This window comes from Notechis scutatus, chromosome 3 (genome assembly GCF_049901735.1).
Source record: "Notechis scutatus isolate UNSWTSFEM ecotype Mainland chromosome 3, rNotScu1.2, whole genome shotgun sequence".
Lineage (NCBI taxonomy): Eukaryota > Metazoa > Chordata > Lepidosauria > Squamata > Elapidae > Notechis > Notechis scutatus.
The window spans coordinates 50495938-50640116 of record NC_142011.1 but is presented as its reverse complement, the minus strand read 5'-3'; the positions used below and the strand labels follow the sequence as shown (position 1 = coordinate 50640116).

General features: G+C 39.4%; 3 protein-coding genes across 10 annotated transcripts; 1 reads left to right on the top strand and 2 right to left on the bottom strand.

Annotated features, from left to right (window-relative positions):
* The first annotated feature begins 52332 nt into the window (after positions 1 to 52332).
* Positions 52333 to 87333, top strand: HMGA1 (high mobility group AT-hook 1). The gene is made up of 5 exons (XM_026680400.2): positions 52333 to 52953; positions 68676 to 68784; positions 73833 to 73916; positions 79437 to 79490; positions 85999 to 87333. Exons 2-5 carry the CDS (start codon positions 68683 to 68685, stop codon positions 86053 to 86055), a joined length of 297 nt encoding a protein of 98 aa, XP_026536185.1. The 5' UTR covers positions 52333 to 52953; positions 68676 to 68682; the 3' UTR covers positions 86056 to 87333.
* A 3312-nt stretch (positions 87334 to 90645) lies between these two features.
* Positions 90646 to 110624, bottom strand: SMIM29 (small integral membrane protein 29). 8 transcript variants are annotated; one of them, XM_087959844.1, is made up of 6 exons: positions 110412 to 110624; positions 108997 to 109076; positions 99390 to 99562; positions 97593 to 97618; positions 95668 to 95773; positions 90646 to 92034 (listed from the first exon to the last, which is right to left on the bottom strand). In XM_087959844.1, the coding sequence occupies exons 2-6, from the start codon at positions 109001 to 109003 to the stop codon at positions 91972 to 91974; spliced, it is 375 nt and encodes a 124-aa protein (XP_087815970.1). In that variant the 5' UTR covers positions 109004 to 109076; positions 110412 to 110624; the 3' UTR covers positions 90646 to 91971. The 8 variants fall into 8 exon arrangements, with proteins under 8 accessions (XP_087815970.1, XP_087815969.1, XP_087815967.1 ...); XM_087959843.1 differs by lacking the exons at positions 108997 to 109076; positions 110412 to 110624 and adding an exon at positions 105608 to 105758 and having other exon boundaries at positions 99450 to 99562; XM_087959841.1 differs by lacking the exons at positions 108997 to 109076; positions 110412 to 110624 and adding an exon at positions 105608 to 105757.
* A 5267-nt stretch (positions 110625 to 115891) lies between these two features.
* NUDT3 (nudix hydrolase 3) lies at positions 115892 to 143923 on the bottom strand. Its single transcript, XM_026680384.2, has 5 exons — positions 140535 to 143923; positions 123935 to 124045; positions 119809 to 119853; positions 119384 to 119468; positions 115892 to 118141 (listed from the first exon to the last, which is right to left on the bottom strand). The coding sequence occupies exons 1-5, from the start codon at positions 140631 to 140633 to the stop codon at positions 117969 to 117971; spliced, it is 513 nt and encodes a 170-aa protein (XP_026536169.1). The 5' UTR covers positions 140634 to 143923; the 3' UTR covers positions 115892 to 117968.
* Positions 143924 to 144179: the final 256 nt, after the last annotated feature.

Sequence of the window (144179 nt, the reverse complement as noted above, 5' to 3'; positions counted from 1 at the left end):
CATGCAAGTGATGATAGGAATAAGTGGGAGAGCTCTGGCCCACAAAGCTGCTCATATGCAATTCTGTTCAAGGCTGTTGCTATCCCAGCTAAAGCCTCAGCAACTGCAACCTCTGGAAAGTCCCCTTGTTCTGATCCAAACCTGGTTCCAAGACAGCTAACATATGACAAAGGCAGCAGCACAACCTTTTAATGTTTCATCTATGAATCCTGTTTCTTCACAGATAAAAGGCTGCTTCCAACTAATTATCTTTGACAAGAAAGAGCCTTGCCAAGTTTTTGTAAGGCTGCCAAAAAACAACAGATAAGAAATAGTTTACAACACAAGAGTCTTCAAATACCAACTGTAATGTCCACGAGGCTGTTTCAAAACATCTTTGCTTCCTACAAAGAACGTTCGTTTCATAGCTGCCTTTTATCTTCTTGAAGGAGCGGCCCTTACCTTGCAGCCTTACTCCCAAGTTGCCTATGCTGTCGTAGCTGTTCTTTCCTGCAAGCAATCCTGTGTGCACGCGCACTTGGCACAGACTCCTCGGGAACCTCCTCATCGCTGCTGCCAGCCCTCACAATCTCTGAAGGAAGCAGTCCACTCCCTAATGGTCTTGGCCCCTCATCTGAGTCCTTGCTCTCCTCAGCCGTCTGCACCTGCTGCCAGCTAACCACAACACCCCTCTGAAAACCCGTTCCATTACATGCCTGGGAGAGATCAAATAACTACAAATAGTTCTCATTTACTTATTTAGCAACAGTTTGAAGTTAAATCAGCTGAATAAAAACAGCTTTGCCACCAGTTCTTGCATATACAACAGTTATAACCTCCTGCAGTCATGTGACCATTATTCACAAGCTTCACAACCTATCCCAACCTGCAGAATTAAAGGGGAACACACAAAAAATGAAATCAGAAGGCACAGTCATGTGATGTCTTGCGTAACAACCATAGAGTTTAGCAATGGAATCATCAGTCTCAATTGTGGTTGGTAGGTGAAAATTAACTGTAGACCATTCTCCCAAAAGAGATTGGTGGCACTGGTCAATCTAAACCAATCAGAATATGATCTGGCCAAGAAAAGGAACAGATGATAATATCTTCCACCCTGAGACAAAAAGCAGTTCTGATGGGTAGCCTCCTGTGCATGTTGGTCCTTGCTGAACTGGGACAGATCCATAGTTGTCATGGTGTCCATCAATTTTTCTGCCAACTCTGGTTTCTCTTCCAAGGGAGACAGGTTGAAGACTGCACTGCCAACCCAGTGATGAAGTCAAGCCTAGGAATGAACATCATTGTCCAGTTGGTGAATACTTCCTGCTCTTAAGCCATATGTGCAGTGTTACAAATGTTAAATCAGATGGGAAGCTTACAGAAAGTCTTGGATATCTCTTTGGAGTGTTTGCGTACATTTTAAGAATGGAAAGACTGTGATGAAAACACTCCATTAAACTGCAGGCTGATTATACCTAAATTGTGAATGAGCTTCTTACCAACCTGCCTCATTGCCCCAGGTATATATAGAATCTGGCCAAGAAAAGGAACAGATGATAATATCTTCCACCCTGAGACAAAAAGCAGGCTGATTATACCTAAATTAACCCCCCCCCCATTTAAACAAACTAATTAATTTATTAATGTTGCAAGCACAAAGAAACAACACAAAAAATCATTAGAAGGACCGCAGGAAAAAAAATCTATTATTAAGAGTTTAAGAAGAAATCTACTGCATATATAGTACAACAGCCACCAAAGCCAAAATAACCAACAATAACAACAAAATACATTCAACTGATAGAGGGAAAGTTTAATTCCTCTTTGTATAGTTGCCAGTCATGCTTTATTAAATGGTTCTATTTCTGAATAATATGTTGGGGCTCCCCAAAAAATCATTACCTTTGCTGTTGGGGATATTCCACTAAGTGGAATAAATACAGAATATGATTTTATACTATAAACCTCAGAAATCTGATAAGAAGACTAGGTTTTTGTGCTAAATGAAAATTAAAGCCTCCATAATATGCAAGTCAAGCTTGCATTAAAGCTGCAGTGAGATCCTATGTATACATTTCTTCATAAAGACTGTTATTGTTATTCAGCATAAGTGCTGTTAAGCTTGGCCTTATAAGAAATATTTCTAAATCACACATTATGTCTATAGCGTAGAACCTGTAAACAGGTCACTCCATCTTGAAGAAATATTCACTTTCAATACTATTTCTCCCTCTTTGGTAAATGAATGTCAAAATTAATGTTAAGTCTCTGCTTGAACACTGAACAATCATATATCATCTACTCAGCTTCTTATTTGCAAGCATTCAGGATTTCCAAATCATGGGAAATAAATCATGTGAAAGAGCTTTTAAAATAGTAAGCAACTCCATCTAGCTTTGCGTTGATGTAAGTTTCTTTCTTACTTAGCTCTAAAATATGTTGAGCCTAATCAGGAAATTCTCCTTCTCAGATGAAGAAGGGATGTGTCCTATTTTCTCTTTTCTTGCTTTGGGGCCCATAATTCATCAAGTAAAAACACAACAGAAAGATGAGAAGTGTTTTTTCCACTTGCCACCTAGACAGTAAGCAATCAAAATTTAGAAGATAGCCTCTAAGCATGGAAGAAGACTAAAATCATAAATCTTTATCTCTTCATACCATCCAGAAGTCCATTCTTTTCCTTGTCTGAATGGTGGCAGGTATGATCTGAAATATAAGATATATGATCTAAAAGAAGGTGTACTATGAATCAAATCTGTCACAAAACCTCATTGCCTCCTTGGGTCCTCTCCTCCACCTCATCCCCATCATAAAGCAATATCTTTTGACTGGAAGCCTTAATGCCTAATTGCAGAAATGCAAGGAGTTGAGATTGCAGAACGGTGAAAGGAAGGGACTCTCCATATGTTCAGATGCAATATATATAGATCCTTCTGCAAATATTTTAAAATTTTCACAGAAAGCCGATTCCAGGACTCAGAAATGAGAGTTCTCTCCAAATGATACCCAGAAAATGGGATTGTTATTATCCACAATGCTGAGTGGGGAATTAATCTCCATTCTTTAAGACTACATGCCAATTTCTCTCTAGCTTGGAACAAAAGTATTACAGAGTCAGGGGGAAAAAATGGTTTAGCACCTGCAAAACCATTATATACATTGGTACCAACTCAAAGCAGATTCTTCGCTTAGGAAATTCCTATGGAAAGCTTTGTTTTAGGTGCATAAATAGCAAGTTTATCAAGGTTATGGCAAAAAAATCCCACATTCGAAACACTGGCTTTTGTCATGTCTGTAATGCTTAAAATGCTTAAAATAATCCATTCTTTGAATAGTGCTGATTGAAGAAGAATATCATGAGTTTAATTACTCTGAACTTGTTCAGAACAATAAGAACTATAATAAACTCTATTTCTTCATACAATAAGCCAATTAAAAAGTGCCTCTGACATGAGGATGATTGCAGCCTTATCCCCTCAGAACATTTCTAACTAGCAGCCAATAAGTATAATAATAGGCAGTATTTAGGCAAGCTCCACTGATCTCAAAAAGCTAAGGAGAATTAGTTCTGGTCATTATTTGGATGGGAGACCATAGGAAATCCACAGGGTTGTACATTAGATTGGAACATCCTCCCCCTCCCCCCCCCCCCAAAAAAAAAAAAATCTTTCTGGACAAGGAAGAAATGGTAAATTGAAGACAGTTCCATTAAAAATCTTCAGAGCACACTTGTTGCCTGAACCTGACTTGGGGGGCCGACAGAATGGTGAACCAAAGTTACCCAATCAGATGTCATGCTTAATGCAACACTAGAATGCATAGTCTCCTAGTTTTTAGTCTGGCATCTTAACCACTAGATCAAACTCTCATATTTGTATATCCCTTTTAATTGTCTATGGTGATTCTTAGTCATTCGGGTTGTGATTGTCCCAAAGGTGCTTTTTCAAGAGGCAACTGGACTTTCTGGTTTTGCTTTGAAGATGTGTCGCTTCTCATCCAAGACGCTTCTTCAGCTCTTCAGCCATCCTTTTTAATTATTAAGATATCAGCTGGTTTCTTTTTTATGTCCAGTGTAGTATTCTCGAAGTCTGATTTCAGATCAGTCTTAATTTTGTCAGGTAAAATTCGTTCCTTTTCCAAAACATCTTTTAAACATGATCTATCTATAGAAGCAGATATTATTAAAATTAACTTCAAGGTCCATTATTCAAAAATAGTTTTTGATATTCCCAATGTTAAAATATTGCATTGTATTTCATTATATATTTGTAAGTAGAATTTAAGTATTCTTCTCTTTTCATTTTAATCTTTAGCTCCTTCTAGTGTCAACCTTGAACCTCCCATCCTATTATATTTTGTTTTAAAGAATTGAAAATAAAAGTATTTTCCCACAGGAAGTATTCGTATAATCTTATTTCAAATCCAAATATAATCTTATTTCAAATCCAAATAGACCCTTAGTTTGTTTGTAGCTTTCTGAAATCAAAGTTCTAATCACCCTTTTGCTGTTTATTAAAAAAAAAAGTCTTTACATTTGCATTTAAAACTTTCATTTTAAGAAAAGTCACCTGCTGCTTTTCAGAATTGTCAATCCAAAGGTAATAATAAAAAAAACAGTTAACAAGCAATTTCCAAAAGTGATTAGAAAAGGAAGTATACAAACCCAGTGTTCTTTTAAAGGCACTGACCATAGTTTAATCAAGATAGTTATGGTATTCCCTTTGTTTCTCAGAGCTCTAAGTTTGTCACAGAATACTGTCTTGTCTCTTCACAGAATTTAAAGTTGGTTTATTTGATCAAGGTTAAAGTAGAAGCATTGTTATTTCTGATAATGCTTAATGGACTTCTGCTGTCATTAGAACTAAAATGATAAGGCTTTAAGGATTTGTTTACAGATAAGAGATTAGATATAGGAAGAAGATTTCATTTGTTGTATTTTAAGCTAAAGTAATAAGTTGCTAAAGTTGTTCACACTGTTGTGGCTAAGGAAAAAGTCTCTGTGTTTCTTTTTTTTCTTTACTATATACTTATTTTTTCTTTTCTGTTGTTTCTTCTTTTCTGTACTTTTTATCTTTATTCTTTTATTTTTATTTTGTTTTAGTTTTTATCATTGCACTTGTAATTTTTAATAACTTTGCTATTAAAAATCATTCAGGAAAAAGACAATAGCAACATTTAACTTGTATTTTACCTGTTATATGATGTAAACTAATTTGCACTCTTATTATGAAGCAAGTATTGTAACAAGAATCTCTGAAATGTATGCAACTTGTAGTGGTTATTTCTGATAACAGCAGCAAGAAACAAATAACTTTCTATAATACAAGAAAGCAATATAATAGATCTAGCAACTTTTAAAAAGAAATGAGTTCCTGCCAAGTCTCAACAGTTGAGAAATTGGAGAAAAAGAGAGATCCGTCTGGGGTGCTTTAAGCAGAACAAGGAAATGTGAAATTAGACAATGCAGCAAATAACACAAGAAAGCAGCTTGATGGTTTTTTTTATTTCTGAAAATGAAAAATGATTTGAAAGAACTCGTGCCTAGGGTGATCCAAAACTGAACACTGAATATGTTCAGTCATTGTAAGGTGTTTTTTTTTAATGTTTCACATTCCAGTTCTGTTTTGGAGATGAGATTTAAAGAGGATCCTGTTCTGACCAAGGCTTCCAAGACCATAATTACGCACACGCTTATTTTAAAAACAAGTCTTGTTTTATTGCAACACTGGGAATTATTTTCATTCCCAGCCGGTAATGAATCTCAAACAGTCCCTCAAGATAAGCACCTATCTTTCTTTCCTGTGAAGTGTTGCCAATAAGAGAAGTGTCAAATAAACGAGAACAAAAACCAACCAAAGTATAAAGAGCTTCAAGAATGAATCTGAACTGAATGAACGACTTTGTTTCCTACAAAAATTTCATCATTTTGGCCTCTCCTTTATACCTTATGGGAGGGGCAATCACGTCTCAGCCTTACTCTGGAGTCGCCCCTTTTGTTTCAGCTGCTCTCACCTTCTAGCAGCTCTGCACACGCACACTAGGAACAGGCTCCCCTGGGTCCTCTGCCTCGCTGCTGCCAGACTCCAGGGGCTCTGGAGGCAACACCCCACTCCCTGGCCCCATCTCTGTATTGGAGGCAGGACCCTCGTCTGAGTCCTCTCCAGACTCCTTGACTGGTCCCCGTTCTTCCCAACTGTCCGATTCTGCTGCCATCTGCACAGGCTGCCAGCGAACCACAACAGATCCATGGAATAAAAAAAAATTAGCTGAATATTCAAGGCCCAGTGTAAACTTAGAAACTTTAAAAGGCAAGAGTGATGGGCCATCCTGGCTAGGGCTGAGGGGAGTTTTTATTTATTTATTTTATTTTATTTGGTTTGTCAATTGCTTACAAGATAATAGGTATAAGTAAAAACATAGTTATGAATACATGGATACATATAAGAAAAATAAAAGAAACAATAGGACAGAGATGGTAGGCATGTTGATGCGCTTATAAATGCCCCCTACAGACCTCTTAGGAAAGGGGTGAAGTTAATAGTAGAAAGTCTAAGGTTAAAGTTTTTGGGGTTTGGGGAAGAAACCACAGAGTCAGGTAGAGTATTCCAGACATTGACCACTCTGTTGCTGAAGTCGTATTTCCTGCAATCAAGATTGGTGCGATTAACCTTGAGTTTGTATCTATTGTTTGCTCTTGTATTGTTACGATTGAAGCTGAAGTATTCACTGACAGGTAGGACATTGCAATATATAATTTTATATACTATACTTAGATTGGACTGAAGGCGGCGTAGTTCAAGGTTTTCTAGGTCTAGAATTTCAAGTCTGGTGGCATAAGGTATTCTGCAACGAGTAGAAGAGTGGAGAACTCTTCTTGTGAAATATTTCTGGACATTCTCAACTGGGTTAATATCAGATACGTAATGTGGGTTCCAGACTGATGAGCTGTATTCGAGTATTGGTCTAGCAAATGTTTTGTATGCTCTAGTTAGTAGTGTAATATTACCAGAGAAAAAGCTACGTAAGTTTAGGTTAACAACTCTTAATGCCTTTTTGGCTATGTAGTTACAGAGCACTTAGATCATTAGAGATGAGTACTCCAAGATCCTTGACAGAGTTTGGATCGTCATCAAGGTCTTGACTATTCAGCCTGTATTTTATTTTCTGATTTATTTATTTATTTTGCCAATATGTAAGACAGAGCATTTATTTGTTGAGATTTGAAGTTGCCATTTGTTTGACCATTCCGATACATAGTTGAGGTCTTTTTGAAGGGTAGCAGTATTGTCTGTGGTGTTGAATAGCTTTACATCATCAGCGAAGAGAACGCAGTTGCTCTTAATATGATCACAGATGTCATTTATGTAGAGTATGAAGAGAGTTGGTCCTAGAACAATGCCCTGGGGGACACCACTGTTGACAGGTACAGAATTTGATAGGACGCTCCCAATTTTGACCATTTGTTGTCTGTTTGACAGGAATGCTTCTATCCAGTTATGCAGGTGTCCAGAGATACCATAAGATTTTAGTTTTAGGAGTAGTTTGTTGTGTACCAGTGAATCAAAGGCTTTACAGAAGTCTATGTAGATTGCGTCTATTGCTTTGCCCTGATTGAGTTGTAGTTAACAATATCTAAAATGCATCTGTTTTACAGCTTCCCTCCTTTATACTATGGAATTAGACAGAAGAGAAGAGAGGGACATATTTGTAGAAAACATTCCTTTCCTATCCAAACTATGTTCAGTGCAAAATTAATTTGTGCATTTGATTGTTTTCATACATAATTGCAATCTCACGGATAACTCTGTTTTTCACGGGTCAACTTTCCATGATAATATATGTACATGAAGGAACCTCATGGACAAGACAAATTGTGTGGGTCTTTCCAACAAACTGCATTTCAGCAATTCTGTTGAGAGAGAGATTATGATGTTATATCATAACCCGTATAGTTTGAATTGCAGGAGGAGCATGTCTTTTGGTCTAAATAACACTGGCCATAGATTATAAAGTCCATAAATAAGTATTATTTATAAGTATTACATATCTGAAAATAACATATATTTTCTAGAAAATAATATACAATGTTAAGTTTAGAGTTACACTATAACAAATTTTATTTTAAATTTAGTTCTAATATTCTTTCTAAAGATTTATTTTAAAAAGTGGATAATTTAGAATAATCCATTATCCTTTGAAATAAAAACAATACAAAGAGAAAATATTTTAATTTCTCACCTTGCCATTGAAGTTTCTCCTTAATAAGAATGCATAAGTTCCCAAGGCTCACTCTTTGTACTTTAATTTTTGGGCAGAGGCATAACAATACTGAAAACCAGGGAGTTGTACTAGAGAATCCTCTCCTGCCAATCAGGTTTCTTGTAAAGCTATTATTTCAAATTGGGAAAGAAATTTCAACATTTATTTTTTGCTCATATGGACTTTTTAACCAGAAAAGCAAAATAAAAAACATAATATTTGTAAAGAAGAGTAAAGAGAAGAGGGATTAAGTGGGTACCAGTGTATGATTTAGAACAGTGGCCCCCCAACCTTTTTTGTCCCACGGACCGGTACCGGTATCACAAAATGATCCACGGACCGGTACCGGCATCAGCACGCATGACCAAGGCAAGGCGAGCCGAGCGACCAGCCAGCCAGCTGTCCCCCGCTTCTCCCCGCCACCTTCAACTCCTCCTTTGTACCTTTGCCAATGGGCTTTTCGGGCTCTTTCTTAATCTCCTCCTAACATGAGACTCCACCGCCATCGGGACGGCTCTTTGTTCGAAGCCGCCCCCCCCCCGATGAAACTAAGGCGCAAGGATTCAGCACCCAAATGCCGCTTTCCAACCAACGGCCGACAAGCTCACCTGGAAGCACTTTCTCAAGCGCCGTCGAAACAAGATGGCGGCGCCCACTTCTTTGCGGCCCGGTAAAAAATGCTCCACGGACCGGTACTGGTCCAGGGCCCAGTGGTTGGGGACCACTGATTTAGAAGACCACAAAACTTGTATGGTTTTTGAGGTATCCACATAAGCTTTGAATAACTTAACATCCTATATGGAGTAGGTCAGCAGTAAAAGAGGAGATAAAGAGTGAAGGTAGATCCGAAGCTTCCACCTGAAACTACAAAATCACTTTGAATACATTGCTGTTTGAGATGAGACAGTAGAACACTATCATAGATTCTGAAAAGTAGCTAGCAAAGGAATAAAGATAGAAATGAAAAGTAATAGAATAGAGAATCTGAACACAGAGCAATAAAATTTTACTAAACCCCTTGAATTCAGGAAAGATGTAGGCTGCTTATTAACAGTTTTTTCTTTGATTTGGCTGGGAGATGTTATAATTGTTGCTTCCTCTTTTAAAATAAGAGTCTGATGGATTTGATCAAATGTCAGACAAGTCCTACATACTGTCTTTATAATGTTAAGCAGATGCCAGTGGGAAGCCTTTAAACAGTTTTTGTTTAATTTCCAAACAGGAAAATCTTGTCTTTGATGCACTGCGTTATACAGAGAATAGCAAGAAACCTTGCTGGTAACACCAGACAAAAAAGAGAGATAAATGTATTATGCAGAGTATCTTATAATCAGTTTTAGATAATCTTCAGAAGCACCTTTGCTTTGGGTGATATAATAGATATAGCACATGATTTTGTGCCAAATAATAATAGCATAATTAATTCACTTGGAAGTGTATTTACTGAACATATAATGAGATAAAGATACTTGAGCTATTTTCCTTCATATCCAGTTTCAACTTCCTTAATAAGATTATCTATGAAATTATAACAGTGAAATTCACTTTAAAAATTATTTTTGAACTTTCCAATTTCAGGGAATCAATTTTATAACAATATGTTTAGAGAGAAAATATGGACATTTACTATAAAGCCTTGCTTTATAGAAAAAGATTCTGGGTATAGGAAAATGGTCTAAGAGGGATATAACAGGGAGAGGATTATACTGGATCAAGAAACCCCAATGTTCCTGCAGCAACATTAACTTATAGAATACAAAATAACAGAGTTGGAGTTTTCCACTCCAACCTCTGCTGAGGCAGAAACCCCTATAACATTCTGGACAAAAGGTTGTCCAATATCTTCTTAAAAAATACCAGTGATGGAGAACCCACAGCTTCTTTAGGAAAGTCATTCTACTGATTAATTGTTCTTACTGTCAGGAAATTTCTCCTTAATTCTAGGATGGATCTCTCTTTGGTAAATTTCCACCAGTTACTTCTTGTCTTGTCATCAAATGCTTTGAAAAATAGGTTGATCCCTTCTTCTCTGTGACATGTGTTCAAATATTGGAAGACTACTCTTTAGTTAGACTAGACATTCCCCATTCTTGCAACCATTCATCATATTTTTTTAGCCTCCAGTCTCTGGAGGTTGCTCTTCTCTGCACTGTTTTTAGAATCTCAATATCTTTTTTTTTATATCATAGTGACCAAAAATGGACACAATATTCCAAGTGTAGTCCTACCAGTATAGTATAAAGTGGTACAAGCACTTCCAGTGATCTTGCTACTCTCCCTCTGTTGATGCAGCCTAGGACTACACTGGCTTTTTTGGCAGCTGCAAGACACTGTTGGCTCATATTTAAGTGGATTTAAATCCTCCTCACAGATACTGCTGTGAGCCAAGTAGCACCTATTCTATACCTGTGCCTTTGGTTTGTCTTGCCTAAGTGTAAGACTTTGCTTTTTCACCATTGAATTGAATTGTGTTTGATAGGCCCCAGTGTTCAAGTCTGTCAAGATACTTTTGAGCATATCTTCTAAAGTGTTATAGACTATTCCCCCCAGCTTGGTGTCATCTGCAAATTTGATGAGCTCCCTTTCTATCCCCTTATCTAAATCATTTATTATTTAAATCATCATTTTGGGCCTAAGATAGAACCTTGGGGTACCCCACTCCATTCTTCCCTCCATGTAGATGTAGTTCCATTAAGGACTACACATTGAGTGCGGTTGGTCAAACAATTAAGAATTCACCTAGTGGCAATGTTGTTTATCCCACAGTTTTCTAGCTTACCAAGCAATAGGCTGTGGTCTATTTTGCCAATTGCCTTACTGCCCACAGTATTTCCCAATATTTAGCCACTAGTTAACTTGGAAGATTTAATGTTCAGAAAGATATGCCTTCCACTACAAGCAGTTAGAAATCTGAAGGAAAAACTAGCAACTGCTACATTTGCAGTGAGCCATGAAACTGAACAAGCAGCTCAACAATACACTAGTAGGATAGTGAGTTTTTGTTTAGTTGACATTTTTAAAGTAAGATGGTTTTTAGCTCCCTTAATTTGGGTTTTCTCCATAGATTAGAAAGTCACATTAAATGGCTTGTAAGAGTCTTACATTCTAATGAACTGAAATCTTTTCAATGCTAAGTTTCCAACATGACAAGGGCTTATAGATACAGGACCTGCATTTGCATATTCATTTGCCCTTTTCCCCCTGTCTTCTCCTACACAGCCATGGAATCGCAAAACCAGTGAAGCTCAGTACCATCTGTTAAGATAAAAAGTCAAGTGGTACAGTATTTTTTTTTTTTTTTTGCAAACACTATAAATTGCTACCATTAAAATGACATGTGAAAACCCAAGCTAAATGCAGCATGCAGTAAGTAGCTAGTTTAATTTATGACAATCAGGATAGATAGAAACTATAGATGCCCCGAATTGAGCAATCACATTGATAAGTGCTTACATAAAGTGATTATGGGGCAAGGCAAAGTTTTAGTTTCAGGAACAAACTGCAATACAAAAAAAAAAAAAAACAGCCCAGCATTTGCAAGACTTGCACCATAATGGATGTCTGAGTAGAGAAACAGAAGCCAATCGAAGAGCTGCCAGAAATTTCCAGAACTCCTGACTATTGAGAGAGGAAATCAAATACATTTTATACAGAGGCCACTACTAACACCTCGACTTGAAAGATCTCAGGATAGGAATTGGATCTGCAAAAAGATCCCTCATGCCAGAGCGCTGGCACTGAAAGCAGAGGCTAGAGAAATGGCAGCAGGTGCCAGACAGAGTGAAAACTGCTAGGACAGGCTGAAGTACTGGAAGCTCTTGGGATCGGTAACCAAAGTAGCCTGCACAACATAGAGGCGCCAAGGTGTCAGTGATGCTTCCCTTTTAGCTTAAAAGCATCAATTTGTTTTTGAGTGTGATTGATGACTCACCAAATCACAGTCTTTCTCTCATCCTTCCTACAGGTTAGTGTATTACCATAAGTAGCAACTGTTACTTTTCAACTGCTGAGGAAATTTATTAGCACAACAGCACATGTAATATTTTCCAGAAATTGGTCAGTTGCAAATTGCTCCTTGCAGAAGTGGCCATTTTATCTGCTGCAGAATGAAAAAAGAAAAACTTTCCCTCTGTGGATTTCAAGAGCAATGTAGTACAATGTAAAACTAAGTATAAAAAGCATTAAGATTTTATGCCATTACTCTTCACAAGTGCAAACAGATAAACTACTGAGGAAACAGCGGTAAACAGAGTAACGTAATAAATGCTGGTGGTGATAATGTGTTAGAACAATACAATGCTTGGATACTGAAGTGCAAATCTGAGCAACAGGAGCACTAGTGCTAAATCTAATATTCCGGAACCCTGTGAATAAAGGGTTGAGCTTTTATTTCTTGTTTCCTATCTCTGTCACAGGAGTAACCCACAATCCATAAATCTGTTTTTCACATAAGCAAAACTATCACAGTAATAATTTCTGGGCTAGATGATCCAGCTGATTTGTTTCTTCTCAACATGCCCCCTAAATATTCAAAGGAAAATATATGTATTTATCTATTAAAATTCTAGGTCATCTAACTCCAAATGAGTCTGGGCAACTTCACAGATTAAAAATAATAATAAAAAGGGAAAGAGCACTTATATGTTATACGGGCAGTCCTTGACTTACGACCACAATTGAGCCCAACATTTCTGTTGTTAAGTGAGACATTTGTTAAGTGACTTTTGCCCCATTTTACAACTTTTCTTGTCTCAGTTGTTAAGTGAATCACTGCAGCTGGTAAGTTAGTAACCCAGTTGTTAAGTGAATCTGGCTTCCCCCTTAGCTTTGCTTGTCAGAAGGTTGCAATCATGTAACCCTGGGTCATAAAGAAGCAACAGTCATAAATATGAACCAGTTGCCAAGCATCTGAATTTTAATCACATGATGATGGGGATGCTGAAAAGGTATGAAAAGCAGTCATAAGTCACTTTTTTCAGTGCCATTGGAACTTTGAAGGGTCACTAAAGGAACTGTTGTAAGTCGAGGACTACCTGTATAACCATAACGTTTTAAATAAATAAAATAAGGAAAAAAGCAACAGTTGCACCAATGGATCAAACAAGACACTTTCTACATTAGAGTTCTCCAAACTTGGCAACTTTAACTTGGCAACTTTAAGACTTGTGGACTTCAGCTATGCTGGCTGGAGAATTCTGGGAATTGAAATCCACAAGTCTTAAAGTTGCCAAGTTTGGGGACCCCTGTTCTACATCATCTTCAGCTTAAAGAGGCCCATCAAACAGGCTCACCCAAGACCTGGGGAAACAGCAGGTTTCCAGAGCTTGCCTGAAGAAGGTAGAGTTGTATTCCATCTCCACACTAGTAAATAAGCCCAGCAGCATGATGTGCAAAAGTCTATAAAAGATTAAAGGTATTCACAGCACTATGAGATCATATGATACAATGTAGTAAAATGTTGCTTGGATTTTGCTTTTTTAGAATCTGCTTTAAATTGAAGGTTGAGACACCAATGACCAGGCTTAAATGATCCTACTTCCATCACATTCTACAAAGACCTAGCTCTCTGGACAAGCCAGTTTGGTGAAGTGGTTAAGACAGAAAGTTAAAAACTGAGTTTCTAGTCCCCGTTTAAACACAAAGCCAACTGGTTGACCTTGGGCCAGTCATTTTCTCTCATGGGACAATCTTAAGACAAAGGCAATGGCAAACCACTTCTGAAATCTTGCCAAGAAACCACAGGAAGTAGTCTTGGCAGTCACTAGGAGTCAACACTCCCTTTACAGCATTAAAACAAAAAGCTCTCTGCAGAAGACTCTAATCTGGGAAAGGTAGATGGTGAGAAAAAGAGGGTGACCAGTAGCAATTTGGATGAGTGATGAGTACACCATTGGAATTGCTAAAGGACTAGGATAGGGACACACTGTTGCAGAAAACATCTATCTTTCAGCGTTCTTAGTAACACATCCAAAGAAGTCAGAACTCCAATCAGAACGTTCCTCAGAGATCATGTTTATTAGACACATCATATCGGCACAGCCAGTGAAAACCATCTCTAAAGTTTCCCACGGTTACCATGTAATTAAAAAAGCAAAGGTTTCCCTCCCCAGGTGTCATAAGTCACACTGTCCAATCAAAATTATCTGCTACAATGTCCTACCTGTCAATGACTACTTCAGCTTCAACCGCAACAATACAAGAGCACATAACAGATACCAACTCAATGTAAACCACTCCAAACTTGATTGTAGAAAGTACGTCTTCAGCAACAGAGTGGTCAATGCCTGGAATGCACTACCTGACTTTGTTGCTACATCCTCTAACCCCCCCCCCCACACACACACACACTCATTTAACCTTAAACTATCCACTATTGACCTCACCCCATTCCTAAGAGGTCTGTAAGGGGTGTGCATAAGTGCACAATCGTCCTTGTCCTATTGTCCCCATTTATTTGTACCTATTTCCTGTATTCTTACTCATGTTTATACTTATTCCTATTATTTTGTAAGCCAGTGGTCCCCAACCTTTTTTGTACCAGGGACCGGTTTCAAGCAGAAACATTTTTTCAAGGACCGGGGGAGGGGGAGAGAATCCGAGTTTGGTAGTTTGCTTGCAGACGTTTCATTACCTGACTAGGTAACATCTGATGTTGTTACCTAGTCGGGTAATAAAACGTCTGCCAGCAAACCACCAAGTTCAGGGAGCGCCTCGGCCCTGCCTCCCTCAGCCCCATCCCTCAGGTGTCTGTCTCCCTCCCTCCCTCAGGTGTCTGCCTCGTTCCTCTCTCAGTCACTCTATCGCTCCTCCAGCAGCCCAAGAAGCCGGGGGGGGTGGCTTTCCTGTCGCCACAGCTTCCCGGCGCCCGTTCACCCCACCCCGCCCGCCCGCCCGCTCGCGGTTCAATCCACAGTGCTCCGTTCTACCTGCCTTCTTCGTTTGGAGCAGCTTGGCTGATAAAAAGAGGCGAATAGTTATTATTCTCAGCCGAAGCTGCTCCCAAACAACCAGACAGGCAGGCAGGCAGGCAGAACGGAGCACTGTGGATTGAACCGCGAGCGGGCGGGAGGGTGGGGTGGGGATGAAACGGGCGCTTCGGGGAAGCTGCGGCGACAGGAAAAGCCACCCCCCGGCTTCTTTGAAGCAGTTTCTTCCTGGGCTGGTGGTGGAGCGAGAAAGCGACTGAGAGAGCTGAGCCAGAGAGCAGGACAGGCTTCGGTTGCTTCCTCCCTCCCCTTCTTTCATTTGTGTCCTTGATCCCCGATCCCAGCAGCATTCACCGAAGGCGAAGAAAGCCGCCATTTTTTTTTTCTTTGCGGCCCGGTAAAGAGTGCTCCGCGGCCCAGTACCGGTCCGCGGCCCGGTGGTTGGGGACCCCTGTTGTAAGCCATTGACAAATCAAATAAATAAATAAAAATAAAGTAGGAGGCGGACTCCCTCAATCACTTCTGCTCCTCCTCTAACTGCCACCTGTTGGGATGACCTTCGTTCCCAGGGGAGAGGTCTTTATTTTGTCTGCAAGATGGTCTAGATACTTTCCCCTCATTCTTCCCCCATAGTGCGTGGCAACTTAGAAACAGCACAAGATGGCTTCAGTCAGATCAGATTCAGAGTTGACACTGTGTGATTGCTAAGAAACTGCAATGACTTGATGGCACATAATAATCAAAATTATCATTACATTTAAAGTTATTAAATACTAGACACCAGATATAGCTTCTCTTGAAATATCGTGATCAAATTTCCAAACCATCGCTTTCTTATTCCTCAGCTCTTTGGTCTTTCAAGACAAAAACTATACTGTGAGACAAAACCAGCCAGGATCTCAATAGAAACTGTTAGAGACCATGTTTACATTGTTCTGCTTGCTGTCACTTGAAAGAACAACAGCTCCCCCTAGAGACAGCTTTCTCCTTTATGGCTTTAGTACAATTTTAACCAAAAGTTTCTTGGATTAGAGAATAGAACAGTAATTCCTAACGGGAGAAGAAAGGCTTCCTATAGTATGTGAAATATAATATAATGAACATACTACAATTATCCCAAAAGTGTTTTTTCAGGAGGCAATTGGACTTTCTTGTTTTTTCTTTGAAGACATTTCACTTCTCATCCAAGAAGCTTCTTCAGCCCTGACAGAATAGTGGGAAATAGAAGGATTTATATTCCTTGCAGACAGCTGGCAATCTGCATCCTTTTAGTGGGTTGTTGGAGCACTTGGGTTATGATCAGGGGTGGGATTCTACCAGTTCGCACCTATTCACTAGAACCGGTTGTTAACATTCTAAGCAGTTTGGAGAACTGGTTGTTAGAAGAAATTACTGGCCTAATCCTGTAAGGAAGGCAGGAAGGAAACATTCTGGTGTTGCTTACAGACACTGCCTCTCCATTAACCCTTATTACATTCTCGGCAGGACTAGACTTCCTGTCTCTGGAACTTCTCTGGAGATTTTTTCCCCTTCTTTGCTGGTACTTTGCTTGTGTGGAGTGACCAAAGTTACAATGGCACTGAAAAAGTAACTTATGACCATTTTTCACACTTATGACTGTTGCAGCTTCCCACAGTCATGAGAGGCCAGGCAAGGAGATGCGTGCCTCAGTGATATTGAGTTGGCCACGCCCAGCCAATAACATGACCAAGCCACATCCACCCAGTCACATGAGCACAAAGCCACGCCCACCAACTAAGCCACACCCACAGAACCAGTTGTTAAAAATTTGAATCCCACCCCTGGTTATGATCCAATACAACAGTTATGATTGTAAAGATTCATGAAAAGCTGTCCTTGTGATTACATTTGAGATTTGTGATTACATTTGAGTTGTAAGATTTCTCCTTTGTAAGGTTTCTCCTACTTTAGTCATTTAATAAGCTGACTAAGATATATAGAGGGTCAGGTGGGAAAGCATCAGGAGCAAAAAATTCAGGAATTAGGGTTGTTCAAATTTTGTCTAATTTTATTATTCTTAGAATCATGACCATTCTTAATTATTTTGCTTTTGAAGATACTCTTTAGTGGGTTATTTAGTTCTATATGCACCACAGTTTATCATTGTTTAATAAAACAAAGTTTATAACAATTTCTCAATATCATTCATTTTATATCATATTTGTATTTAGCCCAAGGAAGCTTAATTCCTGCTGGGCAACACTGTTCTTTTAATTAATCCCAATTGTGGCATTTCACTTCCAAATAAAATCATATCAATTTATTCTCCATCTCTCCTTGGGGTTCATCTTAAGCAGTTCCTGGGGAGCTAAAATATAATTCTAACTCCCGCTAGGTTGGTGTTATCTGCAAGGAAGAAAGAGCAGCAAACATATTTGATTTTGGCACACAGTATGCAATACAAGGAGAAAAGAACATATTTGCTATAACAATCTTTCCTCCCCCCCATAAAAAGTACAAAAGCAAAATAGATAAATTTTTGAACAACAATTTAAATCTAGGTCACATTGGTAAGATTATGTTGGTCGGTCTTTTTACTGTTATCTATAAAAGGTCAGATCAAAAGCTGAAACCAAACACATTTCTTCATTCCAGGAGTTCATAACTGAGATGTAATTTCTTTCCAAGTGCATATTATTATTATTATTATTATTATTACTATTATTATTATTATTATTATTATTATTATTATTATTATTATTATTATTATTATTATTCTAAACCCAATATACCCAAAGTTTCTCATAAGTCAACAAATTCCAAACTTTCATGTAATATATAGATTACATTGACTTCTTTGAATCTCAATTTTCTTCTTGGTATGATATCAATAAAAATATTTAATAAAAATATTAAATCAAACAGGCAATTAAAAAGCAGATCCAAATCAGGTGCATTAGTTCTTTCAAATTTATTATATTTTCCAGCATTAAAAAATTGACAGACAGCCTTCCTTCAACATCCAGCAAAGTATCCAATGAAAAAAATATTTTTAATTAATTAATCTCAAATTCAGATTCTCAGATACATATTTAATAGCCTTTAAAACATAGCCACTCACTATTCCTTTATAAACATTTCAACTTTGTGCTCCTTTTCAACTTTGTCTTCTCAATTTTCAACACTCATTTTGAATTTTTTTCAGTTGTTTATATAGATGGACATTCTGCCAAAATCTCTTCCAACACGGCCATAATTTAGCTGCTAATACGCTGAGTCTAAAGTGAGAGGCCAAGAAATGTTGAAAGTCTTGAAAGGAAAAAAAAATGTCTTTCTCCTGCACTAGATGAGCAAGAAAATAGGCGCTAGGCAGCTCATGCAGACAAACAAGTGACTGATTTAGACATATAGATATGTCTTTGAAAAGGAGGGGCAATAGAGTAAAAGGATCAAAGGAAAAGGAAATGCAGAAGATTAGACAAATACTGCTTACCAGTGGGTCTTAACAACACTGCTATTTCTTGTTTGGTATGATTAATACTGATTTATTAATTAGATCAATTAGATTATTAAGTAGATTAGAGCTCAAGACAAGGTGCTGATCCTCCCTGCCACCACAACAATAGTCTTGTGGGATAGGTTGATCTGTCCAAAGTAACCTGCTCTAACTGAGGGTGGACTTGAACCTGGCTCTTCCCGTTCTAAATATAAGATATGCTGTTCACTTTAATTTACAGGTACTTTTAATGGTTCCAAAGTGAAATATAATACTTTACTTTATGGTGGCTGCAAGCAATTGCCAGGACAATTGAAGTGACTCGCCTTTATTTCCTCCCTCTCCCACTTTTTGTGAGAGTAGTGTCTTTGAAAACTACATTATTAAGTTATAAATTTGTGTCCATTTATTTGTTTGCATAGAAACTATCTATCATATTCTAGACATACTAGATAGCTTCTAGAGATGACAACATAGGTTGTTAAGAGATAACAACATGGGTTTATATTAAGCAATAATAGTGTAGGTCTGTTATTAAATCCAGTATTACCAAATTAGATATTGGAACAAATTGATAGCTGGACCTGCCATTGGCTTTGATTTCTGTGTCTGTATCATTCTGCTAACTTTCTGTTGCTGATGATAGTTGTCCTAATTTGGCAGTCTTCGCAAAGACTGTGAAAAGATACTGACAGTATCTTAATTGATTTATAGATACCTGTTGACATGTGTGTGTAGTTCTAGCTAGGAACTGTTAATAGTATTCCCTTGTTTTCAATTCTATGTGCATCTTGCAGTAGATTAGTCCTCCATTATTTAACACAAGGGAGGGTTTTTATTTGTATAAGAAATGTTTGATCTAATTCTTCCCTGTAGTTTGTAAGATATTTAATTAAAATCTAATTGCATATTTCTGCTTGAAGAGCTTGCATAGATTTTATTGCACCATAAAGACTGGCTATAAACTATGGATTACATGATGCATTTGGTGTGGCGCTTTAAATAGGTCTGATTCCTGATAAATGTAGTCCTTGACTTATAACAGTTCATTTAGTGACCGCTTGAAATTACAACGACATTGAAAAAAGTGACTTAGGACCATTTTTCACAAGGTTGACTCAGCCTCCCATCCTTCCCAAGTTGATAAAATGAGGATCCAGATTGTTGGGGGCAAAATGCTGACTCGGTAAACTACTTAGAGAGAGCTGTAAAGCACTATGAAGCAGTATATAAGTTTAAGTGCTAGTGCTGTTGCTATTATGACTGTTGCAGCCTCCCCATGGTCATTTGGTTTACATTCAGACTCTTGACAATTAATTCATATTTATGACGGTTGCAATATCCCATTATGTGATCATCTTTTGTGACTTTCTAACAAGCAAAGTCAATGGTGAAGCCAGATTCACTTAATTACTGTGTAACTAATTTAACATCTACAGTGATTCACTTAACAAATGTGGCAAGAAAAGTCATAAAATGGGGCAAAACTCACTTAACAATATAAATGTCTCACTTAACAACATAAATTTGAGGCTCAATTGTGGTCATAAGTCAAGGACTACCTGTATAAGGTAGAACAAATATGCCCAAGTTTCATGATCAGAATGTTCAGAAAAGAATGCTCTGTATGAATTGAATAAACACAGTTTGATAATAAATAAAAAAATAAAGTTCAGATGCCCTGATGAATATTTGTTAGGGGATCCCATTATTCCAAACCCAATTAATAACACCCAACTTTAGATAAGAGTTTATTAAAAAAATAATAGATACAAGTTTCCCTATTTTTTAAAAAAGTGTTTTAAAGTATTTAGTCAAACAAAATAAAGCAATAACTTCACAAGAGAAGGAATCTGAATCTGCCACAAATTGGAAGCACTCATTCCTGTACAAAGATTAGGTGCTGCTACAGTAATCATTTTATTTAATATGGACTTATGCCTAAACAGTTATAGACATAGAATAAATCCTCCCAAATTTTGTTCATAAAAGTGTGTGTGTGTGTGTGTGTGTGTGTGTGTGTGTACATACACACACACACACACACACTGATTCCCAAAAATCTTGCTTTGACTAGCCATCAACAACCAAACTAAAAAAAAGAAAGAAAGAAAAAAGTCAGTCCAGGAGTCCAACCAACATCTTACAATATTTACGTATCTTCAACAACTGCATCTCTTTTGTATGCCCCAACTATACACAAGATGGCAGCAAATCCTCACAAGCTTGCTAGGACACCAGCAGTGCCAGAATAAATAAGGTCTCCCAAGTTAGTCTGATCAAATTGTCTGATTCGTTACTTCTCAGATCATTTCCTCACAGTGATGTATATTGTCTTCTAGCATCACCCAATCATCTTTGGGTTGATATCAAAGTAATAAGAATCTTAGATCACCTTAACAATGGCTAAGTACAGTTATAAGCACTCCCTAGTGAAGAAAAGCAGCTTTTCATATTGCTAAACTTAACCTTAATTGATCATCCATGCTATGCTAATATTTGACAGATAGATACCCATCTACAGGCAGCGAGCGGTGACACAAAAGTCAAACAGCCACAAGCCCTGATCAAAACCCTACCCTTTTTTATGTGCATTGCTTGGGTTGGAAGACAAAAAAAGCAATAAGCTTTCTTCTCCTCCCAACGATCGACTGAAACATGCTGGTTCTCCCCAATAAATTGACTAGATAGCAGGGACCAGATCATTTCACTTCCTGCCACAAATTGCAAAGGAAATAATTATCATTTCACGTCAGGCAGCTGGACAGATCAATCAACTGCCCAGAGAGAACAGTCAGAATGATCTGCAGGATACAGCAGCCTGAGGCTACCTGCTCCAGTCCCTGGGCTATTGTCTGCAGAGCCACATAGTAGAGCAAAGTCCTTTAATATATTATTGAAGATATAAAAGCTGAAATTGGCATCCATCCGGCTTGCTTCTAGTTGCACCACAATGTGGTAGAATAATTATGAGCAGCTCAACACCATAAACCTCATTCAGTTCAATTTAGAGCGTAGAATAATAGGATTACAAGGGACTTTGGAGGTCTTCTAGTCCAACCTCCTGCCCATGGCAGGAGATCCTATACCATTCCAGACTTTCTTTTGGCTCGACAGGATGTATACATGTGATCATAGAAAGAATAACAATTGGAAGAGATGCCAGAGGTCCTCCTGCCCATCCCCCCCCCCACCCAAGTAGGAGGCATTATACCATTTCAGACAAATGGCTGTCCAATCTCTTCTTTAAAAACTCCAGTGATGGAGCACCCACAATTTCTGGAGGTAAACCATTGACATTGAATTTATCAGGATAAATGACTTTAAGGGCTTTTCTCTACTCCTAAAATGAAATGCCATCTGCTACCTATCCTTGAAAACAAAAGTGCCGGCATAAAATTTGTTACCGCTATTGTCAATTCATAGTGAGTCTCTAGTGCCTGGTTTAAGCTGGTTGAAGAATGTTAGGAGCTAGATGATAGATTTCCTTCTGAGTACTGACATCTCCTTTCAGCATGAGACCAACCATTAGAGAAACATCCACCAATGGAGCATTAGAATTGATATAGCATGGGCTTTACTTTTTTATTAATACAATATAGATTGTTGTGGTTAGCCAGAAGCAGGTGCAGACAGCTGAGGAGAGCGAGGACTCAGATGAGGGGCCAGGACCATTAGGGAGTGAACTGCTGCCTTCAGAGACTGGGGGCTGGCAGCAGCGAGGAGGAGTTTCCCAAGGAGCCTGTGCCAAGTGCACGTGCACTCAGGGTTGCTTGCAGGAAAGAGCAGATGCAGCAGCATGGGCGACTTGGGAGTAAGGCTGCAAGGTAATGGCCTCTCCTTCGAGACAATAAAAGCTAGCTGTGAATCAGACATTCTTTGTAGGAAACAAAAATGTTTTGAAACTCCAGCCTCGTGGACATTGCAGTATCTTAAGCAGGGATGGAATATGACAGGGTTAACTACCGGTTCAGGATTTACAAGCTTCCCTGCACCTGGAAATCATCATCAGCACACTGGGTGCAGAGAAGCAGCCTTTGAAACAGCCCTCTTTTCCTGCTTTTTTAACTGCAGCTGTGCCTCGTTCAGCAGCTGAAGTTGAAAAATCAGGAAATAAAGATCAGGTAAGAGCCTGGGTGGGTTTGTAGGCAAAAATATCAGCAGATATAGTACCGGTTCTATGTCTGCTGCTCTTCAGAGCTACCAGTCCTACAGAGGTGGACAGAACCGGTAGAAACCCACCCCTGATCTTAAGTTGGTATTTGAGGACTCTTGTGTTGTAAAATATTTCTTATCTGTTATTCTTGGCAGCCTTGCACAGTTTTGGTGAGGTTTGTGCTTATCGAAATTAATTAGTTTGCAGCAGCCTTTTAACTGGGGGTTTGTAAGAATCATTAAAAGGTTTCTGTTCCCTTTGGTTCGTGTTTGTTTTATTGGAAAAGGGTTTGGGTCAGAACAATAGATGATGCCTTCGGAACTCCTTCTAACTCATCTAGACCAGTTTATATGTTCGTGTTGAAATAATATTAAACTAAGCAACATACAGAAAATTACAAGGATAAATATGCTAATGAAGATTCTCAGTAATCCAGATAGAGTTGTCTGGAAATTGAATCATGGTAACTGGATTTCTTTTCTTCTTCAAAATGTTTCACTGCTTATTCAAGTAGCTTCTTCTGGCTAAGCAAGTCAGTTAAGAGGACCCCATATATATGTTCTCCAGGGAGGGGTTTTATTTCTCACCTAATCTCTGCCTACTATACCAACAAACCTCACACCCACTATTCGTTATCTGACTTCACCTCCAAGGTGAAGAGAGATTACTCACCTCAAGGCTGTCACTGGAGGAGTATCAGAATGGGGTTGGGTATTATTTTTGTATCAGTACACCTAATGACAATTTAAAACTGACTCATTCCCAGGGTGCGGTTGAAATAAATGCCACATTACAGAGCCAAAATAGATGTTATCAGAGCATAATTGTGTTGTGATTAAGTGCAAGCAGGGACAGATTGTGCATAGTTCAGTGGGAGTATGAGAAAACCTAATTCCAAAGTGAAATTTGTTAAGGCTGAGAATTTCTCACAGTAAAATCTTCGCTGGAGTTCTGTTAGAATGAGTGATGGCTGCCCTGTATTAAAGGGATCTATCAGTACTACCACTTGAAACAATCACTATAATATAGTTTTTGACTAATCCTTTCCATTAATTCTTGCTGTTGGATTTTCTTCAATTGGGTGAAATATAAAAGGCTTCCTCTTGGACTGGTGGGAAATCTGGTAAGGAAATCTGATTCTGAACTGGATACCTTGATTGATTCTTTGGTTCAGTTCAACCATATCCATATTATATCCTTCAGTCATAATCAGTTATCTTTCTCCATATATTTTTCAAACAACCAGAGGTTAATAAGCAGGACAGCTTCTGATCCTACTTGATTTATTGTTGGTAGTACTGTATATTTCTCCAGCATTTCCATATTTTGATTGTGTATTCTAACAATGTTTTTAACTCTCTGCATCATTCTACAGAATGCATCCATACAGAAATCAAGATGAATGAATTTGGCAGGCTTATAAATCTAGTACATTTTACTGGTGATTATTCAGATTTGAAATGGCTTCTCAAAAGTGAATTGCTTCCAACTTCTTTGAAGACTTTCTGACGTTAAGCAAAGATCACCTTTCTCCAAAGTATTTTTATTCTTACCTTTAATCTTTTACTTCCTAGATCATGAGATCTGATACTGGTAGTAGTAAATTTTTATTATGCATGTGTACTATTTATCATACATTTTAGGAGTTTGTTCTCTGCAAGTGATTAACTACTTCAGAAATCTGGTGTGTGTGTTTGTATATTTATATTTACATCTTGTTAACCTTTAATAATTGTCTACACTCATGATTGGAACAGAAAATAATCTACCATCAACACTATAAATTGATCTGGTTATATAGATAGCCATGATCTTTGGAAATATAGTCAGTGCTTGAACAATGATTAAAACAAATGGCTAATTGGAAAATCTTAACTTAACATCTGTCTCTCTCTCTGTCTCTCAGATTGACAACTGAAGTAATGTTTTGCCCATTTCATCATACTTCACATAGGAAATCTATCATTCTTAATTTAAAGTAATATACAGTATTTCCTTGGAGATTACGTTGAGGAAAAAAAATACACTTTTGGATAGTAAGAGAAATCCCAAAATATGCCTCTTAGGTCTACCTTCCATTTTGTAGGATGCAGAGGTATATCTAGGGTACTTTAACAACTAGAGCAGAACATTATTTAATACTTCCCTCCCCCATTGCCTAGAGTCAGTTTACCATGGCACACTGGTGCAGTATTTCTCAACCTTGGCAACTTTAGAATACGTTGACTTCAACTCCCAGAATACCCATTACACTGGGGCAATCTGGGAGTTGAACTCCTTACTTCTTAAAGTTGCCAAGGTTCAGAATTACTGGTGTACTGGTTAAGGCATCAGGCTAGAAATCACAAGATTCTGAGTTCTAGTCCTATCTTAGGCTGGTTGAACTGAAGAGCCAGCTGGTTGAACTTAAGAGCAGTCACTTCTCTTAACCAGGGGTGTGATTCAACTGGTATAATAATCGGTTCAGTGAGTGCGCTTTGCACGCATGCTCCGCATTTTAAAAAGCGAATACTTACCTTCAACTGTAGCTGAAGTAAACAACTGAGGCACGGTAAACTGCTCTACCACACGAATCAGCTGTGCTCTAACAAAAAGACATAGAGCACAGGAAAGAACAGGGGCAGGCAGGCAGGCCACATGCTGGTTGGAATGAACCAGTTTGGAGCCAGCTGATCATTGGAACAAGGGGTTGTCCCAAACTGGTCTGAACTGGGAGAATCCCACCCCTGCTCTTAACCCTAGGAAACAGGCAATCTACTTCTGAAAAATGCTATCAAGAAAACTATAGGGAACAGGCTTCAGGAATCAAAACTGATTTTAAAAAACACGTCATTGCTGTACCACCACTGACTGCCAAACAGCTCCATGGTGTGCCAGCAGCAGCAACCCAACTCTACATCCACTGCTAGTCTCGTCTTCTTCCTTTATTGCCTACAGTCAGGACAGAATACCCTCCATACTGGTAAGGCAGAAGTGGAAAAAGCTATCAGGAAAATGTCTCAAAGTTCTTCAGCTCCTGGAGCAAAAGCAAGACATAAATACCATCATTCAAAAAAAAATATAAAGCAACTTTAGAGTGTGGTTGCAACATTTTTTCACCTGATCAAGCTTGTTCAGGCAACAGCAGGAACACTACCAAAACTCACTCTTGCTTTGCCTGGACAAACCCAAAGAAGACTTGCCTAGGCAAAGCAGGAACAAAGCTTGAAGCACTTTTGAAAGTTGACTAACCCATGGGTGAAGCCATCTGCAATGGCAGCACTTTTTAGTGTAGTCATTTTATAGAATTAAAGAGTTGGTAATGCTCTTAAGAGATCACTAGTCCCATGTTCCAACTCAGTATGGAACATATTACCTAATTTCCAGCCTCTATATGAAGTAAAACAGAACTTACCACTTCATGTGACAACCTGTTACAAAGCCATTGTAAAAAAAAAAAAATAAAGGCAAGATATATCTATAATTTTTTCAAAAAACCTTGGAATCAGAATTGTCCTAAATTTTTGAATAATTTTGTTCTGATCTCCAGAAGCAAGTAACTTTGAAAAATTCAACCAGTGCTGTACCTTTAGAACACAGGTGTCAAATTCATGGCGTCATGTTGCCATCATGTGATGTTTTGTGATGTTTTTTCCCTTTGTGGAGCTGGGTGGGTGTGACCTGCATGTGATGCATCCAGCCCTCAGGCTGCCAGTTTGACATCCCTGCTTTGGAAGATGAACCTCTCTTCAAAGAAGCACAGCTCAACAGTCTTACTGCTCAAGAGAATATATCTGACTGTTTAAATTTGGCTTCTAACTTGGATAAAATAAATAATAAAGTATGACTACATATAGCTTAATTTCCACTTAGATCATATTTCCTTTTGGATTAGAGGACTCTGAGCTATTATAATATTTACATATCTGTCAATAAAACAATGTTTTCAAAAAGATCTTGAGAGGCAACAGTTCTTGATAAAGGGTAGCATATCAATTTCTCCATATCGGGAAGAAAAAAAAAGCTTTACACTTTGTAAGTGACCTTCCAACTTATATCTCTATCTACTTCAAATCTATAAAGTCATTTAACCTGCTCACATGATATCCAAAGGTTAGGAAAGTATGTGAATGCCATATCTCATTCTTTGACATTCCTTCCTGCACTGAAAAAGAAAGATGGAAAGATTTTTTTTTCTATTCATATTCCTTTGAATATGAATGAGTGGCAAGTACACATAGTTGGAAAGCTAGTAAAGCACCGACCCACAAGAAAATACGATAAACTTGAATAAGCTGGGAATCTTGGAACTTGGCTGATCAGGCTTCTGTATTGTGTTTGTCTGTGAGTCAGACTTTCACAGCCATTTCAGTTTTAAATTTGGGGCTAGCCTACTGCTGTGCCAAAATGGTTTTTTCTTCATCCTGATTGGTTGGGAGTCTTGGTCTGTGTTTATTGGTCTTGGAGTTTGCTGTGTTCTGCTTGATTGGTGTTTCTAATATCTTCTGTCTGTTTTGTGGCTTTTTTTGTCTTGACTGGCTGGCAACAATGTGTTCCTGTATTGGAGGCTTTTAGTGCAGCTTGGCTCCGAGTAAACGGACGGCTATCATTTATTAAGAAGCTAGGTTTCATCTGGGTGCCTGGTTGGGGTGTGTTTGAGCTGAAGGTATCAGGGAGGATCTGTTTGTGCCCAGGTATTTGCCTGGCTTGTGGTGTGGAGATTTTTTTGTTTGTGAGTGCAGGCTTCCAAATGATTGACAGTCTGGTGGAATCATCTCTTCTATTCATGCTTTCAGGTCTTTTTTCAATCTCTATGGCTTCTCTGATAATTCTGTGGCTGGGATTTTCTATAGTGGCTGGGGTTTTGGTGCCATTGAAGTCGATGCTATGACCTGTTGCTTTCATGTGTTGGACTAGTGAGGAAGTGTGTTTCAGCTTTTTTACTGCATTTTTGTGTTCATCCAGGCGGGTACTTATTCTTCTAATGGTCTGTCCAATGTATGTGGCAGGGCATGATGTGCAGGGGACTTCATATATGCCTTGTTTTTCCAGGTCAATTTTATCTCTGTGGTTTCTAAGGATGGCTGCTATTTTTCTGACTGTTTTGAAGGCAGTCTTGATGTGATGCCTGTGTAGTATCTTACTGATTTTGTCTGTAGTACCTCTTATGTAGGGCAGGACAGCTGTTCCATAGGTCTGTTCATCTTCTAGGTCTCCATTATGTCTCAATGTGTTTTTGTGGATCAAGCCGATGATTTTGCTTTTGTGGAAGCCGTTAGCTGTCAGTACTTTAGTCAGAGTGCATAGTTCAGTCTTTATGTGTGTCTTGTCTGCCAGGCGTTTGGTTCTGGTGATTAGTGTTTTGGCCACGGAGTTTATCTGTGCTGGGTGGTGGTGGGATTGGGCGTTGAGGTAGCAGTTGGTGTGTGTTTTCTTCTGGTATACGGTGTGTCCTAGTGTGCCATCTGTTTTTTTGTAGATTAGTACATCTAGGAATGGTAGTTGTTTGTTTGTTTCCATTTCCATGGTGAACTTGATTTTGGGGTGTGTGCTGTTTAGGTGTGTTAGGAAATTGTTTAGGTTTTCTTTTCCATGGAGCCAAGTCACAAATGTGTCATCGATGTATCTTAACCATAGTTTGGGTTTGTGAGTGGCATTAGCTAGGGCTCTGGATTCGAATTCTTCCATGAACAGGTTTGCAATGATGGGTGACAGTGGTGATCCCATAGGGGCTCCTTCAATTTGCTTGCATCTTTGTCCTTTGTATATGAAATATGTTTTGGTTAAGCAGTGTTCTGTTAGTTCCATGAGGTGTTTAGCTGGTTGGTATTTATTTTTGATGATTTCAAGAGTTTCTTTTATCGGGACTTGAGTGAATAGTGAAACCACGTTGAAACTTACAAGCAGATCTTCTAGTTCTACGTGTAGATCTTTAATCATTTCCAAGAAGTAGTATGAGTTTTGTACATGTGAAGCTGCTGCTTCAGCATGGGGCTGTAGCTGCCTTGGAAGAAACCTTTGCTTGTTGCTAGAAAGTACTAAAAAAGAATTTAATAAATAATCAAGTATTAATAACTATAAAGAATGCAATAAAATATTAAGGATAATCATATGTGTCTTACTGGGAAGGGCATTCTGGAGTTGGCAAGGGAGGATACTGAGAACTTGCCTCAGCTAAATAAAATCAGATAAGATAATACAAGAACAGTGTACCTGAATGGCTTTACGTAAATTAATGTGAAGTCCTTCCTACCATAGGCTTGCATCAGGTTGAAGAGAGTCTGGTGTTGCTGAGAAGTCTTTTTTATATATATTGAGAACTCTCTATTGATCCAAGCTAACAACAAATTGAAGTGCAGTCAGGTAATGACTAGAAAAGGATACAGGAAACTCCTATACTGTACTGTAGCAAGGTGAGCTACACAGGAGTAAGAGCCCTCTAATACTACATCTAGTACAATTGAATACAAGTAGTCCTGTTTAAGGGATGATCACAGGAACATTTCTGTGGAGTAGTAGGGCTATTTTTGTCATTTGGCAAATAAAATTACTCAGATACATTCAGAGCTGAATTCCAATTGGGCATGCACAGTTGAGGCACCTGTCAGAATCTTGTAAAATTATTCGAAGAGATTTTGAGGTGTGATTCCTATGGAAGTAAACCCAGTCTTTCAAACTAAGCTTAGTCACCTGGGCTGTTAGATTATGATCCTTCCTGTTTGGTCAAGGCTGCTTGGTAGGCAACCTATGGTTGATTCCATGTGGCGGTATCATCTTCTTTGTCCACTCAACCATGAAGAAAGCAATGGTGAACTTCCTCTTTGAGAAGTCTTTGCTGGACTCAACAATTCTGAACAATTTTTACCCAGTTACCCAAATTTTACCCACTCTTTTTAAATTGAGAAGATGGCTAATATCCAGCTCCAGGGCATTCTGGGGGAAAGGATTGCTTGGGCCCATTTCAGTCAGGTTTCAGACCAGGTTACAGTATAGAGGAAGAACTGGTTGCATTTATTTTTGATCTGTGACAAAGCCAGAATGGGATTAGTGTTGCCATTCTACTGCTTCTTGGTCTATCAGCAGCTTTCAAAACCATCGTAGGATTCATCAGGACTGACTGGGAGTTTTGGAAATGGAAGCATCATTTTGTGATGATGCTTTTCCTTTCTTTGCAGCTGATTTCAATTGGTGTTAACAGGAGGAAAGATTGAGTTCAGGAGCCCTCAATTGTGGGTGCCATGGGACTTAAAGCTCTCACCCCTTTTGTTTAATATCTACATGAAAACACTAGGTGAAATCATCCATCAATCTGGAACCAAGTACTGTATATATCTCAATCTCAAATCAATCAAGTGATGTTGTCAAGGTTCAGTCCCAGTGTTTCGAGCAGGGGTCCCCAACCTTGGCAACTTTAAGACTTGTGGACTTCAATTTCCAGAATTCCTCAGCCAGGGATAGGAAGGAACAGAACCAGGCTCAACCTGATAAGATTAAGGCACCCTGGGAGTGGCGATTGGATGGTGTTGCACATTCAAGACTGGTGCACAATGGGGGTGGGGGGGAATGTCTTCTTGGACTCATAGTTCCTGCTTGAAAAGTAGGTAGCTGCTGTGGCCAAGAGGGACTTTGTGTCTGAACCAGAATACCGTTTACACAGTCACTCACAACTTAGTCACCTCACAATGTGAGTCATTGTGTATGAAGCCGCCCTTGACTCAAAAGTTACAGCTGGTCTAGAATAAAGCAGCCAGGCAGTGAGGGGCAAGCTTTGTTATGCCCAAGTGAACTCAATGCTCCATAAGCTGCAGTAATTATTGGTCAACTTCCAGGTGAAATTCAAAGTGCTGATTTTCACCTATAAAGCCCTTGGTTATTGAGGGATCACCTGTCTCCAGTGAGATTAGGCATAGTGAGCAGGCTTTGGGTCCCACCCATTAAGCATGTCATTTATGGGACCCAGGAAGCATGCCTTCTGCAATGCAGCCCTCTGGAATATCTCCAAGAGATCTGGAGGGCTGCCACCCCAAAGATTTTCAGGAAGCTATTAAAGCCCTGCTTAATATTCCAGGCCTGGGGCTATGGTTGTGATTGAGCCTGTTAGATGGCTTTTTTGTTTATATACTTGTCTTTGGGCCATTTGGGGTTTGTTTTCTGGAGTTTTTTCTCCTATTCTTATTTTTTAACTATAAGACACCCAGTGCTCTTCGGAGTCAGACTGCCTCTAAACCATATAATATACACTAAACAGACAAGAGAGGGCAAAAGCTTACTAGAATAACAGTTGCTTTGCATGGAGGTTTAAATCCTGCTATTCTCAGTTCAAAGAGGGCCAGGTCATTAAAATATCTACTTGAGAGCTACTCTCAATGACAGCAAAAAGAATGACTTAAGTGGGCCAATGTAATGTAAAAATGTATAGGGCACTTATATACATAAAACATACATGCTACAGACAAGTAGACTGGAACAGCCAGTTGTGCTATAGTTTTTGCCCAGCTGGATGGTTTCATTCTGTCTCTCCCGCTTGTTTCTTTCCTCTCTCTGTTTGCCCTTGGTTTGCCTTTACCTCTCCCTTTCCGCCCCTTCTGCTACAGATCCTGTGAGAACATCTGGCTTGGTGTCAACCCTGCTGAGTCATTGCTGCGTAAGACCAGCATGTGAGTCATGAGAGGGAAGTCCCTTCACACTGGGTACTTTTCAAACCGGAGCTGAGTAAAAGGGAAAGTTGTCAAAGAATGTTGGCACGGGTGAAGGCTTCCTTGGAACAGAGACAAGTCCTCTGCTCTCTGCAATTTACTTCCCTTTGCCACAGTAAACTTGTGCCTCTGTTGAATTCCAAACTCTCAAGAACAACAGATCCAGAAGACTTGAATAAGCTGGGGAATTGTCAGTAAAGGAAATGTTAGATTAGCTTGCTGGAAAATGAATGAACAGAGCAAGAATCATGTCAGATTCTTGGAGGGCATCACTTGCTTCCACTTCAAGTTTACCATTGCTATTAATATTCCATCTACTTTGGGTGCGGGGGGGGGGGGGGACCATTCTGAAAGGAGAAAGGCAAATAGGAAAGTTGAGTGTGACCTCAAAGGCCCATTTTAAAATCCTCTTCTTTATAATGTGCTTTGCAATCCCATATGAACTTCAGATATGAAATGATACTGCTTTGCACTTTGACAATTGGACAGGCTTTTGGACAAAATAGAGCCCATCTCACACTCATCTAGCATGTTGCTTATCAGCAATGGTATCAAAAGGCAGCATGGCACAAACAGCAGCACAATACTTCATTACTGCAGTAGAAGTCTCTGCTATAGCAGCTTAGAAGATGGCCTGCCGTTGATGCCACTGGCCAGGAATATTATTTTCCTTATTTGACTGTAAAGTAAATGGCAAATTTGTTAAGCATGGATTTAAAAAAGCAAAGTCATATGCCACTTTAAGGTATTCTGGCATTCTTATTCTTAAAAATGTTTACGAAGCACAAAATATTGTTTTGGTTGTGTTTAAATTTCTAGTATCTAACCATAAATCTTTACTATATTTGCTGCCTGCTGTTGTTTATTTATCCTATTCTGATACTATATAATTTTTGTGGGGAAATAGGAGGGGAAAGGTATGTTGGATATGTTCGCTGCCTTGGGATATTTGTAAAAAAAATAATAAAGGTGGGATACAAATATAGTCAAAAGCTATATATGCAAACATAGAAGATAACACAAACAAAGGATGCCTAAAACTTAGAGCAGATGCGCAATGGGCTTCAATTAGTTTCAGGAAGGCCTTGGACAATTCCGTTTTCCATCAAGTTTTTGGCATTTGGATTATACAGTTTGGGAAATTATTATCTTGCCACGTTTACAAAAGTTTAAGGGAGTTACATTTTTAAACTACAAAAGTTTAAGGGAGTTACATTTTTATTACTGAAGCACAGGGGATGTTCTAGTTCAGGCGTGTCAAACTTGCGGACCTCAGAGTGGATGCATCATGTGCTGGCCACACCCATGCCCAGTTTAGCAAAGGGGAAAAAAGTCACAAAACATCACATGATGATGCCATGATAATGCGAGTTTTACACCTCTGTTCTAGTTATTTCATTTTAAGATCTTGGCTCGGCTGACTTTGGAACATTCATATATATGTGAAATGGAAAGCTTGGTTTCTCCAGTATATTGGCCTTCAGATATATCTGACTAAAATTTCCATTATGTACAGCCATCCAGTTGGCAAAGTCCTTTCATATGCCACTTTGAGGTATTCAGGCATTCTTATTCTCTCAACTTTTAGGACAAAAGTTAACAGTCTGCTCAGCCAATTTGCTAGACCAATTAATACACTTATTTTAGTTTAATGAAAGTGCATTTAGTCTTCAGTATCTGAAAGGCTATTTCTTTTTCAGCAAGTAAATATAATATATAACTTTGGAAATACTCAGTGTCCTTCCTTTTCTTAAGATTAAAATGGCAATATATAATGCTCTCAGCAGCTGTACTTTAATTCTCATGACAATCCACTGAGCTAGAGAAAGGCCTTCTTGATTCTTAAATATTCTAACCATTCTACAATGCTGCGTATTATATTATTGGTTATTTGTTTTACATATTATTTGCCTATATATCAGCTGGCTTGGTTAGAACAGCTTGTTGTGTGACTTGACCTTGATTAAGGAATTAAGGGAGGAAGGGAGAGAAAAACCATGGATTGTGCTTTGTTTCAGACCCCCTCTGTAGGAGTTTAACAGTATGACTAGAGGAATGTCAGCATATATTCACTGTCTCATGCAACATTTCTTGGAAATCTACGCATGAACTCCTCTATCAATAAGGGGGGGAAAACCCACTTTAGCTACATTATTATGGTTCATCACAGTCAGCGAGATGTTCAGACTAGATTTGACCTTTTTATCCACCCATCTAGTCCTTCCTAAGGACCTAGGATAGGAAGATGTTGAAGTTTGATGGTTGCAGGATGTAAGCTATTCCGAGTAAAGCTGCCTTTTGCAATTTACTGATGATTATTTTGTCAATGTCAAAAAGTGTTCAAGCAGCGATCCAGCTGTTTTAAGAATATACCTTGCTATTTTGATTTGTTTTGCCACAGTCATACTATTTGCAGGCCTTTGTGTTTTGTTATTTTATTCAGTTCTTTCTCTTCTATTCTGTTGTCTCCAGGTCTTGCCATATGCATTATCCAGACTTTTTTTTCTTTCTAATCAACTACTGTTAAGTCTGGGGTATTATGTGGTGGGTGCCTGTCTGTATGAATTTGAAAATCCTAGTTCAATTTAATTTATTTATATTTATTACTTTCTTCATTTAATGGTTCCACCAGTTCTTTTTAGACTTTTTACTGTTTGCAAACAAATTATATTTTTTTTCCAGATCTTCCAATGCATCATTGTAGCTACTTTGTCGAGTCATTGTTTGTAATCAGTCTGTGCAATCTTCTTGCAGCAGCTAAACGGGTAGTCCACTGTTCCTTTAGCTGTTGCTGTTTTCTTAATTCTGGCTTTGTATATGTTTATTCTTAAGGTCTTGTGCAGCCAGAATTAGCCCTTTTGTCTCTTTTTTAAACTTTCCTACTATCCATTGTCAGGTTTTATTATCTGCTTTGCCTTTTTTTTAAATGTACTGGCCATGTAATAGTTTGTCTTGCCATGTCTCTTTTCTATTCTTTATTTGGTCTTTCTTATAAGCCAGTTTCGTCTCTCCAGTACTAAATAAGTCTGTATGGTATACTAGCTTTAGTGCCTTGGACTGCAAGGCAATCAAACTGGCCAGTCCTAGAGATCAGCCCTGACTACTCTTTAGAAAGCCAGATCCTGAATATGAAACTCAAATACTTTGGCCACCTAATGAGAAGGAAGGAGCCCAATGCTGGGAACAATTAAGGGCAAAAGAATGGAATGGCAGAGAATAAGGTGGCTGGATGGAGTCACTTAAATCAGTGATCCACAACCTTTCTTATGCCGCGGCCCGGTATCCCCAACCTTTTTTATGGCGCGGCCCGGTACCGGCATTAGCTGGGCGCCGCCATCTTTTTTTGATGAAAAAGTGCTTCCGGTGACCTCACCGGAAGCACTTTTCATCAAAAAAGATGCGGCGCTCAGCGTCGATGAGCTTTTCCGGGTAGAAATGGCTTTCTACCGGAAAAGCTCACCGAGCTAGCGCCGCCATCTTTTTGATGAAAAAGTGCTTCCGGTGAGCTTTCTACCCGGAAAAGCTCACCGGAAGCACTTTTTCATCAAAAAAAGATGGCGGCGCCCAGCAAACCAGCAGCCTGGTAGGACTTGTTCCACGGACCGGTACCGGTCCGCGGACCGGTGGTTGGGGACCCCTGACTTAAATGGACTCCAGGAGATGGTAGAGGACAGGAAGGCCTGGAGGAACATTGTCCATGGGGTCACAATGGGTCGGACACAATTTTGCGACTAACAACAAGCTTTACTGCATCATCTTCATTGACCTTCAAAGGCTTTTCCAGTATCCTTTTTTCTTTGTCATTATTATTATTCTCACCATTATTATTGCACAAATCTTAAAAGAAGGCTGTTATTTCAATTATCATAAAGATGTAGGGTGGTATAAAGGATTTAAAAAGGATAATTTGCAAAGCATGTTAGGATGAATGTGGTATCTAGAATGTTAAATAAGTGCTTCTTTTGGAAAACATTTACTCCTACTTTAAAGGCTATCCTCAACTATTTACATATGTATCCATACACAGCCACTCCACTGGCAATCCCAACAGAATTCTTTTCTGTATATCCATACTCCAAGAACCAGGGCAAGTCTTCCCAAGGGTGCAGCTGGTTTTAGGAAGGGATGCTTTGCTCAAGTTAATATACTTCACAATGTACTTCCTTGAATACTTTGCACATCTTGCAAAGAGTATAAATGGAAAATAGTCTATCTGATGGAAAAATATTGTTCTACATGAATATAAATACATGTTCACAATGATCAGATCTGCAAGTTAGGAATCCTGATAAAAATTATTTGATTTATGGATCTTATGTACCCCACCAAATCATATATACAAGAACCATATCATTTAGTCAATCAGAATAGAGTGTAAGGGACCTTGGAGGTCTTTTACTCCAACCTCAGGAGACCCTATACCAGGGGTGCCAAACTGGCAGCCTGCAGGCTATGCCCACCCCAGCTCCGCAAAGGGGGAAAATGTTGCGATGTGACGCTGCAAGTTTGACAGCTGTGCCCTATACCATTTCAGATAGGTGGCTATACAGTCTTTTCTTAAAAACCTCCAGTGATGAAGCCCTTACAACCAGGGGTAGGATTCAAATTTTTAACAACTGGTTCTATGGGCCTGGCTTAAGTGGTGGGTGTGGCTTGGTGGTCATGTGACTGGGTGGACATGGCTTGATGGTCATGTTATTGGCTGGGCGTGGCCAACTCAATATCACTCACATCGAGGCACTCAACTCCTTGCCTGGCCTCTCATGACTGTGGGGATGCTGCAACAGTCGTAAGTGTGAAAAATGGTCATAAGTTACTTTTTTCAGTGCCATTGTAACTTTGGTCACTCCATACAAGCAAAGTACCAGCAAAGGAGGGGAAAAAAATCTCCAGAGAAGTTCCAGAGACAGGAAGTCTAGTCCTGCCGAGAATGTAATAAGGGTTAATGGAGAGGCAGTTTCTGTAAGCAACACCAGAATGTTTCTTTCCTGCCTTCCTTACAGGATTAGGCCAGTAATTTCTTCTAACAACCAGTTCTCCGAACTGCTTAGAATGTTAACAACTGGTTCTAGCAAATAGGTGCGAAGCTGTAGAATCCCACCCCTGCTTACAACTTCTGAAGCTGTTCTATTAATTGTCCTCACTGGTAGGACAATTAATTAATTCCAGGTTGCTTCTCTCCTTGATTAGTTTCCGTCCATTGTTTCTTGTCTTGCTTCTGGTGCTTTGGAAAATAAGTTGAGCCCTCTTCTTTGTTGCAGCCACTCAAATATGGGAATACTGCTATCATGTCATCCCCTAGTCCTTCTTTTCTCTAGAAAGGCTATACCCAATTCCTGCAACCATTCTTCATGTTTTTGTCTCCAAGCCTTTAATCATCTTACTTGCTCTTCTTTGCACCTTTTCCCCCCCAAAGTCTCACCATCTTTTTCGTAATGTGGTGACCAAAAGTGAATGCAGTATTCCAGGTGTGGCCTTACTAAGGCTTTATAGAGCGGTGCTAATACTTCACATGATTTTGATTCTATACCTCAGTTTATACAACCAAAGATTGTATTAGCTTTTTATAATGCGGAAAACATTCTCATGAGAAACCTATTAAATTATTCTGTCTTTTCCTCCTTAATGGATTGTTTTAATTGTTATTTTGTAGCAAGAAAAAAGGGGGGAAACTAAAACACTACTCAAAAAGGTCAAAGGCATTTGGATTCCTCATAAATTACATGAATATGCTATGCTTAGTGTATAATATCAATCTTGTCTGGCTTTACCTACTATTCTCAGGAAAACAATAGATAGCTTTATTTATATAATATTAAAATTGCTAAATCCATGATGCTAAAAAGTAAGTGAAATATTTACATCAGAATTCATGCAGGTTCTTTACTTAAAGTAAGCAATTATTAAGAATTGACAAACTGATCCTGCCAGAAATCCATTGCTTAGTATCAAGAGACCAGAAGTACAAAACATATTTTTTTAAAAATTATTGTTGGTAACAGTGTTTTGCAACTTCCACAGAAATATTTGAACTATATACCTAGCTGTTTCCATTGTTCATTAAATTAGTCCATCCATCTAATTTTAATCTATCATCAGATTATAGATGGGTTGCCAAAATAAACCACAAACCCAGGGCAATGTGGACTAAATTTTTGTGTATGACAATTTCTGTTTTCCATTCAATGGGTAAAAGATATGGAAAAATCAGTTAGATTACATGGTGCAAAGTATGTAAGCAAAGCTTGAACATTTTCACAATTCATAATTCCGTCACCATATTTAAGATTTTGATAGCTTTGTCAGAAGTAATTTCAAGATTCTATTATAGCTTTGGAAGCATTCAGGATTCATCCCCCCAGATTTTGTTGGGAAATAGTATGCATCTGAGACTTATAGTCTAGTTCTAGATCAGTGATGGTTAACCTATGACATGCGTGTCACTCGTGACACGCCGAGGCACTTTGACTGACACGCCTGTTGGTGTGGGGAAAACCTGCACATTTAGAGGCTGCCTGTGCTCTGCTCCAATCCCTGCTCCCTGCTTGTTGCGTGGAGGCGTGGTGTCACCGCTGCCGCAAGATCTTTGCAGCAGAGAACCAGTTTTAACCGCCATAAACTGAGGTTTGTCAGTTTCATTACTTCAGGAACGCTACAGGAGGAAAGGAGATCCATGAGGTTCACAGCCCTGTACGGTGGCCTTCCGATCCCCACATCCTGCACCTGCAGCCCTGAGACCAGGGAGACGAGTTTCACAGCCCTGTGTGATCACCCCAGCCCAGTCCGTCATAAACCAAATTATTGATATTTCTTGAAGTGACACACGACCCGAGGAAGGCTACACTTTTTCCCGATTTTCGACACACCAAGCTGAAAAGGTTAGCCATCACTGTTCTAGATCCAAAGAGGGCTAAAAAAAAAAAAAAAAGCATCCAGCCCCCTCCCCTCCCCCCCGTAGGGCATCTACAATGAGTAAATTATCAGCATCAGCAATGAGTAAATTATTTACAGTACCCTAAATTAACCACCCACCACTTATTTCCAGCTAGGGAAAAAAGGCAAATAGGTCAATCCAATCCAGAACTGGTTAACATGATCTTAAAGTTGTCCAACAATGCCAGATTATGCTGATAGCATCCTGCATAGACCACAAATAGCAACTGTTTCTCTATCTAGTGTCTAGGCTCTATCTAGTGTCTAGGCTCTAGGCTGCAAAAATGTTCAAAGAGGTGAAGCCTTGGAGATATATTCTACCTTACAGTTTCTCAGCAATATTATTTTCTAATATTCCTCTTTGCAAATTCTAAGAGATAAACAAGGTATCCCAAACAAGCAGGCTCTCTTAACAGACCATCTATTTAGGGAAGACCTTTAATGACAGCTGGGTTGCCTTCGATGATCAGTGACTTGCCACTGTGCATTTGCCCTTGCTGTTTCTCCAGAAGATACTAGTTGTAATAAAACACTTTGATTAAAGATCTTGACAGATGGACTCCCTGCAACCCATGTCCCTATTAATGACCCTTTGCATTACTCACAAAGAATCATTACCCGAGTTAATCAGTAAAACCGTTTTCTCTTTTTAGGCCTGTTTCCAACAAATTTCTTACAGCACTTCTGGATCCTGCTAATGAAGCTCATTAGTCTGTTAATGTAATAAAGTAGCATTTTCCCTACTTGAAGAAAACAAAATATAATTCCCTGAATTCTCATCCAGTAAGACATAAGGCCTGAACACATACTGAACTCATGTGTGAACACAGCAAATGTTCTTAACAATGCTTACTTATATGTTACTTTTGAAAATAAATTAACAAGAATTATAAAAGCTCACTGGATTGTGACTGGAAGAGTAAGGGTGTAAGTATTATTAAAGATGAGCCCCAGCCATTTATATGCCTTGAAAACCTCATTTTTTGAAAACCTCAAAAAACCTTCTGCTTTTTTGTGCCATTTAACATGGAAGTTTTTCTGTCATCTACAAGTAAGAGCCCAGTATATCTAACAGAGATGCTTCATTAGGCTGTTCTGCTAAAGGAACTAAAAAATAGAATTGGCAGCCAAGGTATCATAAACTTCCTTGTCAGCTGAATAAAAGAAATGGGTTTTTTGAGGGTGGACATCTTTGTGGTGGCCCCTGGTTCATGAACATTTCAAAGAGACTCAACAGGAATCTACCATAATATTGCTTTTTAGTATGTATATACTTTTTAAAGGATTATAAAAATAATTAATAATTAAAAATCCCTAGTAAATCAGACAATTAAATAACTATTAATATTAGTATAAAGATTTGTTTTTAAAAAGGCAATAAAGTATATATTTAAAACAATTTAAATAATAACAACTAATAAATTGTTATATAGTAGTAACTTTAAAGCACAAAAATGTTTAAAAAGCACAAAATATTGTTTTGGTTGTGTTTAAATTTCTAGTATCTAACCATAAATCTTTACTATATTTGCTGCCTGCTGTTGTTTATTTATCCTATTCTGATACTATATATTTTTTGTGGGGAAATAGGAGGGGAAAGGTGTGTTGGATATGTTCGCTGCCTTGGGATATTTGTAAAAAAAATAATAAAGGTGGGATACAAATATAGTCAAAAGCTATATATGCAAACATAGAAGATAACACAAACAAAGGATGCCTAAAACTTAGAGCAGATGCGCAATGGGCTTCAATTAGTTTTAGGAAGGCCTTGGACCATTCCGTTTTCCATCAAGTTTTTGGCATTTGGATTATACAGTTTGGGAAATTATTATCTTGCCACGTTTACAAAAATTTAAGGGAGTTACATTTTTAAACTACAAAAGTTTAAGGGAGTTACATTTTTATTACTGAAGCACAGGGGATGTTCTAGTTCAGGCGTGTCAAACTTGTGGCCCGCAGAGTAGATGCATCTTGTGCTGGCCACACCCATGCCCAGTTTAGCGAAGGGGGAAAAAGTCGCAAAACATCACATGATGATGCCATGACAATGTGAGTTTTACACCTCTGTTCTAATTATTTCATTTTAAGATCTTGGCTCAACTGATTTTGGAATATTCATATATATGTGAAATGGAAAGCTTGGTTTCTCCAGTATATTGGCCTTCTGATACATCTGACTAAAATTTCCATTATATACAGCCATCCAGTTGAAACTCTTAGCCAATGTAAGTTTGGAGGATTCTAACTTTAAAGATAATGATATGACAAATTACACTTTGTAATTCCCCACTTCCCAACAATTATTATAGGTGTTAGAATACACATATTCATGACTCTCCTTATCCCATCTAAACAACTAGTTGTGTTATAGAATACAAGATTCCATTCCTGGATCTCTGTTTCACATATAGGAAATCTACTAGTATAAAATAAGTCATGTTATTTTCCATTGGCCAAAAAAGGTAATCACATTTCATATCCATGCCTTTTTAATGGTTTGATTTTAGCCAAATTTCCAGTAGGATACACTAGCTTTTGCATAAATCCCAAATGTTGCATAGGGACTCTAGATCATTTTAAACCATTATTTACAAATGAAATATTTGGTATGATAAAATGGTGCCAACTAGATGGTGAATCAAGGAGGTTGGAGCAGAAGATACATTTTATAAAGCATTCATAAGGAACTATCATATGTTTAAAATTTGCTGCTTGATTACAATGGAGATGAGGCATTTGCAAACAGATATTGTTTTGGTGCATTATACTAAGTCAGGTGACAAATAAAATCAGAGGAGAATTGGATGAGTTGCATATTTTAGAACCAAAGAATGATCTAAATTTAGACATATTCATGATTTTGAAACAATTAATCTACTGTTTAATAAATATTTTAAAGGCCTGTTTTATTTTTGAAAAAATGAAGAAATTCTTATCAATTATCAAAGACTTGCCATGTTAAAAAAGTGGCATAATGAGTAGAGCAATTAAAAAAAACATGCCAAAACATGAAAGCAGACAATGACAACATCTGATAATCTACCAGTGTTAAATAATGCCTATCCTAATAACACCTTCAGAAACATGACGTTCTTTCCCAGGAGAAATTCCTACCAGGGAGCACACAGGTGTTATATGGCAAAGCACCGCTCCTGAGTAAACAAGCATCTGTGCCAGCAGCATTTGATCTCCACAGGATCCACATGAGACTGGGGATTTATCTAGCATGTTTGTGCATGAGAGACTGGCAAGGAAACAAAAGAGATAAACATGTTTTAAGGCGTGGCTTGCTGGTTTGTTTTTTTTAAAGGTTTTCTCTACAAATTGTCATTGCCCTAGTAATGGAAAACAACCCAGCTAGTCAATGACTTTTTATTTTTATCCTTTCTCACAATCTCCATGCCTTGCTTAAATCAATTGATTGCCTTTTGACCTACGGGAATAGGAGAGAATTATTGGTACTCAGCTGTGCTTGACAGAAGATCTACTAAAGTGCTGAATAGCAATTTTATGTAGTTATAGAACAAATCTGCAAACCAGTAAACCCAACACGACAAATGTATTCTAAGTCCAGCATGAATGTATGTATGGTGAATGTGCCACAATGATAAAAGCCAGATATTATATAAAGATACAACTGTTGAGCTATTCAAATCTTCCATGCCCTTCTCTCTCTATAATACCATGGATATGATTGATGGGACCTTTATGCTCCATGGCCATAAGGCTACCCACTTATTTGCTATTTATGCATCAACCAAGATTGAATTAAGTCCATGGGGAAGTAGTTATGTTAATGATTTTTGATGAATATGATATCAGAATACCAGAAAAATCAGAATGGCTTTTATTTTAAAAAAAGAAAAACATAAATTATTATTATACATGTTTATTTTTCCATATTGCTAGACCAAAGTCCTGAATGTCAGTTAACTTTTGAGCTATATGAATTGATAAGAAAAAAAACATCATTCCCCACGAGTCATACCAAATTCATGGACCAAATAATTAGAAATTACTCTGTCTTCTGCTAAGAGGGAACTGAAAACAACTCAGTACCACTGCTACTCTGCTATACAGTTGTTAGCAGATAAAACTTTTTGAGTTAAGAATGCTGGCTGATTATCTTAGTTTGTGACAAAGTAGAAATCACAATGAAACCATAATGATTATTTAATGTGGGTTCTTTCTTTTGGACAGTAAGTCTATGTTTATACTTTAATGGTGTGCTCACGTGAAGCATGTTTTGGTACATATGTTTTCAAAGTTTGCTGAGATAACATCATCTATTTCACAGTATTAACATATAAAATTCCTGAAACAAATTAATGACTATAAATTAGCTGACAAGAAGTGCTATTATCATCATAAGTTCTCCAATTCTGCATTTCACAAGCATAAATTCTGAAATCTCATAGAGGAAGACACTAAAAGGAACCTTACAATCTAATGAAAGAATATCCTTAGGCAAATTTACCTATACAGCTGTTTCATTTGACATCTTTTATCTGTTACTCAAAGTACATAAACCAAACAGTTCTGGGGGCTGTATTGTAACAGTACAACAGTACAGACAATAACACTAATTGACTTATCTGATTCTATTAATTTTATTACTGGACAAATGCTCCAAAACTCTTAATTATAAATTAAATATCACTGTTCTCCAGTAAAAAGAAAATACAACATAATTGTTCAAAATACACCTTTAGCTGTTATGGTTATAAAAATCCTGTATCCCAGCGTGTGTAACAAGATGCATTGCATTGTATTAGAAACATATGCTGCTGCTCTTACTATCAGGTTTTACCACTTTGTATTCACTCTATTGTCCCAGATTTCACACATAGCATGAAACCAGTCACACAGTTCCAGATAAACACCATTGAAGACATTACAATAGTTAAGTTCCAGTCTAGTTTTCAAGTCAGGAAGATCCAATATCAGTATCAAAGAACTTTTAGATTCTGTCAAATTATAGAATTTATTTTTTAAAAATGCTAACTTTGAAATTGTGAAATTAAAGTAGTCTAATGTAAACATTGTTTTAGTATTTATTCTCAGTCAGATAATTACCGTATATACTCGAGTATAAGTCGACCCGAATATAAGCCGAGGCACCTAATTTTATACAAAAAACACTGGGAAAACTTATTGACTCGAGTATAAGCCGAGGGTGGGAAATGCAGCAGCTACTGGTAAATTTCAAAAATAAAAATAATTAATTTGGGAAACGATCTCACTATCTCCGTCGCCGCGGGAAGGGAAAGGCAAAGCGCTTTTTGCCTTTCCCTTCCCGGCTGGGGCTGTTGGGAGTCGCTGCGCCGGCGCGGACCCAGTCCCGCCGCCTCGGGAGGGAAAGGCAAAGTGCTTTTTGCCTTTCCCTTCCCGGATGGGGCTGTTGGGAGTCGCTGCCGCCGGCGCGGACCCAGTCCCGCCGCCTCGGGAGGGAAAGGCAAAGTGCTTTTTGCCTTTCCCTTCCCGGATGGGGCTGTTGGGAGTCGCTGCCGCCGGCGCGGACCCAGTCCCGCCGCCTCGGGAAGGGAAAGGCAAAGCGCTTTTTGCCTTCCCTTCCCGGATGGGGCTGTTGGGAGTCGCTGCCGCCGGAGCGGCCCCAGTCCCGCGTAGCCTCGGGAAGGGAAAGGCCACGGCTTGGAAGGCCGCCGCTGGAGCGAAGCTGCACGCAGCCGCTGTGTTAGCATCGGATCGGGCGTGCCGGACGGTTCCGACCGAGCCCCGAGCGTCGTCTTTGGCGCCCGCCCAGCACCGCGGACCTCCCTGTACCGGGAGAAGGGGAAGACCCCCCCCGGGGCAGGGCAGGGAGAGGAGCTTCTCCCGCCCATCCCTCTTTCCGCGCCCACCAGTGTCCCCGCAGGACGCCCCCACCCGCAGTCGCCGCCGCTTGAAAGCGACGGGCCGGGGGTGGGTAGAAAGGTGCCCGGCGCCCTTGGAGGAGAAGGTCCCGCATTCGCCTGTCTGCCCGCGGATGTCAGCGGAGCTTTGCCGCTGCTTCGTCCGGGGTCTCTGGGCAAACACGTCCACCCGAGCGGGCTTGTCGCCTCCGGCACGCAACGAGCGCTGCCTCGGATTCCCTGTCCGGTTGCCCCCTTTTGAGGGCGATGGCAGTAAACTGTTCCCGTAGCAGCGGCTGCTCCGCTGACATCCGCGGGCAGACAGGCGAACGCGGGACCTTCTCCTCCAAGGGCACCCGGCGCCTTTCTACCCACCCCCGGCCCGTCTCTTCCCGAGGCGGCGGGACTGGGTCCACGCTGGCGGCAGCGACTCCCAACAGCCCCATCCGGGAAGGGAAAGGCAAAAAGCACTTTGCCTTTCCCTTCCTGAGGCGGCGGGACTGGGTCCGCGCCGGCGGCAGCGACTCCCAACAGCCCCATCCGGGAAGGGAAAGGCAAAAAGCACTTTGCCTTTCCCTTCCCGAGGTGGCGGACTGGGTCCGCGCCGGCGGCAGCGACTCCCAACAGCCCATCCGGGAAGGGAAAGGCAAAAGCACTTTGCCTTTCCCTTCCCGAGGCGGCGGGACTGGGCTGCAGCCGCGGCAGCGACTCCCAACAGCCCCATCCGGGAAGGGAAAGGCAAAAGCACTTTGCCTTTCCCTTCCCGAGGCGGCGGGACTGAGGTCGTGCCGGCGGCAGCGACTCCCAACAGCCCCGGCCGGAAGGGAAAGGCAAAAAGCGCTTTGCCTTTCCCTTCCCGAGGCGGCGGGACTGGGGCCGCGCCGGCAGCAGCGACTCCACACCATTTTTTTTTCAGAGGGGAATCTGACTCGAGTATAAGCCGAGGGGGATTTTTTCAGCACAAAAAATGGGCTGAAAAACTCGACTTATACTCGAGTATATACGGTAATACTGGAATCTTCTGTTAGCTACACCAATACAATTGATACTGACTATGGTTAGCAATAGCAATAGCACATAGACTAATATACTGCTCCATAGTGCTATACAGCACGGTCTGAGCAATTTACAAATGTCATCATATTGCCCTCAACAATCTGGGTCTTCATTTTACCAGCGTCAGGAGAATGTAAGGCTGAGTCAACCCTGAGCCCATCAGGATCAAACTCTTGGCTATGGCAAGAGTTAGCCTGCAATGCTGCATTTTAACCACTGTGCCACCACAGTTCCTTAGTTAACTGCAGAAATGGGAACAGGCCGTAATTCACAAGTAGACCCTCACTCCCAAAATGCTCTCCCAGTCTTGCACAGCATTCTTTTCTTTCTCGGATGTTTTGCTCTTGTGGTAGAGCTTTGAGGCCCTGTCTCTGTATCAGAATCAAAATCTAGATTTGAACTGTCAGAATAAGTAGAGCATGGCTTTACTAAAAACTTAGTACCTGGATCCACTTTACCTAGCTTCTATTCTTTTCCCTTCTTTTCTCAAGCTCACTTTAAAACACATTTCAGAAATAAGAATACCTAAAAACCAGTGAGGTTCCTTTTTCTACATTCTCCCAATCCACTCTCTTGGTTTATAGCACACTCTTTATGATTTCCAGAACAATGAGTGAAAATTTTACTTTGGTCAAAATGATTTTTACTTTTTTTGATATACTTTACACAATTTGCACAGCCTGGATTAAAATAGCAATTGCTGTGTAAGGCTTCCTTCTTTTCATTTTGACTTTCCAATATATCCACACTGAAGTTTTGTCGAAAGACAAGCGTCTATTTATATATCTCAAGTCCAATATTCACCTCTGATGCCAATAGAAGCACTTGGCAAAAGCCGGCATGCCTTCTGGCCAGTATCTTTTTTCTTGTTACCCTCTCATACTACTTATATCTTCTATCTTATATACAGCTATATTACATGCCTTCTGGCATAACAGCTGTTGGTTTGAATCATAGTTTTATTTTACATTGCACGGAAGGACTTTAAGAGATAATAGGGTGCTACTGTAGTTTTAGCTATGAACCAAGTAAGTTATTAATTGATGTGGCAAGGTACATTGGGATAAGCCCAACAGCAGTTGCATTGTTTCCAAAAACTAGTCATCAGTAACACTCCAGGGAACTTTAGAAGTTTTTTTCCAGTCAGCATTACATGCAAGAAAAAACTCAAAAGCTTAGTAGGTATTTCCTTTGTTACCTAATAGTCAGGGCATCTAATGTATTTACCAATCAGGAAAGATTTTTTTTTTTAAAAAAAACTACTAGTAAAACATAAAGAGCTATCCGTACCTATTCTATAACATTTTTTAATGAAAGCTTTATCTCAGATATATTAAGTCCAAAGAAAATCCTCAGCACTCTAATAATAATAAGACAGTTGTTTAAAGGAAAAATAAGAAATCTGAACAGTTGCTTTTCTTATCCAAGAATTACCTATACAGGACAAAGGGAGAGTCCTACCCATACATACAGAAGGTCCTGCCTTCAATCTATGTTATCTGGCTGATAAGCTTCAGGTCTTCAACAACCCTGCTGCAGGACTGCCCCTTCCCATCCAGTCACAGGTCTCCATACTTTATGGCCACTTCTGTTTAACTGCTGGAGAGAACTGATTCTCACTTGATAACCAAAATTTTCTCTTTTTTTAAGGTGGTAGAAATAGCAATGAAGGATGTTCCATGAGATCACTATTCTTACCAATATCTGCCCTGACAGAAGGGGTCTCCAAACAGTTATTATATCAAAAGAACAAACACTACCTTGAAAAACTATCTCTTACCAACCTCTGTCCTCAAATCCCGTAACAAAATATGAACTATGAAACATCATATGAGATGACCAAGTATATTTTATCTACTTATCAAATACACAAGCCTAATCTGCCCCTTTATATCCCATATTGGAATTATCACAACTTGGAATATCAGATTTCATGAACCCCATGGCCAGACCTTATGCCATTAGTATTCCTAACTACATAAATGTCACCACAAATTTTCTAAGAAAATTGAACTCCATAGACAATCTCCCTGAAAAACCATCTTAGCCACAATATATGTTGAGGTACTACATAACAACATCCTTCAGAAACATGGACTTCATGATGACAGAATAGTACACCTTGACACCACACTGTGTAATTTTTGTACCACTTTACCTCTGGCAATAATATATAACTGCCAATCAAGCTTCACATTCATGTGTCAAACTCAAGGCCAGGGGGCAGGATCCGGCCTGCGAGGTGCTTAGATCTGGCCCGTGGGGCTGCCCTGGAAACAGTGAAGGACCAGCCAGCAGAGCCTCTGCCAGCAAAAACAGAGCTTGGGAAGGCCACCCGTTTTCGGTGGCAGAGGGTTGCAGGAGCCCGTCGCAGCTGAAAACAGAGCTCAGGAGCCCGTTTTTCACTGGCAGAGCGCTCAGGCCACCATAGGAGCTCCCGACATGAGTGACGTTGAGCTGGCCACACTCACCCTGGCCATGCCCCCCCCAGCCCCCCCAAGATCAAACACAACCCTGATGTGGCCCTCAATAAAATCAAGTTTGACATCCCTGCTCTACAATATAGACTAGAATTCTTTATTGGCCAAGTGTGATTGGACACACAAGGAATTTGTCTTTGGTGCATAAGCTCTCAGTGTACAAAAAAAAATACATTCATCAAGAATCATAAGATACAACATTTAGTGTTATGCCAACATCTTCATAGTTAATCTGAAACAACACTGTCTTAACTCTTACCCTATAAAGCCCTTTCTTTGATCGAGAGGCAGTAATGACATATCCATTATCAGGAGACATGGAAATGAATTTCTCTTCAAATTATATTATGAATTTCAACAATTTATACTTCAGCATCCACCTTAGCTTAGACCCATCTACAAAACATAAATTTTCCCTGATGTATTTCCCTGATTTATTTGGTTTTTATCCTGCTTTTATTACTTTACAAGTAACTCAAACCTCCTCCTATTTTCCCCGCAACAACAATGTATGGTGGATTGGACTAAGAGAGAGTAATTGGTCCAAAGTCACCCAGCTGATTTTCATGCCTAAAGGGGACTAGAATTCAGAGTCTCCAAATACCACATTATACAATTCTTCTATGCTAGCTATGTGATGAAACAAGAAACACAGAATAATTGTTATATAATACTTGATAAATAGAGCCTGAGCCCTTCAAATGGAAGCATCTGGTAAAGGTAGCCCAAAAAAGGTCAGGAAAACGTGCAGACTGTCAGGGCTCCAACAAATCCACCCTCATTCAAATCAAAAGTCTCTAACTGCATCTCAGAAAAAGTAAATTGGTTTGTTAGAAATTGCCATGTTGGAGCGTGGCTGGGTGCAGCCGATACTAAATCAGATCATACATTTCCCCCTTGACCCTGGTCTTTCCCCCACCCATTGAATGTGACTTTTCCAATGGGACACCTCTGTCTCCAAGAGTCATCCATCATGCTCTCCAATAACCTTCTAATGCTCTGACAACTTTGGGCTACCGAGGTGATTATTTAAGCATTTCAAGAATGCCTTGTTTTCCCTCACTCCCTTTTTCTGGCAGCTAAAAAAACCAAAGGAGTATCTTTTTAGTTGACACAGACCTTGTTCCACCCAACCCCTTCATCTGAAAGAGCACAAGTTTCTATTCTCCCCTCATATTCCATATCTGTAATTGTACACTGGGAAACATGGGGGCAGGCTAGAACTGCATTTTCTATCTTAGGTCATTTGATCAGCAGGGAGAGAAGTTTAAAATACAGTAGTCCTCAATTTATGACAAGTCACTTGGTGACGTTTAAAATTATCACAGACCTCCCTGCAGTCACACAACTGCATTTTACAAAGGTTTTTCAACAAAACCAGCCCACAGCAAACCATTGGTTCCGTTAATGACCATGGCATTTGCTTAATGACCACCACAGAAATGATTGTAAAATCAGGTTAGTCACTGGTGACCCAATTTACAACTGTCACAAGTTACAACTGCAGGCTGCATTAGGATCGTAACTCAAGAACTACCAAGTCAGCAATGTTCCAAGTTGCTGTCTCACTCCTTCTGCCATTAAGGAGTTTTGGTTGTTTTTTTCCCAGCTACACCCAGAAACATCCAGGCCATTTTAAAACTCAAGTCTTTCTTTCACCAGCTTCTTTGACCATGCCAAACATAATTCCAGTGTGTTTAAATTTCAGAAAATAACCTTGCTCAATGACAGATAGGGCCCTAAGCCTCATCATGTAAACATTTCTTAACACTCTGTTGGGTTATAAAATATCATTGGCTTACAAAAGCCTACCTACACGACACAGCATATTGCTCTATGTACAAATTACTGATCATATTGACTTTTCTTCAGTTTTCAACACTCCATTAAAAGAATAAAATGATAACAGTACTTTCACCTTGTTGCTTTTCCATGGAAACAAGTGCCTCTATAACTACCAGGATGCTAAAAATATTAAAAGATAAAAGAGGCAGGGCCCTAAACTCAATCAAAATAGTAGGTGGATTCCATTAAACATTCCAGGTCTAGAATGGCTTATAGATCCTTGCAGAGACTGTTTGTGAGAACTCTGTTGTTTTCGTTTTCAAAGGCTTGTTTTTTGTATTGTTTGTATTCTATTGTTTTAGATTATAAAGTCATAATGGAATGAAGGCCTAAATTTTAATTTAAAAAAAACAAATAAATAAATGAATATTGCATGTTTAAACTATGAAAGCTGCGAGCTTAAATATGCTTATTTGTATGTTAGACAAGTACATTATACAGTATATTGATGATTTTTTTTCAGTATACATCTATAGACTTGTGACCTAAACAGTAATTTAGTCACATTTGCTCAAAAGCATGACTATTAGTATCACTTATTTTAATAAAAAAAAGTGGACTTGGCATATATATTCTTTTATTGGAATAAGCATACTGAAGAATTTGTTTTCAATTATATGTTACCATCCAGCTGCATTCATTAAATCACAAGCAGTTCAAGTTTCTTCAGAATTCCATTGGGTTAAATTGAATTCACTTCTTACTATGCTTGAGATTAGAATTGGAAAGGGAATGGATGGATCACCTCCAAAATGTATTTCTGATGAATATTTCTGTATTTTCTGCAAAAATGGGAAAGTGATTTTAATTCGGCACTTATTTTGCATTTATGAGGTTCTTTGACCCTACTTGATTCAAATCTTCCAGCCTGTATACTTTATTCTGCCGATCAATAGATTGTTTCTTAATTTTATTAGTATATGAAGTCCCTGAAAGCTTTTGATGGGGCTTTGAAAGCTAGTTCAGAGTTCAAATGGCTAGTAAGTCTGAATGACAGAATGAGAAAATTATGAAATATTTATATATTACAGGCCCTTGGCCTATGCACATTTTTGTAGTGCAATCTTTACTGTTCAAATCCACTAGCCACTAGCATGAGAAAGTATGTTTTATTTCTAATAAAACTGTTACCTTTATTTCAGTGGTGCGTTTCAAACATTTTTACTACCAGTTCGGTGTGGCTTGATGGATGCACTTTGCGTGTGCGCACACGCTGAACGTGCACTTTGCACAGGCGCAGAGGCTTTCTGACTCGCCTCCTGCAATCCTGCACCCGTCACTTCAGCAGCTGTCGCGTGGCAATTTGCTTGCCGCGCAAAGCAGCTGTGCTTCAAAGGGTGAGTATGGGAGTCTGGGCAGGCAGGTGGGCCCAGCAGCAGAGTGTTGGAACCAGTTCAGTCTCTGTTGCTCATTGGTGCTACTGGCTCGGCCAAACTGGGCCGAACCGGTAGAATACCACCGCTTTATTTGTAAGAAAACAAAATAAAAGTCTGGTTGTTGTCATCTCTTCCGTGGATCAATAAAGTTCTTGCTTTCCTTCACTCCAGATATTTTCATAAAGGGTGCCATCCTATTTATATTCACTTGTAAATTAACCCCATAATATTTAATGTAGTTTCCAATATAGAACGTTTGTCTGAAGATATAGATCAGTGGTAGTCAGCCTGGTCCCTACCACCCACTAGTGAGCGTTCCAGCTTTCATGGTGGGCGTTAGGGGTTTTGTCCCCTACTTTATAAATCACCATCAGTGTGGAACTGGTGGGCGGTTAGAGAAAACTTTACTACTGAGATACAAAAGTGGGCTGTAGGTATAAAAAGGTTGACTATCCAATATAGATTATGAAAACATGTTACGTCCTCAAGGATTCTATTTATGATGTAAAGGAGCAACAACATAATTCTTTCTTCCATGTGTTGACCTTCCAAAATTGATCTGCAATTGTAGAATATGAAGGCAGGTATGATAAAAACATGGCCTTTATTTTTGTTAGAAAAATACATAACCTTCCATATATATCACACAAGGGTGATCATGTTCTTCTCTTTAGCAAGGATAGGTTTTAGATATTTTGCAAGTTAAAATACATTCAGAAATGTGTGGCAAGCAGGAACTGTATTGTTTATACTAGTACCTCACCATGCTAGAGATTCATGGCACTAGATGGAAACTCAGGACCCTGAAATGTTAACATCAAATACAAGAAGTATTTTTAAAGCCAGTAAACTGAAAGATAAGACTCCTGGAAATCTATAATTTTCTTCTTAGGGAGCCTGCAATGAACACACACCTCCAACCTAGAGTAGTTACTACCTCTCAATTTCTTTGGGGAAAAAAAAGATGTATTAGAAGGGGGGGAGGGATTATAGCTTAACCACGTTCACATCCTAAACTAAACGTGGGATTCCCCACCTTTTACATTCCCACGGTCAATAATCCCAGGCCAGATTTAGAAACAAGAAACCCAGGACTTTTGACCCCAAAATAAAACTTTATACATCAATCGCCTAGATTTGGGCCGACCCTAAATTATATTCCCAAAAAACTGTTAAATCAGCTTCAACCCTATTTAGGGTCACTGAGCTTTTCAAATCAGGAAATTTATCCCACCCACCCCCCACCCTTCAAAAGAAGAAACAAAGCAAGCGGACAGTGATGGTTTTTTTTTAAAGTTTTGCAAAGCGTTCCCTCCCGTTTCTTCCTCATCTTTTGGCGCGAGGGGAAAGACAGCTGCTACGGTAGCTCTCCCGCCGTTGTTTTCCTTTTGTTCTTCGCAGTTCGGCGCAGCCGCTGTTTTTCTCCCCCCCTCCTTCCTCCCGAGCCCTCTAAGCAGCCTTTTAAAAATCACCCTTGCTGCTTTCTTTTATATTTCCTCCACCCACAGGTGATGATGCAGACGCCGAATGGCTCCGCCTCCTTCCCCTTTACCCTCCCTCCCCCTCTTTCTCTCTTCCACTGGAAGGGCTAAGCTCCCCTTAGCCAGTCAGCCTGCCCTTATTTAATTTGGAGTGTGATTTTGCTATTTTTAGCTTCTGGATTCTCTCCAGTAAGATTTGGAGGAGGCTTTTTTTCCCTCTTACTTTTTTCATTCTGCAAATGATTTTGACCCAGCTTCCTTCCTCCTGGAACATTTTTTAAAAAATTTATATAAATAAGAGGGGGCCTGTCTGCTTGTACGCTGTTTCTCTTTTTTTTCCCCCCTCACTGCAAGTCTCCCTGCGTTCTGCTTCAGATCTGCAATTGCAACCATCAGCAACCAGAAGGGGGGATTATTTTCATTTCACCACAACACCCAAGGAAAAACGTATACAGATTCGCGAATAAGAGTAATTGTAAGTTGGTGATTTCTAAAAAAAAAAAAAAAAAAGTTGCATTAATCTTATTTTACATTTGCAGAATTTAGAACCGGATTTTGCAAAGTCATTTCAGTTTGCATAAAATGTATCTGTGCTCGGAATTTACAATAGGAAGCAAGTAAGGCATGCGGAATAAAATACTCTCCAGCCTTTTATTCTCAGCGTGCATGCAAGTAAGAGAAGAAGGGTTATATGTGCGGGAAGGGAGGTCTTAGCAGGGTTCACTGGACTGGGGAAGGGGGCGGAATGGCCTTGTAATTTGTAGCTAAGTGGGTATTTTTTTTCTCAACACTTCGCCTTTAATATTAAATTCTAATGCACTTGATCCGGATTTTATTCAGGGTGGGAAAACTGATGGACGCATTTCTCCAGATCACGGGTCGGATGGTTAGAATTCCTTTTCTTGTCTCTTTATTTTTTATTTAACGCCGGAAGAGAGTAGGTAGCGGTTAGAACTGCTTTGCTTATTGCAACTTGCTCCTATCTGAGAGACTCCCATAGCGTTGGAGCTCTGGCGGCTGGTGTTTCAGGTCCCCCCCCCCCCTTCTCGAGATCCTTAAAAATGCATGCACGCTGGGGCTGTGTTCATTTTCAAATCGCGCGACAGTACTTTCGTCCACTTATTAATTTTTTCAATGTGTTTCTTCCAATAGACATGCAGATCTAGAAAAAAAGTGTGTGTGTGTGTGTGCGTGCAAATAGCAGGTGCATTGGGCTTTTTAGAAACACCCCCTTCCGCTCTTTTAAAGGGGAAGATGCCAGAACTTTCGTTTTCTTTTAAAGGAAATTGGTATAATCTGAGCTATAGCTTTTCAGATGTTGAAATGATTGGTAAATTTGACTATATTTTCTGTTAGACGGATTTACTTTATTCATTTATTTGTAAAGCCTGTATATTCTTTTTGGCTTACATTTTTGAGCAAAGGCTTTGGCTGTTGTTGGGGGCAGGGGGTCACACACTACTGACCAGTGTGTGTGTGTGTGTGTGTGTGTGTGTGTATGTATATGTATATATATAAAATTTTTAGTTTCAGTGAGCTGCAACTACTGATTTTGAATGTTCATGGTTTTTTCATTAAAGGCTCTGGATTAAGCAGATCCAGCTTCCAGTCTTGATGTAGTGAATTGCTCAATTTGAAAATGTTGGAGAACTTAAATCAAAAATATGTTCAGACATGAAAGTAATGCACCTTGCCAGCTTATAGTTAATTAGTGCTTGGCTAACTGATGTTGGCAGAATTGGGGAAGTGTCTTGAAGAGGCACCTCAACCTAATTAACTAATGGTTGGCAGAGAGTGTTTGGCTATTTCCTCTTTCTACTTCTCAGGAGAGTTAGTTTTTGTGGAAAAGGAGGAGATGGAGTGTGTAACTTTACCCATCAAAGTTCTCTTATTTTAAGCTTCTTGCTAACTTCAAAAAAACGCCATTTACCATTTTTCCTCTTCACAAGGAGGATCATACTCCCCCCTCCCACCCCCAATCAACGCCTTGTGGGACTGAACATTTGTGCCCTGCAGGACAGCTCTTCAAAAGTTTCCAGTTCTGTTGACCTTCCTGTGTGGCCCTCCAGCCTTCCTTATCACTTCCTTTTATAATGTGCACTTCAAGTGGGGCTGGCTGTTTTTAATAGCCTACCTTCTGGGGCTTCAAAAGAATCCCCCTGGAATGCTCCATTAAGGGATCTCCCAAGCCAGCCTTATTTTTAAACAGGCTCTTCAAATTTGTGATTTGGTTTATGTGTTTTTCCTCCAGCATATTGTAAGCAAACCCAAGCCTTTGCCCAGAAGGTGCCCCAGACTCCTGGGAGGATACTGTGCTGCTTGGATTTAGGCCAGCCATTTTGGATTGAGCAACCTGTTGTCTTTCAAAATTTAATTTGTTATTAATCAGATAGAAGCAAACAGTTGTGGCGCAAGCAGGGTGTGGGAATGTGAAGGAGAATAGGCAGATTTATGTATTTGAGGAGAAAAATAACCCCAGAGGATTGCTGTTTCTAGGGGTGACAGGTTGTGACTGCTGGCATTCAACTTCATTTTGAGGAATGGGTGATCTCTTTGGCCCTAATAGCTGTCTAGAATAATACATAGTGATGGAGGGATGCTGCATAAGCATTTCTTCAGCCAGTACTTTTAAAAACATTTTCCTTTTTCCATGCAGATAAATATATCCATGGATCCTCATTCTTCCTGCATTCACTATTTTAGGATGTAGACACAGGATGATTTACATTTTCCAGCATTCACTTAAAACTGGAGATTAACTTTCATTATTATAGCAGTGTGTTGGTTTTCTTGGTTTCCTTCACATTGGGATAAGACTTTCCAAAATCTGAATCAATTGTTTATCAATTTGGACAGTAATCCTTGACTTACAACAGTTCATTTAGTGATTGTTCGAAGTTACAACGGCATTGAAAAAAGTGACTTATGACCATTTTTCACAATTATGACCATTGCATCATCCCCATGGTCATTTGATTTACATCAGATGTTTAACAATTGGTTCATATCTATGACTGTTGCTGTGTCCCAAGATTATATGATCACCTTTTGGGACCTGACAAAGTCAATGGGGAAACCAGATTCACTTAACAACTGTATTACTAATTTAACAACTGCAGTGATTCACTTAACAAATGTGGCAAGAAAAGTCGTAAAATGGAGCAAAATCACTTAACAAATTTTTCATTTAGCAACATTTGGGGCTCAATTGTGGTCATAAGTCGAGGACTCCCTGTACAAGGGAAGTGAGTGAGGATGTGTCTTGTCCTTCACTGCTTTCTCCATCAGCGGATGCAAAAGGGCATTCAGTTGTAGCAAGTACCTGCAAAGGATGTAAGTTGCCGTTAAGTATTTATAGCCTTTTCAAAATTCATCATCTCCAGAAATCCTGTAATTTGTGGAAGGAGAGAGAATAATATATTAGTTTATACATTATGACCATGTTAATTTTGGCATTTTGTCACAAATCATAAACCATTATTTAAATCAGATGACTTGATGAACAGATCTAGCCTGTTCTACAAATCCTGTTTAAAACAAGCCATAGCTTGATGCACTATGTTAGAGATCGTCATTGAATTAGACAAATAACCTAGCAAGTAGTTCATGGAAAATGACAAATTCCTAAGGGAAATGTAAAGCATCCTTGTAATAATGCTCTGTATAAAATACTGAAGTTTGATTGGTTGTGTTTTCCATGTGATTCTAATGATAACTGTTAGAAGATACCCTTCCCAAATTGGGAATTGCTACTGTAAATCTAAAAATTATCTATTAGGTATGCAACAATTCGTGTTCATCCAACTGACTATTAATTAAAGTGCTGTAATAATGAGGTACGTAGTCTCCTTGTGATCTAAAAGTTTTAGTCTAATTTTAGATGGATCAGTGCCTAAATGAAATTTTTAGACATTAGCTAAAACTAGTTTGCTGTAATGGTTAAGGTTCTCAGTGTGCTGAAACTAGGACACTGTGAGTTCTGGTCCAGCCTTTAAGCATGAAAGCCTGTTGAGTGGCTTTGGGCCAATCACTGTCCCTCAGTCCAACCACCTCACAGGGCTGCTGTTGTGGGAAAAATAGGAGAAGAAGGAGTATTATGTATATTTCCTGCCGTGAGTTACTTATAAAGTAATAAAGGCAGGATTTAAAAAACGTAATAAAATAAATATTTTTTCAGCTAGAAATGTTGATTTTAACAGACAATTGAGTATGTGCATATCCTGATGTCCGTTAAATCCAAATTTATGTCATCTATTGCAAATAATGTAAATTTGTATTAATTACACCGATGACTTGGAATGCTAAAAACTTGTCTGTTATTTGGAGGACTGCAAATCTGGTATGTTGCAGTGAAACATGTGAAAGTCTAATAAAAAAGAATTCATTAAATCATGGTTTCATGATGATCTGGCAGGTGCAATATCAAGGTTTTATATGAATACTATTCTTGCCCCAAGTAGTTTTTAATTCAGTTTGATTTGATAGTTACATATGTATCCTTGTTATTGTTTTAGAACCGGGTAAAGTTCTGATATTATTACAGGTAGTCCTCGGCTTACAACCATTTGTTTAGTGACCATTTGGAGTTATAACCACTGAAAAAAGTGACTTTAAAACCGGTTTTTACACTTACGACCATTGCAGCATGCCTATGGTCATGTGATAGGGATTTGTGCACTTGGCATCTGGCATATATTTATGACAGTTGCACAGTCCTGAGGTCATGTGATCACCGTTTACAGCCAACTTCCAATAAGCAGTCAATGTGCCAGATTTGCTTAATGACATGATTCACTTAACAATTGCAGTGATTTGCTTAACAACTGTAGCAAAACGAGCATAAAATGGGGCATAACTTACTTAACAACTATCTTGTTTAGTAACAGAAATTTTTGGCTCCTTGTGGTCCTAAGTGAAAGGCTACCTATATAAAGGATAATCCCTAAAAGTAAAAGAGTTGTAGGCCAAACTATTTCTGAGTTTGAATGATATACCGTATTTGCCGGCGTATAAGACGACTTTTTGCCCTGAAAACATGCCTCCAAGTGGGGGGTCGTCTTATACGCCGGTAAATACGTTGTCACTCGGTGCAAGAGCGACGGGGGTGGAGCTCCGCAACTTGCGAAGCCCCTTCAAGCCCAGCCGGAGTCTCTCTTCCTCCTCCTCCCCCCCACCCACCCCTCACCCTCCGCCCGGCTTGGGGCGCTTGCGGAGGCCAATCTGGAGGTGGGGTGGAGCGGGAGGGTCTCTGGCGGGGCCGCTTCGCCCAGCCAGCCCCGAGCCGCGTAATGGCCCGGGAGTGGGGGGAGGAGGTGGTGGGGGTGGACTGTGGCGCCCCTCCTTCTGGGCGGGGGGCGGCAATTTGCTCCTCCCGCTTCTCCCTCCCTCTTTGAAAGACCGGGAGGGCTGTGCTTGGGGTGGGGGGTGTCCTCGGGAAGTTCCTGATGGGACCCCGCTGGGCAGGGCCACCCGGCTCCCGAGCTGCTTTCCAGGATCCCCTTGGGAAGAAAAGGGTCCGGTGGGCGGTGGAAGAAGGCGAGGACCTCCTCCCGCCCCTGTCCCGTCCCGTCCCTCCTCTTGTCCCCTCCTCCCTCCCCGCTTAAGAGAAGATCCGCCTCCCGGCACCGAGCTGCCACCCGGCGCCACGTCTCCCGGCCAGCGCGCTGCGACTTGGGAACCGGCCAAGCGACTTTAAAACCGAGCGGAGGCCAGAGATAGCCGGAATTACCCTCCACACCACACACACCACACACACACACACACACACACAGAGAGAGAGAGAGAGAGAGAGAGAGAGAGATTTGGCAGCTGTCCATCCCCCACCCTTGGAGTCCCGATGGCACGCAGGCGGAGGCTGTCACAAAGAAAGGGAGAGGAATTGAGTGCCAGCCTGAGAAAGGCGAAGCTGCCTCTCTAAAGCATTTTGGTGGCTTTGTAAGTTTGGGGGAAAGGGGCGGGGGTGTCAATCAAGAATTATATCCAGAATACCCCAAGTGTTACAACTTACCGTATTTGCCGGCGTATGAGATGACTTTTTTGCCCTGAAAACATGCCTCCAAATGGGGGGGGGTCGTCTTATACGGCGAGTATATAACAAACTCTATATTTTGAGTGGAAATGTTGGGGGCTCGTCTTATACTCCGGCAAATACGGTAAGTAGACTTTCAGTGCATTGCAATGTATAAATTGCACTATAATTTTCTCAAAACAAGCATAATGTTCAATTCATATGTCAAACTTCTTCAAGATAGTGTCTTCTACAGATATTAGACTGCAATTTCTGTCATTCCTAGGCAAGCTGTCTGAAGTTATACATCTGGATGGCACCAGATAGGAAAGAACCCTAGTTTATAATCTTAACTCCAAAAAGAGCTTCATAGCATAATAAAGCTATTAGGTTTATCTTCTTCGGTATTGTCACAATGAATTGCTTTTGCATCCTGTTTATAAAATCTCACAATTTGTGTAATTTTAAATTATTTTCCTGTTCCCCTCTTCACATCTGTGTGTGTGTGTGTGTGTGTGTGTGTGTGTTTGTTCACATCCCTATTTATAGATGATGATTTATTTGCTGAATTGCTAAGACTTTCCAACTAAAAAATATAGCTTTCTGATGATACCATGTACATTTCTTCTTTCTACGGTCTATTGTTGGTCTGATGGAAATTTGAATTAAAACTTGGATTGTCTCAATGTGGATTTCACATTTTGTTAATAACTTGGTGAGGATGATTGCTTTTACATCTTCAATCATTGTGCATGAGAGTTTTCCAGTGTTCAGAACTCAGTACCAGCTCAATGGAATTCACAACTTTCTGCATTTTCTTTAGTCCATCCTGACAGGTTTTTAGAAGGGAAAAGTATATTTCTTGAAAATGTGTTGATCTGGTATTGATTATATTGTTATATCCTGCGTGGTTATTAATATATTTTCTAGTTCGTGAGGTGAAAGCAACAGTATGCATGCAAGGTGGTTTTGTAGAATTGAGATCCTAGCTTGCCTTGAGTAGCATTTCTTCCTCTTTTTTACTCATGAGGAGTAAGGACTGGTTTGCCCAAAGTCTTGCTGCAGCCAGGAATGCTGCATGTGAGTGAGAATAGAAAAACGACGTAAATTTGGGGAAATGTAACACACTGAATCACCTTAGTGAAATGAATTGGTAGCTAGATGATATGAATGAATGGGAATGAGATGAGAAAATACAGAAAAAGTGATTAGGCCATTCAGAGACTTAAGAATAATTGAGAACAATGTTGTATACTCAATATCTGTTTAGAAAAATTCTGTTTTGAATTTGTGATTTAAGTTTATTCATACATATTACAAAGGAACACAAATCTAAAAGTATGACTGGTTTGATTGTTTATAATGAAAATTGTGCGAAATATACAAAGCCCTGATCTTCTGAATGTTGGGCGACCATTTCTTAATGTCAAAGATTCATGGGGGAAATGGATCACAAGAGAAAAAGAAGTAAAAGAGGCCACTGAAACAGAATGACTGCTGGGATGAAATTGAAGTGATGGTGTAGTAGAAAGAATATTTGAGAATAAAAGTGGAATAAAAGTGATATGTCAAAGATTGAAATGTTCGGAGTGTCAAAGAAAACACTAATGAAATGGAAATAAATGCTGTGAAAAATCTTAGAAGATTGCACTAATAGCTGGTATCCCTAAAGAAACATTAAAAATGGATGTGGTTCACATGTGAAGCCAGCACCTGTGCTTGATATCTGAAAGAATGCCATTATGTTCTCCCACAGAAAAAGAAAAAGTGAATGCTAAAACTACAAGAGGATTAGGTTGTTACGTGGGCCTAGGAACAATTTTGATAGAATTCTGATTCAAGGAAGAGGAGAGTATAGTACAGTTACATGCTGGACAAGGGCTGTGTAACCTATCTTTATTCTTCCAACACATTATTGAAAAAGAAAAAGTATATGAATTTATTTGGAGAAAACCTACGATTAAGTAAATAAGTGAGTTAGGGGATATTTTCCAAGAGTGTGTTGAAAGTTGGTTTGCCGAATGCAGTGAGCATTATACAGCTAAAGTAAAATCTGTGTGAAAATAAAATGCTTAATCAGCACTTCAGCATTATGCAAGTGGTAAGGATGCCTCTATTATTGAATATGTTTGTGGTGATGTTAAAGATAAGTTGGTTGAGCATGTGAATTTGTATACTTTGTGTGTAGACAATGCCTTGTTGGCTGAGAAACTGATTTGCAGCAAGTGCTAAATTGTACAGTGCAAATGCAATGAGGAGTTTTGATTTGAAAATTAATAATTTCAAAAATAAAAGTTTTTTACAGAGAAAATAGGATGGATGATTGTAAGTTATATGGCAAAATAGATAATTGATGTAGATCATGTTAAAACATTTATTGAAAATGGGGATATGGAGACACTTTAAAATATGTAAATAGAAAAGGTAGTAGTTTGCATTTTATCTATGGTGAAGAATGAATGTTTGCCAAACGAAGCAAAAAATGGCTGTGAATAACAACATGCTTTTTTGCCCATGTAGTTGTATGGAAGCGAGAGCTGGATATATGAAGAGGAACATAACAATCACTTGAATGCAGTGGAAACCGGATACTTAAGTGTGTGGCTACATCAAAAAGAGATGGAGTCAAGAATGAATGAGTGATGGATGACTGTGTATTGAATTCAAAAGCGAGTGACCAATATGAAAAAAATACACTGGAAGTGGTTTGCAGAGAGTAAATGAGGATTGAATTACAAAACAAATACACAAAGAACAAACAAATGACTTGAGAGGAAGGGGAAGACCAAGAAAGTTATGGTTGGGTGGAGCTGATGAGGTCTGAAGAACAAAAAGCAATATATGAATCAGTGTATGGGAAAGGCATGGGTGGTTTTTAAGGATAGGAAAGTATGTTGAGTATAGTGAATAGTGTTAGTGTAACGTAATTTTAGCTATGCTTTTTTTCTGTTTCATGTTAATTTCTTCAGCTTGCTCTGTCTTCTTTTGCATAATTTTATTCTACCACAAAAGGGAATAATGTAATAGATATATACACTGCTTAAAAAAATAAAGGGAACACTTAAACAACACAATGTAACTCCAAGTCAATCACACTTCTGTGAAATCAAACTGTCCACTTAGGTAGCAACACTGATTGACAATCAATTTCACATGCTGTTGTGCAAATGGAATAGACAACTGGTGGAAAGCATAGGCAGTTAGCAAGACATCCCCAATAAAGGAGTGGTTCTGCAGGTAGTGACCACAGACCACTTCTCAGTTCCTATGCTTTCTGGCAGATGGTTTGGTCACTTTTGAATGCTGGCGGTGCTTTCTCCTCCATGCTGCATCAAGAGCCCAGGATGGGTTGACTCCTTCCTATGACGTCATTTAGCTGAGTCTGCACTAAGATATAAAAGCCAGCCCCCAGAAGAGACAGCAGCTTTTGACTCAGCTCCTTTCAGTCAGTAGCTGTGTCTCTGAAAGCTTCTGTTAGATAACACTCACCAGCGATCTTCAGTACCGTTTTTCCTCGTTTCAAGCAGCTCCCAGGATCTGGGCAGCTGCTCTTCCAGGAGAGCAGGGCTCTCTCTCGCTCTCTCTCCTGCAACGTTGGGAGCGTTGCCAGAGCGCTGTTCAGGCAAGTTGGGCAGCGTCTGTAGACCTCCCCCACGCCTGCAGTTTGAGCGGTCGTAAAAAGCGATCGGCAAACTGATAACAGCTTCAGCCAGCTGAGGTTTTGTAGATAGCACTCACTAGCGATCTTCAGTACCTTTTTTCCTTGCTTCAGCAGCTCCCAGGATCTGGGCAGCTGCTCTTCCAGGAGAGCAGGCTCTCTCTCCTGCAGCGTTGGGAGCAGCGTTGACAGAGTGCTATTCAGGCAAGTTGGGCAGTGTCTGTAGACCTCTCCCACGCCTGCGGTTTGACCAGTCATAAAAAGCAATCGGCAAACCGATACCAGCGTCAGCCAGCTGATCATGTGGCTGCCCTTTCCTTTGCTGACTTCACTCAGGGCTCTTTATAGCCTAAGGAGAGATTCTTCGATGTTGGAGCCTGTTTCCCATAGTCAGAGGCCATCTTTGATTGAAGCCTTCCACCACGAGGTGAGCGGCCATTTTGTAAGCCCGGGGGCCAATTTATACCCTAAGGGGCTTAATACAAAAAAATTACAAACAGTTTCTTTCCATTGTAAGAGCCTTTATTCTTCAAATGGAGCAAGATAAGGGTCAGGCAGAGTCCCCCCCGTCCCCCCGTGGAACAGTCTCTTAAACCCAATAAGAGAAAAAGTCGTCGGCAACGCACCCAATCGGTCCAGAGGGAGGTGGCTGCTAAAATGAGAGCTAAGGCTCTAGCCCCTAAGAAGGCAACTCAGGCTGAGTTGAGGGCAGAAAAGCGCAGACATGCAGCCCTAGAGAGGCAGTTCAACAGAACTATTCAACAGAAGGGAGTGCAGAAGGGCCCCAGCCAAGCCCTCCCAGGGGAGGAGAAGTTATCTATGAGCCTTTCCATCCCCCATCCTGGTCTCCTGAGGCTTTTATATCTTAGTGCAGACTCAGCTAAATGACGTCATAGGAAGGAGTCAACCCATCCTGGGCTCTCTCGCAGCATAGATAGAAAGGGCGTTCAGGGTAACTTCTACCAACACCCATTCACTCTAGTGGTAGCATGAGATGGAGTCTACAACCCACACAAGTGGCTCAGGTAGTGCAGCTCATCCAGGATGACACATCAATGCGAGCTGTGGCAAGGTTTGCTGTGTCTGTCAGCGTAGTTTCCAGAGCATGGAGGCGCTACCAGGAGACAGGCCAGTACATCAGGAGACGTGGAAGAGGCCGTAGGAGGGCAACAACCCAGCATCAGGACCGTTACCTCCACCTTTGTGCAAGGAGGGACTGGAGGAGCACTGCCAGAGCCCTGCAAAATGACCTCCGGCAGGCCACAAACATGCATGTGGCTGCTCAAACGGTCAGAAACAGACTCCATGAGGGTGGTATGAGGGCCCGACGTCCACAGGTGGGGGTTGTATTTACAGCCCAACACCGTGCAGGACGTTTGGCATTTGCCAGAGAACACCAAGATTGGCAAATTTGCCACTGGCACCCTGTGCTCTTCACAGATGAAAGCAGGTTCACACTGAGCACATGTGACAGACGTGACAGGGTCTGGAGACACCGTGGAGAACGTTCTGCTGCCTGCAACATCCTCCAGCATGACCGGTTTGGCAGTGGGTCAGTAATGGTGTGGGGTGGCATTTCTTTAGGGGACCGCACAGCCCTCCATGTGCTCGCCAGAGGTAGCCTGACTGCCATTAGGTACCGAGATGAGCTCCTCAGACCCCTTGTGAGACCATATGCTGGTGCGGTTGGCCCTGGGTTCCTCCTAATGCAAGACAATGCTAGACCTCATGTGGCTGGAGTGTGTCAACAGTTCCTGCAAGATGAAGGCATTGATGCTATGGACTGGCCCGCCCATTCTCCAGACCTGAATCCAATTGAGCACATCTGGGACATCATGTCTTGCTCCATCCACCAACGCCACGTTGCACCACAGACTGCCCAGGAGTTGGGGGATGCTTTAGTCCAGGTGTGGGAGGAGATCCCTCAGGAGACCATCCTCCACCTCATCAGGAGCATGCCCAGGCATTGTAGGGAGGTCATACAGGCACATGGAGGCCACACACACTACTGAGCCTCATTTTGACTGGTTTTAAGGACATTACATCAAAGTTGGATCAGCCTGTAGTGTTTTTAATTTTGAGTGTAACTCCAAATCCAGACCTCCATGGGTTGCTAAATTTGATTTCCATTGATAATTTTTGTGTGATTTTGTTGTCAGCACATTCAACTATGTAATGAACAAAGTATTTAATAAGAATATTTCATTCATTCAGATCTAGGATGTCTTATTTTTGTGTTCCCTTTATTTTTTTGAGCAGTGTATATTTATGTGAAGATGTATTGATGGCTTCACAGTGTGGTTTGTGATGGTGGCTTTTTAATCTTAGGTGAGTAGATAGATTTATCTATGGCATACATAAGGAATTTATTGGCTATATGCATCTTTCTCAGCACCTCTTTTACAACCCCCAATTGAATGGGACCATTTTTCCCTTTTTTCATTTTGATTTATTTAAGGGATGAAACACTTATTATTTTTTTACCCCACTAAACCTTCAAATATGTTCTCGAAAATTCTGGCTGTGCACTTTCCAGTGGTATTACAACATTATTGAACATGCTTCATGTAGCCTCAGTGTAGCAGAAAGAGCAGGTTGATACCAAGATTGAAAAAGATTGGCCACCGTTAATCCTCGCTGAAACCTATGACATAGGGACCATAATTTCATAGCAGTGCCTTAAAGACTACTATTCAGTTCTTAATAAATGTATTCCAAAGTAAATCGACACTAAATTCAGTAAATTCAACTCTACAGTAAGCATTGCTAAATATTATTTATAGATGTCTGGCTCTTTTTAAAAAAAGTATGAATCACTTCCATAATTGAGTATGAGTCAATTTTGTAAAAAAAAGACTAGTACTTCTCTGTGTTCAAAGTTCATAAATCTGTCTGGAGTATATATTTTTAAACAATATTCCTAGAAATATTTACATCCTGCAGGCAGCTAAATCTCCTTTGGTCATCTCATAAAACTCTCATAATTTAGCTGAGTTTGTTTTGTTAGAAAAAGTGATCCTTTCAACTTTTTGAATTTATATAAGCTTTGAAGAAAAATTATTTAGATAATATTGTAATCTAAAAAATGTGAACCTTTTTAAACCTTATGCTTTGCATTTAAGAATAAGGATAGAAACAAGCTTTTGCTACTGGCAATATTTGTAAATAGTAAAGCTTTATCAAGTATTCTGAGTATCTTAAAAATGCCTAATCCTATGAACTATATTCTTCAGATCTTTGTTTATAGGAAGCTTCAAGATGTCTATTTCTAATTGTCAATGCCACAGAGTAAACTTCTAATGGTGTATGTAAGAGAAGGGGAAGGCACATTTTTGGATCTCTGGCCACATTTGGAAATTAAGTGCAAATTGTGGCAATGTTAAGAAAATGTTTGTCATGGGATGGGAAGGCCATCATATACAAAGGCAGTCCATGTACATGGTGGAATTAGCTGGTCACCAAAACACCCATTGCCAGAAGGACAATTAGTGAAGTTGCTACTCACTAATCCTCATAATACACTGTCTACCTACTTCAGCTTATTTTTTCATGGCAGGTAAAATACACATCCACCCCTCTTTATTTTTAAGTATAAATATACAATCTCTATGCCCCCCCCCCCAAAAAAAATGTTATTGTAATTGAAGAGGAAGAGGTTTTTATAGCATCCATATTTTTTTTTGAATTTTTATTTAAAGTTTGTCTAAGCAAACTCTAAAGGCAAGAAGATAGCCGGGCAGATACCAAGGAACATGTCTGCATGGACATGGATGCAAACAAAATTCTAAATAATTGTGAGGAGGAAAGTTTCTGACATCCAAAGGCATTAGCATATTGATTTGGGATTTTTTTATATGTTATATTAGACATTCTAGTGGGGGTAGAGAGAGAGAGATTAATTCATTCTTTGAGACAGTTACATAATACTATCAGTTTGGGGCTGACCTCAACCGCATCTTGAGCCTTGATAAATCTTTAGCTTATCCTATAGTATATAAACAGCCCTGGCTCTTTTTAGTCAAAATCCTTTGCGGGTTTTCTGATAAGATCAGAAAACCCGCAAAGTCAAAAAACCCGTCAGTTCCTGCCAACAACTAGGAGAAAAAAAATCTACAAGCCGGTATTTCAGTGAACCTCTTTGTGTTTAGAATGCACATAAAAATTGAGGACTTCTCTTTTCTATTCAGGGGCCAACAAAGAGAATGTATGGTTAGATGATATGCTGTGGTTGCCCAAAGTCAGCTAATTTTAGGGAAATGGTTTGGTCAAACATGGTCAATGTGAATCTTTTAGAACTGGAGACAAAGGTGCCCTGCATTTCAAGCTGATACATTGGTATTTATTGTGGGGGAGTCACTGCCTAATGACTCCCCCTGGTTATAGAGAACACCATGGAAACAGCTCAGCAGGTAGTCTACCTTTTTATGGCCTTGTTTCTGATAGATTCTGACAGTTGTCAAGTTGCAGATAAACAGATTCAAGAAATAGGATATTGCTGTGTGTGATTGGAAATGTAGCTAAAGGGCAAAACAATACAAAATTACATGAGGTGGCACATTGGCATTGGCATTTTTATCTTAAAGCAGAGATTTTGATTGAAGTGGTACTATATGCATAAGATTTAAAGTCCCTCCCACAAGGCAGTTCAGATATTCCTCTTGTAGGGCAGTGTTACCATCATTCTTGTCCCACTCAGAGAAAGTACCCTGTTTCTCCAACAATAGGGCCTCCCCCAATAGGAAGTCCCAGCATGTTTTATAGGCATGAAATGAAATTAAGCCCCTCCCCCCAAATTAAGGCCTATATTAAAACATGCGAAATGGGGGGGGGGAATGGTGGGGGGGCTTGCCCTTAGGAAGTGCTTTTGTTGCACACCCGGATATGGTGCTGCCTGCGTTGACCCCGATACGAAGTGTCCCACCAACGCCAAGGTCAACATCCAAGCTGTCGCCGCCCGCCCGCCCGAAGATGCAATGGGGGGGGAATTAAGTCACCCCCGAAAAGACGGCCTAGCCATTTTTTCAGGGCTCAAAAAAAAATAAGACCCGGCCTTATTATATGAGAAACACGGTAGTATTGTCATAGCGATACAGCATAATTGATATGAGTTTGGCTTTTAAGAGAAAGTATTTAGGTCCTTTTTTTCTCAACCTGATGGGCCATGCTAGAGGAGGATTTGAGATATAAAGACATTGGATGCCTTTAAATTGGGAATGATTGTCTTAGGTCTAGTTTAAATAGGATATCTTAGTCAGTGTAATGCACTTTTCCTGTTGATTGCCCGTAGTAACTTTTATAGAATTCTATTTAAATTTTGTCTTGCAGAAGACCTTATAGTTTCTAAAATACATTTATTACGTTGGTTTTGGCTTTAAATAACTTTGACCTATGTTTTCTATTTTTTAAAATTCTTTTGTGGAATAGCTATCTTCCTAAATTCCTATTCTTGCACAATTTAGATTTTTGGATTGCACATGTAAGACTCTGCTGGCTGACCCTCTTCTTTATGCTTCCATGCCCAATCTACCACATTTTTTTCTGCATTATGTAGGGGAAACATCTTCCTTATTACTTAGCATCAATATACAGTTGGTTATGAATATGCAAGGAACAAAACGCTAGGATATTAATTTCTCTTCATTGTATTTTTATCACTGGTAGTGCTGTGGTAGTTATAAGGCTTAGACTCAAAATGATCTTCAGAGAATTCACCTTAAAGTACAAGGGCTTAACTAAAAAAAAATGTCTGTCAACGCAGCCCTCTTTTCCATAGCAGAGAATGCTTTTTGCTCTGAGGCTTCATTTAAAACAAACCATATTCTTTTTTCATTCAGAACTTAGGTTATTCTTCTATCGTTCAATGATAAATTAATGAATTCATGGAATAAAGCTAATAACTAATTGCGTATTTAATCGAGTATCAATTGTAAAAGAAATTATTCTAAGAGCTAGATGATAATCTGTTGGTACCACAATAAATGTGAAGTGAGTCTGATTAACTTCTAAGAAGCACTGATATTCTTAGTCCAGTAAAACATTTAGCCTTTAATAAAAATCAGAAAGTGTTCTAGTTTCAACCTTGGCAGGATGACAGAGTAATGCAGCCAACTCTTCTAATAATGGTCATTCATGATGTTCGTGTTAGTCTGTATGTTGTACTGCAGTGAAGCAGACAGACACACACACACACACACACATACAAATTTAGAGCAGGGGGCCCTTTGGATGCCTTTGGAGCGTGCTGATCTGAATAGATCCATTTTTCAAAGCACTCAGCTTTCCCTACTGAGGCAAATAGAGGGCATTTCTTCTTTGCTTGGTTAAGAGCACCTCTTGAAAGTGTAGACTGGGCTTTTCTTTTGCTTTCTGGGCAGGGAGAGGACAGAGCCTTAAATGCACTTTGCATTGTTCATACCCTTTCATAAGGTTTGATATTTTAATAGCCAGAATAAAATCTACTTTTAAATCTACATTCGTTGACATTTGAGAGAAAAGAATTAACAGAATCATTTTATATCTGTCCTTTTAAAAGAGAGAAGATGAGTGAATCCAGTGCAAAATCAAGCCAGCCCCTGTCTGCTAAACAAGACAAGGATGTTTCAGAGAAGAGAGGACGAGGTCGGCCCAGGAAGCAACCCCAGGTTTGTACAGTATTCAGCTTCCCTCATGTTATTAGGGGAAGCTTTTGCAAGATATGCTATGATTTTTGCCTCTGACTGATTATTGCTTAAAGCAACTGAGTCATAGTAAAGGAAAATACAAAGCAGTATTACTATGGTGCAACCAAAGCTATTGATGTTACACAATGAAAGTTAAACATTAGTAGGTCATTTACTTTGCATATTTAATGAAAGCAACTCCTCTGGGAATCAGGGCATCTTGCTTTATGATGCTGCCAGTAATTTTGACAGTCTCTAACTCCTTTGTTTCTGGGACAAACACAGTTCTGTAGAGGAGTACTGAAGCAAATTCTGAATCTTTGCCCATTTTCATAATTCATAAGTATCAAAATATTTTCCTTCCTAAACTAGAAAGTACTTCAGTAGCACCCAAACAAGTTCAATGAATGCAGTAGTCTGGTATACTAGAAGAGCAATATTGCCTTAGAGTAGTTTATTTTAATCCCAGAAAGAATGAAGTTTCCCTGTAGAGATTATTTCATCTGAAAGTGTTGAAAGTTTGGGAACTCTTTAGAATTGTCTACAACTCTACAGCAATATTGTCATCTGTAATATGATCATAGCTTCAACTAAGTCCTATTAATAAGTAGAGGTTCTAAAACAGTTAATACAGTATATTGTGTTATGTCTTCATTGAACACACTGAGTAAACATTGTGTTTCTAAAGAGTTTACATATTTTGTCTCGCTACTATCAATCTTCAAAAGGACTTTGAATCACATTATCCTTTGTAATATGAACCAATAGAAGATTATGATGGGGAATCACTTCACAATTCCGGGAATTTCAATCTCTGTCCTGATCACTTTGCTCTGCGTTTTCAAACTCTTGAGTTTCCCTTTACTGTGAAAACTCATTTCAGTGAACTAATTATAGGCAGGACATACCTGTTTTTGAAGGAAGTACGTTCAGTTGGAAAGTAGGGTATCATGGGCATTTATGTTGTTTGCATGATGTCATTACGCATTACACTTCTGTAATGACATCATTTAAAAAAACATAAATCCATTGTACTGTGGTTTATAGCAATAGCACTTAGACTTAGGCTTACGAAAATGAGGCTTCTCTGCCTTAACAGTAGTTTTATTGTTCATATTTAATGTCTATAAGTAATTAAGAAACAGTATTCCATATAGCCTGTTCTGCAAACGTGTTGGCCATGATCCTTTCTTCTACTTCAAAGTATATTTGTCTTTAGTGATATAGGCTCACTAAATAAGAAAGAAAATGCAGCTGTTCGTTTGCAGTAACATTTTCACTATAGCAGCGGTCGCCAACCAGTGGGCCGTGAGAAAATTTTCGTGGGCTGCAGAGAAATCTCACCCCCAGAGTAACCCCCAAAGCAATTAATCCAGGCTGTGCAGAAACACAAGGCTGCGGCCGCCCACATGGCCCGCGGGAACCCTCCCCACCCACTCACTCCTTACCCTGCGAACTTGCCTGCTAAATTTCTATTTTTCCTTTTTCCGACCATCATCTGTTCTGCTGTGCTGGGAGATTAGCTAGGAAGCAGGAAATGGTTGGATTTCTTGCTTTCTAGCTAGTCTTTAGATCTTCGGCTCTGCTTCCCTTAGGACTGAAGATTTGCTTGCAAGCAAATTCAGTGCAGATTCTCGGCAAGCAAATTTGAGAAACTGAGCTAGCCGATGGCAGATAGATAGATCACTGAATGATTCTGTGAGCAACTCAATCTGCCTGCTTTGCCTGATTTTGGGTAAAAGTTGCTCCTTTTTTATAAAAAATTCAATATTTACATACATGGTGTTTTGTGAGTTAATTTTGTGAGTTTGCTTGCAAGCAAATTTTATGTGACAGACTGAACTAGCCGATGGCAGATAGATAGATTTCTGAATGAATCTGTGATTCTGTGAGCAACTCAATCTGCCTGCCTACTTCGCCTGATTTTGGGTAAAAGTTGCTCTTGTTTTATAAAAAAATCAATATTTATACAAATATTTATGATACTTACATACAAACCATGCCCAGCCAGTCACATGACCACCAAGCCACACCCACAAATTAGGCCATGCCCACAGAACCAGTAAGTGGTCCCTGGGATCTAAAATTATGAGTTTGGTGGTCCAAAAGGTTGGCGACCCCTGGACTAGAATACGTAACTCATTATCTTTCTTCTCCCTCCCTCCCCCTTTATTTCTTTTTCTTTCTGTCCCTTCCTTCCATCCCCCCCTTTCTTTTGTATAAAAAAAAAGCAACTTTTACCCAAAATCAGGCAAAGCAGGCAGGCAGATTGAGTTGCTCACAGAATCACAGATTCATTCAGAAATCTATCTGACATTGGCTAGTTCAGTCTGTCACATAAAATTTGCTTGCAAGCAAACTCACAAAATAACTCACAACACACCATGTATGTAAATATTGAATTTTTTTATTAAAAAAAGCAATTTTTATCCAAAATCAGGCAAAGCAGGCAGATTGAGTTGCTCACAGAATCCATTCAGTGATCTATCTATCTGCCATCGGCTAGCTCATTCTCTCAAATTTGCTTGCCATGAGTCTGCACTGAATTTGCTTGGAAGCAAACCTTCAGTCCTAAAGGTGGTTTGGCAGAGCCAAAGATCTAAACTTTCTAAAGACTAGCTAGAAAGCAAGAAATCCAACCATTTCCTGCTTCCTAGCTAATCTAAATCTGCCGGCACAGCAGAACAGATGATGGTCGGAAAAAGGAAAAATAGCAATTTTAGGAGGCAAGTTCGCGGGGTAAGGAGTGAGTGGGCGGGGAGGGTTCCCGCGGGCCATGTGGGCGGCACAGCCTTGTGTTTCTGTACAGCCTGGATTAATTGCTTTGGGGTGGTGCTCTGGGGGTGAGATTTCTCTGCGGCCCACGAAAATTTTCTGAAGGCCCACCAGTGGGCCACGGCCCACCGGTCAGCAACTGCTGTTCTAGTCCAATCACCTACTCCAGCAGGGTTAGAAGGGAGTGTGTGTGTGTGTGTGTGTGTGTGTCTGTGTGTGTGTGTGTGTTCTTGTAACTTACCAGTACATTTTGGTTTTGCCTTCTTCAAACTTGGCACTGTAATACATTGGGGAAAAGTAGTTTTTAAGGGTGGAGGTCTGGTCCAATGGATCCTGTTTAAAGCCTCAACAAAATGTGAGAGCTTCCTGATAGTCTTGACCATGTTTCGTTCACAAAACCTTTAAAAGAAGCCAAAGATGTTTCAGTGTGCTGGCAAAGATGTTTCAATGTGGAAAAGGGCCTCAGTCTAAACTAGGCCTCATTTCAATCTGATGCATCAGGTCGTCTCTCTCTCTCTCCCTCTCTCTCTCTCTCTCTCTCTCTCCCTCTCCCTCTCCCTCTCCCTCTCCCTCCCTCCCTCCCACCCACCCACCCAGACTGGCTTTGCTCTACTTTCTCGATGTGCCTGCGGGGCCGGTGCCTCAAACATGGAGGGAGGGAGAGGGGGAAAGAGAGGCAGGTAGGTAGGTAGGCAGGCAGGAAGACAGACAGACCTTTTGGATGGATGGATAGATAGATAGGTTAGTTGGTAGGTAGGTAGACAGAAAGACAGGCAGGTAGGCAGGAAGGCAGACAGACAGACCTTTTGGATGTATGTATGAATGGATAGATAGACAGACAGACAGAATGCGATAGCGGCGGCACTTTGAAAAAGTAGAGCAAAGCCAGAGTGGCTTTGCTCTACTTTCCCAACATGCCGCCACCACTGCGTTCGAGGCGCCGGCTCCTCAGGTTCACCCCATTGAGCCCCTTGCACCGCTCCAGTGCAACAGTCAATGGGGTGAGCCTGCGGGGCTGGCGTTTGAACGCGGCAGCAGCGGTACGTTGGGAATGTATCTAGGGTGGGTTTTTTTGGCTGATCAGAAGTATTAATTGCCATCATCTCCTCTTCCATCTGCCTGAAGTAGTATAGTGAGACAAATCTTTTTGGAGAAAGGCTAATGGTATTAAATCATTGGCTTCTACATACTACTAATTTTTTTGTATCTGTAATCTTTAACTGAAACCATGCATTATAGGGCAAAATATCAGTCCTCAAGTTGACTAATCTGCAAAATGCTGAGATCCATTTCTCCTGCGGCAATGAAATTTGGGGAAGTTGTGGCTTCTTCAATACTGCTGATTCAACATTGCCACAATCAGTCATAGTTATGTGATCCTCATTTTCAACAAGTCCATGGGAGTGCACCATCCTCCACCCAGCCTGGTGGGAGGGGAGGGGAAAGGAAAGGAAGAATGGTGGGAGAGAAGGAGGAAAAGGAAGGAAGAGGGAGGGAAGATAAAAGGAATAGGAAGGAAGGCAGAAAAGGAAGAAGAAAGGAGATAGGAATAGAAAGGAAGATAAGATGAGGGAGAGAGGAACAAGAAGGAGGGAGGAAAGGAAAGGAAACAGGAAGGAAGAAAGGGAGGAAGAAAAAGAAAAAAATGAATGAGAGAGGAAAGGATAGAAGGAGGGAGAAAAAGAAGGAAAGGGGGAGGAACAGAAGGAAAGGAATAGGAAATGGGAGGGTGAAAGTAATGAAAGAAAGTAAGGAAGATTGTCATGGTTCATTGCCAGCTTCCCATAAAGAAACTCAGTGGGGAAGCCAGCAGCAAGCCAGAAGTCACTCCTCCTCTCACTAGTAAGGAAATATCTATGAAATGATGATCTAATGGGTCACGGGTTGTCTAGTTTACAGCTGTAAGTAGAATGTTATAGGAAATAAAACACTGGTAGCTACAGTATATAACACTTGAACATTGTCCACTATATGATAAAATTAGTATAAGGAAAATGTGTAGACTGTACTACTAAACATATGTCATGGTGTTACATCTTTAAAACTCGTACTTTAATCACTATAGACTGTATTATGAACCTCTTATCAGAAATTAATGTGTCTGCATATCGAATTTCTAAATTGGCTATATTGATTGGATTCTTTTATTTCTTTCATTGTAGCTTCCAGGTACATAGCAAAATGTCCTGAGAGGATGTGGAAGCATTAACGACATTTATTTCTCTATCACTCATTGTAATACTCTTTCTTTGTAGCAAGAACCCAGTGAGGCACCAATACCCAAGAGACCACGTGGTAGACCAAAGGGGAGCAAAAACAAGGCCACTTCAAAGGGAAGGGTAGGTATTTTGGCTGCTGGATAATGAATTGGAAATCATACTCAATCACATGTACTCTTCCCTGTTGTTTTTATGCACGTGTACCAATTGACAGTGATGGTTAAGACTGATCTGGAGAATTACTTCAACATAAATAGGTATCCATGGAAGAATGAATCAGCCATAGGAAATGTCAGTGGCATTCTCCAAACATTAAATGTATTGGAACAAACGCTTTAATGCCTTTACTAAGACTAACTAGCAATATAGATAGCCTCAACTTACCACCATAATCGAGGCCAAAATTTCTGTTGCTAAGCAAAACAGGTGTTAATTGAGATTTGCCCCATTTTACAACTTTTTTTTTTTACCACAGTTGTTAAGTGAATCATTGCATTTTCAAAAGGCAACTGGATTTTCCTTGAAGACATTGCTGACAATAAGAACTGGAAAAGCTTGGATGAGAAGCAACACGTCTTCAAAGAAAAAACAGTTGCCTTTTGAAAAAGCACCCTTGGGACAACCATGATTTGGATGACTGAGAACCTTAGAGATGAATCGCTGCAGTTCTTAAGTTAATAATGTGATTAAGTGAATAGAATAGAATAGAATAGAATAGAATAGAATAGAATAGAATAGAATAGAATAGAATTCTTTATTGGCCAAGTGTGATTGGACACACAAGGAATTTGTCTTGGTGCAAATGCTCTTGATGTACATAAAAGAATCTGGCTTCCCCGTTGACTTTGCTCATCAGAGGGTTGTAAAAGGTGATCACATGGGCCTGGGACACTGCAACCACCATAAATACATGCTAGTTGCCAAGCATCTTAATTTTGATCACGTAACCAAAGGGATGCTGTTGTAAGTGAGAAAAATAGTCATAAGTCACTTTTTTCAGTGCTATAACTTCAAACAGGTCAAGGAATATCTGCAGTAAAGAACTGTAATAGTATGGGGGCTGCAGTCAGGTCAACAGTTGGTTAAGAGACAGTTTAATCTCACAATAAAAATGTGGGTGTAGCAAACTTCTCAAAAGTGATAACTTCTTAGTTTTTTGGACTGCGAAGGCAATTGGGGGGTGGGGGGGGGAATGTACTTTCCGACTAGCAAGATTGAAGTCAGCCTTGCAAAGTAATCCAGACAGGAATAAAAGAATTGGAAGAGACCTTGGAAGTTCAAGCTGGAAACCCTACAACATTTCAGACAAATGATTGTCCAATTTCTTCTTTAAATCCTCCAGTGTTGAAGTACATCCAAAAATATTTGCTCTGCCATTTTTAAGTTACATCAATAGAATCTTGCCAGTATGAAAGTACATTCTCCCCTGTCACCTTTACAAACCAAAAACTTAGGGAGAATGGATTCTGAGAATATAACATTTTCCAATTCTTTTATCTGTTTGTGCATATCAGTTTGATATTTTTGAAGGTTCTAGAATAAAAGTGGATAGCACAAGAAGGCTATAAGGATTCTAAGTCTGGTTTTTCATCTAATAATAAAATAGGACCTAAAGTGCCATGGGATCTTGTCCCCTAATATTTGGAAATTTTTTGAAAGGTAGAATTTGTAAATATGGGTGGGAAGGAGCACACTTCTATTGATACTGAATTGTGCCTTGTATATGTTTACCTCTTATCAATTTTGTGTAGTATCTTGTGAAATACTCAGATGACAGAGAGACACCATTTTCTGAAATAGCATCTGCTTTATAACTATATGAATACATATGTTAGGAAACAACAGTATTGAGAATCTCCAAATTTCCTCACCATTCTTGTTAACAGAATGAGACAACAGCATGAGAAATCGGGGGAAGCAGTTGTCTCAATTGCTACATCAATACTGGTAATACTTGCTTAACAATAGTTGAGTCCAGAATTTGGTTGTTGAGCAAAGCGATTATTAAGCAAGATGACCACATGACTCTTTTGAACAACATTTGCACTCCTGGTTGTGGCCATCAAGCAATCTCCTGAGTCATTGAGCAGACAGGGAAAAAGAGTTGCCTGCTGAAGTTTGAACCATTACAGAACAAGTGATTATTAAATGAGGACTGCTTGAATAACTATCAAAGATGCAGTGCTAGACCCAGAGAGAGACTAGTCCACCCTCGTCCATGGAAGTTTACTGAATGACTTGTCATGCATTCTCAGTCCATCATATCTCACAGGATTGTTATTGTGGAGAAAAATAATAAGTATGTGTGTTCCTTTGAACTCCTGGAGGAAAAGCAAAATATAAATCTAAAAAATAACTGAATGGCTGTCACTGTAAAAAAAAAGATAATAGAAAAAGTGATTTTTAGATTGCAGGGAAGCAGATTTAATGCTGATATCACGGAAAAATTTCTTAATGGTAAGAATTTAAGCAGAGCATGCCATAGTAGTGGATTCCTGTATTGAGCAAGAGCTGCACTAAATGACACATTTTATGATTGTATGAATATTGAAATATTTAAAAAAAAGGCTGCTTGTAAATTTGCATGTTTATTTATTTTGGAGCTTATGGGGAAAGAACAAATAATGGCGTTCTATTGACATCCAAATCTAGAATTTTGAGTGAAAGATACTTGAATTAGCTGGACAGCTGGTGAAATTTGCTTGTGTGTGTGTGCGTGCACGTCTGTTTCCAAGCAGCTGGAGTTTATAAATCTGTAAAGAATAGAAAGGGATATGTCCCACTCACTCACACAGAAGGAAGATTATAGTTTCCTGAATTGGGTAGCTTCTCTCCCATCCCTCTGAATATGGAGGCCTTGACCTCCTAGCTTCCTCTGTTACCTAGCTGCCAATCCTTAATGGCACATTTACTGTGCCATTCACATGGTGGTTAGGAATGAAGGCTTGATGTATCTATCAGGTGCTACATGGCGGAAACTGAGTAAAGGTTGGGAATAAAGGAAGGAAATCAGAGGTGGTATTCAGCAGGTTCTGACCAGTTCTGGAGAACTGGTAACAGAAATTTTGAGTAGTTTGGAGAACCACCTCTGACTGGATATTTTACAGTATCTTTCCCCTTCCATGTCCACCAAGCTACGCCCACAGAACCAGTAGTAAAAAAAATTTGAATCCCACCACTGAAGGAAATGAATAAATGATCCCAGAGCTGATGACTTGGCAGCTGTTTACATATGCAGTATGTAATCAGAAATATTAGGCCCGAGCCATAAAGGCCATGGTCTTTCTTCGTCTGCTCTCTCTCCAAATCTTTCAACTAGATACCAAAAAGAATCTTCGTTGTTCCAGATGCTTTGATTCTGATTTGGCAGCCAAGCTGCCAGGGTTATTTCAGTGGACATCTCAGCTTAGCCCAAGCCTCTTGCCATCTGTTCAAATTATAAAATGTAGCAAGAAGAGAACATGAACCAAGTTCTGGAGACATTTGCTTCTGTTTGTTATGCATCTGCCTCCCTGCAGGTATTGTGTTTTATTTTTCAAGAGTAAGAGCAAGACCTCATTAAAAAGGTGCTTCCAGTTTCTACCAATGTACAAATTACAAATGTTCTGTTCCTGGTTCTGAAGTGGCCTATTCTGTGATTTGGAGAAAACATTAGATATACCCACGTACAACAACAGTACTCGGCATCATTTGGGAATATTTTTTAGCCTTCGTTAATGGGCAACTACCTCCTAGCAGTCAGCTCTTAACACTGTTGCTGTTACTATACAGAGCAAGTATGTTCCTGGGGCCTTTTGAATCCAAAATAGCCATTACAGATGTTAAGGCAGATTTACATTAAGCATGCTCTGCAGTAAGTACAGGTTATTATGATGATCAAGCTTTTGCTCTTGGCCTGGCAGTTTCTCCTACAGCTGCCTCTGTAGGGTTAGATGGGATTGCAACGAGGTGCCATGGAAATAATGGATCTACTTCCCAAAGCGCTTTTCTACTCCAATGTCCAAGTGACCCTGCTAGTTCCTCATCTGATGTTTAGAACTATTTCAGACAAGACGTTTGGCATATGGAATAGTCTGACACTTGAATAATCTTCTTCCCTGAACTATACAACCAGAGTTTGCCTTACTGCAATTAAAGCAGAAAAATGGGACTGGGCTGTATACAGAGTAAGAATGTTTTGGGATGCTGTAGCCAAAAGCAAAGACCTGGCAAAGTATTATCTATCTAAAAGGCCAGTCAGATGATGGTAAGAGGGCACATATTGGTCCTCTTCCTGACTCCTGCATAGCATATAAAATGCTAGGGAAGAATTTTAGTAGGAAAGAGATTTGTAGAATGTTTCATGAACACAGTGTGTATTTGTATTTGATTTCCAACCTCTCTTGAAAATATACGACTCATATCCTGCATACTCTGAGTCATGGTACTAGAACCCAGATGGCTCCTGTCGAAAGGGGCAATGATGGTGAAGAATAACAAGGGAGGGACTAGTGGCTTCGATGCCAAAAGACAAGACCAAGGCCAACTGAAAAAGATTTTTGCCAAGCCAAGTATCCAAGTGTTATGAATCACATCCTCAGATTATATGGTTAATTTAGAATTTTTGAAATCATCTTGGGTATTTGTGGCATCTCCCACATTTCAGGTTTTGTTTATTTAGCTTAGCAGCTGTTAAAATTAAATTATGTGTGTTCAGATGAAGAAAAAACATTTCACATCATAGATATCTTGAGCAACACTGTTCTGTTTCACTTTCATTATTTGTTTAATGGCTAGTTGCCATTCTTTGTGTTAATGGCTAGTTGTTTCTAATATAATTAAGAGCAGGAAATTTTTAAGTATTGTTTTCCAGTTTATTAGTAGCATTAGAGTGCCTTTTCACAAGTAACTTTGATTTCATACATTGAATATATTTCTTGTAATGTCCATCCAGATAATCAAGGATAACATACAGGAATGCTAATATTTTCCTAATATCTATTAAATCATTCTTTGGTCACAATAAATTATAGTTTAGTATCTGATACTATAAAACATGTTTGATGTTGAATTAGATAGCAGTTCCTGAGGTTTGCTAGTGTAATTTCCAGAACATCTTACTTTTTTGTAAGGGGAAAAAACCCAAAATTGAGTGCCTGAACCTCAAGCAGAAATACAGATTACACCTTACTTTGGTCTATTATAGCCTTCCCCAACTAGGTATCTTCCAGATACGTATTATTTTATTTATTTAAAATCTTATATTGCTTAATAGCCAAAGCTCTAGTATTTATATAGTATAGTACCATATATAAGATAGCACCAAATGGTCACCCAGTTTCATAACTTTGTCCTGCTACTCTCACACCCAGATTGTGATAATGGGGTTCATCCTACACATCTGGAAGATGCTAAGTTAAGACAGTCTATTTTAAAATAAATGGTTTCCTTTAAAATGTATTATTTTAAAAGAAACATTGCCTGCTACTGCATTGATTTTCAGGGACCCCTTCTGAACAAAAGTGCTCCAATATCACAACAACCTTTTCATTAATGAAGGAATACAAACCAATCTTAAAAGAAATCTGGGTTTCTTGTAGATGGCAATAACTTGTAATTTTGGTCTTCATTTAAAGATATCTTTATGCCTTCCTTCTCCAGAAAGCTGCTGTAACAACACCTGGAAGGAAGCCTCGAGGTCGACCGAAAAAAACAGTAAGTTGATTTTGAAAAGAGGTATCTATATAAAGAAGAAGAAGAAGAAAAAAGGGGGGGGGAATGTTATTTTATTTAGCCTCTTATCCTCGTGAATCTCAATCTCTTTGCAACCAGTGGGCTACACTGGATGGGGGAAATTATTGGAGAGATGAATATGGTGAATGTAATTAAGTTTGTCATATTCAGGTTTGTGTGTTGTTTTATAGCTGTTGCTCACAAACCTGGAATTTTGCAAAAAGAATTTCCTGACCCACTCTTTTTATAAACTACGCCTTAGCTCTTCCACTAGTAAAATGTAATATAACGATAGACTTTTTTTTCACCATTACTAGGCAGAAAAGCTTTTTGGCCTACTCTGTAGGGCTTGACATGGTGATAGAAATGGTGCATGTAGGAATAGGGACCAGGGCTGAAGAACAAATCGGTGGTATCATTCCCTAACACCAGATTTTAGTGCACACCAGATTTTATCTCAGAATGTGAGTTGACTGCTTTTGATTCTTCTCTAATAGCCACTTTAGAAAAACGTTCAACAGGAGACAGGTTTACCATGTCAGGTGAAAAATGCTATGATAGATAGGACTAAGACATTTTGTTGGGTTTATTCTAATTTTTGAATCTTTCTGTAACTATCCATTGAGATGCAATTCTCTTATGGATCTGATGAGTTTTTGATACTGACTTCCAGAAATGATTGATGCAGCATAAGGGAACTTAATGCTTCTTTCGCTCAATTTCAAGCATATGTTGCCTATCAAAGCTAAATGTGATTGCTTAGGTTTTCTAAGGCTTATTTTGTTTTTAATCCTATCTTTTCAACGTTTTATACATGTTATGTTTCAGTTTATAATTATTCCTTCTTGCCCTGAAGTGAGTAATAGGAAGTGGCTTGTTTTGTTAATTAGCACAGATTTGGTGTTGCCACTATGGCATTCTTGCAGAGTGAGTTTCAGTCAGTTTCATCTGGCCTTGATTACTTAAAGCAATTGTTCTTTTTAATAATCCCTGAAGAGATTTTGGTCTACATTCAAGAATTTACAAAAAAAAAAAGGTTTTCCAATTGATCCTAATAAAATTATGTGCCCTTTCTTTAGTGTTACTTTTATACACCACAAGGCAAGATAGTCTGATTTTGCTATAATTGCTGACTATTTCTTTTTTCTGATAATGTTTATGTTTCTTTATACCCTCTTCATCAAATAGAATCATATATTCCCTCTTTAACATTTATCTCTATACATCTTATAATAAAAGTTACAACAGCACAAAAGGCTAGATATTCTTTGAAGAAATATTTGGCAAATCCCTTTAAATCAATGACTCACCTAGCTTGGTGGCTAAGGTGGCAATGACTCACCTTACAGGTGGCTATTTTAAATTTCCTATAGGGGCCCAGATAAAATTTTACATTGAAATTCAGACTTTGTGTTAAATTAAAGTCTGGAACCCATATATACTTTGTACCAGATTAATTACCAAATTAGTTCGTCAAATACCACACATTCGTGCTCAGAAATAATCGTAAATCAACCATTTCTGGAAGAATGGACATTTTTGATATTCTGATAGTATATTGAGGGGGGGTTCACAAAATGGCTGTCAAGGGAGAGGTTTCCCAATCACAAAAGAGCACTTCATTGCATATGGCCTGTCACAAAACAGTCATTTATCACAAGATAAACTGAGACAAAAAAAATTATCACATTTTTAAGCCCATAGGATGTGGTCTGTCAATTTGTTATGTTATTTCTAGGCAGGGTTTGTGTTTCCAGGAACAGTAGATTCCCACTACTCTGGTTTCTCTTCAGTTCAGATACAATATTCATATTTTTCTATTTTATTTTTGGGAATGTCTGGATAAGATATTCATAGAAATAAACATAATACTGGAAAGCTGATAAATCTGCTTTAGAGGATGCTTGCCATATATTTTGATGGGGATTTCCCTCCTCAATTTTAACGACCTGAAGGATAGAGAAATCCACAGGCACATTCAAAATAACATTGCCAATACTAGCCTTCCATTCCTGAGATCTCTGTAGTAAATTTATCTGGGACCTCATGGATGAGGTGAGTTGTAGAGAAAAGATAGGCAGATATCAGTATTACTGGATCATGCCCAGAAATGCTGGATGTTGGCATTACATTTGTAGCACAGCTATGAAGACAATAGATTCCCTTTAAAATAAGCTAAACTAGATCTGCAGAAGATTCCAGGCTAGGTAGAGCCCTTGAAAGGAACATTTATTGAAGGAGCTGGGAACATAACAAACATTTTTGTTACTATCCCGTTTATTCTTACAAACAAATTGAAAATATTCAAAACAGGTTGTGCCATTAATTAAGAATGTGGAGCGTGCTGCTGACTCCATATTGGTCTGAATATCAGACGTGGCTGATAGCTTTGCAATTCACATCTGTCGCCAGCTGTCAAAGTATATAAGGAGCAGTCCTTGCCAGAAACAGCCAATTGCAAGCTTTCTTAATAAGCAGACAGGCAGCTTCCAAAATGGGGAATCAGATTTGCAATGATCACTTAAAAACATTTCTTTTAAATCATGACATAGACACTTACAACAAAGATTGTAATAAATTGCATATTTGGTCCTTAATTTCTTAAAACTTGGATGTTTGGCACTAAGAAACCTTCTGTTATCTGCAGCAATTACTATTGCTAAAATGTCACACTTGCTACATTATGCTTGCCTTTCTGCTAACATTGATACTGAACCAGAATATACAAGTTCAAATATACAAATTATGCTACTATTTTTGAAGCCCCTTCCTGAGAAGTAGGGTATGTGGGAAAGGACAATAATAAAGTATTCTTTGAAGATCACTCCAGCAGGACAATTCATGAAAATTAAAATAGTAAACCAAAAAATATGGTCATTTCCTCTAACACTGACATTGGGTTACTTCCAAGAACTGTTAACTAATTTAAGATTTAATCTGCTCTGCCTCTATTAGTAATATCACCTGGATGTATTAAATTCCTCTGAAATAATATATCCATTTAAATTGCAAACTTTCAAATGTTTCATGATCCATTCCACTCATCATCTTTTGAGCTTGTTAAATCTTTTTCCGACTTGAGTGGAACTGAAGCCTTCACTGTGTGTCTTCTTTTAGCAAAGGGAAAGGTTAAGTAGAGTTGATTATTTCCTTCCTTTGCTAAATGATCTCTCCTGCCTTACAACTTGCTGAACAGACTTGGCAGGCACATTCCACAGTGGTTTAAATGTGTGTTTTTATGAATGAAGCACAAGGAAGTCAAGGTTGCTGACTCACACATGCACTCAAGCATGACTCATCTCATTCCAATAGCATTTGTTTTAGTTTTAAAAGAACAGGCCGGAGAGACCTCCAGGAAGAAACGTTTCCCCTCATATACAAACAGTTGTTTATTTAGGCCTAGACGAATGTGGATGTTAGGAATTTACTTGCTGGATAGGATAAACTTTTAAGGAGACCGCAGAGGGAGTTTAAACATTGGACCTATTTTTGGTTTTGGTTTTAATGCTCTGTCCCTCTTGTGGCAACTTGAATATATGACAACTCAAAAGTCCAAGATGAATTCTGTGTTTGAACCAGTTCACTTTGGAAGTATTTGAGGGAAACATTATTTTATGCCAACCTCCTGTTAGGTTTGCTTCATTAGTTCAATTGTGCGTTACGCTGGTTGGGTCTTTCTTGAATAACTTTTGCCCAGTTCTAGGCCCTGCACTTAGGCAGAGACGCAAAAAAGCTGGAGTAGCTTCAGAAAAGAGCGATCAGAATAAAAGGGTTTGAAAACAAGTTCTGTGAGGAAAGGCATACAGGTAATCCTCAACTTATCACCACAATTGAGCACAAAATTTACATTGTCAAGCAAGACAATTGTTAAGTAAGTTTTGCCCCATTTTACCACCTTTCTTGCTACAGTTGTTAAAAGAATCTGCAGTTGTTAAGTTAGTAACACAATTATTACATGAATCTGGTTTCTCCGTTGTTTTTGTTTGTCAAAAGGTTGCAAAAAGTGATTACGTGACCCTGGGACACTGTAACTGTCATAAATCTATGCCAGTTGTCAAGCGTATGAATTTTGACCACATGATCACAGGGCTGCTGCAACAAGTAGTGTGAAAAACAGTCATAAGCATTGTTTCAGTGTTGTCGTAACTTTGAACAGTCACTAAATGAATGGTTGTAAGCTGAGGACTACCATACTTCAGATATATCAAACACCTACTTCAGATATCATAGTAAGATCCGACAGCCACAGCAGAGGGCCTAAAGAGCTGCACGTGGCTCTGGAGCCAGTGGGTTGAAATTAAATGAAAGGATATTCACTCTGAACATTAGGAGGAATTTCCAAAGGGAACAAATTCTATGCAGTTGAACTGTTTGTCTAAAACAGGTGTTGGCAACTTGTGGCTCCAGAGCCACATGCAGCTCTTTGGGCCCTCTGCTGCAGCTGTCGGATGATTCCCATCACTGGCTGGCCTCGTCCTGCCCTCCCAGTCACTCCTCGCCTAAGAAGGCAAGGGCGACGGCGGCAGATGGAGACTTGCTCCATATTCCAGAGTGGGAGCAAAGCGCTCCTGTACTTGCCTCTTCTTCCAGCCCTTGTAGGTGCTGTGCACAGCCCCGAGAGACGCATGACTTGCTTTCAGCTCGGCCTGGCTGTGGCTGACGCCACTGCTCTCGCTGCCTCCATAGCCTTCTTGCTGCTCTTGCAGTGTCTTGCTCAGCACACTTCAATTTAGTGTGCTTCACAATGGGGGAGACGGCGTCCCCTCCTCTTCCTGGAGCCCATTACGATGCAGAGCAGCAGCTGCAGCCTGGCCGGGCCAGTGTTTCCCCAAACGTCTGAGATGCACGCAGCACCAGCAAGGGCTGGAAGAAGAGGCAAGTACAGAGACGCTTCGCTCCTGCTCTGAAATATAGAGCGGTTCTCCATATGCCGCCGCCGTTGCCCTTACCTTCTCAGACAAGGAGTGACTGGGAGGGGAGGGTGAGGGGCAGGGCCAGCTAGTGGTGGGTTCAGTCGACAAGCCATAGCAGGTGGACGAAAAAGCTTCATTTATCTGGAAACCTGAAATGACTCTTGATTTAAATCATATGGTAAAAAGCACCCAAAGAAGAAGAAAGGACAATATCAGGGGGGAAAAAAACAATCCTTGCCTGTTTTTGGAAAGAGAGAGAGAGAGAGAGAGGTGGAGAAAGAAAAGGAGAGGTGAGGGAGGGAGGGAGGGAGAGAGAGAGAGAAGAAAAGAAAGAGAAAAGAAAAGGAGAGGTGAGGGAGGGAGGGAGGGAGGGGGAGGGAGGGAAGGAGAGAGAGAGAGAGAACAAGATACCTGTTTCCCAGAGAAAACACTCAAAGAACCATTTGGACCCATTTCCTCCTGGGTGGGCATGACCAACTCGACATCACTCACTCCCACCCAGTCACATGACACCCCCCCCCCCAGCCACACCTTTTTGTTGTTGTTGCTCCCGGTATTTTCAAGGTTGCAGATCCCTAGTCTAGAACAGTGATGGACTCCCCCTTGCTGGCGGTTTTCAAATGCAGACTGGATGGTCATTTACTGAGGATAGTTTAGGGAAATCTGGCATTGAAGAAAAGATTGAACTTAAATGATCTTTAACATGACTTCAGATGCCTACATTCTATGAAATTGATGGTTCCGGTGTATGATCCCAATCAGCTAAAAAATAAATTGTCTGTGTTTTGGAGTACAGTTAGACGTTGACTTAACAGCTGGTCATTTAATGATGGTTCAAAGTTACAACAAACTCTTAAAAAGCTCTTTATGACTCATCCTCAAAATTACAACTGTCATTACATGCATGTCCCCCCGCCCCCAAGAAGCATTTTGGATACATAGCAATTTGCTCACATTTCCAATCAGTTGCAATGTCCCATGGTCAGGTAACCACATATGCAATATGTTTTGCCAGTTTTGGGCAAAAAACACCCATTTGGAAGAATGGATTTGTTTAATGACCACATGATTCATTTAACAATGTGGTTCACTAAATCATTTTATGGCCACAGTGGCATGCTTTAAGACTGAAGTTGAAAATTGGTCATAAAATTGCTTCCAGTCATGTGATGCCTTGACTTACAACTACAATGACTTACAACTGAAATTCCAGGTTCCATTGTGATCATAAGTCAAGGATTATCTATAATAGGAATAGACTTCAAAAGCAAACACTGTAGAACTTGGATGTTTCTCATTTTGTAAGTGCTTTGGTGATGACATAATACAACAAATGCTAACAAAGGAACATGATTTTGCTTGGACATACTGGTCTGCATTACAACCGGAAGAGTAAGCCATTCCTTGAAGTTTTTCTTTTGATTGCCACCTTCTTCCCTCTATAAGGAAGGAGGATCAGTAGCCCCTCTGCAGCAATGAGGAATGGCGTTCTCACTCCTACTGCAATATGAGGATTAGTCTTAAAACAAGAACAATATCGCAGCAGATCTTCCCAATGCTATTTTTTTCCTGTGTAGGAGAAAGATGAAGAAGAGGTCAACATCTCCCAAGAGTCTTCAGAAGAGGAACAATGAGAATAAGCCAACTGATTCTACCTCACAGCTCAGTTTTCCTGTTTCTTGTCAAGTTCTGGGACTGAGGAAAGAGCGAAGAATCCTCACCCTTTTCCTGACCTGATCTCTCCAACGTTCTCACAGTTAAAACAGCAACACTAGGGCACAGTGTAAACAGATCAACCATCATATTTGATGTGTAATGTTTAATGGGAGAACTTTATATTTTGTTTTCCCCTCTCAATTGGTAGTTTAGCCTACCAATTCATGTAGTTCTGTATTATATCTGTTTTTTGATCTATTTCTCCAGAACACTCCTTATCGAGAAAGGGGTTTATAAATCTTTATAGTGACCACTTATTCATGTTGAAAAGAGTGGACAGCTTAGTCCTTCCTTATCAATCCTAATTTCCACTTCAGAGAGACCATAATACTCTCCAAAAGGATAACTTGGCACTGGCAGAAAGTTTGCCGAGGAGGAAGATTTGAGAGCATTGGGATGATTTTATTTTTTGGGGGGGAAATGAGTATAATGGGATAAAGGCCACAGCATTAAAAGGATGGATACATTATTTTTTCCTACTGTAAGGTATTTGCAAGAATAATTGAGAGGAAGTTGTCCTTTTCATCCAATTTCCAGTAGTTCAAGAATAATTTAGTGCTTTGCAATGTGTCTGTGTATTCTTTTGACAACATACTGCCCTGCCCCAATCAGCTGCCTTAAGTCCAGAGCAGTTACAATTACATAGGCTGAGGTGTTTGGGGTGAATCTGACCTAAATTCTCATCTTTTCCCCAGTAACCAGAGATCCTTTCTTTCCCCATCCCCCCCTATTTTTCCATCTCCATCTGCCCCAGCTGCCAGTACACAAATGGAGCGTACAACTGAATTTTTTTTCACTTGGTGCTCAGTCATTCTGCACAGAAATATATTGAACAAGTCTTTGCCATGACCAAGGGAAGCAGTATGGCAAAATTCTCTCCCTTCGTGGTCTCTGTCGGTTTTTGTGATTTTTCGCCTTTGGAAATAGCAGTTAGCAGTTGACAGTTGTCTTTCCAATATATATATTGTCTGTCAAGGTTTTCTTTCTTCATTCACAACTACCTCTGGATACGTTTTGAGTTTCATCCTCTTAAAACATTGCTGCTGTTTGTTGCTGCTGTACTGATTACAAAGTTTATTTCAACAGGTTCTGTCTGGTTTTTCTCTGGAACTGACATTTTACACTATAGAGAATTTCATTTCATTTCAGTTGACTTTTAAAACTGTTGTGCTATTAAAAAAAAGGGATAAAAGCTCTTATTTGTCAGACTGATGAATGATTGGGGAGAGGGAGTTTCTGTGAAAGTGGGCACTATTTTAAGAGTCAGCTATAATTACTAGGCTCTTACTGTGGAAATCCCAAATCACGAATAACTTCTGAAAGTATAAATATTTCTTTATACTGCTTTTTTCAAAACATCTATTGGGCATTTTTCTATCGGGCATTTTTTTTTCTTTTTAAAGTTGTATATTAGCTATACTAAGAATTTCGAGACCTCATGCTAAGTACTCCCTAGTTCCAATTTAGCAGAAAGCAAACTGGTCAGAGTACTTCTCACCAACTCCTTTTATACCACTCTAGCTTAGCTGTTGTCTTTTCTCTGAAAAGTGAAATCTTCCAAATCAAGCTTGGACCAGTTACCCTTTGTTACTTTACCTTAAAATGCTGATACGGGATCCACAAACATTCCTATAAATATTTTTGAATTTTTAAAAATGTGAGGTGCCTGGGTAAGGCATTGAAGGAGATATTTACACACACACACTGTGCTCTTGGAAACTATATAGCCTGCCCTTCTGCCCACTCACGTTCTTCTGCATAATTTCATAAAACTCAAAAGCAAACAAAACCGAGCTGGTTAATTGAATATCCAGTATATTCTGTAGAAGGTAACTGTTCTTCATTCAGTAAAAGCCACGAACATTTTAAGTAAGGGTTGCAATAATTCCTGAACTGGTCACTAAATTAAAATTATCAGTCTTCAGCATCTGCCCAAAGGATTGACATCTGTTCATCTTCCAAGACCATAACTCTGCCTTTTTATACATATACAATAGTGATCCCTCGTTTTGAAACTCACCTTTCTAGCCTGGATAGCATAATTTGCACAATGCCTGAACAAATTAATTTCCAGTTAAAGGTTTTTGGCAGTGATTAATAAGATCATAGGAATCTATTAATATTGATCCATCCAGCCCAATACTGCCAAAAGCTGACTGAGATTTCAGCCCAATTTTCCTGCCTCATTTGGATATGCCAAACACCGAAACCGGGATTTTTGTGTGTGCATTGTGTGTCATGTGTTCAGAGAGAATTTGTTTGCCTGCAAATTTAATAAACTTTATTAAATAGGCACATTTTTAGTCTTTATCAGGGCAATAGCAGAGTATGAACTTTTCCTTCTCAAAGGGTAAGGTGAAATGTCCTTTCCATTACTATGCTTGATAATTTTAATTAACAGTGTAGCTCTTTAAAGTGATCTATGGTTTTGTTAAGTCGCAATGCAAAAGGATAGTAAGATCATTAGCTTATAGTGTATAAATTTATTACTAAGGATGATGGTTTACTTGAATGTTTTAAACTTCCTTCCAGAGCAGACCAAAAAAATTAAAACATGAACTCATAGGGACCTCATAAGGCACAAAGAGGATTCTTGTCATCAAGCTTGCCACATCTGCCCTTGCTCCGTTCTTAATACAGCAGGCAATATTTTTCCTTAGAATATACTGTCTGCTTAAACCTAAATGTTACACTTCAATGGCATCTTTTTACTCTTCACTTTGGGTGTCGGGGGAAGATACTTCCGGCGCCCTCAACCATCATTATTTGATGATATTGTAGTGTGCATTTGATGTGTCTCCTGGGTCTGCCTCTTTGGCCTTTTTTTGTACATGTCTTGTATGGTACAGAATCATAAGACATTTGGTGGTATAACTGGAATTAAAGTTCTAAATACTGAACCAAGGGCTAGTTAGTCTTGCCATTTTCTACAGTAGTTCTTCCCCCTCCCATGCCACGCTTTTGCTTCAAGCGTGGATTTTCTGGTGGTGGGGCTGGGTAATCCAATTGGTTTATTCATTCTAATAGCACAAACTGCAGATGTATTTGGGCCACAATATTTAATTAGAGAGCTTTACAATCCCCGATTTCCATGTTTACAATGTTTAGGTCTCCAAAATAACACCATAAAAATATGAAATTGCTAAACCCTCTGAATACCTTCAATTCCTACTGTGTGAGGAAAGTTCATGAGCGACAATCTTGGATAGAGAAATGCAGATACTGGGAAGGCTGCACTGTATGTTAAGTTTCAATAGTTGCATAGAGAAGTACAGCTGGTGCAGTTTATGTCATGATAGTATATTAACATAAAGAAGTCTTAACTTTATTAGGTCGGATGTCATGGCTTTTATATCCTTATCTGAATAGAAACAAAAAAAATGGTCTACATTTTAAAGAATTCCTAATAATTGCAAGAATAATCAAATTTAAGGTACTTCTTTTAAAATATACGTAGCCTTTATTCAACAAGAAATAGTACCTGAATCTCCAGATGTTCTTCAATGTCCGATCTGAAACTAGTATTTTGGTATGCCTCTGGGCCAAAACAGACACGATGTCAATAAACTCTGAAGTTAATTGGATGGAACTTTTGTAAACTGAAAGTGGATTCCATCTAGGATCCCAAATTCATGTTTCACAATTTTGCCATAATTATACATTGGAGAACACTTTGGTCAGAATGTCACTTTGCATATACTATAAATAGGAAAAGATTACTTTGTTTCTGAATTCCTGTTATCAAATAATGGACCACTAGTACAGCCTATTCTAGTAATTTTTGCATCCAGTGGATGTTTACCAAAAAGGCATTTTTTATTTCCAAAAACAGAACAATTTGCCTCTCAGATGCTGACCTGATGCTCCTGGCACTAGCGGATATCAGCCAATTATATATCTAAATCCAACTAGTGTGCTGCATTTGACTTAATTTTTTTAGAAAGATCAAAACAGGAACTTCCATTTTGCCCAGCAGAAAATTAACTCCAACCAGAGGACAAATGAATGTAGCAATCTAACACTCAGAATGCCTCATGCTGAAGGTTACTCTTAAATCTCTTCTTCAGCTGCTGTGGGGATGGAAATACATAATTAATCTGTACTTGAGAAATTTCTGTTTTGAGACAGACATCTAGCAGTGTAGAAGTAAATGCGGTACATAAAGGAAAGAACAAGCATTCAGTACATTTAGGAACTAAAATTCATGGCTGGATGTAAATAATGACATTACAGGTTTTTTGCCTGCAGACCCATAACAAAGCAAGAAGTTAATAGCAATATGAGATATAAACCAAAGACATACAGATGGGAATATCATAAAACAAATTACAGTGCACAGTACATATTGATTTCATTGGAAGATGATGCAGGGAATGGCAAAAGAATGCTTTTCTTCATGGTGGCTTCAAACCACCATTAATTCAGCCCATGTAGCTGCACCACCAGTTTATTAACCTTGTGTGTTTAGGAAGAGAAGTGATGGTTGCAATGTGCATTACCATGTGCATTCAGTCTTGTCATGGAAACTTTATTAAATTGACTTTATTTCCAGAACCACAATCATCACATTTCCCCCCTTGCATTAGGAATACATTTTCAACCTCAAAAAGCATCAGATGTGTGCAATATAAGTTGCATCCCAATGTTCTTAAAATGTGTGGAAGACCCACAATTTTGCTAAAAATCAAAACTTCAGGGAAAAATACATAAAGGTATTAAGACACTTTCTCAAAGTTACCAGTGCAGCTTTCCACATTAAGTGCATAATCTGTGTCCATTAGCTAAGTTCAGTAAGCAATGAGTAGCACATTTTTTTTTAGCAAAGCAGCAATGATATTGCTGCACCAAGACGTCAGTCCATCACAGGTATATCAATGGTAACAAGCTGTATTCACAAAGACAGGCATAACAGGTTATAGTACTGTAAAAGCATGATGTTTTACCACAGGTACTCCTAGTCAGGTTCAGTTTTATTTACAAAACAGAGGTGATTTCCCCAATACCAAATACACTGCCTTGTCCTTGTTGAGCTCAAACAGGTCACCAAAGAAAAAAGCTCTCAGAAATAACATGGTCCTTTGTAATAGACATGCTAAGCATCTATACGAACTTCCTAGCCAAACTACATCCTTCCAGCATGTAGCACACAAAACAATTCCAAAGCTGGTGTCATGTACCCATTATCTCGGTTTCAAGAAGTATACCCCCACCCCTCAAGCACAGAGTTGTGCGTTTGGCAATTTTATTCGCTTTTCTCACATCTGTTCAGCAACATGTTACAGGAATCCAACAACTTAATACACCCTTTTATATGCTTAGGCAATAAAGAGAGAAGGCAGCTAGCAATGTGCTGGGATATCATAGCAGCTGCATTCTGATGCTCTTTGTTCACAAAAGGAAATGGAGATTGACTGCTTTGCTTTTGTTTTTGTTTTTTTAAACAAAGCCGAGCTTTTGAAGATTGATGCCCATAATGCAAGAGCTATTCAGTAATACTTTTACTTGAAATTTCATAAACTCTTGTATCTCATCATCCACATAAAAGGTAAATCAGGAGACAGTTGATACGAAGAATGATGCCACATAGCAAGCTGTCCTAGTTTCAAACACAATTCTCCAACCCCTTAGGCTACTCTTTGTACCAGGTGCTCAGTGCCAATCTCCGTGACACGGCTGGCATCCATTACACCTTCTGTTACTGGAAGTCCCAGGAAGAGGCTGTAGTACTGAAGTGTGAAGAAAGGCAGCAGCGTTAATGGCATTCAGGTTGGCACACATGCCAGGTAGAAGAGGTCATCCATCTACATTCTGTGATCAGTCCGAGATGAGTACCATCAAGCCTTCACATCCATAAATGAATTACGATGGGGCTGGTATCCTCCCCAACCTCGCATCATCTGTAATACACAGCACATGTATTTAATATCGCCCTCAGACTTTGAGCAATAGCATATTTCCAAAGAATGGGCATCTTCCATGGCTTACTATTATGACTGAGAATAATAACCTGGCAGTTTTCATTACAATTAGAGTACAGGTAGTCCTCAACTTATAGCAGTTCATTTAGTGACCGTTCAAAGTGACAATGACACTGGAAAAAAATGACTTTATGACCATTTTTCACACTTACGACCTTTGCAGCCTCCCCATGGGCATGTGATTTACATTTGGGTGATTGACAACTGACTCACATTTATGACAGCTGTCGTGTCCCAGAGTCATGTGATCCCCTTTTGGTACCTTCCAACAAGCAAAGTCAAGCAACAGGGAAATCAGATTCACTTAACAACTATGTTACTAATTTAAGAACTGTGGTGATTAACAACTATAGGAAGGCAGGTCATAAAATGGAGCAAACTCACTTAACAAACCCCTCAACAACAAAGTTCAGGCTCAATTGTGGTAGTAAGTTGAGGACTACCAAACAAAGCTGCTTGAATGGAAATCCTTCAGTAAAGTTTTAATGGGAAGGAGATGGGTGCTCCCCCTGCTGTGCCAATACTGCATCATTTTGGAAGCCACTTCAGAAAGTAAAAATGGAGACAACCATTCTTTGTGAAAATCATCTGTGAAACAAAGGAGAAAAAAACAGCTCCCATGCACCGTCTGTATGAAACAACTAGGCTTAAGCATGTTTATGCTTCTGTGAGCAATTCACTTCCTCTTTTATTCAACCATGAAAATGGACAGCCAGGGATCATCTCGGTAATCAAGCAAGATCTGTAATTTCAACTTTCTAATGTTGTTTGTTAAGACTTAACTCTTCATCCTTCCCTTGTATCCTACACATTCCTGAAAGGGGCAAACAACAAAAATGTATTTTTCTTCAGAGTAGCCTCCCTATTTCATTTTTTAAAGGATGTATCTTGGAAAAATACACTGCTCAAAAAAATAAAGGGAACACAAAAATAAGACATCCTAGATCTGAATGAATGAAATATTCTTAGTAAATACTTTGTTCATTACATAGTTGAATGTGCTGACAACAAAATCACACAAAAATTATCAATGGAAATCAAATTTAGCAACCCATGGAGGTCTGGATTTGGAGTTACACTCAAAATTAAAGTGGAAAAAAACACTACAGGCTGATCCAACTTTGATGTAATGTCCTTAAAACAAGTCAAAATGAGGCTCAGTAATGTGTGTGGCCTCCACATGCCTGTATGATCTCCCTACAGTGCCTGGGCATGTTCCTGATGAGGTGGCGGATGGTTTCCTGAGGGATCTCCTCCCACACCTGGACTAAAGCATCCCCCAACTCGTGGACAGTCTGTGGTGCAATGTGGCATTGGTGGATGATGTCCCAGATGTGCTCAGTTGGATTCAGGTCTGGGGAATGGGCGGGCCAGTCCATAGCATCAATGCCTTCATCTTGCAGGAACTGTTGACACACTCCAGCCACATGAGGTCTAGCATTGTCTTGCATTAGGAGGAACCCAGGGCCAACCGCACCAGCATATGGTCTCACAAGGGGTCTGAGGAGCTCATCTCGGTACCTAATGGCAGTCAGGCTACCTCTGGCGAGCACATGGAGGGCTGTGCAGTCCCCTAAAGAAATGCCACCCCACACCATTACTGACCCACTGCCAAACCGGTCATGCTGGATGATGTTGCAGGCAGCAGAATGTTCTCCACGGTGTCTCCAGACCCTGTCATGTCTGTCACATGTGCTCAGTGTGAACCTGCTTTCATCTGTGAAGAGCACAGGGTGCCAGTGGCAAATTTGCCAATCTTGGTGTTCTCTGGCAAATGCCAAACGTCCTGCACGGTGTTGGGCTGTAAATACAACCCCCACCTGTGGATGTCGGGCCCTTATACCCCCCTCATGGAGTCTGTTTCTGACCGTTTGAGCAGCCACATGCACATTTGTGGCCTGCTGGAGGTCATTTTGCAGGGCTCTGGCAGTGCTCCTTCTGTCCCTCCTTGCACAAAGGTGGAGGTAATGGTCCTGATGCTGGGTTGTTGCCCTCCTACGGCCTCCTCCACGTCTCCTGATGTACTGGCCTGTCTCCTGGTAGCCCCTCCATGCTCTGGACACTACGCTGACAGACACAGCAAACCTTGCCACAGCTCGCATTGATGTGCCATCCTGGATGAGCTGCACTACCTGAGCCACTTGTGTGGGTTGTAGACTCCGTCTCATGCTACCACTAGAGTGAAAGCACTGCCAGCATTCAAAAGTGACCAAACCATCAGCCAGAAAGCATAGGAACTGAGAAGTGGTCTGTGGTCACCACCTGCAGAACCACTCCTTTATTGGGAATGTCTTGCTAACTGCCTATGCTTTCCACCTGTTGTCTATTCCATTTGCACAATAGCATGTGAAATTGATTGTCAATCAGTGTTGCTACCTAAGTGGACAGTTTGATTTCACAGAAGTGTGATTGACTTGGAGTTACACTGTGTTGTTTAAGTGTTCCCTTTATTTTTTGAGCAGTGTACAAAGCACTTTTGGCTAGAAAGCTTTGTGATGTATGCCAAAATTTCTGCATTACATTAGAATAAACAATTTACCCGAGAGATGCACACTGCTGTTAGCTTAGCTCTTTTTTATAAGGAAAATAATAGTTATGAGAAAAATGAAGTATACAAAGAGCTCCAGCTAACTCAGATGACGTTTCTAGAGGCAGTATATCTGAACCATGCAGCTCAAGAAAAAAGGCATAGACTCAAACTACAAGCAGTATTCAATTGGGACTGGAACCTGTGGTCATTGTGATCTAAAGTTGCTTTCTTGCTGGAAATTGACAAAAAAAAAGGAGAGAGCACTCATGACCACAAGATGCTGCAACTGTAAATGCAACCCTGATGTCAAGTGCCCAGATTAAGATCAAATGACCATGAGGATAGTGCGATGGTCATATATACAAATACAGATGGTCTGGAATGAAATTATTTTATTTTCTCTCTTTCCTGAACAGACAAAAATATTAAGAATTTATTGCTCACATCACAATTCGTGGTGTCTTGACACAACATAACTCAGGGTTTTGAGAACATGTGAGTGCGCTTGCAAAATGACTTAAAGAGGGATCTGCCTATTCAAAAAATGTGTGCCAAAGCAATGTAATCATTGGCAAATCAGCAGAATATTGTCACTTCAATGCCCACTTGATACACACACTTTTGGGAAGAGTATCTTTCACAACAAAGGATTAGGCTAATTCTCACCATTTTGTTTTCTAAGGAAGTAAATGGGGCTATTATTAAAAAGAATAATGATATATTATTTTAAAATAAGACATTTTCTCTTTTGATGATTTTTAAGTGTAACAAGTCAAGCAGTATATGGTGAGTTCAAAAAGGAGATACTCCTAGTTATACTGCAGTTCTAGGTGCCATGTTGAGTCCAACTGAATCACAGATACTTTGAAAATATGATGTGTAACTGCTTCCCTCTCTCCCTCTTTTCCAAGTGATAGTTACATAGGCAAATCACATCTCAACACACAACTGTCCATAAATATCCTGAAACATGGCTCTGCAATAGGTATGTAATATGCAAAATACACCCCACATATGCTTACTTTAGTGTCCTCTGGCTCCACTAGGAGTTCTTGCTCAGCCTCATGCAGCTCCTCTGCAGGATCGTAACTGTACATTGGCAGCAGGTGGTGGCGTAGTCGATCATATCTAGGAGGCAGATTTGTCAGAGTATAATCTAAAACTGTCTTCAAGCAATTAAAAGCTGCTACAACTTTTTTCTCATGATCCTGGCACTGGCTCAGGCAAGGTAGAGCTACATCATAAAGCAATGTCAGGGATGAACAACAATCATAATTTCAGTATAATAAACATTTTAAAATCCTAAATAGTTTAGTGTTCAAATGTGCTAGATCACTGTGTATCTATTAGTCTCTTGCACTAATAATTATTTTCAAGTAACTATGATCCAAATTTCAGTCACAAAGCTAGTTTATATTTTGATAATGTACCTAAAGTTCCAATCATCAGTTGTCAGTCTTCAGCAACCTGATATTCTTCAGATGTTCTGTACAACAAAATTCCAGAATTCCTAGGTATAATTTTCATTTGCCAAGTGAGCTGGGAATTCAGGGAATTGTAGATCCAATATATTCAGCAGCACAAGGTTACGTAAGCTTTGCATCGAATGTGTGTTTATATTTGTCAGAGGAAAACTCTGAAAGTTTTACCCATACTCCAAAGTATAATACAGATGATTTAGCATAAAAAAGAACAGTCCATATCATTACTGACAAACCACTTTGCACATTAAATGTTTATTTTGCACTCACCTAAAATTATATTTCTGTTGATGCTTATCCAGAACATTCTGATGTTTATCCACTATAGTGCAATGTTAATATAGGGATTATAATGAAATAACCATAGAGTATTGGATGGTTCTTCTAATTACAACCCATCTATCATAAACCCATGATTAATGAAAATGCATCCATGCAGCAACAATTTCTACGGTTTTAAATATGATCGAACTCCCCTTTCCCATCACAACTCAACACATAAGGTTGGATGCTAGCTAGAATGTTTAAAATAGGTGTTAGGAATAACAAGGTTACCTAACGTAGTTTGGGTAAAATAATATATATAAACTATGATAGTAAGTTTAAGTGTGTGTCACTTTAAACTGCAAAGCATGTAATTTTGGGTGTGGTTGTAAAACCGCCATAAGAGGGAGCAAGAGAACCTACTTGCTTGCTGGATTGATGGATTGATGGTTTGCTAACTGCGTATTCCCTGCTGCTGAGTTTTTGAACGTCGAAGGAAGAAAGGAGGTTTGACTTCTTTATATCTCTACTGCGAGGAGATATATTACTGGACTGATATTTGTAAGTTTACTAACCTCTTTTTCGACACTGGACTTTGCAACTGAATAATCCCCGAACGGACTGAACTAGTGAATGATATATGGACTGTTTGACTATGCTAAAACTCTTACTGGAATAAACTATTTAACTAGCACAGTGTATCTGTTTTACTGAGTGTAAGCTACAAAAACGTTTATCTCACATATTTGCCTGCCTGCCTGACTGCCGTGCACATTCTGCTAGGGTGTATCCCTAATAACAGGTATATCAGAAAATAATATTCGCCAAAGTGATAATTAATAAGTATCCAAAATGGATCCTACAATACAACACATTGAAAGAATATTATTTTTAATACAAGATTTAAAAAAGAGTTACTAGTCAACCTCATATCAAAATGTATCGTTAACTTTTACTGTACTTCTCAGAAGCCATTTTTCAGGGCCATTTAATGAAAGAAAAAAGAGGAACATGTCATATTTCAACCAACATATAAAAAGCAAAGTGCATTATTCCATTTTACATTATTTAATGAATTGATCTATCTGTTTACAGTAGAGTAAGTATGTAATTGACTGCAGTATTAAAAAAAAGAATCCCTTCTAGCAAGAAGATAGATTTAAAAAGACCAAGAGCCCCAATCTCCTACTGGAATTTCTTACCTCCTTTTTTTCTGGATATACATCATCTGCAATGACAAAGGGGAAGGAGAAAACAATTATGAGAGGAATGTGAATATGTTTTAGACATTATTTCTTCTAACTGGAAATAAAAATAAAACAAGAAAGAAAAAGAATACAAGGAATATGAACATCAGTGTCAGCATTTGTGTCATTAGTCTAGGTGCAATTTTCACAAGCCACATAATGGTAACATAAGAGGAGCACCCAATTCATTTAAGATGTGACCTTAAGTGTTGAATGATAAAGATACTGAAAGATGTAGCTCTAGGTAGATAAAATCTCACCAAAGTCCAGGCACCAATCTGGTACCTTCCAGGAATATCAGATTACAGCTACTTTACTTCCCTCAACTAGCCTAGCCTTTGATAATATTGACCCAAGAACAAAAAGAGCTGTAAGATACCACAGTAGGGATGACTATCTTTTCAGTGGAACAGATTAAAACAAAGTCCTATTTTGGCATCCCCTTTATGAAAGCTGTTGGCCATTAAGAAGCTACTTTCAGTTTCTGAGCATCTTGAGGCAATTACAAGTTGCAGGGGCCCGATTTTATGCAATACAATGTTTGAGCTGTGGCTTTCAGATGCACTGAATATAAAAGTCAAGAGCAGAGCAGCTTTCATATAATCTAATTACATATCTACCAAGCTATAAAATTCTTCAATCAATTTACATTTTAGGCATACAATTAAAAACATTCACTTTTTTCAAACTTGATAATTTAAGGTCCTCTTAGAGCAGGGGTGTCAAACTCGATTTAATTGGGGGCCGCATCAGGGTTGTGTTTGACCTCAGGTGGGGGGCATGGCCAAGGGGCATGGCCAGCTCGACATCACTCGTGTCGGGGGTGCCTCTGGTGGCCCAAGCGCTCTGCCAGAGAAAATAAGCACCTGAGCTCCATTTTTGGCTGTGATGGCCTGCTGCCACCCTCTGCCAGTGAAAACGGAGCTGTTTATGGCCAAGAAGGAGGAGCTGCAGTGTTCAGTCCATACGTCCACCTTTCTAAAGGGACACTTCTCCCTCCACCTCACTTGCTCCCGCATGTTTCCACCGCGGTCTCACACTTCGCCATGTCAACTTGCTTACCTCCGCCCCGTTTCCTCTTCCTTCTCACCCTTAAACATACACACAAACATGCACAGACCTCACATCACCAGAGGGACTCGCCCATGCGCTGTCTCCTTGCAGAAGGTCCTGGAGAGCATTGCGAAATTTGGCAGGTGGGGAGAGAGACCTGCTCATCCAGGAAGGGTCTTGGTGGTGACCCAGCCCCTTCTTTGGCACCACAGAGCTCACAGGGCTCAGGTGGGTGACTTCTCCCCACCGGTGCTTTCCCGCCCCAGAATGCCAAGAGATTGTATCTTCTTGAGGACTTTGAGGCAAGCAGCCAAGAGGCGGGGCCGGGCATGGTGAGTGACATCAAGTTGGCCACGCGCATCCAGTCACGCCCATCCAACCACGCCTACCCAGCCAGTAATTAGGACAGAGAACCGGTTGTTAAATTATTTGAATCCCACCACCGAATAATGGCACTCACTAACTGAAAAGACTGCAACTGTTGCAACAGAAACTGTTGATTAAGAATTGATATTGAGACTTATCTTTTTTTTTTCTTTTCAAAGAAAAACTTTCCATCATGTTCCATTGTTTGACATAAAAACTAGAGCAGCATTTCTCAACCTCACAACTTTTAAGATGTGTAATCTTCAACTCCCAGAATTCCCCACCCAGCATGCTGGTCTAGAAACCAAGTGCTTCTGTCTTGAGTCCACTCACCACTGCCATGACGATTCCAACAATGGTGATAAGGAAAAACGGCACTAGAATATAACCCACCAGGGAGTCACTGGTTGGCCCAGCAGAAGTGGGCATAGTGGTGTTATTCATGGCATAGAAAACTTGCTTGACAGGATCGGAGAAGCAGCTCCTGTCATCATTGGGAAGTCCACCTCACAATGATTAAAAAAAAAAAAGTTTTAGGATTAAAACACATTCTTAATGTTGCCATAAGCCACTCTTCTTTCCTCCTCCCAAACCCGCTGCCATTCAAATAACTGCACATAAGACAGTCACAAGCGTATCACATGCTACCCCTCACACTAGAATCAATGAACGAAATCCTTTAAAACATTTAGCCCTGAGACATGAATGAAAGCTAAATGAAACTGAGAAAAAGGGTGAATGCGCAAGACAAATAAACCATTCCAAGACAAAAAGAGAATGACAAGACAGAAAGTTAGAGTAATGGAAATAATGCTGGCATCTTGGCCTAAGCCAGTGTAACTGACATCTAATATCTTGCTTTCTATATATTTCCCATAATGGAGAAAAGCAAAACTCTGCAACCCCTACCACACCCCCTCCCCCTTCAGCACATTCTATTAGTAATATTTAATATAACAGCAAAATTTGCTCCATGCTAGGCCCACCTATAAAACCAAGTACAAAAACTTGTTTTGGTCTAAGGTTAATAAACCTGTGGCCCTCCAGGTGTTGATGACAGACTTCCCAATAGACATGCCCTGAATGACCAATGGAACAATACTGGAGAATGGGGCAGAGTTGTGTGGTAAAGCACATAATTTGTTTGCAGAATATCCCAGAAACAATCCCCGTTATCTCCAGGTACAGATTTGTTTGGTAATCAGGTCTTAAAATATTGAATTAGTCTGTGGTTCATATCTTCGTATTTTCAAGATACTCATAAATAATCTTATAGGAATATTGGATAACAATTTTTTTTTCAAATTCTGAACTGGGTGTACAGGTTTTTATTGTAAATACCATTTGTAAATGCAACTGAGATACAGGATACAGATATAATCTAGATTTATATTACTATGAGATGTAAGAAGCCAGGTTGGACAAGTTCCTTGTGGCCCCTTGCAATGGTATATGGGAATGACCTTGAGAAGAGATGTAGCCTAGGAAACTATCAGATAAAAGAGAGAGGGGCCTGCAAATGCTTAATGGACAAAGAAAGTTAAGGAGCTGCCCTAACATATCAGACTGTTGAAGGTTACAGCAGGAAATCTATGGTTGCTGTTCAGATTTGCAAGGTTCTGTTAATATAGTCTGACAGTAACATAGCACTGGCTCATCTGGTCATGTTTTTGGTCTGGTTACCTGGGAGGGCTGATACCAATTTTGCAAGTCTCAAAATAAAAATCTCTCCTGGTCATCACTTGTTATAGTCTTACACATTAGGGTGGATCCTTCTTAAATGTCTTATTAAATATTTGAGTACGGTCCCTCAAATCTCAGGTTGGAGGCCAATCCAAAGAACTGGGGCAGCTACAAAGTTAAGAGATGGTCTCACAAATCTGGCACTGTGTCATTTAGAGTTTTAAAGGTGATAACCAGCATCTTTAACTACACCCAGAAAGAAACTAAGGGCTAGGGCAACTGACGCAACAGTAATGTAACTTGATAAACTGTGGGCCACCCAGAATTATAAATGCCACAGAGTCTCAGCCAACTGCAGCTTCTGAATATTCTTCAAGGGCAGCCCCATGTACACAGCCCAGTAATCTAATCAGGAAGTGATTAAGGCATGACTGTGAGCAAGGCCTCCCAGTGGAACAATACTGGAGAATGAGGCAGAGTTGTGTGGTAAAGCCAGGAATGGCACACCAGCAAAGCCTCCCCGCAAGCTATGGCCACTACCGGCTCTTCCAACAAGAGCTTCAAATATAGGAGGACCACCAAATTGCATACCAGTTCTGTCCAGGGGAATGTTACCCCATCCAGAGTCAAAGATGTCAGCTCTCGTTTCTCCCCATCTAGGCCCTTATAGCCTCCAGTCTCTGAGAAGGAAGTTAATTAAACAGCTTCACTTGCTCAGCATGAGGTAGAGATGCATAATTTGGTACTGTCAGCACACTGATAATACTAAACCCCAGATAAGGCTGAATTTATCTTGAGCTAACAGAATGTGAAGAAAGCACTACAGAAACAAATGAACTCGATGCCTATGAGACTATCTGTTCCACAGCTATAATTCGATACTGGAGAATCATTCAAATAATTTAAAAAGCTGGGAATTAAATGGAAGGATGTCATCTGTGATAAACACTTGTGGAAGAGAATCAACCTAATGCCCAGAAGACATTTCTTTAGATACTTACTGTGTCAATTCCTAAAAGCCCCAACACATAGCAAATGCCACATTCTGAGCACTTACAGATTTACACATTCCTACTTCTTCTGAAAGCCACAACAATTCAGATTTGGTGGCAGAATGGAGATTTGAACTGGGCCCTCTTACTCTGTTCATTGTCTGCAACCTGGCCTTCCCAGATTTTCTGTGATCACAAGAAACAAATTTCCAGCAACCACATTCACTGATTAAGCAACAGCTATCAGGAATAGGCCACAAACATCCGGATTATCACTACAGTGGATGAAAGCAAAGCAACACAGAAGATTCTATCCTTTTACTGCCATCTAGTTACTGCCTCAACCTTTGCTGTCTGGATGTAGCAGTCTTATTAAATAATAACTTTATTATACATTTGGCAATCTACCCAGTCAGCCAAACCCAAAGTCAGACTAATAATTTCTTAGGTAAGGCTACAATTGGCTTGGAGAGTTCCATGGCGCCCCATTAGTTCCATGGCAACTTTGACTTACGACCACAATTGAGCCCAAAATTTCTGTTGCCAAGCAGGACAGTTAAGTGACTTTTGTCCCATTTTATGAACCTTCTTACCACAGCTGTTAAGTGAATTGCTGCAGTTAAGTTAGTAACACAGTTGTTAAGTGACTCTGGCTTTCCCATTGACCTTGCTTGTCAGAAGGTCGCAAAATGGGATCACATGATCCCGGGACAAAATTGCCAAGCATCCAATTTTGATCATCTGAACACGGGGATGCTGCAACAATTATAAGTGTGAAAAATGGTCACAGGTCATTTTTTTTTTCAGAGCTGTTGTAACTTTGAACAATCACCAAACAAATGACTACCTGTACAGCAGACTCATGGTCATTACTACAACTTTCATATAATGTATTTCATGTATACATTCATGTACATTATGGATTGCCTAATGTGTATTTCATATAAATATGCAGAGAGCCAGTTTAATCCAGTTATTAATGCACCAGGCTAGAAACAGGAGACTGAGTTCTACTCCCATCTTAGGCATGAAAGCCGGCTGGGTGATCACCCTCTCTCTGCTCAACTCATTTCACAGGATTGTTGTTGTAGAGAAAACAGGAGCGGGGAGGAGTATCAGATATGTTTAAAGGCTTGAGTTATTTATAAAATAATAAAGGCAGAATATATGTATATAAGGCACTGCATGGAATGTACCATCAACAGATAGCTGAGGTGGCAGACATTGGGAAATCCTACCAGTGGCTGGAAAAGGCTGGACTAAAAAACAGCACAGAGGCATAGCAGCACAAGAACAAGCAGTAAGCGCCAGATCCATAGAAGCAAGAGTCTACCACACTAGACAGAACCCGAGGGGTATACCGTGCAGAGGCCTCAGAGACAGCCCAATACATAGTGGCAGGGTGTAAGATGCAGACAGGGACAGTATATACTGAGCGGGACAACCAAAAAGCTGACATTGTGTACAGAAACATCTGCAATGTATAGGCTAGACTCTCCCAAGTCCAGAGGGAAGATTCTTCAAAAGGTTATGGAAAATAACAAGGCTGTGGGACTTCCAGATCCAGACGGACAAGCTGATACTGGTCAATCAACAGACATCACGATAATAGACAAGGAACAGAAGGTGCAAGATGGTGATAGATGTACTGGTGCCAAGTAAAAGCAACATCAGGAAGGAGGTGTATGACAAGCTAGAGAAGTACCAGAGCCTGAAGGCGGAATTAGAAAGTAAAGACCAAAGTGGTCTCAGCAGGGGTCTCAGCACTCAGGGCTGTGACCCCTAAGCACCAACAAATCTCCCATGAACACCAGCAAAGCTCTATGTCCAGAAGAGTGCTGTGCTACAAACAACTAAAATACTGTGCAGAATTCACAAACTCCCAGGCCTCTGTAAGAGTCCTGGGAGGGCTTTAGAAGGATTTTGGAAGATTTTGTACATATAGTTGCAGCTTGGTTAATGAATACAGCAATACATTATGATGAAAATAAAGAATATATGAAAATAGATAGCTTATGGTGTGGTATTGGTGAGGGTTAAGTAAGCAAGAGTATATATACACAGTATATATACACGAACACAATACAGAAGCCTGATGATGGCAGATGAGATTCTGCCGAAACGTTGCTACAACTTTAAAAGCACAACTATTATGACGTGGGAAAATACCCGAACAAAGCTGAATGCCATACATGTAAGTACCCGCGAAAACTTAAGAAAACATATATATACATATATTATCTATCTATCTATCTATCTATCTATCTATCTATCTATCTATCTATCTATCTATCTATATGGTTTCCCATACAGTATGGTTGGATCAGAACCCAATGATCTCCAGTTAATGTTACTGTATGATGCAATGAGGAGTGAAGAAATTTTTAAGACGAATGCTGACTGATAGGTGGTATATGCCAAGTACAAACAATTGTTACTTTTGAAAGAAGTAAAACTAGAGGACGACACAAAAATTCTTCATCAAATGGACATCAGCTTTGGGAAATTCAGGGGAAATGTAAGTTGAATAGAGTGGGAATGGGGGGCTTAAGCATATTGGTGAAACAAAAGAAATTAGATCAAGAAAGTATGGAAACTGAACAAATGAAAATACAATAGTGAATGTTCAATATGAAAAATGTATGTTGAGGTGGTTTGGATATACAGAAAGAATGAACTGAGATAATAGGAGAAAATTGAGAAAGTCATTTGGATTTGATGAGAACTTGAAAAAGAGGAAGGTGAGAAGTTTGGAGACCAAAGATAAATATATGAAACAGTAATATAGACATTGTGGAAGAACAGGATAGAAAGATTCCAAAAGGCGTAATGCATGGCATTGGCATTAACAGAGTTTTAACTATTTTTTAACTTCTTTCTCCTCACCTCAAACAACATAGTTTACCCAGAAAGAAAAGTTATATAAACAAAACCACTGTTTTGTTTTAACAGTCAAAAAATTCCTTTGACAATATTTACTTACTTATATCTATTCTTTACATTTACATAACCCCTTCAGATGAGATTATTTCTCAAGAACTGGACCCTATGTTGTATACCCTACGATGCCACACGCTCCTCTGGTATCTATTAAGTAAAATAAGAACACCTAAAACCCTATGAAAGGAATTCATAAAATTATCCCAACACAGATTTTTTTAAAGTATGTATAATCCTAATCATGAATTTCTGAAAGAAGGCCACCTTATTTGCAATTATGTAGCCAAAAGGCTCCCAAAGAACTTTAAAAAATAAAAATCAAAGTGAACCACAGTGCTCAACTTGGTTTAGAAAAGCCATAGAGCAGTGTTTCTCAGCCATGGCAACTTTAAGACGTATGGATTTCAATTCCCAGAATTCCCCAGCCAGCATTCCCAAGGAATTCTGAGAGTTGAAGTCCACACGTCTTAAAAGTTGTCACGGCGGAGAAAGGCCCCACTCCACCAGATCTCGACAAAACAGAAGCGTCCTCCAGTGAACCAAAAGGCGTGAACCTTCAAGGGGACGACAGATAAGGTAATATGGGAAGAAGGCCTATGTAACTCGGCAGAGTAAACAGAACGCAAGCCCACATCCATCCAAACCACGGAACAGTGTCCTCTGGCAAACTCAGGGCCGGCCCGTCCAAGCCGAGACTTAATCCCTCTCCTCCTCCCGTTTCCAGCAACGGCAGCGCTTCCCTCTTCGGCATCCCCAGGTTTACAACAGCATCTCCGTATATTAAAAGCACCTCCGCAACGCTCATCTTCTTCCCGGAAGTCTCGCCTCGAACTGGGGGTGGAGAGAAAAATCAATGCGTCTCCACCTCCCAGCCATTTCCCCGGTGACTCGTTCACTTCTCCATTTGCTTTCAAGTGGGGCGGACCCAGCTCTTACCTCCCTTCCTCTTGTCAGCTCCCGCCCCCCGCCGCCTCGCTTGGTTGCTGCAAACAAACGCGCACGCCCTGCGCACCTCTCGAGCTTCACGCCCTTTCAAACACCGGCAGGAAAAGCCGAAAGGCGCGTGACTGAGACCGCACATTGGGGGTGGGGGGGGAGCAGCAGCCAATCCCCAAACAAAGTTCCGCCAGGTAACGCGCGATTGGCCATCGGGGCAGCAGAGGGCGGTCTCCGCCTTTATAAGCCCGGTGAAAGACAGTGACGAGGGAAAATAGCCGCGTTCTGCTTAGGTGGGCTGTATGTAGAGGTTCGCCTCAGCGCCGTACCGGGTTCTCATTTGATCGTCCGTCTGGGGGTGGGGGGGGGGGGGGATGTTCTCTGAACTGCAATGCGAAAAGTTCCGAAAGTGTACTTTGAAACTGGGTTTTGAAAACAAAATACGAAAGGTTCCAATGTAAAGGGGATGCGCATCGAACTCTAGCCTGGCTGTGGCTCATTGGTGTGAATATTTTGCGGCTTCATTTGACAGTTGTGTAACACTATCCACCGTCCAATGTGATGGTCAGGGGTAATTTATGGAAAATAAATCCTAGGAATTAGCCGAAAAAGGGTTGGCAATAAGGCGACCTGTCTTATGATGCCTTTACATAACAGTGACTCAATCTCATGAGCATTGCCTTCAGTTCTAGCCAATTTTTAGAGGAAGTATCCAGAACCGGATAAAAATGTAGAGAACTCTCAGAGAGTCAAAATATCTCCTCCAGAAGGAAGGAATGTTATTTGTGCCAAAAAAATATAGTCCTCAGCCTGGAGGCAGTTTTTGTTAAATGAGAGGAAACTATGATACTTTAAGGATTGCTTGTATGAATCAATCCCATTTTATCTAGTCAGATTCTCAATGGAGAACTATGGTAAAGTCAGCTCATTCATAGGTAAAGTTCTGATGGTCAGGTTGAGGATTATATACACTGTTCAAAAAAATAAAGGGAACACTTAAACAACACAATGTAACGTGGAGGAGGCCGTAGGAGGGCAACAACCCAGCATCAGGACCGTTACCTCCGCCTTTGTGCAAGGAGGGACTGGAGGAGCACTGCCAGAGCCCTGCAAAATGACCTCCAGCGGGCCACAAATGTGCATGTGGCTGCTCAAACAGTCAGAAACAGACTTCATGAGGGTGGTATAAGGGCCCAACATCCACAGGTGGGGGTTGTGCTTACAGCCCAACACCGTGCAAGATGCTTGACATTACATCAAAGTTGGATCAGCCTGTAGTGTTTTTTTCCACTTTAATTTTGAGTGTAACTCCAAATCCAGACCTCCATGGGTTGCTAAATTTGATTTCCATTAATAATTTTTGTGTGATTTTGTTGTCAGCACATTCAACTATGTAATGAACAAAGTATTTAATGAGAATATTTCATTCATACAGATCTAGGATGTCTTATTTTTGTGTTCCCTTTATCTTTTTGAGCAGTGTATTTAACTCCAACACTCCTAGTTTATGTACTCACATACTTAATGAAACTGTGAAGGATTGAAAAATCTACCTAATATCTTTAACTTGGTTCTAATAACCACACAATATGAAACAGTTACTTTCAGAGAGTTCTGGAGAAGGCAATATATTTTTTACATTTTTTTTATTTATGAATTATCATCAGCCCAAATCAATCCACTACAGGATGAAGATCTCTTCTTCAACACCACACTAGTCCAATGTGGGTTGACAGGTAGACATGTTTTGATCTTCTGGTCCAGGGTGCAAAAGAAGGTCCCAAGTCACACAGCTGGTTCTGTACCTTGTGGCTTCCATATCATAGGGTAATAGTGTAATAGGCACTTGTCACCAATAAACCTGGTATAGCTCAGCCCTGTGTGGGGAACAAAGCCATACTGCATATGAACCATGCTAGGTATAAAGGAACAGCAAGATCCAATTCAACTGGAACAAAAGGATGCTGAGTAAGCATGCAGAGAATGTCCCAGTGAGGACAGCACAGCCATTTGTTATGGACTGGAAGCAAAGAAAGAAGCAGCATCATAGCATCTGCATGAGGATAGGAAGTGTACAATTCATGGTATGAATTGTATTCTCAAGAGCAATGATTTATATTTTCCTATAAAAGTTAAGGATAAAAGCTGGATAGTTAAAAATACTGTAAACAATAAGATTTCATGAAGGGAAAGCATGCTAAAACTGATCTGAGTTCTACCACTTGGGAGATGGAGAATTTGAACATAAAATCATTTTAGCCTATTTCAGGTCTATTTTAGTTTAACTTAAATGGTGCATCCTTTTGGATTTGCCTATTGCTCTTGAGACTTAATCTTCTACACTCTTTATTGTTTCCTCTTTGAAGTACGAGATTAAATCGGTGAGGAAAAATGACTCTCTGTGGTAATGTACTGCATGTGTTCCAAGCTATTCAAATCTAAGATCCTGAACCAATAGTTATGAGAGATGAAAGAACTGCTTTTCTGACCACACTTACAAATAAATGGCTGTTTTCATAAAACATGCCAACTATGACTAACTGAAAAATCCAAAACAGGATATGACACAATAGCCTTCTGTGGCTGTTCCCCTACAATTAGTATTTAGAGCTAATTGCCTTCAGTTCCGAGTGATATACAAATGTCCAGACTAGTACCCACCAAAACCAGCTTGTTCCTTATTTGGTGTAGCCCTCTTATAAAACCTTATAAATTGTTATCTGCAGACAATCAAGATCCATAGTTTTATGTACACATTATATAAAGAAGTATTTCTTTTTAATTCTTTTATTCACAAACCATCAAACTAATCAAAATTAGTACAGATCTTTATAAGATCTAATCTTGTCATTCAACCTCTTCAACCTATCATTCTCCAATATTAGATTAATAATATTAGATCGAATAAGTTTTTCTCCGTACTTTCATTCACAAACCTGTGTCTAGATGTGCTGAATATTGAAAATCAAGAGCTATGCAGTTAAACTTTGCACCTCTCAGGAAGAGTGTCAAGCCCACTAAGCATCAGTAGGATGGAGGCAATATTATGATGTATAAGGATTTCTTAAAAGGCAAACATTCCTTTCCTGCTTGAACTAGTACAATTTTTATTGTTATATTTTAGTTAAGACTCATATTTATAACAAAGCAGCCGCTGTTAGTCTCCCATAATTGAGAACCTTGCATTCCTTGTGGGAAGAGTAGGCCTCCTGAATTTTTGAAGGCTGTCATTCTGTTCCTAGAGAATGTTATTATGACTCCAACAATGAGAATGGAATATATTAGAAATGATAAAAGGCAAATATTAAAAATTCATTTAAATCATTGCTCGGTGTTTGAGACATTTTTGAACAAGAATCAAAAGAACACTTATGACCCCTTCTACTCACTATTCATTCCTTGCTGTCTTTCTTGCCTAGCTGTAGATATATCTTGTCAGCACTGTGTCTTGAGAGAGCTCCATGTCATTCTTCAGTTCAACAGTTCATGACAAATATAAAGGGAAAAATTAAATGAAGAGGGAGAAAAACAATGGTAAATACTAATATCCAGTAATGCTATCAATTATAGTCTTTCATACCCAAGCAGCCTTGCAGGGAAATAGGAAGTATAACTACCATTATAATCTTCCTAGTGATCTGTACCTTTGGAGAAAAGAGCTAACAATTGTTTCCAAGCGCATGAACCTCTAGAGTTAAAATATGGTATTTTGGCAATGTCCCTTTCTTAAAATTACATTTCTAGTTCTAAGTTCTCACCGTTTTAGTTTAACTTACAAATATTAAAGGAGATACAAAACTGATCACATGCTTAGATAATCTCTCTAGAGGATCAGACATTGCAAACGTGCCTATAGTATTTTCTAAAGAAATGTCTGAATTATTTTTATGGAACTCACATTAATTTTTCACTCCCAGCAGTACTAATATTGTCCATTTTTGCATAATAACATAGTCACTGCTTTTTATATATATCCAGCTCTTTAATTGCCATAACCTACCAGCATTATTTTAACTGTATTTGCCTTTAAATGAGTATTTAAAATCAAATTAATAAGTTTTCATTATTAATTGTAATTAAATTGTTACCATTTTCTTAGGAATCCAAAAAAAAAAAAAAAGATGGGCAATTTTAATAGTAACATTTGACTAAATCTAAGCATGCTGTTCCTGAAGATATTAATTTCAATTCTGTACAACAGATATTATCTCCTTTTATGATGGTCTAGGGCTAGGCTAGTGGTCCAGTCATAGCTGCTCTCTGAAAAAAACCAACAGCTGGATGAATATACAAAGGCTACTACCTTCTTTGCCATTCCTCTTCCACCTCTCCCAAAGCAACAATAGCCTGCATTATAAAATGTGATTCACCTAAATAGCAACTATTTTGTAAAAAGGAAAACTACATTGTGATAACTGGTGTTTACTTTTTAATAACTGATAGTTTTGTGTAATATTAGAGATAACTTTCTTCTACTATATTTTAATGCTTTGCTCCCAGTCTGTGAATATAGACATTTTAAAATTTGCATTAAAATACGAACTCATAGTGATTGAAACAAATTTGGTTACCAAATCTCATGCTGCTGACAAGACAGGACAGTTGTTTTCCAATCAGCTGCTAAAATATTTTCACTATGATCATAGCCATACTAGGACATTTCTTTGTACATATTTGATTTTTTTAAAAAAAAAATCACTATAGTTCAAAATGTTTTCAACACCGATTCTACTTACTACTACTCTATAATAAATATATTTAGGAATTGGAAGATTACACTAGGCCTAAAATGTTATGCACTTACCTGAGAATAAATTTAATCCAGTTCAATAGGGCCTATTTCTGAAATGCATCAAATTGTACTATAAAGTGTTAAAGAATAATAGATATATTTTTCTTGTATTCAACTAGGGAATCAATAGTGAGATTTGAATAGTCTCCAGTTTCTTTCCAAGCACAGTTTGTGCATTAGGGAGTTGATGCCAAACAAGATGTGTAGATTTTGTCTTTCAGTTCTCTGCATGAAGAACGAATTTGAAATACATTGGAAAGGATGTCAGAAATTATTTTGTCATCATGATAGAAAACTGCACAAAATACAAGCCCTTAGAAAATCTCTCTGCATACAAATCATAATAAAATAGCAGATGTGTCAATTTGCAATCTATCTTAAAATATGGCAGTGAGTTTATAATACAGGGAAAAGAAATGTATCTATTTTTTTCTTAGTGGCTGTTATAGATTTCATGTAGCCCAAACTAACCCAGAACAATCAGCCTTAGAAGTATCACAATGTTTTAAAACTCATTTTTATTTATTTATTAAATTTTAACTGCCTAACTCACCTAGGTAACTCTGGGTGATTTACACTGCTACCTGACACTTCTATTAAAAAACAATCATCTGAAGCAGACATATTCCCCAGTAAAGGTGTATTTCCAACACTGAGATGTTATATTAATTTTTACATGCAAAATTATAGCTTTTGCCAGTCAGGGATCACAAAAACGTAATTATCTATATTTAGTCTCACACTATTAGAATGAATTGTAGAATAATGTTCCTATTCTCTAAGTAAATAAACAACCCCTATGCCCCAATAGCGGTGACTTCTTCACACCTCTGTGTTCCATTTATTTAAAGATGGGGATTGCACTGTTTGAAAAGCTGCTTGAAAAGTGTGTTTTAAAAGTTGCAGTACTTTGTCATATATATATAGTCATCAGAGCAATATGTGCAGATTCTATTGTGTGCACTAACAATGTAGATGCATAGAATTCAAAATCAAGTGTTATGGTGTGCGTGTGCAATATCTAATCTTAAAGGAAATCTGTTTGGAAATTATTATTTCATCAAGCAGGTACAAAATTTGCAGCTTTTGTTACTTGTAAGATGTCTTTATGATAGTTCAAATTGAAGTACAATCAACTAGAAAGCAAAAGAGCTCAGGTGTTTTATCAGTATATTTTTCCAAAAAGTGAAAAAATTAGGCAATGTAATTATAACCATCATTTACTTATAGTTCTAAATAATGTATCAGTAGCCTTATATCCTTTAGCACAGTAATCAGAGTGCTGGACTATGGTTGGCAAGATAAGTCAGCATGGTTTAATTTAGCTAAAGTTAAATTTGAAAGAACTGAATGGAGAACAATTTATGCAGAAATAAATTTTTAAAAACCATTGCTCACGGTAACACAGACAATTGCGAGCTACAGATTATGGACGTACTAGATAGGAGAAAGATGTTAGGTAAAGCACATCCTACAGGAGGAAACTGGAACAAGCACACCATTCTGGTGTGAAGAACCAGAATGATTCTGGGAGATGATGCCAGAAATTTCTAGTGTTCTATTCTATGAGTTCACCTGTTTGCTATACCCAATTTTGAATATTTTTTCAACAAAGTACTGATAGCAGTAATGAAATCCATGGTCCATAATTTAGAAATTTTGAGAAATACATCCAAATAATTCTATTCTTTGCAGAAGTGTAATTTTTGGACATTCAATTTAGTACTGCACTCAGGTCTAAGAGTAACCAATCGAATGTGCCAAGCTTCTAGGATAAAATGTTCCAAGATCAGTTTAGGTTCCATTATAAATCCTGCTTTATCTGAAATAATTTCAATTGTATGTATTTATAAAGATGCCTCCATTCATATTTCCTTTTCATTAAATTGAGGAAAGAGAGAAGAAATACATAGATGTATTTAGGATGTAACAATAGGATGTGTTTTTGACGTTTTCAGCATGAGCAGACATCAGCGACATGTTGATAACAGTAACTATATTATTTACATTTTATGTAAATGTGTATGAGACTGCATTATTGAAACAAACAAAATGTTAAAAAAATTATGATCTTTATGTAATTACTTATCAAGCACATCTAAATTATATTAAAATAACCAAAATATCTTCACAATCCCCAAGGCATGTTACAACTTTTGAGCTTCCCTACTGTTTGGAAATTGAAAGTTGAAAAACAAACAAAATGTTAAAAAATTATGATCTTTATGTAATTACTTATCAAGCACATCTAAATTATATTAAAGTAACCAAAATATCTTCACAATCCCCAAGGCATGTTACAACTTTTGAGCTTCCCTAATGTTTGGAAATTGAAAGTTGAAAAATTTGACACGCCCTATAAAAACTGAGCCATACCATTGGAATATGTAATCCAGTATTTTTAAGTAAGTTTAAGTAATTGCCTTTCAAACATGTCTTCTTGATTTTGTATCACTAGGATGCCCTAGTGCTTAGAAAGAATCGGGATGAGGGGGTGTGTGTGAGGGTGTCATCTTGGGGACAATTTCTGAAATTGCTACTGTATATCTTAATCAAGACAGAAGGCAATTCAAGACAGTAAATAAAAATTGTAAGATTGTGAAATCAATCTTCTTTCATCAATCCTAGGCATTTTCAGAAACAGGACTACCTCAAAGTTATAAATGTGATCAGTAATACAGTATTTCAGCTGAAAAGTAGCCTTTGTAATAGCTACATTCAGACATAGATAAGAAAAAAGTAGAAACTAATGTCTCCAGAATTTTGATATGGAGAAACTATTTTGATGATAATGTTCCTAAGTCGTATCAGATACTTCAGATACATGCCCAGTGGCTAACTGCTTTTCTAAGAGATTGTGAAATTGGAGATGATTTCAAATAACCATTAACATACTTTTCAAATGTTTGTGTGAAATGCTAAATTTCATCATTTACAAGAACTCAACATTCATGCCAAGCAATCACATTGCAAATAGCTTCTAATAAAATCTGTTATCACAAGAGGTGGCAAAATGTACTCAAAAGCAGCTTCTTTATTACAGGGTTCGAAGTATACATACATACCCCTCCTCCAGTGCAAAATAGTCCCACAGCACTATTGACTCTCAATTCCCCACCCTTTCCAAAACAATACCCACTACCTGGGGACAGCTATAATGACAAACAAAATCAAGCAAGCATTAAGAAATATGCACAATGTTTGATATTATCTCTATTCAGGAGCAATTGTACTTTTAACATTAGGAAGCAAGCAAATCAAGAATCACCACCACATAAACACTCCCAGAGTTTTTACTAACACATGCTCTAATTTGAAATTCACTGTTCACGAGCAATTGCATGTAATTGCTGGGCTTATAGTTTTAAGCTTGCAAGTATGAACTTCAAGAGGTTCAAAATATTAATTTCAATTGTAAGAATGACCCTCCCTTCTTAAAATTGGATTTTAAGTCCAATTTTCTCTCTGAACACTTCCTCCATTTTCTTCTAAATATAGGCATATACCCCAGACCACTTTTCTTCAATACTTCTTAGTTGTATACTCAGAGGGAGCAAGCTACACAAAAGAAGCAGGCATGGAAGGTCTCCCTCCCCATCATCTGAGCTAATGTCTAAGAATCTAGCACAAACCTGAATGGGGAAGAAAAGAGATCCATCCATTTATCCATTTCACAGCATACTGTTGCTACCTATCATATCAACAAAACATAGAGGGGTAGAGAAAAAGAAATATTGGCATATGGGAATCATGTAAATTCAAGTGCCTCCAAAATAAACTGAACAATTTCACAAATGCAAATTAGATAGCTAACATATCTAATTGCATATTCCTACATAAGCACTAGCTAGGATAATACGGCACTTTATTTTTTATTGGCAGATTTAAAAACAAGCTTACTGAAAAAAAGGAGGCAGCTGGAGAGTGAGGAACAAAATAAGAATACTGTTAACAAATATAATATTTTGAATGGAAGAAAAACTGCTATTAAAATCATTGCAATACTTTTAGGCTAAACTCTTCAAAGTTTATCCACCACTCCATTTTCAGACATTCTAACTGATTCAAGGTTAAAACTCAAAGGATAATTCATATTAAAATACTCCTGCATATTCTAGCACTACATCCCATACACTTTCTAATCTAAACAGACATCAAAACAGAGAAGAATGTATTAGGTAATTACTAATGTATTTTAGGGCATGGGATATTAGATATGATGACTGCAGAGTCTGAACCTTTGTCTTCCTAATAAAGAAAACCCATACTGGAAATTGTAATAGAAGTTGTGCATTTTCACTCACAATGCTACTGTTTCCAATTAACTATGCTTCCCTAAATATTATGTTCCAATTAACTGTCACAAATTTTAAGTTGCACCGTCACCTGATTTAGCAAGTAAGGCTATACAATGCTTTAGATTTGACTCTTTAAAGAATGCTTCAGAGCACATAGGAACAGTCTGCAGCTCTTTAAAGTAGCCCCATCTTTCCCCAGGATCCTGGTAGCTGTGGAGGGCAGCCATGTGATCCCACGAGAAAATGCAACTGCTTTTAAAAGTTGCAGATAGATGCTACATTTATGCTCCAGAGTTCCTTTTCCAAATGATGTCTACACTAGTGCACCACCTTATTAAGGGCTGATATTTAGGACACAACGCAAAAGCCCATCTAGTATTCATCTAATGAGAGTATTGGTATCTCATTTAAACTTATAGCTAACTATTGGTCAGTATATAATTACAAATCCAGAATACTGCTTGCACTGTTTTAGCAAATGTCTAAATCAAAAAGTGTGCAAGTTCAAGAAATTCTTGCAAATGTTGAACCTCTTCTGAAACTGTGAAGGACCAGAAATGTACATATAAAAATAAAACTCATGGCTAAGTAATAGATTTTTTTGGGAGACAATACCTAATCTCCTGAATATCTGATGGCCAAACATAATTACTAAACCATTTTATAGGGAAAGAATGACTGTTCACATGATTTTATTGTCACTGCCAGCAATTCTTAATTTCAGTATGTAAAGTTAAGAGTTTTATTAATAAAGACCAAAACAATCTGCATTTTAATGGACAAATCCAGCAATCATTGAAGGATTAAGATGTTTAAAGTCCAGTATGGTGACCAAGCTGCCTACTTAGAATGAACTGTATTTGAAAATTCACTTTCTTGAAGTATGTTCTGGCAGTTTGGGAACTTCCAGTGTAATTAGAAATGTGAAAAAGTGAGTTGATATAATGCATTTTCATTGTATTACTACAGTTTCTTGGCTTGTTTACTACAGAGTACCCTGAGATGCTGGGAAAGCTATGTATATAGTGCACTAAAAGGAGGTGTAATAGTTTCAGTAAACAGGAGGAAGTTTACCAATAATAATGCAGACAGTTTATACCCCAAGAGACGCATCTTCCATTTCCAGTTCAGAAGGCAAACATCAGCAACTCAGTGCAGTTGTATAAACAGTCATCAATTCATCCCACATTAAACTACTTTCTTGGCACAATTTATTTTTCCTGACCCAAACAAACAAGAAATCACTATTAGAATATCATCAACAATATTCTATTCTAAAGTTTCAGTTTAACAGCCCTATAAAAACATTTTAGAGTTTTAAAAAAGTGTGCATGCTATAGATATTAAAACTGCAGTCACTCCATCAAGAGTCTCAGTTCTCTTTCAAACAGTTCTCTGTCCTAAAACCTTTAGTTAAAGGCAATGATTTTCTATCCTGGATAGTGTCACATATATACTTAGTAAAATAAATTATTATTGTATTGTACGCTTCAAGACATTAATCAAGCTCACTCAGCTAAATTTTATTATTTGTTAAGATGAAGGGCAATAAAGTGGCATAACATAATTTTTCATTTGTTCAAGATCAAGTTTAAGCCACTTTTTTCAACTGCACCTTTCAGCATGTACTTTTTGTTTCAGTGATGCCATATTAAGGAATGCTATCCTATTAACAGAAAGTAGGGAATTAAAAAATAAGAAATATTATTGGTTCTATAGCAACTATCCATTGAAGAAACTATACTAATTTACTTTTCATCGGGCTGCATGACTATTTCAGAATATTTTAAATGTATTTTAAGCATGTTAAGGGGAAGGGAGAATTATCTACTAAATTGGAGTACTGCAGGTTTAATTTCACATCTTGGCTATACTGTGACAAAGAAGTAGTCACCAAATATAGCAACTAAGTCCTGTCTCAAGCCAGGGATGAACTAATGCCCCTCCCCAAATCTACCCAGATCCACCCCCTCCCACAGCCCTTTCCAAAAACAAGACAACACTATTGGCAAATCAAGACAGTATGAAACATCAACAGAAACAAAAATGTGATGTGTGCCAATGCACCAGGTTAACTATCCTATTAAATGACACAGATCCTCCTATAAACAATTCTACTTGGGAACTAGCTGTACCTTTGCTGCAATAAGTCTACAATTTTGAGTGTGCTCCATGATACAATATTACAGACAAAGTAGACTGGACACTTGAATTTTTCCCTGGGAATTCTTTTCAGGGACATAAAGTGACTGTCCCACCATGAGGTGACACTCAAAGTACAATCCAATGCTTTAGCACAAATTACAATATCCAGTTCAGTAAGATGTAAGGCATATGGACCATAAAAAGACACCAGCATTATGCAACAGGAAGATAAAATCATTTTACACTATTAAAAGCATTAGTGCTTCTTGTTCCAGTTCACATGTTTTAACTTATTTCAAATCCCTGATTCCTATTTACTGACTTTGTAATTTATTAGGCTTCTGAACCCATATGCTTTTGAATGGTGACCAATCCTTTGTGATTCTGTCCATTGTTACATGACATACTGGTTGAAACTATAGAAAGAATTGAGCACCAGGGATGCTTTGCAAGTCTCCTTCAAGTCTCATTGTATTAAGTTTGGGTCAGGGAATAGGATGCAGGGAATGAAATTGGCCCAGCCACTAGCACTATCGTAAAGAATTTTTTTCAAAGAACAAGGCAGGCAAGTTTATGAAGCCCTCTTTAAAGAAGCAGCTTGTGTTTTTTTAAAAAAAAAAATCTTGCAAAATCAGTGTTAGATTTCTCCCTCTAAAAAATGTTACCTGCTGATGTGGAGCAAGTAGCCACCACACAGACCTCAACAGTACCTTACAGTACAAAATCTAAGACATAAAGAATTGATCTCACATTTGTAGCCTTCTTTACTGAAAAGATAAGAGATTTGGCTATGGTTGGAATAATATATACAAGAACATTTCAGAAGACAAGGCATAGATGAAACTAATAGCCTTGCTGTTCACATTGTCAAAATTGTTAATAGGGAAGGGACACTTCATGCACAAAATGTGTATTACAAAATACATATCCAAGAAAAAGCAAAAACAAAAAACCCCAAACCACCCACTTTGCACTATAATGCAACACTCAAACATCTGCTCTGCCAAAGGCTGCTGCACATGTCTTGTTTACCAAAGAACACATGTGAAAGCGGCGAGAAGAGGGGAAGAAAGGAAATCCAAGTTTCAGTCTATGTTTCAAACTTTTCTGAAAGGGCCGTCTTCAGTCATCTGATGTCGGATAGTGTGCTCTCCTTCGAGAATGATGTGGTCACAACAGGAGTGCCATTATTAGCCAAACAGCCTTGCCTTAAGGTTTCAAAGTATGAAGCCTGTACAGGTTTGTGATACTGCAGAACTTTTATGGCATCATCTATCTTAAACCATTCCCTTTTCCTTCCTGCAGATAAAGAAAGAGGGAGGAAGGTTATATTACAACAAGTAAAGTATTTACAACCCTCTCCCTAGGTAATTGTTTCACAACAGCAAACCGTATACAGCAAACTGTATATCGATTATTATTACTAAATAATGAACTCATTAAGTAGGTTTTTCTTTTCAAAATGCAAAAAAAAAAATCCTATTCAATTTTTCACAATAAAGGTATACTTCTGTATAGAGCAAAATATCTTCAGGATACTAAGCACCCCTAAATTCTTAAACATTTATGAACTTCATTCTAAATGAGATTAAGGATATAGGACATAACATACGTTCAAAGAAGACTTTGGCACAACCAACCTATCTAATCAATCTCCTCAAAAATCAATTACAGGAAAAACTGAGTGTTATTGTATCACCTGTTAAGTTTATTGTACATACATTGAAGTAATTTACTATAATTAGTAGCTGAGAAGGAAATAATTTAGTTAACAAGTTTTCAGTTAAGTAAAAAAAAAAACCAGGGTTTATTTTCTAATAAATTTTTTTCAAGCGTAAAAAATTAAATTACTATATGATTAAAAGGATGTGTGGAATAGAACAGAAAATGAAAACCTGAGTCACATTGAGAACTTGTTATAGTTCTGCAAATTGTAGATGGTGTAGTTGTTATTCAAGGATATAAACATGGAAAATCTAAGATTAGGAAATAGCCATTCCCCCAAATCATGGATGTTGTATAGTAAGATTGTTATCTTAAAATGCACATGTACTAGATACTATTTTATCATTTCTCTGACTTTTGGAAACATGAGGCAATTTGTAAGAGACTGAATTCTTAATATGACTATTTTTTGTCTTAACCTATTTTTATCCTAATACTTAGAAGGTTAAGGTCAAATAAAAAATAACAACTGGAAGATAACAAGAATAGCTATTTCATACATATTGCTCAGTATACTGCAAGAGTGTTTCGTTAACTCTAGGTTAGAAGTGCATAACTGATTCTGAAAAAAGGATCTGATTATGTACTATCAAGCTTTGAAAAATACATATTTTCAAGATGTGAATATTTATGTGCTATTTTTTATGAAAATATAAGCAACAAAAATATAATACACTTTGTAACAACTACAGAAGAAATCTTCCAAATAAGATTTTTTTTTTAAACTCACATTTTATAAACCTTAATCTAAATAGGGGAATTCAACTGTTATCCTCCTAAAGAGAATCAAGGACACAAATTAATATGCTTGCTTACCGATATTCACAGAATCCTCCCAATCTTCCAATACTTCTGTGACAATAAGTACGTAAACATATGTTCTGTGTTTCCTGTCTTGGTTCTGAAAGGATAATAAACTAAGTTAATTTGAAGAAACACGACAGCTACAATGTTAATCTTAGCACTGAGTTGAAAATATACTTAGAATATGTCTCATCAATAGCGATGCTCAATTATGTCTTGATTTCTTAATCAAGGAGATTCAGATACTACTAGTAAGTTAAACCATAAAATGTCTTCAAGCATTTTTGTCCTACATTTACAAGTGGTACCACATTTTGAAGAGGATGCAAATCAGAGAAAATTTATCTTCTAACCTACCGTAACAGAAGCTCTACATGCTTCCAAACTTTAATTACATATAAAAATGTTTTATCAATTCTGGTGATATTTGTACTTACCTCAAAAATTCCTACTAATCTTCCTAATGTCCCTTTCACTCCAGCCTATGATATATTCAAAGAAAAGAAAAAGGCATTTAATATAAGTCATAGTTCAAATTATTTTAAAAATCAGTTATAATTTAAATTATATATTTTACAAACTTTTAAGAATTATATATAATTCCATGGTATGATTTTTACACTGTACCATGGTGGAAGTTTGTGAACCTTTAGAAGTGTTCTTTGTCAATATGGTAACCTATAATATGATTTGCTCTGAGACAAAAAAAAAAACCCAGCTCTTATATGCAGATATCTGTGTGGATATGGACTGTGATCACATTGAACAAGCTAGTAATTTTCATGGTGGCCATGAACTCAAAAGCTGTTTCTCCCCCTCCCCAGGGGTTTAAGTTGAAATGTTGCTTGAACTGAAAATCTAAATAAATCTAGTACTAACTTTTGAAAAGATTGAGCAGGTAGGGTGAAGCTGTAGTGTTTCAGAGGTCAGTAAAGTAACATCATCTACAACCTCTTAGCTTATTTCTCAGGTGCAAGCTCACAAAACAACACCTCATATTTAGTTATTGGTGAAGCAGTGCTTCTGGACATCTCCAAAGTCACAATAACAATATCATCCTACCAACCCCCTCTATCTTAAGGCTACACCTGAAATACTTGGATGAGAAAATAGACCTGGCATATATTATAAAGATCTGAACAAATGAAAAGAAGAGTGTTCGCCTTTCAGAAATCCACCACCTTTCTGAAAGACGGACACTCCTCTTTTCATCTGTTCAGATCTTTATATTATATCCCAGTCTATTTTCTCATCCAAGTTCAAACCATGAATTACAGGTTTCTCACAGGTATACCTGGCATTTAGCCAAATTCCAAGATATAACCCTTAAATGTTCAAACTCCTGTGCACCCTTACATCCTGCTCTCACCCTTATTAGGTAGGGATAAGGTTTAGGATTATCATTTGGGATAGGGAGAATCCTCTATCATTAGGTCTTGTCTCTTAAGTGGAGGTTTGTAGTGCACTTCCCCAGTTTTTTTTTTTTTTCAATCCAGAGCTCTTTTTTTTTCTTCAAATTTTGTACTGTCTATTCTCAAAAATTGATGAGCTTTCTTAAAACATTCAGTGAACTCTAAAGGTAGTTCTCGCCTCCAATTTTGGAGAACAGGGAGCCTTCAATTTGATTTCTCCACCACCTCTCTTTGCTAAATGTATTTCTGGAAATAGTATAGGGATTGCCAACACTTATATTATGGTTTTAGTGGTTTGGGGGCTTTACTGTTGTTCTAGGCTTCTCCAGGTGTCCTTAAAGATGGGCAGCCTTATAATCGAATGAATGGATGGATGAATGAATGGGTGGATGGATGAATGAATGGGTGGATGGATGAATGAATGATCTTATATGCCAGGTTCCAATATCTGACATCAAAAATGTATATGAAAACTCTTTCATTTGCCAGATGCTGTATAGTGCAGATGGGACAATTCACTGCAGCCAGGTTGCCTCTGTCAACTCGCCACTGCCAAGTCATTGCAAGACAACTCCAAACAGCCAAATCTCCGCAGGGAGATCTCGCCACTGGTGGACAGAGAGCAGGGAGCGCAAGCAAGTGAGCGGGTGGGTGGGTGGGCAGAGTGCAGAGCAGTGGGAAGGCAACAGTGGCTGAGGTCATCCCATTTTCACAGGGCCCCCCTCCCTCCAGACTCCAAGCAGAAGAGGCTGGGAACTGCAGTAGCAGCAATCTGTCAAGCCTGAAATTGACATATGTGTAGCCATTTTAGTTAGGCTTAGTATATATTCTTTTTCTTACTTTCTCTGTGGAAGTCATGGGGGGAAGGGTTTTGGGCTTGCCACATTCCTAAAGGGGGAGGAATGGAGATAAAGAGAGTGTTTTGGATAGGTGATTCTTCTTCCCGTGGGACGAGCTGTCTGTGCTTGGGCCCCTTGAAGTGCAGATTTATGACATCAAGCAATGTTGAATTACTTCTATTGGAGAATGTGACTTTTGGAAGTTGTTTTTAACATTGTGGGTGTGTCAGATCCAGAATTTCCATGGACTTTGCCAATTTGATGCTTTCCTAAATAAAAGAAATTGTCTTGGAAGATGGATTTGTTCTTTTCTTTTTAAATGGATTTCATCACTTGGAAACCTGACATTATTCCAGATCTCCCACAGTGGTAGATCGCCTTCTCCTGGGAGAAGAATATTCTCCCAACAACTGGGTTAAACCAAAAGTTGACAGGCTAGAAGCTCGTGTTTCACGATCTCTCCCGGTGGAAATTTGCCTCCTCTGCTGGCCCCTGCCTTCACGTCTGATCACAAGCTGTTCCAGCTGGTCAGGTAGATCCTCGAAAGTTTGGCTGCACATTGTTGTTTGGTACTGTCATTCAGCCGGGATGAGCAGCAGATAGGTGGCAGCGGCCAGGGGCTTCCCATTTTCACCCATACCGTCGATGTGCCAGGTTCTGAGCATGGTGCTGCAGCGGCTCTGAGCCTGCTGCGGTACCACTGATGCTGATGCTGCGTCAGGTATGGTGCAGCTGCTGATGTTGTTGCCACCATGCAGGGTGCAAAGCCTCTGTTGCTGATGTTGCTACCCCCGTGCCAGGCATAGACTGCTGATGTCAATGATGCCATTGCCATGCCAGGGCACAGAAACTGCTGCTGATGTTGCTGCCACCACACTAGGCATGGAGCCTCCACCATCAATGCTGCCACTGGCTTGGTGTCGCAGTAGCCATGGAGGCAGCTCTAAGCCCATTGCAGTGACAGCATTGTCAATGGCTCCATGCCCACAGCAGCAGTAGTGGGGGCTTTGAAAATGGAAAAAAACCCAGCCACTGCCACTTCCTTGCCAACCACCCTGATGCACTCTGTACTCTGCCCACCTGCTTCCTTGCCCAATGGCTTTGCCTCTGGCTATGTGTGGCGATGTCCCTGTGGTGAGTTGCCCATGTGGAGTTGTTCTGCTGCAACTTGGCAGCAAGTTGGCAGAGGTGAGTTGGCAGTGGCGAGCTAGCAGTGGTTAGCTGGCTGTGGCAAATTATCCTAGATTCCTATAGTAATATGCTGGCAGTGATGGCAGAAGCAATTTCTAGATAAGTTCACTAAACTGCCTGTCTACTAACAATATTAGTCTTCTTTTCTTTTTAGCGTAAAGCACGTGTAACATGCCCATCCTGCTGGACCAGAAGAGATGAGTAGATATAAAAGGGGAGGTGCACTTTTTTTAAAGAAACTGGTCCCATGCCCTACAGTCTAATTCTCCTCGGATATAAAATTGCTGGCAATTCCTATTTCTTAAAAGGACTAGACAAGTTAAGATAAATTTGAAGAGGATCACATTTATAAAGTATCACAAAAGTATACCAAAGCAAATTATTTTGTGATTTTTCAAGATAAATGGATTTTCCTCCTCTTCTATAGGCAATTGTCATGAAAACAATATATTTTATTTTTATTTTATTTATTTATTTATTTTGTCAAACAATTATTAGATAACAGGTATAAGTATAAACATGGTTATAAATACATGAAATGGATACGAATAAGAAAAAAAGAAACAATAGGACAGGGACGGTAGGCACGTTTTGGTGTGCTTATGCACGCAGAATATTAGGGCAGGGGTCTCCAACCTTGGCAACTTTAAGCCTGGTGAACTTCAACTCCCAGAATTTCCCAGCCAGCAAAGCTGTTGTTAAGTGAGTTTTTCCCCATTTTACAACCTTTCTTGTTACAATTAAGTGAATCACTGCAGTGATTAACTTAGGAACATGGTTGTTAAATGAATCTGGCTTTCCTATTGACTTTGCTTCTCAGAAGGTTGCAAAAGGTGACCACATGACTCCAGGACACTGCAACAATCATAAATTTGAACCAATGCCAAATATCTGAATTTGGATCACGTGACCAAGGGGATGCTGCAACAGTCATAAGTCTGAAAAATGGTCATAAGACACTTTTTTCAAGTGCCATTGTAAATTTTTGACCAGTTATTATATGAACTTGTAACTTGATCACTATCTGTACTATACAATTAATATTTGGACAATTTTGAATGTGAAAGGAATGAATAGAAAGAATAGACAATTTTGGATCCAAGCAGAATTTGAAAACATACCTCTTCACAAACTTCTCGCACAGCAGCCACACTAGGCTCCTCTTCAGGCTCCATTCCTCCTCCAGGGACAATCCATCTGTCAGGATGACGACTACTGCTAACTAACAGCACCTATAAATAACAACAGAGCTTGTGTACATGTTTATACCTTACACAATTCTACAATTACAAGATGGTATCCTGCTATGTAATTTTTTTCAGTTCCAGAGAGTATTCTAAGTCCACCTGTGCTTAGATAAAGACAGAGAGTGGAAATTATATTTATTTACTCACTTATATCCATCTTTATTGCATTTGTAAATAATTCAAGGTGGTGAACATACAATACTACTTCCTCCTGCTATATTCCCCACAAAACCCGGTAAGCAGGTTGGGAGAAAGAAACTGGCCCCAAATCATCAGACTTTTTATTCCACCCTTATTACTTTATAAGTAACTCAAAGTGGCAAACATACAGAGTCCCTTTTCCTCGTCTTTCCCCATAATAATAATCTGTAAAATAAGATTAAAGTGGATTGATTGAAATATACAATCAAAAAAGTCAGAAACAGAAAATGCCACAAACTACTCTGTTAAGAATATTAAAACACCAAACTTATTTGAAAACAGAAATAAGCAAACATTAAATTTCCTTTAAGAACTAGCTTTAAGGCATGAGATAAAGTTTTTAACAAAACGATTATAAAAATGTTTCAGACGTCTGCCAACTATGACAAATATCTTCCCCCCTCTGTCTGTATATATGCATACCTTGCTTCTCCCAAATGACTCAATGTAAAGGGGTGACACAGAACCTACCAATCATCAAAGGCACATATACTATGGACTATAACAATAGCAAAGGATGGAGTTTTGAAAAAAGCAGCATTTGCAAATATTTTGTAGCCAACCATGGTTACAATACTCCAAGAATATGCTTAAATTAAATAAACAAAAGCCAAGCTGAATTCATGCATATGCCATTGTTCTAAAGAGCCAAGTAGAAAGCATTAAAACTACTAAAATTCATTAATTCATTCACTCATTAATTCATTCATTTTCTATAGCCATACATCTCTGTCAATGACTCTCGGTGGTTAATTAAATAAAAAATACCACAAACATTTAAAAAACTAACAGGTTTTTTCTATTAATGAGAAAATAAATAACTGTTGTGAAAAGGACTATGGAACAGATCACAAACTGCTCATCTTCCTTGATAAGCTAAAACAGAACAAAACAATCAATTTCCACATTATGATCTTGAACATATACCCACCAATTTCAAGAAGAACATCAGGAATTACTTTGAAGTCCTGAATCTCACATAGAGAACCAGGGGAATTGTGGAAAGCACTTAAAGTGACTAAGGAGGAATGAGATAAGAATGAAGGACATAAGAAAGCAAACTAGATGCAGAACAAACTGGAAATTGCAAAGAAGAGAAGACATAAATCTCAGAAAAGAACAACGGGTTTCAGAGAGCTGTTTAAAAAGACAAGCAGTATTTCAATGTCTGTAAAAATATACTGTACAAGATGGAAACAGCCAAGGAAAAACAAGGAAAAGATCTCTGAACTCAAGAGAAGGCTCAAAATGGTATGCCAAAGAGTACCAAGGACAGATAGGAACCAGTTCAAAGATGATCAAACAACAATGGAAAGAGTGCATTTCAATACACTAGAACAGATAAGTCAACATATAAGATACTCTAGAAAATATTCCCTACTTTTAAGAATGTACTACCGGTTGTACTTGTACTTGAAGTTAAATCAGCACTCTGGTCATTACTAAATTGGAAGGCTACAATAATATCCACAAAAATATGGGAAACAACAGTAAAGATTATAACCAAGCTATGTTAGCAAATCTAGAGAATGATCAACCTACATTTCAATATTAAAAAATGAGATGTAATGGAATATGCAAACTATTGTGCAATATCTTTAATTTCACATACTAGAAAAATAATGCTTAGGATTATCCAATGCAGATTAGAGCTTTATATGGGAAAAATGACAGATGTTCTGGCTTTAGAAAAGGCAAAGGAACACAAGACATTATTGCTACTTCAAGCTAAATAATTAAGAAAGCCAAAGAATACAAAAAATAAGTCACTATGTGTTTCATTGATTACAGAAAGACCTTTGATTATGTCAATCACATCACGCTATGGAATGTGCTTAGAAAAAAGGAGAATCCTGAATGTCTCATTGTCCTCATGAGAAACTTAGATAGCTACAGAATATGGTTAAGCATACCAGCTCTAGATTGACAAAGGAACACAACAAATATAGATACACTCGTAAACTCAATATATAATTAACAGAAACTTGCAAGAAGATGAACATAGTCTTAAAATTGTAGAAAGAAACATCAATAACCTATGTTATGCTGATAACTATCCTGATAATTGAAACTATCTGCAATCTCTAGTAACAAAATTAAGCAGCACAGTGAAAAAAACAATACTAGCAGAATTAAATATGAAGACTCAACTAATGACAACAGATAAAATAACCCCCTTAGAACTGACAATGAAGATACTGAAGTGGTGAACAGTTTCTGCCTTTTAGAATCAATCAACAGTAAAGGACTTGCTTGTCAGAGATCATAAAAGGGGAATGTCTATAGAGAGTCTGAGTCATCCAGGTCATGGTTGTTCCAAAGGTGAAGAAAGTCTAGCTGCCTCTTTTAAAAACACTTTTGGGTCATAAAAGGGGGTCATATGACCTTGGGACATATCAACAGTCATAAATATGAGTCAGTTGCCAAGTATTTGACCACATGATCCTGGGGATGTTGCAAAAAAACCTACATAGTAATTAGTTGGCAATGACTCAATATCATATAATAATCTGAAAATGAAGTAATATTTTTCTTTGGTAAATATTTCATAAAATTTTACAACAGAATAATGTTATATTATTTTTATATTAATAAATACAGCATTATAAGGTGATTTTTATTAGTGATTTCTATACATCTAAAATATCTTCATGTACTTAAATCTGTTATTTAATCTTCATTCCCTCTCTCTACATAACCAAACTACCTCAACCTACTTTTTTCATATTGGCCATTCACTTTTGTATTCAGTCCATAGTAATTCAGCAACTGTTCATTGTCAGTTCTGCTTACCCAAACACCTAAGTATCCTATTCTTTATTGGATTCAGTTTATTTTTATATTTTTCCTGAATACTCAGCTCTCACTTCCATATACAAAATGATGCAGAAGCATGATCTCATGTACAGCTTTTAAAAACTTTTTAAAAAGCAAATATTCCTATTTTGCAACAAACTACATGTTAATCATCACTTTTCTACCCAACTTTATGTCTTAAAATTTATCCATTCATTTTTCTACTTCCTATAAGATGCATAAATTCATTTACATGTTCCAGTTTTTCATCATTTGTAAAAACAAATGTGGCTATTGTGCATTTCATTTACTTGATGGACACAATTATCTTGACCAATGAGACATTCATTTTCAGATTAACCTTTGCTGTAAATATTCAGGTTCACAAACAACACAGCACCATCTAAAAAAAAAATTGTATGAATGTTCACATTCCCAAACAGCATACCACTAAAAGCATGTCTTATGCATGCATCATTAATACGAAAAAACACACACCCCTCCATCAGGACCAGATGTATAAGGGTGGGGCAGGACTCTCTTGCAGTGTAGATAGAAAGAGCGTTCTCAGGTAATTATACCAATGCCCATTCTCATCCACACTGGGACGAGAGTCCAGGAATGGGACATACCAAAGCCTGCGTGTCCATGGGAGGACCAACGTCTGGTTCAATCACTCCGACTGTGGTACCACCTTCTGAAGCACCCTCCTTCCAAACGAGGCCTCAGCCGAAGTGAAGGAATCCAGGCGATAATGCTGTATAAACGTTAAAGGAGACGCCTAGGTATCTCTGGAGATTTCCTCCAGCGACACCTGAGAAGACCAGGTGGCAGAAGTAGCAGCACTCCCAGTGGAGTGAGCCATGATGTTCTTGGGAACAGCAGGGACAAAGTTTGGTAGGTTTTGGAGATGCATGTTCTAATCCACCTACCAATTGTCGATGAAGCCACCTTGTTCCCCAAGGATGTGGGATGAAATGACACATGGCCTCGGATTTTCGAAAAGCAGCCGTCCACTTGATGTAGATCTGAAGGGCCTGCCTTACATCCAACGTATGCTACTTGTGTTCCAACTCATGTTGTGGCCTGGGGCAGAAATCTGGTAACACTATGTCTTGCGCTCAGTGAAACCAAGAGTTTATTTTAGGAACAAACGTAGGATCTAACCTTAGAGCCATCCTGTTCTCATGGAAAACACACAGATCCTGTCTGATGGAGAGAGCCGCTAGTTCCGACGCTCTCCTGGCCGAGGTAATGGCCACTAGAAAAAAACACCTTGATGGTCATCAATTGGAGAGACACTGATCTAAGGGGCTCAAATGGGGAACCCGTAAGAGCCTGCAAAACTTTAGGGAGGTCCCATGTGGGAAATCTATGTACAACTGGAGGTCAAAGGTTAGCCGCCCCCCTCAAGAACCCGCAAGGATGATGGGATAAGGAAGCATAACCTTCCCAGGATAGAACTGAAGACAAAGCCGCTACCTGACAGCGAAGAGTGTTAGGTGAGACTCCCTGATCGAGCTCATCTTGAAGAAACATTAACACCTCTGAAACAGATGCTGAAGAGGGGTCTCATGCCGATTTAGTGCACCAGGAACAGAAGACCTTCCAGGTAGCATCGTAGATGTGCGTGGTGGAAGGTTTTCGGGAAGCCTGTATAGTATCAATCACCCTGTCAGGGAAGTTGGAATTCCTCATAGATTGCCGCTCAAGCACCAAATGGCTAAGCAGAACCACTGAGGGTCTGGGTAGAGCAAGGCTCCCTGATGATCCTGTTGGCCGGGATCCTCCCTGGCTGATCTACAGAGAGATTCACCAGATCTGCAAACCAGGGTCTCCTGGGCCAATAGGGTGCCAGGAGAATTAGCTCTGCCTTTTCTCTAACAACTTCTGAATTATGGCCAGAATGATCAGAAGAGGGGGGAAAGGCGTAGAGGAGCCCTGGAGGCCAGTTGCTCCAAAGCACATTGGTCCCCTCCGCTCCCTGGGTTGGAAACCTGGTGAAGAATCTGCTTACCTGAGCATTTTGAGGAATGGCAAAGAGATCTACTGCTGGAGTTCCAAATCTGTGGGACAAAGCCAGAAACAATGAAGGGTGGAGACTCCACTCCGATTGATCGACTCTTGAGCGACTCAACCAGTCGGCCTGAATATTGTCGACCCCTGGAATGTGGTCCACCCTGATAGATAGAAGGTGTCTCTATGCCAATCTCCCCAGGTGCTCTGACTCTCTCATCAAGGCCCTGGACCTGGTCCCCCTTTGCCTGTTGACATGGGCCTTTGCGGCCACATTGTCCATCATGACCAAAACATGGCACCCGCCACCCTGTCCCGGAAGTGTTTCAGGGCTAGGAAGATGGCCCTGAGTTCTAGCCAATTTATGGGGCATGCCCTGTCTACCTCAGACCAACTCCCTTGAGCTATCTCGCCGGACAGATGGGCTCCCCAGCCGTGAAGACTGGCATCTGTGGTGAGCAGGATTCTGTGGTTCCTTGAAGGGATGACCCCACCAAACTGCCTGAGATTGCCACCACCTGAAGGACCGAAGGAACTGTGGTGGGACCTGAACCCTGATTGAAGTGCCCGGGTATGAAGGCGGGCCCACGGGACAATGCCAATGCATGAAATCATCTTCCCCAGGAATTGAGACAGGTGAGACAAGGGAACAGTGTGCTGCCACTGAATCTGGAGGATGAAGTCGTTGAGGCTCTCCCCACATTCTGAGGACAGAAAAACCTCACAGCGTGATGTATCGATGATCGCACCGAGATGAAGAAGCCTGGTCATTGGGGAGAGGTGGCTTTTCTTGAGATTGATCGAAAAGTCGTGGTCTCGTAGACACTGCAACGTGATGTGAAAGTCATGATGGGCAAAGTGGATTGACTGTGACTGGATCAGGATGTCGTCCAGGTAGCACTGGACCCTCACTGGTATAGCTCAAAGAGTAGCTGCCAATGCTGTCAAGATTTTCGTGAAGACCCTGGGGGCGGACGAAAGACTGAAGGGGAAGTCCGGTACTGGAAATGTTCGTTCTGGTAACAGAAACGGAGAAACTGGCAGTGATGAGGCCATATATGGAGGTAAGCCTCTATGAGGTCAATGGAGGAGAGGAGGTTGCCCTCCCGAATGCTCTCTGGTATGCAATGCAAGGTCTGCATCTTAAAACACCTGTCTGGGATAAATGTTTAGGAGCTTAAGGTCAAGGATGGCTCACCATCCCCGAGGCCTTAGGATCACGAAGAGGTGAGAGTAGAAGCCTCTCCCTCGTTGATCCAGTGGAACCAGCTGTATGCTCATATGTCAAAAAGATATTGAATGGCCGATTCCATGAGGGCCCGTGTTGGAGCTGTCCCTAGATGTAGGGCAGAGAACAAAAAAATCGTGGGGGTGGAGAAAGGAACTCAAGCTGGAGGCCCGACCTCACTGTCTTAAGCATCCAGGCATCTGATGTTGACTCCACCCACCTGGAGGCGAAGAAAGCCAAATGGCCTCCAATGGGGGATAAAATGGGGCATTCACTTCCAGTGTTGGAATGAATGACCTCCTCCCCCTGGAAAGAGCCATTTACCGGGAGCCTGTTGTTGCCTGCCTGAAGCCTCAGGGCGTTGTTCTTAGCAAAGAGGAAATGCCCTCTGGCCCCTGGAGAATCGAGCGGTGGATTCAGGTCTGAAGGAAGAGGCAATATTCCGATCTCTTCCCCACTGAGGAGAGGATCTTCCTCGTCCTTGGTTTCTACCAAGTATGGCTCTAGGGCGTCGCCGAACAGCCTTTCTCCAGCGCATGGGACCAACGCCAACTTCCATTTATGGTGTGAATCGGACTGCCAATTTCATAGCCAAAGGAACCGTCTGGCCACCACTGGAGGCCCTGGCCCTGGAAGCAAACTTGGCTGAATTCAATGTAGCGTCCGCCGTGAATTCTGCCACCGCAATTATCTTGTTGAGATCTTGATGTGCCCTGAAATCGGTGGCCAGGAGCCTCTCTTGCAGCTGGTGTAGCCAGTGCAGTGATGATATCATGAAAAACGAAGCCGCCATAGATGCCCAGATAGCCCAAGTTGCTGCCTGGTGGGTGCGCTTGAGTGTTTGCTCTGACCTTTTGTCAGCCGCCTTAAGCACATTCTCTGGCTCAGTGGGGGTGCCTGATGAAGAGAATGAGGCTACCACTGGGGCGTCCACTGAAGGCACTAGCAGGGTGTTGGCCAAGGCAGGACCCACGTTATAAAATCACCTGTCATGTGATGAAGGGCGAGGCCCTGACCCTTCACTGAATCAAGGAATATCAGCGGAGAAGGGAGTACCTCTGTATAACCACTGGCTTGGAGAACAGAGAGTCACTGTGGCTAGAAGAGGCCACCTGTGGTTCTGGAGCCACCTCCTCAGGAGTTAACTGAGCTGTGACCAAAGCTCTGTGCAGGAGCGGTTTAAATAAAGAAGGTTTAAAGACCGCTGCTGAGGGAGGTTGATCAGATCTAAATTCCTCCTCCTCAGACAAATTAGGATGTCTGATCTCACCTTCCTCCTCCTCAGAATGAGGAGTTTAGAAGGATTGGTATAATCACTCTCCTCATTCTCGCCCCAATCTGATTGGGTAGGCTGGAAACTGAACTGTTGCCTGGGAAGGCCTTTGTGGGATGAAGAGACCCCTTGGGACAAATTAGGGAACAAGGACTGTCCTCCCCCTAGTGGGCATAGGAGTTGTTGAAACCTCTCAGCCAGGCCCTGCCTTATGGCCACTGAGACCATTTCTCTGTCGTCATCAGGCCTGTTCCCTGGATGTAAGCCTGCAGCAGTGGGAGTATAGGTTGCCTCAGGCCTAGGCCTATCCCCCCTTTGGATCATTTGACCTATGAGGAAAGAGGGACCGGGGTCCCAGGCTGCCTGTCTAGAGGAGGGCCCTGATCTGCTTAGATCCTGGGGTAAAAGCTCTTCTTCCTCCCTCTCTGGAGACCAAGCTAAAAGGCGGCTAGCAAAACTGGGAGCATTATTCCCCCCCCCCCTTATAGAAACCTCTGGGCAAACCTGCACCTGCCCTGACTGAGAAGCCTGCTGGATCTGGTCCCTCATCTGTGCAAAAGTCTTTGCAAACTGCTTTTCCAAAGCTGCATACCTTTTCTTCTCAGCCCTGAGCTCCGATTTGGAAGTTGTTTTGGGAACCAGGGCCTTGGCCCTGATCTTAGCTGCAGCATCTCTATTTGCAGAATGGCCTCTTTGTCTTCTTTTCTTCCTCATAGGGGCTTGACAACATTGGGCTTCTTCCATGCCCTTGGGATCTGACTGGGTGACTTCCCTCTCCATTCCACAAACAGGGCAGGCCCAAGAGGAGCTGTGAGCTTCCCCTGTGTTAGTGCTGCCTGTAGCATCGGCCAGGTGAGCTGTGGAAGCTGTGAGGCCCAATTAATGTCCGCTTTTTTTAAAAAGACAAAATGGCCACCCAACTTTCAAAATGGCCACCCGCCACGTGCGGTAGCCCTGGGATGGCCTCACTACCTCTCTCACTCCTTAGGCACATACCAGGTCCCGAGCGATCAGCAATAGCCAGGAATAGCTGTGAAGCGGCAGAACTGAGCTCCGGAATCAGCTGCAAAGCGGCTAGATTAGCAGCAGAATGGCAAGTCTCCACTATCTTTGGGACTGCGTGGGAGGCTCAGCAGAATGCTCCCTGAGTCCACAGTCCCTCAGCGAGGAAGCGCCAAAGCCTTGGCACTGCAGGAAAGTGGATCCCCACTCTCCTGGTGTTAAATCTCGACCGAAGCCCCAGGAGCAGTAAGAAGGCTAGAAACCTTGCTACAGAAATTGCTATTTGCTAAACTCTCTTTTTAGCTCAATAAGACTCCTTTCAGAGACAAGGCTCAAAGACAAGCAGCTGAGTCAAAAATATTACGAGCCAACAAGGGGCTGGCTTTTTACAGTGGCAGACTCAGCTCTATGACATCAGAGGGAGGAGTCATATCCCATTCCTGGACTCTCGTTGCAGCGTGGATGAGAAGAGACAGTTTTGTCCTATTATTTATACAACCTGAGTAAACTGCTCAAATGACTTTTGGAGAGCAGAGTCAGGATTTATATCCTAAGACTAAGTGCATTTTCATGATCTGTCAACAAAAGGATCAAATGTCAGAGTGAAAATATGGATTAAAACCTCTATAAAAATCCAGTTGCACATGACATAGTTTAACAGAAAAAAAGGTTCATAGCTCTACGGTTCTTCTACTTACTAAAATAATAAAGAAGCCTTTCCTGGCTAAAGGTGAAAATCTGCTTCTTTCTTCAAACAGTTTTATCTATCATCATGAGAGAAGAAATGAATTCAATTTATTCATGAAGCTTTTCGCTACACACTTTAACTCTGTAACTACTCTTTTTGCTTCCTTTCTGTGAAATCTGCTGGGAAGCTCAAATTCGGATACTATGAAATACAATTGTCAGCAACAGAATTAAAAAGGGAAAATGAGAAAGTTTACAACTAGTTTGCGAATAGTTCTCTGTAGGCAAAGTAAGAAAGGGAGCTTTCTTCTCGGAAACCATCCAATCTTAATGGGAACAGGTCATTCTATGGGAAAATCTCTCAAACTCTTAAAATTCTTTAACACTTGATAATTAAATTAAATACTTCCATAAAACATTTTATGTAATGTAATGATCTTCTAATGCTACCAGGGTCAACATCTAAAAATTAAGGTATTACTTTAAAAATCAAACATAGCTATGTGACACATATACAGTTGCATGACAACATTTAGGCATCCTGCTCAAATGTTTCAATGAAGTACTGACAGAAACTCTCGCCCAGCAGATTTTCAATAATACTCAAGTCTGGGAAATGTGTATTTCATTTCAAAAGATTTATCTTTCTTTCCAATAAATATTTCAAGGTTGATTTGGAGATATGTTTTAGATCATTGTGTCTTCACGCACCTCACATTAATTTATATATATTTATAACTTTTATATATATCGATATTTAGCCAAATTTATTACACAGTATTTCTTATTCCAGCAGCCGCCACACAAATCCCATAATAAAGCCATCCTGCACATAACAAGCTGTTGGCAAGTTTTAAATGCTTCACTTTTCCTTTCCAAATCTATTCTTTGTGGCTGTTGCCAAACAACTGAACTTTAGTTTCATCAATCCAAAGCATTTCATTCCAGAATGTTTCAGGCTTATCAAGATTTTGTTTTGCATAGTTTAGACAATGACTTCTGTGATGAGATTGGAGAAAAGGTTTCCTCCTGGCAAGTCTTTCATGCACACACCACTGCTGTATAAGCAAAGCTGTACTGTAACCTGGAGGTAGTCCAGCATCAACCACACTTTTTGGCACATCCTTTGCATTGATTTGGGTTTTATATTTTGCAGATCTGGTCAGTATGGGGCCAGTTCTAACAGATTTTTTTAAATCTTTCCAGATCTTGCTTTGATTTCAATTGTTCAAGTAATTTCAATTTCTTAACAATAAAAATTGCTAACTGGAAATGTAAGATTTTTCATACCATTCCTGGGCTCTTTAACAGTGAATTAACTGTATTTTCATATGCTCAGACAGCCACATAGGTTGGAGATGGTTATCTAAGACTACGTGTTTAAAAGAGTCAGAACACTTTTTACCTGCAGAAATTGTTTTTTCCTGGCCAAATAAAGCCTATCAAATCAATATTACTTACATTATCATCATTTTGCTTTCATTTCAATTTTTTCATACACTGAAACAGTTACTCTATATAGTTTAGTAAGGATAGTGATACTTACTGAATTATGGTATTTGTAAATTCACTGGCAAGGACTAAAAATAGTGCAAGGAATGAAAATCTTAGTTTTCCTATGTTATGAAACTAAGTATGATATAAAAATTACCAAAATTAACATTAAATGTTTTAATGTGGAAGTGACACATTCAGTGTGGAAAAGTGGGAACACAACTATCTGACTTTTGCATCTAAACAATTACTGAAGACTGCAGAAGAACACTGGGGAGTCAGAAGTATCCTGATACACTTGTACCATAAGAGCAACTGTTTGCTCCCAAACTCTCAGCATGCATTTTTAATATTTGAAACAAACTAGTAAAAGCAAGCTTCTGAGACATACACAGAATTTTATTCTCTTGCTGCATGATGAAGTTTCTCATTATATGAATGTAAAATAGAAGAAACTCTTTGAAAAAATTATGTGCTGCTAAGATAGTGTCTTAAAAGGAAATAAAAAAGAGTCATTTGGCTTGTGTTTGAGGTATACACAGAGTATAGTGTTTCCTAGCATACAATCTAGGGTTAGAAATTTTTCCAAAGCATTAACATTCCTGAAATGCTATCTTATGCAGGCCATTATCCAAGTGCAAAATACAAAGAGCACATCTCTGTTTATGGTGAACATTTATTAACTTCACAAAGCTAATATGTAGAGCCTGATAATGCTAACGTTTCTATTTAAATGCACAATACTATGGTAACACAAATATTAAGAGTTTGTTAAATGCAGTAAGGTAAGTATGTTAGCACCTATTCATCCCAAAGTAGATGAATATCATGTCTGGCATTTCTGTACTACTATGTACTTCTGTACTTGTGTGCTACACCATAATACTAACAAAAGTGTTTCTTTCTAACTTAATATATTGAAAAGATTAAGGAAAGAGGCTCAAGTCCCTGTCCATCTTTCTGTCAATAGATTAATCTCCAAAACTGAAGAAATAGCATCGAATTTAATGAATGAAAAGAAGTTAGCAAATGATAGTTTGAGTCTGAAAATACATTTGATCCAGCTGAAGACCTGGGAAAAAATGATTCTAGGAAAAAACAATGCTTCAATCAGCCAATTCCATGGGACAACTATTTGGGCAGTTGTTTGAAAGATTATCAATTCCTCCATTCTGAGCCATGTCTGTTTTTCTAGAGAGATATTATTAAGGAACCTGAAATATGCCTACAATCAATTATCTTAATGATTTCACTACCATGTTTTAAAACAATGAAATAAATCCAAAATCTTCAGTGTTCCAGAAGCTGATCTGTAGAATTTCATTATTAACAACTGAAAGGCATTATTTTGAACCAGACTTTACATCTGCTGTAAAATATAATTTACAATATATACAAATATATTTTATACAATTTACCAATTACCAACACAATAATTATTTTATAATACAGTATAAATACATGCATGTGCTCAGAGAGAGTAGAAATGAGGGGGAGAAACAAACAAAAACCAAGCAGTATTCATACAAAGATGGCCTGGATAGGTTTTTAACAGGTACCTAAAAGATATAATAATTGGCACATTAGTTCACCTATTTCAGGGGACAGTATATAAAACCTAATGTGCCACCTGAGAAATCTTACCTATTACCAAAAGATATTTTGCATTTAAAGTACACACAATAAGTTTTCCACAAAAAGCTCAATGATCAATCCATACTGCAAAGTAGACCATTAAGCATCTTTGTTCAGATATCAGACATTATTAGGAAAACCTTGAACCTGCCTTGGTATAAGGTTTATATTGCACTGTACATTTTCTGTTGCTCACTTCTAAAGCTGTTAATTATTACAAGGTAGAGGACCTCTTCTCTGCGGAGGTTCTACCTCTAGAAAAAGTGTTCATTAAGAGATTAGCTGGTTACTTCATTATAAATCCTGAAGACCAATCTGTTCTTTCTGGCCCTTCGTTAAATGATTTTAGTAATTTAAAAAATAATAACGATGCTGGTTGCTTTTTTATTGTGGAGGCAGGTCATTTATTATGCTAAATTGTAGGTGACTTATCATCACTTATTAAGCATTATTACTAGATTATTTATTAAACAAACATATATCTGTCAATTCACACACTGTGACTCCAGGTAGCTTACAATATTAAAAATCCACAATATAAAATACCTAAAATGCCTCCCCACAACAAAGGCACTCCAGTTGAGAGAAACTCAAATTTATTATCATGTTCATTTGCAAGAATTTTTTTAAACAGATTTGTACCTAAAAAAGACTATCAACTAACATTGATACACTGACCCTTATTTTTAAAGTGCCAAATTTGCTCAGTTATAACTTATCATATAAAATTTAAGATCATTTCTTTCTGTAAATGCTTGCCTGTTCACAGCATTCAGTATGCATTACCTATTCACGCCAACTGAAGTGCAACAGATGCCTAGTAGGAGTAAGGTTTTTTTGTAGAGATAGCAATATTATAAATGTCTTTCCCACAAACTATGGGATTAAAAGTTTTCTAAATTACTGATTTATTTTTCTGGTGATTAAATCAGAGTTACTTCTTTTCTATCCATCACAACACTATTTTATTTATCTGGTAGTATTAAAACTATATTTTCCTATTACAGATTTACTATTACAGATCTTCTGATGTTTGTCAATAATTATCCCAGTTTTGTAGTTTAATAACTATGATGAAGAAATAATATTTTCCTAGTTAATTTGTAAATGGTATTTTAAAAGTTATATTCAAACATTTTAAAGTATTGGTGCAATTTTTAGTTTATGTACATCTAAAAAACTGTTCTAGATTGTATCATATGATTATAATAAATTCTTGCCAGTGACATAAAATTGAACATTAAAATTAAATCTTATTAAGTTCTATTTATTACTTGAGATAAATAAGACAATAACACCAAGTGATTCTTCATGTCCTCAAACACTATTTTCCACTTCATTCTTTATCTAATAATTTATTCTTTCCTTTTCAGATGTAAATATAAAATGAATTTAGACAATAATAATTTTTACAACAAAAAAGAACACTTGCAACCTGTAACATATTAAGAGCCCATGCACCATATTGCACGTGCTATATGCAGGAACAGAAAGCTGCTTTGTTCTCCACTATTCTGCAGTGCCATCCTGCAGATAGCCTCCAAGTGGACAATCAACTTCAAGCTTCTGAGTTCAACCTGTTGACAGAAGCAAAACTGCTACAGATTGCCCACGAACCTTCAAGAGACTATAGGTAATCCTCGACTTACAACAGTTCATATTTAGTGACCATTCAAAGTTACTTCACTGAAAAAAATGTGACTTATGGCCATTTTTTCCACTTACTGTTGCAGCATCCCCATGGTCATGTGATCAAAATTCAGATGCTTGGAAACTGACTCAAAAATTTTGGGCTCAATTGTGGTCAAAAGTTGAGGACTACTTGTACTGTACTTGCTGCTCCATTTCTCAACACAACATATATTTACTTCCACAAATGGTATAGTAGATGAATGAGAAGCTATACAGCCTTTACACAGAACTTTCAGGAAGAAGCAAGTTTTAGTCTCTCCTATATAATAAAGTCATTATGTGGTCAATGCCAGGATGCTCTCTCATTCTCATATCCCAAAGTATAATGTGGACATAACAATACTTGACCTATGTTACAAAGTTATTCTATAGATTAATGAGACACAGTGCCTTACAAACAATAACACACTAGTTGAATTATATTATACATACCCGAGTAATTAAATAGTATCACTTTTCCAAACACATTATCAGAAACAGGGTTTTTTTAGTTAAATATTGTATGGTGCAAACAATATGTTGAATTCAAGTACTAATCAAATGTATGTATTCCTTTCAATGATCATAATGAAAATTGATCAAGATCATGTTCCTTTCAAATCTTTCTATTGGCAATTTCTGATCCAGCAATAAGTTTCTTTCTTGCAATCTTATGTAATATGCTTAAATGACCATGGAAGCAGGAGAGCTGTGCTAAATTTCAGACATTATACCATATACATCTGTTTACATAGGTAATCCCCAATTTACTACAATTGAGCCCAAACTTTGTGCTGTTAAGCAAGAAAGCTGTTAACTTTTGCCTGATTTTATGAGTTTTCTTGCCATAGTTGTTAAGGTAATCACAGCAGTGAAATTAGTAATATGGTTGTTAAGTGAATCTGGCTTCCCCATTGATTCTGCTTGTCAGAAAGTTGTAAAAGCATCTGAATTTTGATCACATGACCATGGGGATGCTGCAATGGTTGTTAAGTGAAAAATGGTCATAAGTCACTTTTTCCAGTGCCATTGTAACTTTGAAAAGTCACTAAACAAAATGTCGTAAGTTGAGGATAACTTGTATTTCATTCTGCAGACTTTTATCCTTTGACAAAAAAAAAACTTAGTATATTAAACTCATCAACTTTCTTAACTATAAATTCAAAAATAGTTCTAAACTGAACAAAAACTTATTTAGAAGAGTCTGGAAATGAAGAGATATTTTTTTCCTGTTATTCTTAAACTAAAAACCTTATTCTTACTCCATAAAAGAATGTTTTGCAAGTGGCTATTGCTGATTTGCCACAGCTATAAGCAAGCACAACTGTACTATAAAATATTGTGCAAATATTGTGGAATCAATTTCTTTGATGTTTTACATAATTTTAAAAGTAGTATTCCTACTCATTCAAGCAGTCTTCACCATCCTGCAATCTACCTGTGGCATGTGTGTAACAATCAGTAACATTTAATAATTACAGTAACAAACTAAAACATTTTCCTCTTCAGCAACTTCTAATGCCAGTTTTTTTCTATGCATCACCCTCTTTCAGACTAGAACCAATTATGCAAACATATTTGGTGGAAAGCCCAGCTGAAACATATGGCTTCCTGCAATCAACCTACAAAGAATCATACCACATATAAAGAATCCAACCGCCTATTTCTTATTGATGTTAAAGAATATACGTAATTATAATCCCCTGATCAATGCACCTCCTCCCTTGTTTCTCCTTGGGCAGACGTGTGACATTTCTGAAAAAGGGTGTGCACTTATAACAAGTCCTGTTTCCAGAAGAAAGGCTCTCAAAGCCATTCCTGCGTTTTAGCATTAACCCAGTTATCTCACTGTAGGGAGATCATGAGCGTTTACAATGCACACATTCCCTCGACGAGAAAAGGGGGCAAACGGGGAGTATATGGTCTTTTTACACAGAGCCCCAAAAGTATTTGCACCTCCCACAAATGGATTCACAAAGGGGAGAGAGAGCGCCAAAGGAGTGTTGTGAGTCACTTCTCGCCTAGTAACAGCCGCGTGTTCTCGTACTATTAGCCACTCGGGAACTCCGTCCGTCACGCTCTCTTACTAACCGAAGGCGTGCAATGGGAGCCACTAGTAAGCTCGGGCCGAAGGGGCACCGGGGGGCCATTCCCAGCCTTCGCTTCCTCTTCGGCCGACTAATTCTTCGGGAGCAGCCACCCTCCCAAGCTCCGCCCCTCTCCCCATCCTCCGTCGAGTACCACCCAGCGTCTCCGCCCCCCATTTCTCCCCCTTCAGAGCTCTCCAATTCGTCACACCTCCCCTCTCTCGCCCTCTCATGTCGGTCGTCCCGTTCCTGGCCGACACCACCGCTCCCCGCCTCTTCTCCACCCACCCCCCGCAACTCCCCGGTATGGCAGCACCCCGGCCGTTTCTCTCCTCCGACTCTCCCCCTTTTCCAACCTAGCCTAACAGCGCCCGGCTCACCGACCTCCTCCTCGCTCTCGTTGCGGAAGCAGAGGCAAGCCGCCCGTTTCTTGTACCCGTCCCCGTCGTAGGTTCGAGTCTGGTTGGACTTGAGCTTCATCATCTCCGGTCGGGGAAAAGGGTGGGAAGGCCCACCGGGGAGGCAGCAGCGAGATAAGCCGAGAAAAGGGTGTCGGCTCCGCACGCGGGTAGGTTGGGGTCTCCCTGCCAGAAGGGGGCGGGGGACCCGCTATCCCAGAGAGTCTCTGCCTCCTCACTCAACAGCCGAAAAGGAGGGGAAGCCCCCTCTGCACCGCTACTTGCTACAAATACTGTCGCCGTCCGCCCGCCGCCTTGTTCCCTCTCTCTGCTGTTTCAGGACTAGCACCGCAGCTTCTGCCAGCGTTTCGGCCACCGCCGCCAACGACGACGACCGCGGCGCCATCTTGGGGCATACTACGTCAACGGCGCAGAGGTAGCGGGTGGAGGAAAGCACTGCCCGGGATTTCTTCTTCGGCGCATGCTACGCAAGCAGCGTAACTAAGGATTGGGAATCACTCGCCCCTTTCCGCTTCGGACGCCCGTTGCAGAGAGCGTCTCCCAACGCGAGGCTTGAGCCCAGCCGCACTACTATAAGTCAAAGAGTGTCGAGAACACGGGGAGGGGTACCATATGTGCTCCGCTGCCGTCGCACTCTTACGCTGTCGCCGTACGCGAAAGCCACAGTACTAAACGAGACGTCTGGCGTAGCGTTTTGCTCAGGGCTCTCGGGCTTAATCGCGGGGCTGCGTAAATCGCGTACAGTGAGAGGAAACAATGCCCATCTTGTGAGAGCAACGGCACGCCAAAAGCGTAGAAGTCTTGTTGCAAAGCTTCGATAAAGAGGAGGGAGGGGTCAGACGGCTTCAGTTGGGCTGAATAAAGGGTGTCTCCTCTGGGATGGCAAGAAAAAAACGAGAATGGCGCATTTGCAGTTACTCTCAAAGAAATGGACACTTCGTATTTCGGCGAGTGTCTTAATCTGTTAGCTTTCCTGGGAAATCATATTTTCCGAGCATTAAAGCTGTGAAAATTTGTCACTCGCAATGTACAATGCCCCACCGTGTTCGGCTTTCGTATCTTTTACCCTAAAGGTATCCTGAAGCAGGTGGATCTATCGTGATGAATGTCATTGATAGGGTGGCGTGTCTGCATAAGGGGAATTAGTTCCTTTATTTAAAAAGTTGCATCGACTGGCCCCAACCCCCCCTCCCCCAAAGAAAACGCATTGTCTTTCACCTTTCTTGACATAAGCTAGCTTTTCTCAGGTGAATAGCAAGAATAAGAGAAGGCAAACTTCATTCGGAGTTGACAGGAATGGGCTCTAAATACAAGATGTCTGCCGAAAGAAAAAGGGGGAGAAAAGCCTGTTTCCTCAGCAGCAAATTTAACCTCTGCCCTGTAAAGGAGCAGGTGACCACAGTGCAACTTAACTCCTGACTAGCAATATGAATAACATGCATAGCTGTTATTTTATTAACCTACAATCTGATAGTTTATTGTCTCAAAATTTAATGAAAGCACCAGTATTTTACTTAGTGAGAAAGGAACCTTATCTGATCAAAAGGCAACTAGATTTTGAAAATGTTTGCCTTCTCATCCAAGAAGCTTCTTCAGTTCTGATTGGTCTAACTGGTCATTAAACCAACGCCCCATATATACAATATAACAGTTTGTAAGCTCCCTCTTTTCATGGGGTCTTCAACACTGCTGAAAAACCATTTTTTGAGATTCATAAAAGGCTAATAGGGACGGGGCTAATCTTGCCTCACAAATGTTCCAGAGGACAGATGCCATGGCAGGAAAGGCTCATATTTTGGGTCCTGTCAGATAGAACCCGTAACATGTTTCTGCTGGACCTCATAGAATGGGTAGATGTAATTGGGAAGAGGTAGTCCCTCACGTAACATGGTCCCATAACATGTAGGGTTTTAAAAGTGGAATCCTGCATCCTGTAACCAATGCAATTCATGGAGCAGAGGTATAATGTGTGCAATCCTAAGGGCATACATAACTGCCCATGCCACCACATTTTGCATTAGTTAAGCTTCTAGATACTCAAATATCTCGAAGCTTAACCGGCGAGTTCCATGTAGATCCTATTACAGTAGTCCATTCAGGAGGTGACCAAGGCATAAATAAATATGAGTAGAACATCATGATCCAAGAATGGGTGCAGTTGGAGCCCAACACAGAACTGTTACAAAAGCCTTTCTAGCCACGACTGCCACCTGTTCACCCAACAGCTTTTTATAGATGTTAAACCGGAATGGAGACAGTACCAAACCCTGCAGAACTCCACATAATAGGGGCCAAGAGTAAGGCCTCTCACATTCAATCAACACTAACTGGTATTGGTTCCATAGAAAGGAAGAGAACAAGAACATTGGTGCTGCCCACTCCTCCTCCCTATGGAGCTAATCTAAAAAAGGTACCATGGTTGATGGTATTGAATGTAGCTGAGATATCAAGAACCAGGATGGCTACACTATCCCTATCCTGGTCATGCCAAAAATCAAAAGTCCAACCAATGCCATTTCCAACCAATGCCCAGGCTTGAATCCTGACCTAAAAGAGTCCAGATAATCCAATTCACTTACTGAAGGTCTTGTGTGACTACCTTATTCACAACTGTTCCAAAAGAGAGTGTTTGGATAGTGGATTAAAACTATCCAATAGGTTGGGGTCCAGCAATGGCTTCTTGAGGAAGCAGACCAATGCCTCCTTAAGGGGCAAAACAATTCCCTTTCAAGGAAGAGTTCACCAATGTTAGAATTTAACTACATGTCATCCTCAGGCAGCCTTAGCTAGCTAGGAAGAGAATGGATTTAATGAACAGATAGTTGAATTCACATTCAGGATCCTATTCAAACCATTCCCAGATAATAGGGAAAGACTGACCTGTATCAAAACTGGTGTCTAACTGGGAGTAAATTTAAGCAATTTTATCCAATAGATGCTCTGCAAATTCAACTGCATGGCTTTGTATATGAACTTCCAAGTTTTTATCCAAAAGGGCTCGGGTCACATTAAACAGGGCTGCCAGGTGGCCGTCTGCAGACATAATAAAGAGTGCAGAAGTATTGCCATAGTTGTATGGGGTTTTTTAAGTATGTGGTGGGTATGCTCTCAAATAGTTGCATGTAGATTCGTTGGGATTTAATTTTAAAAAATTGTTAAATACAATATTGTCAGCTGCCAATGATAAAAGGACCTGAGTTTAAGAATCAAAGCCTAGGCTGGTGTTGGAATTTCAATTTCAAACATGAAACATACTGGCTTCAAACATGTTTCACATGAAATGACAAATTGTTGGATTGGCATTTAATTTTAATTGCCTGCGTACCTCTATTTATTTGAAAATAAATGTGAGTGAACTACAGAACAGTTTTGAGTAATTGCATTTGTATTAACAATGGAATCGCATTAGAATTCTACAGGGTTTGTGCTGTTGCCATGTGTACAATGCTGACTACTCCATGTACAAACAGATGGCCAGTGGAGGAGAATGTTTAATGGGAGAAGATTGAAAAGGAATCTCTTAAAACTTTACAAATAAATGCAATATTGTACTTATTTTCCCCCTCAAAATACACATCCACTTTCTCTGTTCATTGTTTTGTGTAAGAAA

Coding starts and splice junctions, on each gene's coding strand:
- SMIM29 (XM_087959841.1), bottom strand. CDS start 105,752: ATGTGCGGTCTCAGTCACGCGCCTTTCGGCTTTTCCTGCCGGTGTTTG. Junction 99,563..105,607: donor AGCTGACAAGAGGAAGGGAG/GTAAGAGCTGGG, acceptor AATCATTGTGAG/GTGGACTTCCCAATGATGAC. Junction 97,619..99,389: donor TTGGAATCGTCATGGCAGTG/GTGAGTGGACTC, acceptor TTGTCATTGCAG/ATGATGTATATCCAGAAAAA.
- HMGA1 (XM_026680400.2), top strand. CDS start 68,683: ATGAGTGAATCCAGTGCAAAATCAAGCCAGCCCCTGTCTGCTAAACAA. Junction 68,785..73,832: donor GGCCCAGGAAGCAACCCCAG/GTTTGTACAGTA, acceptor CTTTCTTTGTAG/CAAGAACCCAGTGAGGCACC. Junction 73,917..79,436: donor AGGCCACTTCAAAGGGAAGG/GTAGGTATTTTG, acceptor TTCCTTCTCCAG/AAAGCTGCTGTAACAACACC.
- NUDT3 (XM_026680384.2), bottom strand. CDS start 140,633: ATGATGAAGCTCAAGTCCAACCAGACTCGAACCTACGACGGGGACGGG. Junction 119,469..119,808: donor GATTAGTAGGAATTTTTGAG/GTAAGTACAAAT, acceptor TTATCCTTTCAG/AACCAAGACAGGAAACACAG. Junction 118,142..119,383: donor GGAGGATTCTGTGAATATCG/GTAAGCAAGCAT, acceptor CTTTATCTGCAG/GAAGGAAAAGGGAATGGTTT.